Raw genomic sequence first — 144,179 nt, 5'->3', positions numbered from 1 at the left:
GTCCCATTCAAGTGAATGGGGCTGAGCTTCAATATCAAGCACAGCCACTATACGGTGTAACGGGTTGGTAAGTAGTAAAGCGGCCACAACAATCTATATCATAGTCCTGGATAACCCCTTTAACTTCATAAGTTGCATTAAAATCACAAAAACCCTTCTGAAATTGTGACTTTTTTAAATTATTGCAGATTTTGAATTTATGGCTCTAGAAAATATTTCTTCGTTAACAAGAGGGAAAAGGACGATCTTTACTTTTTTTTTTCGGTAAAAAAAAACTTCCGTGGTCAATGTTCAACTTAAGCATATAAGGTGTTAAAGGGATCCTATCACTCAGACATAATTTTTTTCTAAGTACCACGTCAGAATAGCCTTAAGAAAGGCTATTCGTCTCCTACCTTTCGTCGTCTTCTCCATGCCGCCGTTTGCCTACAATCCCGGTTCTTGTCGGTATGCTAATGAGCTCTCTCGCAGCACTGGGGGCGGGCCTCAGCGCTGAGACAGCACTGGGGGCGTCTCCAATGCTGCGAGAGAACTCTCTGAACAAATGTCTATGGTATGGTGCGCCCTCCCCAGGGGATATGTGAAGGGACAGGAGAATAATAAAATAATTTCTCCTCTCCTTGCTTGTGATCTCCTTTACATTGGTTGAAGTGAAAGCTACAAGTATTATACAGCTCCGCTTTAACCAGCGATCTAGTTGGGCTACAGACATGACCTCGGTCTTATTATTGGCTTTAAAATAAAACCAACATTGCGGCTCTAGTCCCCGTGTCTCCGAATTTAGAGACGTTTAAAGTGACGTTACCTGTGGACGTGTCATTCCCCAAGCGGGACACATCCAGAACTGTAGAGGGGTTAAAGGGATTTTCAGATTTTTTTCAGTTAACCAAAGCCTATTGTCCGGTCAGCTTATATATAGGGGAAAACTCTGATAATCCTCTACACTATTCTTCCATTTCCCTGCCGGTCACGTCACCACATTGGCACCACAAGTTTGTTAATGGTTAGCAATCACTAGCCCTCTACTACAGAGCTGAGCACACCCCCTAGTGGCTGGTGTGTCACAGCACCTGGTATCTCCTCTTCTCCGTTCTCTGTACCAGTTGCATGTACTGTGCAATCCATCGGCGACCATGTCTTAAACACCAGGGGGCATGGGACAGAGGGAGGGGGTTCTGGCCCCGTTTCAGCTGAGAGGATGGAAGGAAAATTTGAGCCGCTTGTATGGAGTTTTATCAGATGGAGGTGAGAAGAAGGAGATAATAGATCTTTCAGGGAATGATCAGACACTGAGATGACATCCAAGTGCCTTCATTGATTTTAATGGGAAGGGGTTCCATTCCAATCTGTTTTCAAGGAGCTGCATAGGACATGAAGAACACTGTGGTGTGCATGAGACCTAACAGTGAGGTATGGAGTGCTAGCGGAGAACCCCTTTAACCCTCTTTTGGCTGAGGACATCAGCTCTACGCCCTCCCAGAATGGCACTTCAGTAGCGGAGGACGTAGCTAAAACGTCCTCCCTACTAATGCCGATATCTCCGGACTGCATGAACATATCTTGATGCTTTAAAATTCATTTTAAAGATGAGAATCTCAAAACTGAAAATTGCTCTGGCTACTGGAGGTGCAAATTTTCCAGAGACCCTTGGCAGTGAAAGGGTTCAAGGGATTCTATCATTACAGTCCCTTTTTCTACAAAGACCACATCGGAATGCTCCTTAGAAAGGCTATTCTTCTCCTACCGTACCATTTTCCCGGTGCCGAACGGACGCTCGTGTAAGAGGCCACAGGAAAATGGCCGAACAGACATGCGCAGTCGGCTCTGCCGGATGATGACGCGGTGAAGAGGCATCAAGTGAAGAAGACAGAGGCGTCTCTGGAGAGTCTTCGGATGGCACAGGGGACGCCCCCTGTTTCTGAAGACTTATTTGCATGCGGAAGACAAAAGAAAATGCACAGAATCGGCGGCGCGGATCAGAATAATAAAGGTAGGAGAAGAATAGCCTTCCAACGTGGTCTTTGTAGAAAAAGGGATGGTAATGATAGAATCCCTTTAACATGAAAACTAAACACGACTAGACAGATCTACCAAACCCGAGACACAAATAGCTAGACTGCACTGCCCCATAGGAAATCTGTTCCTGTAGTTCCCCCCCACCAGTATACCAAAAGCCGGACACAACCCCCGGCCCCTGCAAGTCGTACAACTATTACCTTAGCATTGCCTGCTGTACACGCGGTCTAGTATTAACCCCTTGACGACCACACCACGTAAAGCTAAGGAAGGCAAATGAAAAGCTCAACTAGGACTATGAGAGCGGACCATGGTATCATACGTACAACGCAGTACACGGGTGAATTAGAGGATTCATTTTTGGGGTTAATATTTTTTCCAACAGACTACCTTAAACCATTGAAAAAATTTTAAAAACATGTTGTTTTTTTTTCCCTGATTTGACCATTAAAATGCAGCATTTCAAAAGGTAAAATTTTGTCCCGGTCACAGAGGCCCAGAATACTGTTGGTGATGAAAGTGTTAATAATCGATGATCGCTCTCCTGCAGGTTCCACAGTCATGAAAATCCAGAGGAGACTACAATGGAAGAAAAGTCAGGCCCTGAAGAAGGAGCAGTGAGCGCAGTGCCGGTGGTGGCCAGCAGATGGCACTAGATGATCATCATGTAATATGTAATATGCACGTCACACACCTGTAATAAAGTCCTATTTGTTGTACTGACCCACGCAGTGAATTACTGCATGACTTAGCATGGTGGCGGGATCTCATTGGCTGGACGTTCACGTCTCGTCCACAACATGGGAAAGAACAAGAGCTGAGCATGCTGGGAAGTGTAGTCCTGGGGACATCATTCATCTAGTGCACAGAAAATAGTTATATAAAAGGGATATGGAAGAACGGAGTGAACCGTGCCTTTAAGGCATTATCTAGGTTGTAACATTGATGGCCTATCCTTAGATCTGCAGGGGTCTGATACTGAGGACCCCCGCAGATCACATTACTGCAGCCTTGCCCCAATGAAGTCTATAGGACAGCGCTGTAATACCTATAGTCGCTGCTACAGGTTATACTGGGGGATCTCCCGCCCTGTCTCGATACCGGTGATCTGTGGGGTTCCTGGTGTTGGACTCGCAGCAAATCTAATATTGATGGCCTATCCTAAGGATAAACCTGATAACCCCTTTAAGAGCATGTAATACTAACGTAATAATGGCTCTTATGTCATTGAAGAATCAGGAAAATGGGACCCTGATTTTAGGGAACCTGGTAAGATCAGTCTCATGTGTCACTCGGGTTCTCAGATATAATACTGAGGTTTATGGTCTATTCTAGACTATATAGGCTGCCCTTTACAGCAAGACAACTTTACCCAATTACTGGGGGAGGAGATCACGTTCCCCACACCTCAACCAATTTCCTCAACATCACTCCAGTGGCGGCTCAGTGGGGGCGGGGGGGGGGGGTGTGTGTTTTCTGAAGGCTCTTGGTGGTCACCGAAACCCTTTCACACCCGCAAATCGATTGACCAGTTACTGCAGTTAAAATGTGTTATGGGGCCTTCTGTCTAGAGATGGGCGCATCACTTCATAATGAACCAGATTCTACCTGAATATTTCAAAAGGTTCGGGTTAGTTTTTGGGGAGGGGGGTTCATCACCTGTGAATTGATTGAAATTATAACACTCTGGGGTCTCTTCTGTCAGGAGTAGAGATGAGCGAGTACTGTTCGGATCAGCCGATCCGAACAGCACACTCCATAGAAATGAATGGATGCACCTGGTACCTCCGCTTTGACAGCGGCCGGCCGCTTAATCCCCCCGCGTGCTGGCTACGTCCATTCATTTCTATGCGAGCGTGCTATTCGGAACGGCTGATCCAAACAGTACTTGCTCATCTCTAGTCAGGAGCATATGCTTATGTTGGATACTATACCATTAGTACTACAAATATGCAGGAAATATTAAAAAAAAAAAAAAAAAAAAAAACTTGATAGTCTTCAGTAGTTGATCCCTTTTTAATGGCTAACTAATAATGATGACAGATTACAACGTTTCGGAACGCTCAGCTCCTTTCTCAAGTAAATTTGAAAACCATTTCTGAAGGATGCATATTTATGTACAACAGGACACATAGGGATAGAATTCCAGGAGGAAGGGGGGTAGAGGGTTATTAGTCATTAGTACAATCAATGTAAACAATTCCAGGTTTTATCAGTTCTCAGGTCAGTGATTTCTGTAAGATGCCATAAACCCATGTGACAGATTTAACCCCTTCTCCAGTGTTTGAAGCAGAATTCCTCCTACAATTCTATCCCTATGTACCCTTTTGTACATAAATATGCATCCTTCAGAAATGGTTTTTAAATTTACTTGAAAAAGGAGCCGAGAGCTCCGAAACGTTGTAATCTGTCATCATTATTAGTTAGCCATTAAAAAGGTATCAACTACTGAAAACTATCAAGTTTTCGTTTTTTTGGTTTTTGTCATATTTCTTACCCACTGGTTAACACGGTACGAGAACAAACATTTTCCTTATACAAATATGCAGTATAATGCAAGACGTGGATGAAATCAGTTATTTCCCAGCTATGCAAGACCTGGAAAGGGGGAAGAGGGGACACATTGGCAGGACGTGTGGCTAGACACAAGCCAAGAGCTTCACATTACAAAAGACTGGGAAGGCCTTGAAACTTTGTCACACTGTGGAAGCCAGCATACAAGCTGAATGTCGGGACGTATTTCTTCTCCAAACTCCATGGAAACAACAACAAAAAAACTTCTTAAGTTACAAGGTTCTCCTGTCTTTTCTCCTTTTATTTTAAAAACTGTTTGCTTGTCTTGTCATCTTTTATTTGTCCTTCCCATTTACTATTTTTATCAATCCTAGGATGGGGGATGGACAGGTTACACTGCAGTAAGTCCTACAAGTTCTACTGACCACTGCTGCGTCTTTGTGGGGCCTCTTTGTACCACAACTTGTGAAGGTTAGTGCACACCCCACGTTTGCTGTGACCGTCCCATCTTGCTCTATAATACTGCCAACTCTATGTAGAGACTTTCACCTCAACATCCCACTCTTCGAGTGCCTTAATTTTAGTTTTGGGGTACGCCTGATGGATCTTCTTGATGACAAGTGGTGGCCACATTATAGTCAAAGTTCTAAAGGTGAGAGAACTCGTAGTCTGTCTATAAACTCCACAAAGAGTTCGGGCTCGAACGAAGCCAACCAACAGGTGGTATATACTTAGACTAGACCGTCTTAGGGCTAGTTCACACGTGAGCAAAGGGGAGGTTTTTGACAGCGGATTTCGCGTCAAAAACCTCCCCTTTACAATGGTGGTCTATGCAGACCGCCAGGCTTCTTTTCTCCGCTAGCGGCGGGCTGCACATAGAGCTCACAATGTACATTTTTTCCTATCAGTATGTCTTTTTTGGAATATGGGATGGAAATCCATGCAAACACGGGGAGAACATACAAACTCCTTGCAGATGGTTTTATGCCCTTGGCGGGATTTGAACACCAGGACTCCAGCGCTGCAAGGCTGCAGTGCTAACCAATGAGCCACCATGTGGCCCCTTGCTTCCATTCATTTCTATGGGAGCGTGCTGTTCGGATCAGCTGTTCTGAACAGTGTTCGCTCATCTCTATTCACTATCTATGAGTCTGGAGGTGTCGGAGCTAGATAAGCGTTTGCTTATTGAGCCACTGAACTGCAGGAACAATACACTGACGTGTATTCACACTGAGCCAAATCGACACAGCAGGAGGGTAACACATGCATATGAAAAGAAGCCTGAGGGCATCCTAGTGATTGTTAGTGCAGATTCACATTCAACCACAGACTAAAAGTGAATGGACTGTAATGGACGCTGGGCGTTTTTCGCCTCCCATTCGCATCTATTGCTTTCCTCAAGCAGAAAACGCGTAAAGAAAGGACATGTCGCTTCTTTTTTCTGCTAGCGGCAAAAAACTGCTACCAGAAAATCAAACGCTAGCAGTTCACATAGGGCTCCATTGTACGGAGGCGGATTTTGAGGCGAAATAAGCTGTCAAAATCCGCCCCATTGGCCCCGTGTGAACTAGCCCTTAGAATACACTAAATGGATCATGCCTCCTCCGCCACACTAGTGGATTTAACAATGCCTATACATTACACAAGTTTAATTAATCCAGGGCAACACAGTGGCTCAATGGTTAGCACCGCAGCCTTGTAGCACTGGAGTCCTGGGTTCGAATCCACCAGGAACATCTGCAAGGAGTTTGTATGTTCTTCCCGTGTTTGCGTGTATTTCCTCCCGTTCAACAAAGACAGACTGAGAATTTTATAAAAAAAAATGTTTATTAACAAATTTTTGAGATGGAAAATTTTACATTAACATCTATATTTACATAGTGGATAAAAATGGACAAAATTGTTGATTTTCAGTAAAGTTACATCGTTGAATATTTCATTAGTTGTGGATTTTTATTATTTAACGAAGAATCATCAATTTTGTTCACGTGTCCATCGATGTGTATAACAGATGTTTATAGTCTAGTCATCACTTAGGCTAGGTTCACACCTGCGCCTGGTTTCTCGTCCACACTAAAGCCCAGTTGACATCTGCGTCGGTAATCCGTTCGGGGAGTTCGCATGGGGACCCCCCACTGAACGGACTACCGAACGCATTGGCAAGCAGTGTGCAGTGAAAGCGCACGGATCCCCATAGACTATAATGGGGCCTGTGTGCTCTCTGTACGGAACATTCGGACAGGAAAGTTGTTCACAATCTACTTTCCTGTCCGCAGGACTCGTGCGAAAAGCATACGGACCCCATTATAGTCTATGGGGTCCATGTGCTTTCACTGCACACTGCTTGCCAATGCGTTCGGTAGTCCGTTCAGGGGGAGATTACCAATGCAGATGTGAAAAAGGCCCAAGGCAGATTAAGCCTGTTTTATTCTCCTTAGCCTCTGGAGCACTGGCGTGAGAAGATTTATACACAGCCTTCCACTGTCAGAAAATTAACCTTTTACTGCAAAAAGTAAAAGGTGGTCAGCACGAGGGAGACGGCACGATTAATATGTGTGGGGGTGTAATTGCTGCTAAAAAAGACCCCCCGAGTATAATGATAGCAGCGGTAGCGGCTGTCACCGGGCCCCTAATGTCCCGGGCCCTGTGGCAGCTGCCTCTGCTGCTATGGCGGTAGTTATGCCACTGTATGGAGGTAATAATTAGGTATCTTCATAATTAAAGGGATCCTATCTAGAGATGTGCGAACAGTGAAATGTTCGAAGTTCGAAATTTGATTCGAGTAGCCGCTCAATACTCGACTGTTCGATCGAAAATCAAACCCCATTATAGTCTATGGGAAAAAAATACTCGTTAAGGGGGAAACCACTTTTCGACTCAGGAGGGTCACCAAGTCCACTATGACACCCCAGGAAATGATGCCAACACCCTGGAATTCAACTGGGACAGCAGAGGAAGCATGTCTGGGGGCATCTAACATGCCCAAGTCACTGTATTACGTCGGGATCCCTGTCAGCTTGCGATATGCGGGAGTTGACTTTTTCCCATAGGAATGCATTGACCAGCGTTGATTGGCCGAATGCCATACAGAGTACAGAATTCGGCCAATCGACGCTGGTTCTGCTGGAGGCTCGTCTGAGAGGAGGCGGAGTCTAATATCGTACCAGAATGGAGACTGCTGTGGACCGATCTTAGACTCTGCCTCCTCTGGCAGAACCAGCGTTGATTGGCCGAATGCTGTACTCTGTATGGCATTCGGCCAATCAATGCTGGTCAATGCATTCCTATGCCGAGATGTAGCAGCTCTGGCCGTGCGCTCAGCTTGGCTACACTGGAGATGCAGCCAGGATTGGAAATCGGAAATCGGATTTTAAAATCGATCCTGAAATCTCAAGATCGGCTCAACCCTAGTCTTCAGGTAACAGCTTTTTAAGCGGATAGGATTTCGTTTTTTTGGGTTCGCAAGTGGATCTGAAGAATGTAAACCTGAACACTAGTGTGAACCTAGAGTTACTGGTGACAGTCCGCTGCCTTGATCAGTTACAGTGGATACCTAGCCATGATTTCCTTATTGTGGCACATGGTGTCCTTACTGATAACCAGTCATAATAAGCAAATCATGGCTGGGTTTCTTATGAGTTCCAGATTATAGAAAGAGTGTGTATCCATCCTCTTCTGTATTTAGTCATGTCTATTACCTGCTGATGTGAGGGGCTGCTGATCCTCCATCATCACCTCCTTGTACACATCTTTGTGTCCTTCTAAATACTCCCACTCCTCCATGGAGAAATAGTGACATCCTGACACCTTATAGGAACCTGACAACACAATGATACAGTCATCAGCAGATCCCTTCATAGCGCTCCTGTATAATGTCCCAGCATTCCCAGCAGTGTCACCTCTCCAGTCAGCAGCTCAATGATCTTGTTGGTGAGTTCTAGGATCATCTGTCCATTGATCTCCTCATGTATCAGGGAGTGAGGTGGAGGCCCCAGGATTGGACTCAGGGTTCTCCCCCATCCTTCAGATACAGGAGCCTGACAGCGCCCACTAGAGGTCTTCTTCACTACTGTGTAATCCTGTTTATGGAGAGACACATTAATAAATATCACTCCATCAATTCCCAGAGTCCCTCACCTCTCCAGTCATATCATCTGTTATTACTATAGATAAGAATGATGTAATGTGACATCATCAGAATCTCTCACCTCTCCAGTAAGCTGGTGCAGGATCTCTAGGGTCAGATCCAATATCCTTTCTGACATTTTGTCGCTGCGTCTATTCATCTTTGAAGACAACTACAGAACGGATCCTAAACTGTAGGAGCCTAAATGGAAATAAGATGAGCCAATGAAAAAAATCATACAAAACCATGCAAAAAATATACAGTTGCTTCAAGACGTTTGAGGAGATATTACAATGGGATGTTTTATTCTCTTGCGGTTATACATTGCATAGACAAGCAGACGGTTCCATTTGTATAATCCACATGACATGACTAGGTATAAAGTTGTAACCAGTCCTGGCACATAGCGATCGGGTAAGGCGGAGAAGAAGCCTTATCTCTGCCGGCGCCCAGGACAGGACTATAAGATGGCTCCAGGCACAAGCTGCCTCCTCCAAACAGGGAACCGCTCTCAATACAGAAACAAGGCAGAGAATAATAAAATGCAGGATTTCACAAAAAGGAGCCAAAACACTTGAATAAAGTATATTATGAAATGGATCAATGACACAAATGCTGCCAGAAAATCAAAAATTTTTGAAAGTTTAGTTCTTTACCTTACAATATGTGGTCATAAGTTACCGAGCAGATCCAAGACGTCTCCTGATCATCCCTCCTGTATCGGCTCCTTACAAAGCTCAGCTGTCCCTCCTTGGCTGAGGTCCCTCTAGCAAGTTGAGTCAACTCGCCATATGGCAGCTCTTTCCTCTTCAGGGAAATGAATTGACTAAAGGACCTGTGATGATGTCATGATCATGTGATCAGTCAGGATGTGCTGTGGAGGACGTCAAGGACCTATGGTGATGTCATGACCATGTGATCAGTCATGTGTGGGAGGAGTCAGGCTCCAGATGATTAGTGTTGGGAATGTTGAAAAGGGTTAAAAAGGGCGGAGCTAAGAGCATTAAAAAAAAATTGTCCCTCAGCGCTGAGGTAATACTGGAATTCTGTTAAAAGCGACATCACATGGAGCCGGCTTGTTTGCTAAGGTCTAGAGACGTGTGATCCTCTCAAGGTCCGTTTCGTTTTAGCCGTCTCGGATACCTGATTCATTTTGAATCGAACAAGTTCGGATAGAACCGAAAGTGAAATTATCACAGACCACAGTGTGTAATAGGCGGAGGCTCAGGGAGGTGTAAAAAATAAAAATAAGTCATATTCCTCTTCCCTCACTTCTTACAGGCCCCTTGCGGCGTTCAGCACTCTCATAGTCTCCTCGGTGGCGTCATGGCGTTCAGCATGCCCATGTGATGCCACTGTGGCCCAATCACAGGCCTCAGCAGCAACCCCAGGCGCATGATGTCACCCAGGAGACCACGAGAGAGAGCACCAGACACGTATTATACTGTGGGATCTGAAGAGACCTTAGCATGTATAATTTACTACAATGAATGTTGTGGCCGCCTATTTAGCTCATCCCAGCCTAATCGGCAATTGTTCAGTTTAGTTAAAAAACTAACAACTTGGAATATTCAGATCAAACCTGACTCAGAACTGATTGATTTGTTAATCTCTACTGACGACATATCACTAAAGTCTGTGCTTCTTCATTGATCTGTAGCAGATTACATTAATGCCACTCCAGGGGGATGGAGGATAAGACCATACAAATGTCTTACCAACTTTTACATAGATGTTGCCTTTTTTGGGTGGTTCGGTCCAAAGATTTGTTTCGGGTCTAGTAATTGTGTCATGAATCAGAGTTTAAATTGGCTAAAATCATAGTGTATGACACTGTCAGGGCTGCTAGGAACCTGTCTATAGAACATAGTGTAGAATACTGTCAGGGCTCCTAGGAACCTATCTATAAAACATAGTGTAGAATACTGTCAGGGCTCCTAGGAACCTATCTATAAAACATAGTGTATAACACTGTCAGGGCTCCTAGGAACCTATCTATAAAACATAGTGTATAACACTGTCAGGGCTCCTAGGAACCTATTTATAAAACATAGTGTATGACACTGTCAGGGCTCCTAGGAACCTATCTATAAAACATAGTGTATGACACTGTCAGGGCTCCTAGGAACCTATCTATACAACATAGTGTATAACACTGTCAGGGCTCCTAGAAACCTATCTTTAAAACATAGTGTATAACACTCAGCGCTCCTAGGAACCTATCTATAATACATATTGTAGAACACTGTCAGGGCTCCTAGGAACCTATCTATAATACATTGTGTAGAATAATGTCAGGGCTCCTAGGAACCTATCTATAATACATAATGTAGAACACTGTCAGGACTCCTAGGAACCTTTCTATAAAATAGTGTATAACACTGTCAGGGCTCCTAGGAACCTATCTATAAAACATAGTGTATAACACTGTCAGGGCTCCTAGGAACCTATTTATAAAACATAGTGTAGAACACTGTCAGGGCTCCTAGGAACCTATCTATAATACATAGTGTATAATACTGTCAGGGCTCCTAGGAACCTATCTATAATACATAGTGTAGAACACTGTCAGGACTAGCCATTTCTAGCTCTCTAAGGCAAAGCCAGTTATATCAAAGTGACAAGAGATGGTAATTTTATTTTTAAGTTCATCAAAACTAACTGTGCAAGAAGCTGTTTCTTTATATCCAGAAGTTGTCAGAGATGTTCTCCTGGTACTTTTTGGTTTCCCACCACCTCGATTTAGATCATCCTATTATGACATCCTTAACTCTTTATTTTTCTATCCACACAACTGGGTGAAAGCTTGTGTTTTGCATGGTCAGCTGCAGTTTCTATTAGTACTATTTTGGCAGCTCTTACAACCTTTTGACCATTTTTTTATTCTGGCATTGTAGATTTTTGTTATGACATTTGCTGTATGTCAGCTGCACGTTGCACTGGATGCATCCATCACCTATAGCCCATTGCATATCAATGTCCACCAAATGGTCTCTAGATCTGACCTCACACTTAGCAAAACCTAATGTCTAAGTCTTAGAAAAAGATTCAGTAATTTCCATACTTACACCCTGGAACTTTCAGCTTGTATCTTTTCAACATAACTTGGCATGTCTGGGATGTGCAGTCTTCCCTCATAAGGTTCCTAGGTTGAATGTCCTGAAGCTTTATGCTCCTATTTGGTTTATTTTACCCCCCCCCCCCCCCCCAAATCAAGCTTAAGGTTACTCAAGGACACTTTTTATGTCAGATTGGCCTCAGTGTACAAGTCTCTCCATTCGGCCTCTCTCCCCAGATATCTCAGATAACCCGTCTTCATGCTCATAAGAGTCTATCCCAACCAATTCATAATTTTACCGTTTCACAGTGTAGTTCCGGTTACACTTTGTAGTACAATGTGACACATTTGGGACACTTTCTTACATCTAGTGTGAGATCATTTTTTTCTGACCTGCTAGACAAATGGCAATGGCTTAGTAGATAAGGCGGTATGGCTTAAGATGTGACAAAAAGTGCAGACAATTTGGTGTAAAATTCTGTCTCAAACTAAGCCAACTAATAGTTAGTATAAACTTAGAATAGACAATGTAAAATACAGTAACTTGATCATGCCTCATCCGCCACTGCCTATAAATTACACAAGATTAGAAACCCCTCCCCCCCCCCAAAAAAAAAAAGAGCCCGTACACAGAGACTTTATAAAAGCGAACATATATTAATGATTGGTAACAAATTTATATAAAATATATATATATATATATATATATATATATATATTAACATAATGATTAAATAAAGAAAAACCCGCAATAAATGTCAAACTTAACATCAGAGAACACTATAATAATTTCACAACATGGACTTGTTCACACATTTTTTTTCTTATCAGTATGTCTTTGTAGAATGGGAGGAAAGCCACACAAACACGGGGAGAACATATAAACTCTTTACAGATGTTGTTCCTGGTAGGATTCAAACCCAGGACTCCAGCACTGCAAGGCTACAGTGCTACCCACTGAGCCACCGTGTTGCCCCATAGGCTTGTTAATACTGTTGTCTGTTTCTAGTGTTTTCAGTGTCCCTATCTCTCACTACTGGACTGTAAGGAAATACCCTTCAGATCTTATAAAAAGCATATACATTGACTATTGTCAGACCTATAAACAATGTGAATAGTGGTATACAGTGAGGTCTTTTATAGCTGAACTGGGCATCGACACTCGGAAAGGGGGCTACCGGGGGTTTGGCCTCTTCCAGGCTTGAGGGTTTGTGATAGGAACTGGATGTGGCTATCACCGGATAAAGGGGGCGTGATCCGAGGGGCGGTGGGGGCCGGAGATGTTGGTCTGGGTGTACAACATGGCTGCCAGCGGGAACAGCCATAACCTCACTTCCGCCATCCCTGGGCGTTGGTCCGGAAAATGAGACAACAGGGGATGGGCGGGAAGCTCCACAGGCTACACAGACATCTTGCAAATCAGGATTCAGCTGCCCACAGACGTCACAGATCCACCCATCTCCACTACTCTCGGCGCCATTTTAGGGCAGTGGCGCACAAGCAATTATACTCGGCATATTCTTTTTATCATCAAGTTTCAGATAACCAAACAAAGAAACAAAGGTTCAGCATTTTCATGTCCTCCCTCGCCTGTCAGTTCTGCATATCCCTCACGTTCTAGAGTCCTTGCAACCCTGTAATGAGCTTGGGCGGCTTCCAGCAAACCTTTATCTTCTAACATTTTTCTCCACATACTAGGTTGCAATCGGCCCGTAGGAGGCACCTCAGCCAGTTTATACATTCTCGAAGCCTCCTTCACATATTTCTTGCCCTCCCTGACTCGAACCAAATCAACAGCAGTCTGTGCCCCGTCGGGCAAAACATGTTTCCTTTTGAACAACCGCAACATTCTCACAGTCCCAATATTGCTTATCCGCCTGTGCACTGACGGATATGTGACCCCACAACCTCACCACCAACAAAGTCACCTTTACCGGTTTCAGACTCTTGTTGTCAGGTCCCTGACCACAGGTTGCAGTCACTGGGCAATATCAAATAAAACAACCCAACAGCACCCGTCCTCCTCCCTAACGGCCTAATGCTACAAATCAACACTCAAATCACAGCACAGCACCCGTCCTCCTCCCTGACGGCCTAATGCTATGGATCAACAGTCAAATCACACCATAGCACCCGTCCTCCTCCCTGACGGCCTCATGCTATGGATCAACAATCAAATCACACAACAGCACCCGTCCTACTCCCTGACGGCCTCATGCCACAAATCAAATGTTGCGATCGTCCAAAAGATCACACGCACTACTCTACATCAAAGAGGGCAAGAAATTCACTTCCCGGAGTCTGAAGCAACACAGGTGACTGAACACTCGGTGATATATATATACCGGTGAGGAAAAACAAGTTCAGACTACGGCTCCAGGACCCACCTATCCGTATCACTCGGACTGGACAATCGATCCAAGTGGATCACCTGTCAGCCAGACAACGACACACCAACAGTCACAGGCAAATGACACATATTCATATGAATATGCATACACTTACCGTGACTCTAATGAGGGTGATCAGGCCTCGGTTCGGTGGGACGTCGTCCGGCGCAGGTCGGTCATCCGCGGTGGTCCTATGGCCGTAGTCCCTGTTCGGGCGCCATTTGTTGAGGTAGTGACCTCCGCCAGAATACGGGTCACTTCCAGTGGTCAATCACCTGCTCCAAATCAATCATGCATGTGCGCGCTGACAAAGATAAACACTGACGTTGATGCAGTTTCCATCTCAGTCCATGCAACTGGGTGCTCTGGCTGCTCACACAGTACTGAGGTTTATTGAGGAAGTTACAGTTTTTATACAGGAATGCAAGAAAGATAAGATAACGGCAGGCTGTAAGCATATACGTCTTGTATCCAAATACACTGGCGATCAGTCATTGGCTCTTAAGTTTCAACATCTCTTAGATTTCGATTTCCCGATAAATGATACTGTCTTTCTTGTAAACCACATGACGATCGTGTGCGTCAGCCTCTGGGTGCGGTGCCGGATACAGGCGCCATCTTAATGTATAAACGTTGCACAAAGAAAAATATAGTTTCTTAAGCAGTATAAAGCATGTATAAAAATAAGAATGGACATGGTCTACCTTCACAACCGCTGTGGGTTTTCCTTTCTTTAACAGAAGGTAACTTTAGAACATTTCCTAATCCCCTTCTGTTGTATGACGTGTGATATTACTTTGGCTGTAAGGACCAATTTAGATGGCTGTATTATACTCACACTTCTACGATTTATGGTACACATCCATCCACTGTTAGAAAGCAGAAAATTAAACTTTTAATGTCAACAGTGGTTGATGGCCATGAGATGTTGCATGAGGGCCCAAGATCAGCTTTGTTACTAGGGCCCACAAGTCTTTAGTTACACCCATTTGTACACCCTGACAGAAGGCCTTATGATCCTAGTAGCTTCATAGGTCATTATTTGCTGCTGTGAAACACTTCCATAATATAGCCACAATCCAACTGAGTGTAGGTTCACACTAGTGCTGGGTTCTCCGTCATTTGGGTCCACCAAGTGTCCATTGGGTTTCTGCCATTTTTATACTGAAACTGGGAGAAAGAAAAGTCCTCCGACGCAGATGTGACCCCAGCCCGAATTGTACCTGACTATTTTATGTTAAAAGGCTACTCTCCTACATGAATTCTTTGATGTTTAACAAGATTTGATTTCTGAGTATAACATTTTCCACATTCTAAACATAAAAAGGGCTTCTCTCCTGTGTGCGTTCTCTGATGTCTAACAAGATCTGATTTAACGCTATAACATTTCTCACATTGTGAACATGAGTATGGCTTCTCTCCTGTGTGACTGCTCTGGTGCCGAACAAGATCTGACTTCTGGTTATAACATTTCCCACAGTCTGAACATGAAAATGGCTTTTGCCCTGAGTGACTTCTCTGATGTACAACAATATCGAATTTACGGGTAAAACATTTTCCACATTCTGAACATGAATATGGCTTCTCTCCTGTGTGAATTCTCTGATGTCTATCAAGAGCCTTTTTAATGTTATAACGCTTCCCACATTCAGTGCATGAAAATGGTTTCTCCCCTGTGTGAATTCTCAGATGTATAACAAGATCTGATTTCTGACTAAAACATTTTCCACATTCTGAACATGAATATGGCTTCTCCCCTGTGTGAATTCTCTGATGTCTAACAAGCTTTGATTTAGAGATATGGTTTTTCCCACATTCTGAGCATGAATATGGCTTTTCCCCTGTGTGAGTTCTCTGATGTCTAACAAGCTTTGATTTAGAGATATGGTTTTTCCCACATTCTGAACATGAATATGGCTTCTCCCCGGTGTGAATTCTGTGATGTATAACAAGAGCTGATTTCTGGGTAAAACATTTGCCACATTCTGAACATGAATATGGTGTCTCACCTGTATGAGTTCTCTGATGTCTAACAAGGGCTGATTTAAAGCTATAATGTTTCCCACAGTAAGAACAGGAGAATAGCTTATCCCCTGTGTGAATTCTCTGATGTCTATCAAGTTCTGATTTATACCTATAACTTTCCCGGCATTCCGTGCATGAAAATGGCTTCTCCCCTGTGTGAATTCTTTGTTGTACGATCCATCTGTGGCTGTTATCGTCCAAACAAGATAGGATTTGTATAGAAGAATCAGATAATGGATCGTGGCTGTGAAGAGCTGAGGGTACAGCTGGGATAATGGCATGTTCTTCATATGTATCTTGTGTGATATCACCATCATCTACTTTATAATCTGAAAATATGAGATGTCCCTCTGAGCTCCTGGTACAGTCATCTGCCAAGAAGAAAACTGATTTTATTTTTGATTAATATAATCTGAAAATTCTATAAGATTATTATATACAAATCTAAGAATCATTACAGAAATAGGAGAAGACCTTTATACAATTCCTCCCGTTTTATTCTGCTACAAATTTTTTTAGCCAAAGTTGCATAAAAAAAGCACCAAAACCAACAAATCCCTCTCTATCCTTACATCTAATTGTAGCTGCTTCACCAAAATGGGGGCACTTGCAGTGAAGGTCTGAAAAATAATATACAGAAGTGTCCTCCACAAGGCATTGGTTCCTTGTTGGATCACCTAACTCAAGCAACATAAAAAAAACATTTCTGCACAGAAATTTGTTTCTCTTTTTCCAAAGATGTCATATAAAAAAGGATTTCAATATTTTCGATCATCATGACCACTGTTCCCAATAACGTGCGCGCGTGAGTGGCCGTTCACCTATTGCAGCCGCCCCGCTCAGCCAGAATTAATGCCCGCACAATCAACTCAGATCTGCGTCCGGAGGAATACAGACGCGACTAAAGCAAGTCTGTCTGTCACAGCTCAGCTCCTTGCTTTGCCGCTAGTCGCTGTGTAGACGCGATGTGATGACATCACATCGCGCCTACAACTGTGTGCGAGAGAGAGGCGCGGAGAAAGTGGCGGGGGAGCGAGGAGAAGGTAAGTTTAATGTGTACACTGAGGTGGAACGTGAAACTGGGGGCAGATGAAGGAGGGGACGGCATGACACTGGGGGCAGAGATGGAGGGACATGAATCTGGGGGCAGAGATGTGGAGACATGAATCTGGGGGCAGAGATGGAGGGGACATGAATCTGGGGGCAGAGATGGAGGGGACATGAATCTGGGGGCAGAGATGGAGGGGACATGAATCTGGGGGCAGAGATGGAGGGGACATGAATCTGGGGGCAGAGATGGAGGGGACATGAATCTGGGGGCAGAGATGGAGGGGACATGAATCTGGGGCAGAGATGGAGGGGACATGAATCTGGGGGCAGAGATGGGGGGGGGACATGAATCTGGGGGCAGAGGTGGGGACATGAATCTGGGGGCAGAGATGGGGGGATATGAATCTGGGGGCAGAGATGGAGGGGACATGAAACTGGGGGCAGAGATGGAGGGGACATGAAACTGTGGGCAGATGAAGGGTGTATATGAAACTGTGGGAGAGATGGAGGGGGGACATATAATTTACGGGTGACTTTAGGAGGATTATACTGTGTGGGAGCACATGAAAAATGAATGAGAATGGGCGGGGTCAACATAAAAGTAGGCGGAGCTAAACTTGCAGCAGCGCACACAGCGCGCCGCACATTTTGTCCCTCTTTCGACTTTTCAAGAGTTGGGAGGTATTCACTCAGGAGGACAGGCAGCAACCAACGGTTGTTTAATATGGCACCCGCCATATTGCTGTTGGTCCTTCTGAGCCCTGAATGCCGGGTCGGCCCGTCACTTTCCTCAGCACCAATCTGTGTGTGGGGGAGGAGGTGACTAAGGAAGGATCATTATACTATCTATACACTAGATTAGCGTTTTCTTCTTTACTACTGGTGGTACTGTTTGGCCATCAGGTCGCCCATCATTGACGGAGCCTTGCCCAGCTCACTAGCTGTTCCGCTCAGCAGCTTCCAGGGCTTAGAGGGAACATTGATCATGACTGACAGCAGATGAGGAAGAAATGAGCCTCGTCCATATAGGAATATTTCAGCTGGTGCTTTATATCCATATTATAAATGCACAGTGTGTTATCACTCCTAGTCTACAGCTTAATGATTCAATACAAATATTGTTGAAGCCAGTGAATAAATAGAATCTATGAGGTTGAACTGAGACACAACTTCAGACATTTCATGTATTTCCTGGACTGACCTGAACTTACAGCATCATAAAGCCATAACATGTTGTAAGTTCAGTCGAATCCTTGTCAGTCTAAGAAATCAGTCGTCACTCAGGCCTAATTTTCCAGCCCAAACTAATCTTGATTCAGCCTTACTCCTGTCTGATTTATTTAGTGGTCACTACTCACCTGGGCGGTCACCTGTAGGAATGTCCTCCTTACTCTCCTCATCACCCCTCACAAATGTCTCTGGAACCTTAATAATGTTCAGATCTCCACCCAGATACAAAAGCTGTGAAACAAATATTGTAAAGTCACCAGACGGATGGAGAAGTCATGTGGGATGTTTTATAGGAGAAGAAAAGATCATTCATTATCATGACCACCAAAAGTGACAGCAGGAGTTATCTGACCAAATAGCTGCAGGTCTCCTGGATAAATCCACCATGTTGTCATCTACCTGATCATCCTGGAGGACATTTTCTTCCTTACAGTCCTGTGGTAGAAGAGGACTGGGACATCTCTCCGGTGATGTTCTCTTACTGGATGGAACTGGAGGAAACACATACAGGGACTGAATTCATTCTTTCCATACAGATAATGAGAGGCCGTGTGTATTTAGTCATGTCTATTACCTGCTGATGTGAGGGGCTGCTGATCCTCCATCATCACCTCCTTGTACACATCTTTGTGTCCTTCTAAATACTCCCACTCCTCCATGGAGAAATAGACAGTGACATCCTGACACCTTATAGGAACCTGACAACACAATGATACAGTCATCACCAGATCCCTTCATAGTGCTCCTGTATAATGTCCCAGCATTCCCAGCAGTGTCACCTCTCCAGTCAGCAGCTCAATCATCTTGTTGGTGAGTTCTAGGATCTTCTGTCCATTGATCGATACAGGAGCCTGACAGCGCCCACTAGAGGTCTTCTTCACTACTGTGTAATCCTGTTTATGGAGAGACACATTAATAAATCTCACTCCATCCATTCCCAGAGTCCCTCACCTCTCCAGTCATATCATCTGTTATTACTATAGATAAGAATGATGTAATGTGACATCATCAGAATCTCTCACCTCTCCAGTAAGCTGGTGCAGGATCTCTAGGGTGAGATGTAATATACTTTCTGCCATCTTGTCGCTGTCTCTATCCATGCTTGATGGACCAAACTCTCTTATATTGGAGACATCTACAGGTCAGATCCTATTCTGTAAGAGCCTAAATGGGAATAAGATGGTATAAATAAGAAATGAAATAAGAAAATCATACAGAATCCCATGTAAAAAATATACAATTAATTAAAATATGAAGAAGTTCTAGACTGTAAATGGGTTATGCTGTAGATGTGAGGTATCAGAATTTTCAAAGGCTTTTGATATTGTATCACATAAGAGACTGGTATATAAAATGAGAATGTTGTAATTGGGGGTAAAACATATGGATTTGGCTTCACAGCCGGCTCAGTGATAGGAACCAAAGGGCTCTTGTTAATGGGAAAAACTCAGACTGGGTAACATGGCGGCTCAGTGGTTAGCACTGTAGCCTTGCAGCGCTGGAGTCCTGGGTTCGAATCCCACCAGGAACAACATCTGTAAGGAGTTTGTATGTTCTCCCCATGTTTGCATGGATTTCCTCCCATTCTACAAAGACATACTGATAGGAAAAGATGTATATATATATATATATATATATATATATATATATATATATGTGTGATATAACTCTACTTGTATACTATATATACACATACCTCCTCCCGTACAGTTGTATATAATGTCTTGACTAAAGGACCTTTGGTGAAGTCATGATCATGTGATCAGTCACGTGTGGGAGGAGTCAAACTCCAGGTTGCGATGGCAGAGGAGATGAAGGACCTTTGATGATGTCATGATCATGTGATCAGTCACATGTGGGAGGAGTCAGGCTCCAGATGATTAGTGATGGGAATGTTAAAAAGGGCGGAGCTATGAGCTTAACAAAACATGAAACAAAAAACTCGTCCCTCAGCGCTGAGGTAATAGTGGAATCCTGTGTCTCAGTTAGAAGCGACATCACATGGAGCCGGCTTGTTGGCTAAGGTCTAGAGACGTGTGATCCTCTCAAGATCCGTTTCGTTTTAGCCGTCTCGGATACCCGATTCATTTTGGATCGAACAAGTTCGGATAGAACCGAAAGTGAAATTATTATACTCTGGGCAACTAACTGTGCAAGAAGCTGTTTCTTTATATCCAGAAGTTGTCAGAGATGTTCTCCTGGTACTTTTTGCTTTCCCACCACCCCGATTTAGATCATCCTATTGTGACATCCATAACTTTTTATATTTCCATCCACAGAACTGGGTGCAGACTTGGGTGTTTTGCATGGTCAGCTGCAGTTTCTATTAGTACTATTTTGGCAGCTCTTAGAACTTTTTGACCATTTTTTTATTCTGGCATTGTAGATTTTTGTAATGACATTTGCTACATGTCAGCTGCACGTTGCACTGGATGCATCCATCACCTATAGCCCATTGCATATCAATGTCCACCAAATGGTCTCTAGATCTGACCTAGCGGAGGAGCGGAATAACAGCATCACTTCTCCAACTGCTGGCTTCATGCAGGGCTGGAGCATAGCGATGTTGCAGGCATCTGTGCCGGCGTCTACACTCCCCGGCAATCCGCCTCTCTATTACAGCGGATGCCGGGTCTGTATTCACATATGCAAAGCCAAGAGGCGAGATGCCGCTGGCCCTGCGTGCACGCTCATAGACCAGTCTAGCCTTCACAATGCAAATACAGACCCGGCATCTGCTGTATTAGAGAGAGGCGGATGTCGGGTCTGTATTCGCATTGTGAAGGCTAGACTGGTCTATGAGCGCGCACGCAGGGCCAGCGGCATCTCGCCTCTTGGCTTTGCATATGTGACCCCGCCCACCAATGACGCAACAAAGCCGGAAGAAAGAAGAATTTACAGTAACGAAGACTGGTGAGTATGCGACGTTGGAATACCCCTTTAAGGTTACTCGAGGACACTTTTTATGTCAGATTGGCCTCAGTGTACAAGTCTCTCCATTCGGCCTCTCTCCCCAGATATCTCAGATAACCCGTCTTCATGCTCATAAGAGTCTATCCCAACCATTTCATTTTACCGTTTCACAGTGTAGTTCCGGTTACACTTTATAGTATATATATATATATATATATATATATATATATATATATATATATATAATGTAGATTATGAGCCCCATATAGCGATCACAATGTGCATTTTTTTTCCCTCCTATCAGTATGTCTTTGTAGAATGGGAGGAAATTCCCGCAATCATGGGGAGAACATACATACTCCTTGCAGATGTTGTTCCTGGCAGGATTCGAACCCAGGACTCCAGCGCTGCAAGGCTAGCCACTGAGCCACTGTGTTGCCGAGACTTTGTAGTACAATGTGACACATTTGGGACACTTTCTTACATCTAGTATGAGATCATTTTTTTCTGACTTGATAGACAATTGGTAATGTCTTAGCAATCAAGGCGGTATGGCTTAACATGTAACAAAAAGTGCAGACATTTTGGAGTAAAATTCTGTCTCAAACTAAGCCAACTAATAGTTGGTATAAACTTAGACAATCTAAAATACAGTAATTTGATCATGCCTCATCTGTGGTTGGGTTTTCCTTTCTTTAAAGAGGACCTTTCATCAGATTGGGCACAGGCAGTTCTATATACTGCTGGAAAGCTGACAGTGCGCTGAATTCAGCACACTATCGGCTTTCCCAATCTGTACCCCGGGTAAAGAGCTATTGGTCCCGGTACCGTAGCTCTTTACAGTCAGAAGGGCATTTCTGACAGTGAGCCAGGTACGTCCTTCTCCACAGCAGCGCCTATCGCGCTGCACAGTGTGAGCGGGGAGGAACGCCCCCCTCCCCTCCTGATAATACTCGTCTATGGACGAGCACTGTGAGCAGAGGGAGGGGGCGTTCCTCCCCTCTCACACTGTACAGCACAATAGGCGCTGCTGTGGAGAAGGACGTTCCTGACACTGTCAGAAACGCCCTTCTGACTGTAAAGCACTACAGTATTGGGACCGATAGCTCTTTACCCGGGGCACAGATCGGGAAAGCCGACATGTGATATTACTTTGAATGTAAGGATCAATTCAGATGGCTGTATTATACTCACACTTCTACGATTTATGGTACACATCCTTCCACTGTCAGAAAGCAGAAAATTTAACTTTTAATGACAACAGTGGTTGATGGCCATGAGACGTTGCATGAGGGTCCGAGATCACCAGGCCCCACAAGTCTTTAGTTACACCCATTTGTACACCCTGACAGAAGGCCTTATGATCCTAGCAACTTCATAGGTCATTATTTGCTGCTGTGAGACACTTCCATAATATAGCCACAATGCAACTGAGTGTAGGTTCACACTAGTGCTGGTCTCTTCGCCATTTGGGTCCACCAAGTGTCCATTGGGTTTTTGCCATTTTTCTTCTGAAACTGTGACCCCAGCCCGAATCGTACCTGTCTATTGTATGTATTCTTGGACTCTTTTATGTGAGAAGGCTACTCTCCTACATGAATTCTTTGATGTTTAACAAGATTTGATTTCTGAGTATAACATTTCCCACATTCGGAACATAAAAAAGGGCTTCTCCCTGTAAAATATTCTGTATTACGGTGAAACTTGTGACCACGTGTTGTGAGGCCTTATCATGGTAGGAGGAGTCAGCTTGCTATGAAACATGTGGAGTTTAATCAAAGTCTTGAAGGAAAACACAGGAACAGGGAAAATGTCCAAAATAACAGAAATATCAGTCAATGTCTCAATAGCTTACATCTTCAGAGAAGTTCGATTTCTTCATCTGGATATCCTGTAGTTACAGCTAGATTCATGCTTGTCATCTGGTTGATGGACTTGTGCTGGTCACGACGTCCTCCATGAATGACCACCTGCCAGGACCACCCACCCTGGTCTTCCCAAAGACCCAGACGTGTGTATTTCTCACTCATTTATAGTTACCTTCCATCTTGCTGCTATGTAAGGAGATTTCTAAAATGGCGTACTCTAACCGCACCCACGTTCCCAGAATATAGGAGTATGATGTCAGTAGAGTATTCACTCTTAGTGTGCTAGAGAATATTGTAATTTTCATAATATTTAACATTTCCCCCTTTTGAGAGTGAAATATCTGTTTGAACTCTCAAGATACATATCATACGATAATATTCATACAATTAGATTATATCTTCTTTCTTCTTTGCTGAATACTGGAACTTAATTTTCATTAATTGCTCACATAATAATAATTTAATCAATTTGCAATAAATTGTGTCATTAATAAATGTTATGGTAAACTGTGATTAAAGATAAAACAATTTGATATACTATCTAAACTTCATCGTCTGGTCATCTTCCATCATAATAGAAGGCTTACCACAAATGTCCTTTAGTTTATAAATCTCCTCCATGTTGTGCAGATATTATAACATTGTCCATTAAAGTTCATATTATGAAGATATTGATATAACAACAAAGTCCATATGTTTCACCAAGACGTGGACTGTAGTGGGGGTTTCCTTCTGTAATTACCTTGACCACCTGTCACGTTCGCGCTCAGGTCAGTACTATTACTGACCAGTAATGGCGCGGGCACAGAAGCTGTGCCTGCGCCATTACACCCGGCACTCGGCTGCATTACACAGCCGAGGGCCTGGACGAGCTGCCCCAGTGAATTGCCGGTCGGAGCTCCGCTCCGATCGGCGGTATTAACCCTCCCGATGCAGCGGACACATCGAGAGAGTTGCGGTACATGTGGACCCCCCTGGGCACCCCCTGCGGCAAGATTGGGGGGTGCCCTGATGAATTTTATGTAGCCCAGGGTCTGGTTAGTGACCCCGGGCTGCTAGGACCTCTGCTTACCTGCTTGGACCTTGCTGTCGTGCCATGCTGCAGGAAGTGAATCTATGCGTCTGCATAGATTCACTTCCTCTATAGTCTGCAATACATGTGTATTGCAGGCTATAGTACTGGACCAGCAATCAGAGTATTGCTGGTTCAAGTACACTAATAGGAGAAATAAAAAATGTGAAAAAAGTGTAAAAAAAAATTAATAAAGTGTGTGAAATAAATAAATAAATTAATAAAGCCCCAAAATTCCCTTTTTCTATATCAAATGAGTTAAATAAAAAAAAATACCTAAAAAATAATAAAAACAATGCATATTTGGTATTGACGCGTCCGTAACAACCTGTACCATAAGACTAAAACATTATTTCACCTATATGGTAAACGTGAAAAAAAAAAAAAAAAGGAAAAAAAACGCCGAAAATAATGATTTTTTTGCAATCTCACGTTAAAAAATATGCTATAAAAAGTGATCAAAAAGTCGTATGTACACCAAAATAGTATCGATGAAAAGCACGGGTTGTCCCGCAAAAAATAAGCCCTCAACCAACTCTGTCAATCGAAAAATAAAAATTTTACACATCTCAGAAGATGGCGATGCAAAAATCATTGATTTATGTCCCCAAATGGTTTTTTGTTCGGCAAAATTACTAACACATAAAAAAAACCTAAAAATGAGGTATCGCCGTAACCGTACCGACCCGCAGAATACAGTTCACATGATTCTTATGCTGTACGCCGGGTGGAAAAACATTTAAAAAGTAAAATGCAATGCCAGAATTGATTTATTTTTTTTTATCCAGCAAAAAAAGAGTTAATAAAAAATAGTCAATAAGTTAAAGGCACCCAAAAATGGTGTCATTACAAAATGCATCATATCCCGGAAAAATACAAGCACTCACGTCACCACAAAAATAAAAAAATATAGCTTGAATAATGTGAAGACAAAAAAAAACCCAAATCGCCTAATGCATCAGAAGGGGAATATATAAGCGGTGCGACCGTATGTCAGGGTACAGACCAGTTTTGCAGCTTACAAGAGAAAATACAATAGAAGAGACCCCCAAAGTGACCCCCCCCCCCCCCAATCATAGGAGCTACTGCGACATAATAGGGAATTTGGTGCTCCCAATGTCCTCCGCACCGCTTACATATTACCTCTTCACCATCCGCTGTGCATTCACGTCTGGGATACTAATACTCACTACACCCCCTGATAAATTCTTTGAGGGGTGCAGTTTCCAAAATGGGGTCACTTTTGGAGGTTTCCCACTATTGTGGTTCTTCTAGGGATCTGTAAATGCAATATGGTGTCTAAAAATCATCCTAATGAAATTGCTGCCCGAAATCCCTAAAGGTGCTCTTTGATTTTGAGGACACATATTGAGTCACGTTGCACAGAAGGGAATGTATGGAATATTTCTACAAACTGCAGAATCAGAGAAATCAATATTATGGTATGTTTTGCTGTTAACCCCTTCTTTGTTACAGAAAAATGTGGTTTGAAATGGAAAATGTGCATAAAAAAGTGACATTTGGAAATTTCACCTTCATTTTGCATTAATTCCTGTGGAACACCTAAAGGGTTAATAAAGTTCCTACTGTATATACAATTTGGAATAGTTTGAAGACTACCGTTTCAAAAATGGGGTCATTTATGGGTCTTTTCTATTATAGAGACCCCTTAAAGTCACTTCACAACTAAATAGGTCCCTAGAATACAAAATCTTTACATTTTCTTGAAAATCTGACCATTTGCTACTAAAGTTATAAGCCTTCTAACTTCCTAGGAAAGTAAAAAGACATTGAAGAAACAATGCCAATATAAAGTAGACATATAGGAAATGTTAATTAGGAAGAATTTTGTGTGTTATGACTGTCTGTGTTTTCACGAGAATAACAGAAACTTTCAAAATTGATAACTTTATGAAATTTTCAGTATATTGCCCTTTTTTTAACAAACAAACGCAAAGTAAAATGACCAAAATTTACCACCAACATAAACTACAATGTGTCACGAAAAAACAATCTTGGAATCACCTGGATAGGTAAATGCATTATGAAGCTATCCTCACATAAAGTAAAAGACGTCATATTTGAAAAACAGGGTCTGAGCCTTAAGGCCCAAAGTACCCTGCGTCCTTAAGGGGTTAAAATATAATATAATAATATGCTGATGATCCATAGTATTATTCGCAATAGCATAATTAGGATTATTTATAAACATCATCACATAATCATGTGGATTATACCTGATCATTGGACTTCTCATATAAAAGGGATTTCTCTTTATATAGCCAAATAGTATGTAAGTAAAAACTCAATAGACAGTCATTCCTTCAGAGATACTTTTAAATTCGACCCCTGACCTTCCTGTCAATCACATCCCATAATAACTCCACCAGGTCGTTAGAGAATTCCAAGCTCTCTTTCTTCCTAATAATATAAGGCAGTTCAGATTCCACTTGGTTACATTTTGGAGACAACTGGTACATTCTCAGATACTTTCTTTTGACTATATCAATAGATGATGGAACTTTATTTTGTGGATTTTGCATAATATAAGCCTTGTAAACTACATGTAATTTCCTCCGGTTTTGGTAAATTTCATGACTATTTTTCCTATAAATAGGGGGCACTATAACCTGATTTGACAGATGTCTTTTAATAGGCTTTCCCCTTTGATTTGGACATATTCGGTTTCCTTTTGCCATTCATCTTTCATGTGTTCTGGCCATGTCCAATAAGCTAGCAGATACAAATAAAGTCTTCTTATCTGAGGCACTGGCACGGGTGACTGCATTCAGAAATCTGAATTTTTTAACAAAACTTTTCACCATAGATGAAGATTTCACGTTCTCAATGACAGTTTTGTAAGTCCTCTCCAATTTAGACATGAATACATATGTGCTTTCCTTTCTTCCTATTTTGATCTCATTCAGTATGTCTGGTGTTGGCACGCTGTCACCTCTAGTGCACCACATTCGTTTCTTTAATCTCTCCACATCACTGTCTTTTAACCATTCATTTGACTCATTATCATAACACATTTTTGCAAACAAACGTTCTGTAAAATCAATAGGAAGCCATAGTCTAAACAATTGATTTTTCTGTTCAGTAGATAAAACAAACTTCTCTTCATGGCTTTCAAAAATTTCTGAGTTTCTGCTCACATGGATCTTTACATCATATGTGGCAATGGAATTTTAATTTCAGTTTCGTTTCTTGTATCTGTAATTGCTTTTCATTTGCTGACATATCTGTGTCTGTGCCTATACTACTCTCAGTGTGCTAGAGAATATTGTAATTTTCATAATATTTAACACTCCCCTTTGTGAATTCTCTGGTGTCGAACAAGATCTGACCTCTGGGTATAACATTTCCCACAGTCTGAACATGAATATGGCTTCTCTCCTGTGTGACTTCTCTTATGTCTATCAAGAGCCTTTTTAATGTTATAACGCTTCCCACATTCAGTGCATGAAAATGGCTTCTCTCCTGTGTGAATTCTCAGATGTATAACAAGATCTGATTTCTGACTAAAACATTTCCCACATTCAGTGCATGAAAAAGGCTTCTCCCCTGTGTGAGTTCTCTGATGTTTATCAAGATGTGATTTGTTGGTAAAACATTTCCCACATTCTGAACATGAATATGGCTTTTCCCCTGTGTGAGTTCTCTGATGTTTAACAAGATTTGATTTAGAGCTATGCTTTGTCCCACATTCTGAACATGAATATGGCTTCTCCCCGGTGTGAATTTTGTGATGTATAACAAGAGCTGATTTCTGGGTAAAACATTTGCCACATTCTGAACATGAATATGGTGTCTCACCTGTATGAGTTCTCTGATGTCTAACAAGATATGATTTCTGGGTAAAACATTTGCCACATTCTGAACATGAATGTGGTGTCTCACCTGTGTGAGTTCTCTGATGTCTAACAAGGGCTGATTTAGAGCTATAATGTTTCGCACAGTGGGAACATGAGAACGGCTTATCCCCTGTGTGAATTCTCTGATGTCTATCAAGTTCTGATTTATACCTATAACTTTCTTGGCATTCTGGGCATGAAAATGGCTTCTCCCCTGTGTGAATTCTTTGTTTTACGATCCGTCTGTGGCTTTTATCTTCCAAACAAGATCGGACCTGTTTAGAAGGATCAGATGATGGATCTTTGCTGTGAAGGGCTGAGGGTATATCTGGGGTAATGACATGTTCTTCATATGTATCTTGTGTGATACCGCCATCATCTGCTTTATAAGCTGACAATATGAGATGTTCCTCTGAGCTCCTGGTACGGTCATCTGCCAAGTAGAAAACTGATTTTATTATTTTTCATTAATATAATCTGAAAATTCTATAAGAGTTTTATATAAAAATGTGCGTACAAATTAAAAGGGATATAACAAGTATCGCTTATTATCTGACAGTTATCAGTATGTCTTTGTAGAATGGGAGGAAATCCACGCAAACACGGGGAAAGCATACAAACTCCTTACAGATGTTATTCCTGGCAGGATTCGAACCCAGGACTCCAGCGCTGCAAGTCTGCAGTGCTAACCACTGAGCCACCGTGTTGCCTCCACTGACTACATGTACTTTATCATACAGGACATAGGGTAGGGGCAGCATGGTCGTGTATGAAGTGCTCATGGCTTTGGAGAAAATATAAGGTGCATTCAGATGAAGCTAAGAATGGATACAGAAATAGGAGAAGACCTTTATACAATTCCTCACGTTTTATTCTGCTCCTAATTTTTTTAGCCACAGCTGCATAAAAAAGCACCAAAACCAACAAATCCCTCTCTATCCTTACATCTAATTGTAGCTGCTTCACCAAAATGGGGGCACTTGCAGTGAAGGTCTGAAAAATAATATACAGAAGTGTCCTCCACAAGGCATTGGTTCCTTGGTGGATCACCTAACTCAAGCAACATAAAAAAACATTTCTGCACAGAAATTTGTTTCTCTTTTTCCGAAGATGTCATATGAAAAAGGATTTCGATATTTTCGATCACCATGACTGACAGCAGATGAGAAAGAAATAATCCCCGTCCATATAGGAATATTTCAGCTGGATCTTTATATCCATATTATAAATGCACAGTGTGTTATCACTCCTAGTCTACAGCTTAATGATTCAATACAAATATTGTTGAAGCCAGTGAATAAGTAGAATCTATGAGGTTGAACTGAGACACAACTTCAGACATTTCGTGTATTTCCCGGACTGACCTGAACTTACAGCATCATAAAGCCATAACATGTTGTAAGTTCAGTCGAATCCTTGTCAGTCTAAGAAATCAGTCGTCACTCAGGCCTAATTTTCTAGCCCAAACTTGTCTTAATTCAGCCTTACTCCTTTCTGATTTATTTAGTGGTGACTACTCACCTGGGCGGTCACCTGTAGGAATGTCCTCCTTACTCTCCTCATCTCCCCTCACAGATGTCTCCGGAACATTAATATTGTTCAGATCTTCACCCGGATACAAAAGCTGTGAAACAAATATTGTAAAAGTCACCAGACGGATGGAGAAGTCACGTGGGATGTTTTATAGGAGAAGAAAAGATCATTCATTATCATGACCACCAAAAGTGACAGCAGGAGGTATCTGACCAAATAGCTGCAGGTCTCCTGGATAAATCCACCATGTTGTCATCTACCTGATCATCCTGGAGGACATTTTCTTCCTTACAGTCCTGTGGTAGAAGAGGACTGGGACATCTCTCCGGTGATGTTCTCTTACTGGATGGAACTGGCGGAAACACATACAGGGACTGAATTCATTCTTTCCATACAGATAATGAGAGGCTGTGTGTATTTAGTCATGTCTATTACCTGCTGATGTGAGGGGCTGCTGATCCTCCATCATCACCTCCTTGTACACATCTTTGTGTCCTTCTATATACTCCCACTCCTCCATGGAGAAATAGACAGTGACATCCTGACACCTTATAGGAACCTGACAACACAATGATACAGTCATCAGCAGATCCCTTCATAGCGCTCCTGTATAATGTCCCAGCATTCCCAGCAGTGTCACCTCTCCAGTCAGCAGCTCAATCATCTTGTTGGTGAGTTCTAGGATCTTCTGTCTATTGATCTCCTCCTGTATCAGGGAGTGAGGTGGAGGCCCCGGGATTGGGCTCAGGGTTCTCCTTCTTCGTTTAGGCACAGGAGCCTGACGGCGCCCACTAGAGGTCTTCTTCACTACTGTGTAATCCTGTTTATGGAGAGACACATTAATAAATATCACTCCATCCATTCCCAGAGTCCCTCACCTCTCCAGTCATATCATCTGTTATTACTATAGATAAGAATGATGTAATGTGACATCATCAGAATCTCTCACCTCTCCAGTCATATCATCTGTTATTACTATAGATAAGAATGATGTAATGTGACATCATCAGAATCTCTCACCTCTCCAGTAAGCTGGTGCAGGATCTCTAGGGTGAGATGTAATATCCTTTCTGCCATCTTGTCGCTGTCTCTATCCATCTTGATGGACCAAACTCTCTTATATTGGAGACGTCTACAGATCAGATCCTATTCTGTAAGAGCCTAAATGGAAATAAGATGGTATAAATAAGAAATGAAATAAGAAAATCATACAGAATCCCATGTAAAAATATACAATTACTTAAAATGATATGAAGAGGTTCTAGCCTGTAAATGGGTTATGCTGTAGATGTGAAGTATCTGGAATTTTGATATTGTATCACATAAGAGAATGGTGTATAAAATGAGAATGTTGTAATTGGGGGTAAAACATATGGATTTGGCTTCACAGCTGGCTCAGTGATAGGAACCAAAGGGCTCTTGTTAATGGGAAAAAACTCAGACTGCGTAACAGTTACCACAGGGGTCAATATTGCGAGGGGGGGGGGACAGTCACCAGTGGGGTACCACAGGGGTCAATATTGGGTCCTTTCCTGTTTAATACATTTATTAATGACCTTGTAGAGGGTTTACATAGCATGGTGTCCATATTTGCAGATGACACTAATCTCTGACAGTCCAGTTTGGTGGACAGTAAGCTTACCTTTAGTGACCAGTGCCAGGCAGCTGCTGCCAAGGCAAATATAATTATGGGATGCATCAAAAGAGGCCGAGACGCTCATGACAAGAACAAGACAGACTTGAAACTTGGTCCATGTGTGAGCCTGATATACTGCCTTTACACTTTGCGGGGAGAAGGACCACTAAGCTTATAGTTCCCCATCCTGCTAGGAGTCCCTGTCTCTCTCCTATATTCTGTTCCAAGCTATAATCACTATGGGACAGCACATAGGGGAGAGCCAGGGACTTCTAGCAGCATAGATTACTATACCATTAGGAGTCTGTCTCCTGGCATAGTGCACGGACTAGCTCAAAAATGGACTATATTTACAAGACCAAGTCTTAGTTAGGCTCGCTTTCACATTTGAGTTCAGGTTTCCCTTTGGGAAGTCCGCTTGGGGACCCCGAAATGGAAACCTATCCACATAAAAAAGCAGTCAACTAAGGAAACCCACAGACCCCATAGACTATAATGGGATCTGTGTAGTTTCAGCACAAAAAATATATAGAGAAAAGTACTGCTTTCCACTATCATAGACCAAGTGAATGGCACAGGTGGTCGGGGATAAAAAAACAGCATCTTATCCCCTGATCTGTACCCAGCTCAGCCATGATAAAGAATCTGCAGCAGCATCCCCCTCCCTCCCCGCACAATCCACACAGCAGCCATGTCTCCCCATCATCCCCTGCACACCACTTACTCCAGCAGACGGAACAGCTCCCGGATATGAGCCTGCAATGTCCTGGCATGTCCTCTCAGCCCCTAACACTTCTGATTGGCCAGGCTGGAAGACTGACACACAGCCTGACCAATCAGGGAGAGAGAAATCCCTGAATCACCAATTATTATTATCAGCCCCGCCCTCCTGGTGTGAACACTGGCCGAGAAGCCACCCCGAGCCAGAGAGGTGGTAATGAAGGGGTTAATGGTACATGTGGCCAGTAATCCTGACAGACAGTGACGGAGACTATACACACACATATATATATATATATATATATAAATGTGTGTGTGATATACCTCTACTTGTATACTACAAATACACATACCTCCTCCTGTATATAATGTCTTGGCTACAGGACCTTTAGTGATGTCATGATCATGTGATCAGTCACATGTGTAGGAGGAGTCAGACTCTGGGCGGTTAGTGATAGGGACTTTGGCTCTATCATGTGAGGATAGTCAGACACCTCCATACTACTTATACTCTAGGAACGTATCTATAAAACATAGTGTATGACACTGTCAGGGCTCCTAGGAACCTATCTATAAAACATAGTGTATGACACTGTCAGGGCTCCTAGGAACCTACAGTCATGGCCAAAAGTATTGCCCCCCCTGCAATTCTGTCAGATAATACTCAGTGTCTTCCAGAAAATGATTGCAAGCACAAACTCTTTGGTATTAATATCTTCATTTATTTTGCTTGCAATGAAAAAACACAAAAAAGAATGAAAAAAGTCAAATCATTGATCATTTTACACAAAACTCCAAAAATGGTCCGGACAGAAGTATTGGCCCCCTCAGCCTAATACTTGGTAGCACAACCTTTAGACACAATAACTGCGCACAACCGCTTCCGGTAACCAGCAATGAGTTTCTTACAATGCTCTGCTGGAATCTTAGACCATTCTTCTTTGGCAAACTGTTCCAGGTCCCCCCTGAGATGTGAAGGGGGCCTTCTCCAAACTGCCACCAAGAGATCTCTCCCCCTCCCCCACAGGTGTTCTATGGGATTCAGGGCTGGACTCATTGCTGCCACTTTACAAGTCTCCAGGGCTTTCTCTCACCACCATTTTCTAGTGCTGACCTGAAGTGTGTTTTGGGTCATTGTCCTGCTGGAAGACCCCTGACCTCTGAGGAGACCCAGCTTTCTCACACTGGGCCCTACATTATGCTGCACAATGTGTTGGTCGTCTTCAGACTTCATAATGCCATGCACACGGTCAAGCAGTCCAGTGCCAGAGGCAGCAAAGCAACCCCAAAACATCAGGGACCCTCCGCCATGTCTGACTGTAGGGGGCGTCTTCTTTTCTTTGAAGGCCTCTTTTTTTCCCTGTAAACTCTATGTTGATGCCTTTTCCTACTTTTGTCTCATCTGACCAGAGAACATTCTTCCAAAACAATTTTGGCTTTCTCAGGTAAGTTTTGGCAAACTCCAGCCTGGCTTTTTTATGTCTCTGGGTAAGAAGTGGGGTCTTCCTGGGTCTCCTACCATACAGTCCCTTCTCATTCAGACGCTGACGGATAGTACGGGGTGACACTGTTGTACCCTCGGACTGCAGGGCAGCTTGAACTTGTTTGGATGTTGGTCGAGGTTCTTTATCCGCCATCCGCACAATCTTGCCTTGAAATCTCTTGTCAATCTTTCTTTTGCGTCCACATCTAGGGAGGTTAGCCACAGTGCCATGGGCTTTACACTTCTTCATGACACTGCGCACGGTAGACACAGGAACATTCAGGTCTTTGGAGATGGACTTGTAGCCTTGAGATTGCTCATGCTTCCTCACAATTTTGCTTCTCAAGTCCTCAGACAGTTCTTTGGTCTTCTTTCTTTTCTCCATGCTCAATGTGGTCACACAAGGACACAGGACAGAGGTTGAGTCAACTTTAATCCATTTCAACTGGCTGCAAGTGTGATTTAGTTATTGCCACCACCTGTTGGGTGCCTCAGGTAAGTAACAGGTGCTGTTAATTACACAAATTAGAGAAGCATCACATGATTTTTCAAACAGTGCCAATACTTTTGTCCACCCACTTTTTTATGTTTGGTGTTGAATTATATCCAATTTGGCTTTTTGACAATTTTTTTTGTCGTTTTCCATTGAAGACAAATTAAATGAAGATAATAATACCAAAGAATTTGTGATTGCAATCATTTTCTGAAAGAAACTGAGTATTATGTGACAGAATTGCAGGGGTGGTAATACTTTTGGCCAACATTGTATCTATTTAACATAGTGTATAACACTGTCAGGGCTCCTAAGAACCTAACTATAGAACATTATTTGCAGCCTTTCATATGAAACTATTTGGCCAAGAACTGTACAGGATGTGTTTGTTGTTTTTGTTGTGTTTACAGTTGTTTTGTGGATGTGGTAGGCAATGGAGGAGACATTGATTACCTCAGAGACTTCAGCAATCCAGTACTAGGCCCGTACCAAGGGCATACACAAAAATCCTGCTCAATGGAATCCCAGAGATGATGGGAAATCCAAAAAACCTGAGTTTTGATGGTCAAATACCTTCTCTAATTTCCTGTAGACAGTCGCCTCTTTTTTTCTCACGATACTAAGGAAAGAAAAATTTTAGACCCTTGCGTCTTAGAAATGATTTGGTCTGGGTATCACATAGATTTTTCTGCGCTTCCCCAGAATACAGTGGGTACGGAAAGTATTCAGACCCCTTTAAATTTTTCCCTTTTTGTTTCATTGCAGCCATTTGCTAAAATCAAAAAAGTTCATTTTACTTCTCATTAATACACTCAGAGCCCCATCTTGACAGATAAAAACCAGACATGTAGATATTTTTTCAAATTTATTAAAAAATAAAAACTGAAATATCACATGGTCATAAGTATTCAGAGCCTTTGCTGTGACACTCATATGTAACTCACATGCTGTCCATTTCCTTCTGATCCTCCTTGAGATGGTTCTGCTCCTTCATTGGAGTCCAGTTGTGTTTAATTAAACTGATTGGACTTGATTAGGAAAGCACACACCTGTCTACATAAGACCTCACAGCTCACAGTGCAAGTCAGAGCAAATGAGAATCATGAGGTCAAAGGAACTGCCCAAGCAGCTCAGAGACAGAATTACGGGTCCTGCTTGTCAAATCCCCATATTTGCACTGCCGGTGGGATGTAAGGGAAGCATTGATTATGCTGTTAATTTGTTTCCTCTTATGCTAGGCTCACACGTTTTTCGAGTCCGCTTAAAAACCGGTTACCAGCAGAAAGCTGTGGACCCCATTATTGCCTGAAGGCTTTCCATCTGAAAACATATTTTAAGCAGAATGGGGGACAAGTCCTTGAATGGTCACTGAACGCTAGAGTGACTGCAGCCTTAGTCCCAACAGCAACACAAGGTTCCCTCCCTAAAAATCTTTAATTCCTACTATCCTTATGAAACTGTCAAGGCTTCTAGGACTCTACCTAACCCACTTCTAGCTCTCTACTGCAAACACTGCAGAAGAAAATTCAAAGTGACAGTGATGTAAGGAAAAACAGATGCAAAAAGCCATGGTTTTATAGAAAAATTAGCCCCTTTTGTTGACTTGTAAGGACTACTTGTAAGTAAAGAAATAGCTTTTTGGAAAAAGGATATCACAAGTTCACAAGTAGATCCAGGGTTTTATTCTCATTGCCAGATTGGATTTGGAAAGGATTGTTCCCCTGAAATGGGGGCATGAGCCTCATGGTTTTTTTTTTGCCTTCCTCTGGATCAATACTGTAGGGGATTGTAGGGTTATAGGTTGGACTTGATGGACTGGTGTCTTCATCCAACCTTATTTACTATGTAGCTATGTAACTATCACTGATGCTAAAGTTGTCTTTGCTGACGCATTTAGTGGCCTCCTCAAAGGGCTTCGGAAGGTATATTACAAAGTTTCGTATATTCATCTGAGCTTTTCATTTACAAACAAAAACTGGAACTACAATGACTTTTTAACTCAGATCTCAGCCATTTAACCACTAAGCATTGACTGCAGCAACTCATTGGTTAGTGAAAAGGAAAGGACTCAGTCTCATCACATTGCCCCCCACCCGTTTACATGATTTAGGGATGGAAATGGATTTTTATGGCAGTTTGGGACCAAACAATTGCCTAAGGGACTGTCATGTACAAAGAGCTAGTAGGCCCTGTTGAAGCAGTCATTACAAATTCAGAATACTGAAATATAAGAGTGTCCATAGTATTGCATGATTTTTCACCACCATCACCAACAGGTAGAAACTGTCGTAACAAATTCAGATCTATGGTGTAATAAAGAAAGTTAGGACGAAGCACAAGGAAATACATTTAAAAAAAAAAACCAACTATCTATTAACAATGGGTAACACTTTCTGAGATGCGGGTACATATATTATTGTGACATATTGACAGGGTTGATATATTGGTGGGTTCTCTGGATTTTTTGTGGATTCTCCAATGTATAACAAGTTCAGGTTTATAACTAATGCATTTAAACATGAATATGGCTTCTCTCCCATGTGAATTCTCTGATGTGTAAAGAGATGATTTCGAGAAAACGGCCTCTACATCGCGTGAACGCTCTCATGATTGAGATCTGATTTCCCACATCCTGAACATAAAAATGGCTTCTCTCCCGTGTGAAGTCTCTGATGTATCATAAGAGATGTCTTGTAGCCAAAACATTTGTCACATTCTGTACATGAAAAAGGCTTTACCCCTGTGTGGATTCTGAGATGTTTAAGAAGATATGGTTTATTACTGAAACATTTTCCACATTCTGAACATGAAAACGGCTTCTTATCTGTATGAATTTTCTGATGCATAACAAGATTCGATTTCCGGCTAAAACTTTTTCCACAAATCTCGCATGAATATGGCTTCTCTCCCGTGTGGAGTCTCTGATGTGAAACAAGAGATGATTTGTGGCCAAAACATTTGCCACATTCTGTACATGAAAATGGTTTCTCCCCTGTGTGAATTTTCTGATGCATAACAAGATTAGATTTTTGAACAAAACATTTCCCACATTCTGGACATGAAAATGGCCTCTCTCCTGTGTGAATTCTCTGATGTGTAATCAAATCATATTTCTGGTAAAAACTTTTCCCACATTCTGAACAGGAGTATGACTTCTTCCTTCTGTGAGTTGTTTGATGTTTAGCATTCCTTCTGCGGCTTTTATTTTGCTCCTTAGTCAGTGATGGATCAGAAGATCGGACCTGTATAGAAGGATCAGATGATGGATCTTTGCTGTGAAGGGCTGATGGTATATCTGGGATAATGGCATGTTCTTCATATGTATCTTGTGTGATACCGCCATCATCTGCTTTATAATCTGAAGATATGAGATGTTCCTCTGAGCTCCTGGTACAATCATCTGCCGAGAAGAAAACTGATTTTCATTATTTTTAACATTTTTATATAAAAAAAAATCATAAAGAATACAAGGCTCAAGCTACATAAAAAGTATAGAAGTTTGTAAATAGAATAATTTCACATAACGTCATATCAAATCACGACTATGTCAAATTGTTCCCTATCATGTCAACACAGCAGAATAACCAGTGGGAGGCGCATCAGGCTGTGTATGACCACTAGGGTCTAATATAAGTAATGGTTCCCAAGTCCTGAAATTAGGGAAATGTGTTCTGCTTTCAGAACTGGCAGTGGAAGATGAAATAGCTCTTATGGACATGAAATATTCCTACATGAATATTACAATGGTAATCATTTGTTATCCATGTTATGCAACCCAAATTCTAAAAAAAAAGTTGTGTAATATGTAAAGAAAATAGGAATGCAATGATCACATATAACCCTTTTATATTCACAATAGAACATAAAACATATATTGGAAGGTGAAAAATACAGAATGTTCTTACAATCCTGTGGTAGAAGAGGACTGGGACATCTCTCCGGTGATGTTCTCTTACTGGATGGAACTGGAGGAAACACATACAGGGACTGAATTCATTCTTTCCATACAGATAATGAGAGGCCGTGTGTATTTAGTCATGTCTATTACCTGCTGATGTGAGGGGCTGCTGATCCTCCATCATCACCTCCTTGTACACATCTTTGTGTCCTTCTAAATACTCCCACTCCTCCATGGAGAAATAGACAGTGACATCCTGACACCTTATAGGAACCTGACAACACAATGATACAGTCATCAGCAGATCCCTTCATAGCGCTCCTGTATAATGTCCCAGCATTCCCAGCAGTGTCACCTCTCCAGTCAGCAGCTCAATCATCTTGTTGGTGAGTTCTAGGATCTTCTGTCCATTGATCTCCTCCTGTATCAGGGAGTGAGGTGGAGGCCCCGGGATTGGGCTCAGGGTTCTCCCCCATCCTTCAGATACAGGAGCCTGACAGCGCCCACTAGAGGTCTTCTTCACTACTGTGTAATCCTGTTTATGGAGAGACACATTAATAAATATCACTCCATCCATTCCCAGAGTCCCTCACCTCTCCAGTCATATCATCTGTTATTACTATAGATAAGAATGATGTCATGTGACATCATCAGAATCTCTCACCTCTCCAGTAAGCTGGTGCAGGATCTCCAGGGTGAGATGTAATATCCTTTCTGCCATCTTGTCGCTGTCTCTATCCATCCGTGAGGGTCAAACTCTCTTATATTGGAGACATCTACAGGTCAGATCCTATTCTGTAAGAGCCTAAATGGAGATCAGATGGTATAAATAAGAAATGAAATAAGAAAATCATACAGAATTTCATGTAAAAATATACAATTACTTAAAATGATATGAAGAGGTTCTAGAAGGTCAGTTCTAGACTGGAAATGGGTTATGCTGTAGATGTGAAATATCTGGAATTTTCAACAGTTTTTGATACTGTATCACATAATAGAATGGTATATAAAATGAGAATGTTGGAACTTTGGCTTCACAACTGGCTCAGTGATAGGAACCAAAGAGCTCTTGTTAATGGGAAAAACTCAGACTGGGTCACAGTTACCAGTTTCATACCACAAGGGCCAATATTGGAGGGGAAGTCACAGTTACCAATGGGGTACCACAGGGGTCCATATTAGAGGGGTTTACAGAGCACGTGTCCATATTTGCAGGTGACACTAAACTCTGTAAAGTAATCTCAACAGAGGTGGATTGAAGAATATTACAGAGAAGATGGAAGCATGGGCGGAGACTTGGCAAATGAAGTTTACTGTAGACTAATCTAAGGTTATGCATTTTGTTCAAAGAAATAAAATCTATGATTATGTATTTGATATTAAATTAGGGGGTAAGACTGACAATGCAAAAGACTTGGGGATTTTGGTGGACAGTAAGCTTACCTTTAGTGACCAGTGCCAGGCAGCTGCTGCCAAGGCAAATACAATTATGGGATGCATCAAAAGAGGCCGAGACGCTCATATCAAGAACAAGCCAGACTTTGGACTTGGTCCACGTGTGATATACAGCCTGTACACTATGCAGGGAGAAGGACCACTGACATTATAGTTATTAGGAATCTGTTTCCAAGACTAAGACTCGGTTGGTGTGAAACTGGACTAAAACAAAGAGAGATAAAGAAGGGAAGTGAAGAGGTGCCAGAAAATCTAGTTTTTGAATGTTTAGTTACTGTACCCTTTACTTTACAATATGGGGTGACAAGTTACCAAGCAGATTGGAGATGTCCCCTGATCACCCCTCTCCCACTTGTCTCGGCTCCTTGCACAGCTCAGCGTTCCCTCCCTGGCCAACATCCCTTTAGTAAGCTGAGTCGGTGGCTGCTCAAGGCTGCAGGGTCCTTCTTTTATCTTCTTCATGAGCCAACAGGAGGATGAGGAGGAGTAACTGAGAACGTGTGGGCCACATTACCTGTCATCTCTGTGCTGCGCTGTTGTATGCTACAGTACAATTGGAGCAGGGATCTTAATGATAAGAATGTGTCTCTACCATGCTTGCCAATGTTTTCAGGTTGGCATTCAAGGAGTATTTTTAACATGACCACCCCAACATGGGAGATCAGCGGATGCAGGGCATTTCCTGGGTCAGGGAGATTCACCCACTGTTCCAGGACACCGAGAGGTCACCCCTTTTAGTGTGTGCCTCCAAAATGTTCTGAAAAAGTTGGCAAGTATGATCTTCACCCAAACCACTATCATAGACCAAGTGAATGGCACAGGTAGTCAGGGATATAAAACAGCATCTTATCGCCTGATCTGTACCCAGCTCAGCCATGATGAAGAATCTGCAGCAGCATCCTCCCCCCCCCCCCCCAGTCCACACAGCAGCCATGTCTCCCCATCATCCCCTGCACACCACTTACTCCAGGCTCCAGCAGACAGAACAGCTCCAGGATCTGAGCCACCAATGTCCTGGGCTGGACACTGACAGCCACACTGCAGCTCTGTCCTCTCAGCCCCTGACACTGCTTATTGGACAGGCTGGAAGACTGACACACAGCCTGACCAATCAGGGAGGGAGAAAACCCTGAACCACCAATTATTATCAGCCCCACCCTCCTGGTGTGAATAATGGCCGAGAAGCCACCCCGGGTCAGAGTCAGTGGCGTAAATACCGGGGTAGCAGCAGGATCTGCTGCCACAGGACCCAAGACATTAGGGGGCCTGATGGGCCCCTGATGCTTTTTTTCAATAGGCCATTACCTGCAGGTAACTGGCCCTAATTACTTACCGTTCCTTGCTCCTGCTCTCTGCCGCCTGGGTGGACAACTATAAGACATAATACTGTGTGCAGGGGCCACTATGGGGGATAATACTGTGTGCAGTCCTGGACTGGCTTAGCGTCACCAAGCGGGGGATTGGGGAGGCCGCTGGAGCAGCGCTGCTCCAGTGGCCTCCCCTCACGCTCAGGCAGAGAGCAGGTCCTCTCGGGGCCTGCTCTCTGCTTGCTAGCGCCGCTCCACCATGCCCCCTTTGCTCCGCTCTGCCCTGTCCCCCTTTGCTCCGCCCCTTCTCCCCGCCCCCTCGCGGCTTTCTTTAGTCCGCCTCGGGCGGCGAAACATGCAGGTTCACCCCTGCACTATGGGACATAAAACTGTGTGCAGGGGCCACTAAGGGACATAATACTGTGTGCAGGGGCCACTAAGGGACATAATACTGTGTGCAGGGGCCACTAAGGGACATAATACTGTATGCAGGGGCCACTATGGGACATAATACTGTATGCAGGGGCCACTATGGGACATAATACTGTGTGTAGGGGCCACTAAGGGACATAATACTGTGTGCAGGGGCCACTATGGGGTATAATACTGTGTGCAGGGGACACTATTGGACATAATACTGTGTGCAGGGGCCACTATGGGGCATAATACTGTGTGCAGGGGCCACTATGGGGTATAATACTGTGTGCAGGGGACACTATTGGACATAATACTGTGTGCAGGGGCCACTATGGGGCATAATACTGTGTTCAGGGGCCACTATGGGGCATAATACTGTGTGCAGGGGCCACTATGGGACATAATACTGTGTGCAGGGGCCACTATGTGGGATAACACTGTGTGCAGGGACCACTATGGAACATAATACTGTGTGCAGGGGCCACTATTGGACATAATACTGTGTGCAGGGGCCACTATGGGGGATAATACTGTGTGCAGGGGCCACTATGGGGGATAATACTGTGTGCATGGGCCACTATGGAACATAATACTGTGTGCAGGGGCCACCACTATGGGGGATAATACTGTGTGCAGGGGCCACTAATGGACATAATACTGTGTGCAGGGGCCACTATGGAACATAATACTGTGTGCAGGGGCCACTATGGGGGATAATACTGTGTGCAGGGGCCACTATGGGGGATAATACTGTGTGCAGGGGCCACTATGGGGATAATACTGTGTGCATGGGCCGCTATGGAACATTATACTGTGTGCAGGGGCCACTATGGGACATAATACTGTGTGCATGGGCCACTATGGAACATAATACTGTGTGCAGGGGCCACTATGGGGGATAATATTGTGTGCAGGGGCCACTATGGGACATAATACTGTGTGCAGGGCCACTATGGGACATAATACTGTGTGCAGGGGCCACTATGGGACATAATACTGTGTGCAGGGGCCACTTTGGGACATAATACTGTGTGCAGGGGCCACTTTGGGACATAATATTGTGTGCAGGGGCCACTATGGGACATAATACTGTGTGCAGGGGCCACTATGGGACATAATACTGTGTGCAGGGGCCACTATGGGACATAATACTGTGTGCAGGGGCCACTATGGGACATAATACTGTGTGCAGGGGCCACTATGGGGCATAATACTGTGTGCAGGGGCCACTTTGGGACATAATACTGTGTGCAGGGGCCACTTTGGGACATAATATTGTGTGCAGGGGCCACTATGGGACATAATACTGTGTGCAGGGGCCACTATGGGACATAATACTGTGTGCAGGGGCCACTATGGGACATAATACTGTGTGCAGGGGCCACTATGGGACATAATACTGTGTGCAGGGGCCACTATGGGGGATAATACTGTGTGCATGGGCCACTATGGGGGATAATACTGTGTGTAAATGGGGTTTTATACTGTATGGGGGCCAGGAAAGGGGGCCGAAGTCAAAAGGAGGACCAAGTCTTTGCTAGTTACGCCACTGGTCAGAGTATTGGCAATGAAGGGGTTAATGGTACATGTGCTCAGTAATCCTGACAGTGACTACACACATATATGTGATATACTACTACTTGTATACTATATACACATACCTTCTCCTGTTCAGCTGTATGTAATGCCTTGACTATAGGACCTGTGGTGATGTCATGATCATGTGATCAGTCACATGTGTGAGAGGAGTCAGATTCCGGGCTGTTTGTGAAAGAGACTTTGGCTCTTCTTAGTCAGCCGGATTTTTCCGCTTTCTACACATTACCACTATCTAAGGGGGCGTTCACACTACCGTCGGTGTCCGACTGCTAGTGTCCGCTGCTAATGTCCGTTCAAAATCTTGTGCAGACATTAGCATCAGACACTAGCTGTGTCCGGGACATTTTGCATTGATTTAAATGGACATCGGGTGTGTCCTTAACTGTCCGTTCACAAAGATGTCCGACTTTTCAAGTGGACAGCAAAACCCGACATGTAGAATAGTGTAGAACACTGTCAGGGCTCCTAGGAACCTATCTATAAAACATAGTGTAGAACACTGTCAGGGCTCCTAGGAACCTATCTATAAAACATAGTGTAGAACACTGTCAGGACTCCTAGGAACCTATCTATAAAACATAGTGTATGACACTGTCAGGGCTCCTAGGAACCTATCTATAAAACATAGTGTATGACACTGTCAGGACTCCTAGGAACCTATCTATAAAACATAGTGTATGACACTGTCAGGACTCCTAGGAACCTATCTATAAAACATAGTGTATGACACTGTCAGGGCTCCTAGGAACCTATCTATAAAACATAGTGTATGACACTGTCAGGGCTCCTAGGAACCTTTCTATAAAACATAGTGTATGACACTGTCAGGACTCCTAGGAACCTATCTATAAAACATAGTGTATGACACTGTCAGGGCTCCTAGGAACCTATCTATAAAACATAGTGTATGACACTGTCAGGGCTCCTAGGAACCTATCTATAAAACATAGTGTATGACACTGTCAGGACTCCTAGGAACCTATCTATAAAACATAGTGCATAACACTGTCAGGACTCCTAGGAACCTATCTATAAAACATAGTGTATGACACTGTCAGGGCTCCTAGGAACCTATCTATAAAACATAGTGTATGACACTGTCAGGGCTCCTAGGAACCTTTCTATAAAACATAGTGTATGACACTGTCAGGACTCCTAGGAACCTATCTATAAAACATAGTGTATGACACTGTCAGGGCTCCTAGGAACCTATCTATAAAACATAGTGTATGACACTGTCAGGGCTCCTAGGAACCTATCTATAAAACATAGTGTATGACACTGTCAGGACTCCTAGGAACCTATCTATAAAACATAGTGTATAATACTGTCAGAGCTCCTAGGAACCTATCTATAAAACATAGTGTATGACACTGTCAGGGCTCCTAGGAACCTATCTATAAAACATAGTGTATGACACTGTCAGGACTCCTAGGAACCTATCTATAAAACATAGTGTATGACACTGTCAGGGCTCCTAGGAACCTATCTATAAAACATAGTGTATGACACTGTCAGGGCTCCTAGGAACCTATCTATAATACATAGTGTATGACACTGTCAGGGCTCCTAGGAACCCATCTATAAAACATAGTGTATAATACTGTCAGAGCTCCTAGGAACCTATCTATAAAACATAGTGTATGACACTGTCAGGGCTCCTAGGAACCTATCTATAAAACATAGTGTATGACACTGTCAGGGCTCCTAGGAACCTATCTATAAAACATAGTGTATGACACTGTCAGGACTCCTAGGAACCTATCTATAAAACATAGTGTATAATACTGTCAGAGCTCCTAGGAACCTATCTATAAAACATAGTGTATGACACTGTCAGGGCTCCTAGGAACCTATCTATAAAACATAGTGTATGACACTGTCAGGACTCCTAGGAACCTATCTATAAAACATAGTGTATAATACTGTCAGAGCTCCTAGGAACCTATCTATAAAACATAGTGTATGACACTGTCAGGGCTCCTAGGAACCTATCTATAAAACATAGTGTATGACACTGTCAGGACTCCTAGGAACCTATCTATAAAACATAGTGTATGACACTGTCAGGGCTCCTAGGAACCTATCTATAAAACATAGTGTATGACACTGTCAGGGCTCCTAGGAACCTATCTATAATACATAGTGTATGACACTGTCAGGGCTCCTAGGAATCCATCTATAAAACATAGTGTATAATACTGTCAGAGCTCCTAGGAACCTATCTATAAAACATAGTGTATGACACTGTCAGGGCTCCTAGGAACCTATCTATAAAACATAGTGTAGAACACTGTCAGGGCTCCTAGGAACCTATCTATAAAACATAGTGTAGAACACTGTCAGGGCTCCTAGGAACCTATCTATAAAACATAGTGTATGACACTGTCAGGGCTCCTAGGACTATCTATAATACATAGTGTATGACACTGTCAGGGCTCCTATGACAATGTATTGTAAAGGGTTATAACTACTTCTTGATAGTTCTCCACTTCAATCTAGCTCTCATGCTAGCTGTTTTGGCTTTGCTTCATGTCATGGTACTGGTTAATACAAAAGGTGTAAGGTCAAGTTCCAAACCAGTGATCAAAAAACGTGCACATTTAGCTTCTGGAAAGTTCTATGCATTAAGAATGGGCCCCTTGACTCTCTGGGCCACTCATAAGTGCGTAGTTGGGGGACATTTGTGCAGCATTAAAAAAGACCGCTCCCATGAACTCGCAGCCTTGGGGTGCATTCACACTGAGTAAACGCACGTGTATTTTTGCAAAATACACATGTAAAAATAAGACTCCCATTGACTTCAATGACATTTTACAGGCGTATTTTTACACATGTAAAAAAATTTCTTTGAAGTCAATGGGAGTCTTATTTTTACAAGTGTATTTTGCAAAAATACACGCGCGTTTACGCAGTGTGATGCTTAGGGTGCATTCACACTGAGTAAATGCTAGCTTATTTTGTAGAGTAAAATTACACTTGTAAATTTTGCTATCCCATTGACTTCAATGACATTTTACAGGCGTATTTTTTACAGGCGTATTTTTACACTTGTAAAAAAATATCATTGAAGTCAATGGGATAGCAAAATTTACAAGTGTAATTTTACTCTACAAAATAAGCTAGCGTTTACTCAGTGTGAATGCACCCTTAGGGTGCATTCACACTGAGTAAACGCTAGCTTATTCTGAACGTAAAACACGTTCAGAATAAGCGGCGTCTAAAGCAGCTCCATTCATTTCTATGGGAGCGGGGATACGAGCGCTCCCCATAGAAATGAATGGGCTGCTTCTTTCACTCCGAGCAGTCCCATTGAAGTGAATGGGGAGTGCCGGCGTATACGCTCCGGCATGAGCAGAGCTTGCCGTATATGCCGGCACTCCCCATTCACTTCAATGGGACTGCACGGAGTGAAAGAAGCAGCCCATTCATTTCTATGGGGAGCGCTCGTATCCCCGCTCCCATAGAAATGAATGGAGCTGCTTTAGACGCCGCTTATTCTGAACGTGTTTTACGTTCAGAATAAGCTAGCGTTTACTCAGTGTGAATGCACCCTTAGGGTGCATGCACACTACGTAACGCCGGGCGTGTATGAGAGCCGTACACGCCGGCGTTACAGCAGGGCTGCCGAACACTTCCCATTCACTTCAATGGGAGCGCTCGTAAACGCCGCTGTTACGAGCGCTCCCATTGAAGTGAATGGGAAGTGTTCGGCAGTCTGCTGTAATGCCGGCGTGTACGGCTCTCATACACGCCCGGCGTTACGTAGTGTGCATGCACCCTTAGAGAGCAAAAAACAGGGAACTGCGGTGGGCAGACGGATTTCTGACCTTCATCTTCTAGCGGAGGAATTTGACCAACTTTACCATAGTCTATATAACATCCACCGCTCCTTCCCCACATCGACCACCCCCTTGTTGGCTTCTTCACTTTAGCTGAATTTCAGATTTTCCTTTTGTCTGGAGCTCCAGTGTATATTTACATGTATGAATGGAATGTCCAGAGAAGTGGATGATGGGTAAAATAAAAAGTCAAAATATAAGTGACAAGTGATGTAGAGGGCATTGGATGTGAAAGGGTGGCATACAGTACGTAACACAAGAGCACCTTACAGCCTCACATGAAAAAAACAAAAATAAGATGTTCTCCTTAGAATTTACTCTGAGGGGTGAGTATATTTGTTTTGGTGCATGCTAGGTGAACTTGAGATAATGTATATACTCAGTAATCCTATTAATATTATAAATGTGAAAGTTTGTGTGTTTGGATGTTTGGATGTTTGTTCCTCAATCACGCAAAACCCGCTCCACCGATTTGGCTGAAATTTTCCACAAACATAGTCACTACACTCGATTGCGCAATAGGCTACTTTTCGTCACAATAGCGCACATACGTTTGTGCCAGGACCCCCACAAAACCCAAACTCACACCACCATCTCTGCAATCTCACACACTTTGGACCATAGCAAGCCACAAAATTCCTATTGCCCTCCACAGCCTCGCCCCTAACCCCACACAATCTCATATACATATACTTTACCACTTTGCCCCTCCCCTTAACGATACTCCAGGAGGCTCTCTTTAACGCTCCGGAGCAGCCATGTTTGCCGACCCCCACCGCTCTGACAATCCGCGACACCGCCCGTCCATGTCAATACCCCTAGGAAGTCTAATAAATGCAAAAAAAAAAGTTTTAAAAAAAGTACAAAAAATATAAAAACAAATAAAAAGGATTAAAAATTCAAATCACCCCCCTTTCCCAAGAACACATATAAAAGTAGTTAAAAACTGTGAAACACATACATGTTAGGTATCCGCGCGTCCAAAATCGCCCGCTCTACAAAGCCATACAAATATTTTTCCTGTTCGGTAAACGCCGTAGCAGGAAAAATGGTCAAAAGTGCCAAACCGCCGTTTTTTCACTCTTTTGATTCTGATAAAAATTTGAATAAAAAGTGATCAAAGCAATAACATTTCCCGAAAATGGTAGAACTAGAAAGTACACCCGACCCCGCAAAAAAAGACGCCCTATACATCCCCGTACACGGACGTATAAAAAAGTTACGGCTGTCGGAATATGGCGACTTTTCAAAAAAAAATTTTTAACAGTTTTGGATTTTTTTTAAGGGGTCAAAATGTAAATGAAACCATATAAATTTGGTATCCCCAGTATCGTAACGAAACACAGAATACAGGGGACATGTCATTTTGGTTGCACAGTGAACGCCGTAAAACCAAAGCCCCTAAGAAAGTCGCAGAAATGCATTTTTTTGTCAAATCCACCCCATTCAGAATTTTTTCCCTGCTTCCCAGTACATTATATAGAATAATTAATGGTGGCATCATGAAGAAAAATTTGTCCCAAGAAAAATTAAGACCTCATATGGCTCTGGGAGCGGAGAAATAAAAAAGTTATGGAGTTTAGAAGGAGGGGAGTCAAAAATGAAAAACCAAAATCAAAAAATGCCATCGGCGGGAAAGGGTTAACTTCAAATACTTCTGTACCAAAGTCACTATGTAAAGTTTCTCACAACACTGTATATATAGCAGCTCAAATACAAAGTAACTTCAACACAAAAGTCTCACGTATTCTCTGAATTACAGCAAAAACAAGATACAAAGTTACATTTCATATCCCATACCTTATACACAGTACGAAAACCTTACCCACGCCTGTATATATCCACTTCTACAATCACCGCAGACGAAGTCGCGGGTACCAGCTAGTACTTTATATATATAGAAGAGGAGTGGGACATCTCATCCATTTCTCCCCAGTTTCATATCTCCCTTCATCTGCCTCCAGTTTCTTCTACCCCTCCATCTCTCCCCCAGTTTCATATCCCCCCCAGTCTTATGTCTCCCCTCCATCTGCTCCCAGTTTCATATCCCCCCTTAATCTCTGCCCTCAGTTTCATGCTCCCCCTCATCTCTGCCCCTAGTTTCATGTCTTTCCTCCATCTCAGCCCCCAGTATAATGTTTCTCTTCCATCTCTGCCCTTAGGTTACTGTTTCTCCTCCATTTGTCGTCAAAATTTAACATAAAGACACTGATACTCACCTTTCCTCGATCCCCTTTCTGCAGTCTCAGTCTGTTATCGAAAGATGCATGTGCAATTTTGAGTGACATCATCACATCGCGCCTGTAGCCAGAACATAGTGGTGAAGCAGGGGCTGTGCAGACAGCTCCTGCTTCCTCCAACACTGTATTCAGCAGTGTGCTGAGGACAGATGAGTATGCTTTTTTATTTTACAACTCCCACCCGCCACATCAGTTGCTCCTCTGTAGATCAGCTTTTCCAGGACAGAGCAACTACAAGTAATGGTAACAATTCTAGGAGCTGTTCAGCTGTTCACTTGCCATCCAGGGTGTAGCAGTAGCACCGCTCCCAACCATCCCTCACTCAGCGGGACTTTCCCGATTTTAAGCTCCTGTCCTGCAGTCCTGCACAGCTTACTGCATGTCCCACTCTGCCCCTGAAGTGTCTTACTTATTAACATACTTTCCTCGATCACCACCCTCTCTTATAACAAATAAAAAGCTGTAACTGGGGATAAGAGCGGGGGGGGGGGGGGGGGGGGTGATCAGGGGAAAGATTCACTACTGTGCTCAGAAGGACCTGTGTGACATCAGACGGTCACTGGGCTAGTTAGGTGTGTCTTAGTTTGCCGGCAGTGCAGGAAGGAAGAGATGGAGAGATGTGCGGTACTGGGGGGGGGGGGGGGATGTGGGATTCAGGGTGAAGAGAGAGTGTGTGTGTGTTGTGGTTTACTGTGTGTTGTACTGTGTGTGTTTGTGTTGTACTGTGTGTGTGGTGTGGTGTACTGAGAGTGTGTGTGTGTTGTACTGTGTGTGTAGTGCATACGTCCCAACCGTCTCAGATTCTGCGGGACATTCCCGGATTCAGGGTCATGTCCCGCAGTCCCAATCGGCGGGATGTATGTCCCCCCCCCCCCCCCCCCCAGTACCGCACATCTCTCCATCTCTTCCTTCCTGCACTGCCGGCAAACTAAGACACACCTAACTAGCCACATGACCGTCTGATGTCACACAGGTCCTTCTGAGCACAGTAGTGAATCTTTCCCCTGATCACCCCCCCCCCCCCCCCCCCCCCGCTCTTATCCCCAGTTACAGCCTTTTATTTGTTATAAGAGCGGGTGGTGATCGAGGAAAGTATGTTAATAAGTAAGACACTTCAGGGGCAGAGTGGGACATGCAGTAAGCTGTGCAGGACTGCAGGACAGGAGCTTAAAATCGGGAAAGTCCCGCTGAGTGAGGGATGGTTGGGAGTGATGCTACTGCTACACCCTGGATGGCAAGTGAACAGCTGAACAGCTCCTAGAATTGTTACCATTACTTGTAGTTGCTCTGTCCTGGAAAAGCTGATCTACAGAGGAGCAACTGATGTTGCGGGCGGGAGTTGTAAAATAAAAAAGCATACTCATCTGTCCTCAGCATACTGCTGTCCGCTGCCAGTGTCCATTCAGTCTTGTACCAGCACCTTCTTGCTGGGAGTCCTGCACCTCATGTGACTGTAAAGACCAATTAAGTACAGGATTTCCAGAAATGAGGTGCCACCATGAGACCGAACAGACACTGGCAGGGGACAACGGGGTGCTGGGGACAGGTGAGTCACCCGACACGTGATCACTGGATCTGATTTATAGTGACTGTGCAATGTTATTACAGCCTGGACTAATATCACATCTGCTATAAAACAGACACTGTGTGATATAAATAGTAGGGTCCCCCACACAGTACAATCTTCCCCTACAGTGGCCGCCACTCAGTACAATCTGCCCCACAATGGTCCCCAGGCTGTACAATGTGCTCCACACTGGCCCTCACACAGTATTTTATGCTCACAGTAGGAACCCACACATACAATAGGGCCCCCACGAGTATTATACTTACCTGAAAAAGTTCCACATCCCACAAAGAGCGGTGGCGCGTCCTCCTCCATCTTCTGACAGCAAGCCGTGATGACTTATGTCATCGCGCTTACGTCAGGGCAGAGGTCACACTCTGCAGTTATTTGCACATACCGCTGAAAACAGCGATTGCTGATTTTACTAAAGCAGATGCATTGGTCAGGGGCCCGGCCCCTGACCATCCCGATCGGACCCCTGACCAATGCATCTGCTTAAGCAAAACGAGTCAGGACTCGGGGTCCACCAGGGGATTCACCGGTTTCCCAGTGGGCCAGTACGACCGTGTTGCCAGCCTCCTCCAACAGGCAGTCCCATGTAAATACATCAATCCCTCCCCTCAGCCTCCTCCATTATACAGTCCCAAGTAAATACATCACTCCCCCAGCAGCCTCCTCCAACACGCAATCCCATGTAAATACATCACTTCCCCTCAACCTCCTCCAACATTCAGTCCCGTGTAAATACATCACCTCCAGCCTCCTCCAACATGCAGTCCTGTGTAAATACATCACCCTCTCCCCTCAGCCTCCTCCAACATGCAGTCCCATGCTAAACAATCTTCTGACTCCCCTTCCATCCTACAGTCCACAAAATATCTCACTGCTTTCTGTTCTTCCAGAATACAGCACAGAGCTGTGATGGAAGAGACCCCGCCCTCCTCGCAGAGGCCCCGCCTTCCCATGACATCATATCTACCCGGAGCAGCTCCAGCTAGTTACACGGAGCAACAAAATAGGCAACAAAAGAAGCTGCGTTTCTGCAACATGGGGCCTTAGCCTAAGTGACCTAATATTGAAATAAAATCCACTTGATCGACCCTAATTTCTTAACTACCTTCCAGGAGAGAGAGATTAGTAGCAGGATGCAAATATCTGACCATACCATGACAGATCTCAGTCCATATAGGTATGAGGGTCGTAGGTCTAAGGTCTTCAGCCATAGAAGCATTACCTTGGGCTTTATAGCACTTTCTGCTGCTGCTGCAATGGGACATCCTCAAGTCTTGGGATCGCAATTCCAGAGACCTGAACAAGACGGAGACATGGCTGTCTCTCAGATAGTAGCACAATGTGAGGAACGGGAAGTCCATGATCCAGCCAGTGTGGACCCCATTGACAACAGATGTGTCCCTTAGGGGATGGGAGCAAATCTGGAGGAATCTCAAGTATCAGGCACAAGAAAGAAGACTATCCTTCAACCTAAGAGAACTCAGAGCAGTACGATTAGCCCTCCTTCACTTCTGCTGCCTTAGAGCAGTCAGAGCGAGGTCAGAAAACTATCAAAAATTACAATTGTCTTGTACATGAAGAGGCAAGGAGGCATTCATTCTCGGCCCCCTCTCAGAGACGTGGGTCAGATCATAAGTTAGGCAAAGAAGAATCTATTTCATCTATCTGCGGCACACATCAGAAGATTTATCAATGTGCTTGAAGGTCGAAGGACAGCTTTTCCGAGGAGACTGGTCCCTGAATCAAAGACCCTAATGTGGGACCGTCTGTGAAATAGACTTAAAGGGGTTGTCCAAGGTAAACTTTTAAAGTTTAAATCTGCTGGGGGCAGTAAAAAAGATTAAAAAAAAAATACTCACCTGTCCCTGTTGCTTCATTGTTGTCCAACGGTTCACGGTTCATTTGCTCTCTCAGGTCTCTTCCGGTTCTAGACGCAGTTGTGTGAAGAGCGGCTAAGAGCAGAGCGGAGTAGGAGGTCTTGAGAGGATCGAAGGCTACGTGTGGGTAGGTCATCAATGATTAGGTCATAGATATATGGAGGGGATAGTGATTGCCCTTACAGTCCTATTTTAGTCTTACGTATACTTTGTATATTCATGACCATCCTTTAATATATACTAGCTTCTGCCCGCGACTTGGTCTGCGTGTTGTTGGCGTTGATCCACCTGCTCTGGCATTTCGGCAGCTCTCAAGTTGACCTGCCGCTGAACTTGTTCCTTGTGCCATGCCTGTGATTTTTCTGGCATCTCAGACGCCATATAATGAACGTATTGTTGGCATCGATGATCTGCCTGTTCCGGCGTTTTGGCTGCTTTAAGAGCTGCTTGACACCTAGCTTGCTCAATCCTCCTCAGCTCCGCTTAAGGAGAAGTGTGTTGACCTCTGGCTATCTTCATAGTTCTCGTTTCTTGAGAATTTTGCGGCAAATTAGATTTTCGTTTTCCCGGCATATTTAAAATTGTGAAACTGCCAATTTGGTTTAAAGGGGGTTCTCCCATCTCAGTGTCTCAGCACGCTGCCTGCAGTGTCTGCTTCTCACTTCCTGTATTTCTCTCCCCCCCCCCCCCCCTGGCTGAACAGGACACAGAATACTTCTGCAGATCACATTATATGCAGATGCTTGTACAGAATGGACTCAGTGTTATCTGTGTGTTTACATACAGAGATAACAGACCAGGCTTTATCAGCAAACTGCAATTAGCTGAAGGATTGTCCTGCTGGCAAGAGCAGTTTAATTTTAGTAGAATACATAACTTGATAACAGTCGTGAAGCCATGTCATTTACCAAGATAAAAAGTATCCTATGTGTTAATCGAGGTTACAAACTATGTGCCAAATTTTATCCAAATCCGTTCAGTCATTTTTTGCGTGATTGAGTAACAAACATCCAAATTTTCACTTTATAATATTAGTAGGATAGTAGGATTAGTAGGAAGGATGTTTCATTTAATAAAAAATTAAATAATTTTGAAACTGAAGTTCCACAAAAACTAGAATCCATAAAGAAAGAAAGGGCCAAACACAAGGAAATACGTGATCAAAGCAAATGTCTATTAACAATCGGTAAAGTTCTGCGATACAGTTATATGTAGTATTGTGACATATTCTATACATCGGTGGATATCTGTATTTTTTTTTTTATTTTGACTAGTTCTATTATATTACTATACTATGATGTTTAAGACATTCATTATTTTCGGAGCATAACATTAACAAGAAAATATCTTCTCCCCCATGTGACTTCTCTCATGTAGAACAAGCTTTGATTTCTGGATAAAACATTTCCCACAATCGGAGCATATAAAGGGCCTTTCGCCAGTGTGAAGTTTCTGATGTGTAAGCAGAGATGCTTTCTGACTAAAACTTTTATCACAATCTGAACATGAGTACGGCTTCTCCCCTGTGTGGGTTCTGAGATGTGTATCGAAATTTGATTTCTCTTTAAAACATTTTCCACATTTTGAACAGGAAAACGGCCTTTCCCCTGTGTGAACTCTTCGATGTTTAACCAGAGATGCATTCTGGCTAAAACATTTGCCACATTCTGTACATGAATATGGCTTCTCTCCTGTGTGAATTCTGAAATGTTTAAGAAGATCTGATTTATGGCTAAAACATTTCCCACATTCTGAACATTTATATGGCTTCTCTCCCGTGTGAATTCTATGATGTACGACAAGTTCTGATTTATTTTTAAAACATTTCCCACATTCTGAGCACAGAAACGGCATCTCCCCTGTGTGAATTCTCTGATGTATAACAAGAGATGATTTCTGGTTAAAACATTTCCCACATATTGTACATGAAAACGGCTTCTCTCCAGTGTGAATTCTCTCATGTTTGATCAGATCTGATTTCTGGATAAAACTTTTCCCACATTCTGTACACGAAAATGGCCGTTGCGCTGGATGAAATCTCGGAGGTTTAACAAGTTGTGAATTATCTTTAGAACTTTTGTCACATTCTAAAAAGGGAAACAGCTTCTCCCTCGTGTGAGTTCTCTGATGTACAACGAGATGTGCCTTCTGACTGAAACATTTCTCACATTCGGAGCATGAAAATGGCTTCTCCCCTGTGTGAAGTCTCTGATGTGTGACCAAAGAGGATTTTAGGCTAAAACATTTGCCACACTGTGCACATGAAAATGGTTTCTCCCCAGTGTGAATTCTGAGATGTTTAAGGAGATCTGATCTATAACTACAACATTTCCCACAATCGGAACATGAATAAAGCTTCTCTCCTGTGTGAAATCTCTGATGTCTAATGAGATTTGCTTTTTGAATATAACATTTCCCACATTCGGAACATGAATATGGCTTCTCCCCTGTGTGAGCATTTTGATATTCAACACTGCTTCTGTAGCTTTGATTAAAAGGCTGTAATGGATCAGAAGATCGGACCTGTATTAAAGGATCAGATGATAAATCTTTGCTGTGAAGGGCTGAAGGTATAACTGAGATAATGGCATGTTCTTCATATGTATCTTGTGTGATACCACCATCATCTGCTTTATAATCTGAAGATATGAGATGTTCCTCTGAGCTCCCGGTATAGTCATCTGCAAAGAATAAGATTGAGTTTATTATTTAAGAATATTACAACTTTAAAATTATATAGATATTGTATAGCATTTCTATATAAAATGTCCATGTAAATTTCAAGGCAAAATTCAGCTAAGAAAGTGGTAACAGAACAGATGATAATCTATCAGTAGACCTCAGAATGAGGACCAGTAGATGATGATGTTGGGCCACCAGACTGTTCTCTTCCATCTTGCAGCCACCAGGTGTAAGGCTGGATTATTACACACAGTTTTAATTTCTTTTTCAAGTGAAGCTAGGAGTGGATACAAAATCCACTTAAAAAGCGGTTACACGTGGAAACCCATGAACCCCAGACTATAGGGGGTCCCCTGGATTTCTGCGGAGAAGGGGGAAAAAAAAAAGCTTAACCCCTTGCTGTACGGCCGCTCCCATGCATTCCTACGGGAACGAGGTATTCGAAACTCTAGTTTTGAATACTATTCGCTCATCTCTAATCACTAATGACAGTAAATGATGAAGAAATAGGCATTGTTCACAACATTTCATGTCCATATTCCAGTTGTACTTTTATATCCATGTTATACAATCATGGCGGTAAGTGTTGGCACACCTGACATTTTTCCAGAAATTTTTTGCAATTACACAGGTTTTGTTATACACATGCTTATTTCCTTTTTGTGTATTGGAACAACACAAAACAAAAAGACAAAAATCATATAATTTTATGCAGAACTCCAGAAAATGGACCGGACAAAATTACTGGCACCCTCAGCAATATTTGGTGCAAAATAACTGAAATCAATCGCTTCCTAAAACCATCAACATGCTTCTTACACCTCTCAGCTGGAATTGTGGACCGCTCCTCTTCTGCAAACTGCTCCAGGTCTCTCATATTAGATGGGCGCCTTCTCTTCTCGCAACAGCAATTTTAAGATTTCTCCACAGGTGTTCATTTGGATTTAGATCCGGACTCATTGCTGGTCACTTCAGCTCTTTGGTTCCATCTATTTCTGGGGGCTTTTTGAGGTATTTTTGGGCTCATTGTCTTGCAGGAAGACCCATGCCCTGGAAGCAAACCTAGCTTTCTGACTCTGGGCCCTACATTGAGACCCAAAATCCTTTGATAATCTTCAGATTTTATGATACTTTGCTCACAGTCAAAGGCCCCCATTGCCAGAGGAAGCAAAACAACCCCAAATATCTTTGAACCTCCACCATATTTGAATGTTGTTCTGTGTTCTTTTCTTTGTAGGCCTCATTCCGTTTTCAGTAAACAGTAGAATGATGATGATTTACCAAAAAGCTTTATTTGGTCTCATCTGTCCACAAGACGCTTTCCCAGAAGGATTTTGGTTTACTCACATACATTTTGTCTATGTCAGCAGTGGGGTCCTTCTGGGTGTCCTGCCGTAGAGTTTGATTTCATTCACGTGATGTGAACGGATGCACCATAAACCTGCAGGACAGCTTGAATTTCATTGGAACTTGATTGGTTCTGCTTATCCACCATCCGGACTATCCTGCGTTGCAATCTTTTATCAATTTTTCTCTTCCATCCACGTCCAGGCAGATTAGCTACAGTGTCATGGGTTGTAAACTCTTGATCATGTTACTCACCGTGGACAAAGGAACATCAAGATCTCTGGAGATGGACTTGTAACCTTGAGATTGTTGATATTTTTCCACAATTTGGATCTCAAGTCCTGAGACAGTTCTTTTCTCCTCATTCTTTTCTCCATGCTTAGTGTGGAACACACAGACACACGATGCAAAGATTGAGTCAACTTCTCTCCTTTTTATCTGGTTTCACCTGTGATTTTTATATTGCCCACACCTGTTACTTGCCACAGGTGAGTTTGAACAAGCATCACATGCTTACAATTTTACCCACAATTTTAAGAAGGTGCCAACAATTTTGTCCAGCCCCTTTTTGGAGTTTTGTGTAAAATTATGTTCAATTTTCCTTTTTTTTTCTCAGCTTTTATGTTCCAATACATACAAAGGAAAAAATGTGTAATTGCTATAAGTTTTTGAAAACATTTCAGGGGTGTCAACACTTATGGTCCTGATTGTAATTGCACAGTGTGTTATAATCTATAACAGTATCACACTAAAAAATTTAACAAAAAATTATTGTAGCCAGTAAATGAGGAGAATCTATAACTGTTACTTCTCATCTTAGTGATTACCTATAGCAATGTCCTCCGTACACTCCTCTTTACAGCAGCTCACATATGTCTCCGGAGCATTAACATTGTTCAGATCTTCACCCAGATACAAAAACTGTAAAAGAAATATTGTAAAGTCACCAGACGGATGGAGAAGTCACGTGGAATGTTTTATAGGAGAAGAAAAGATCATTCATTATCATGACCACCAAAAGTGACAGCAGGAGTTATCTGACCAAATAGCTGCAGGTCTCCTGGATAAATCCACCATGTTGTCATCTACCTGATAATACTCGATGTCATTTTCTTCTTTGCAATCTTGTAGTAGAAGAGGACTGGGACATCTCTCCGGTGATGTTCTCTTACTGGATGGAACTGGAGGAAACACATACAGGGACTGAATTCATTCTTTCCATACAGATAATGAGAGGCCGTGTGTATTTAGTCATGTCTATTACCTGCTGATGTGAGGGGCTGCTGATCCTCCATCATCACCTCCTTGTACACATCTTTGTGTCCTTCTAAATACTCCCACTCCTCCATGGAGAAATAGACAGTGACATCCTGACACCTTATAGGAACCTGACAACACAATGATACAGTCATCAGCAGATCCCTTCATAGCGCTCCTGTATAATGTCCCAGCATTCCCAGCAGTGTCACCTCTCCAGTCAGCAGCTCAATGATTTTCTTGGTGAGTTCTAGGATCTTCTGTCCATTGATCTTCTCATGTATCAGGGAGTGGGGTGGAGGCCCCGGGATTGGGCTCAGGGTTCTCCCCCATCCTTCAGATACAGGAGCCTGACAGCGCCCACTAGAGGTCTTCTTCACTACTGTGTAATCCTGTTTATGGAGAGACACATTAATAAATATCACTCCATCCATTCCCAGAGTCCCTCACCTCTCCAGTCATATCATCTGTTATTACTATAGATAAGAATGATGTAATGTGACATCATCAGAATCTCTCACCTCTCCAGTAAGCTGGTGCAGGATCTCCAGGGTGAGATTTAATATACTTTCTGCCATCTTGCCCCTGTCTCGATCCATCCTTGATGGGACAATCAGATCTTATATAGATGATCTTCACTGAGCAGATCCTTTACTGCAGGAACCTGAATGGAAAGAAGATTATTCAATGTAATATCATATAAAATACAATTACTGGAGATAATAAAGTGCAGATGTTGTGTTGTCTCTTTTTGTCTAGATTGGAGCATGCATTGGATAGCTTTGTCCAAGCAGTTCTTCCCTATATGAGGTCACATGAGCACTACAGCCAATCACAGGCCAGAGTGGTGATGTCAGTTTTAAGCAATAATGTCATAGATCACATTATAAAGGCAAAAATATTTTTTGGAACATTTTATCTTTTATCTATTGGGGAGCCATTCTTGCATTGTAGTTCTTTTTTATATCCTCCCCCTGTGACCTCCGATCCTGCAATATCCCGGTCACTGACAGCCACTCTGCAGCTCTGTCCTCTCAGCCCCTGACACTTCTGATTGGCCAGGCTGGACACTAGGACACTAGGTTTACACCTGCCCTTGGGTTTCCATTTTTTTAGGGACCTGAAAATGGAAACCGAAAGCAAATAATATGGTCCGCTGGGTTTCTTCCCGAAAAATGTGGAGGGAAACGTTCTTGTATTTTCAAGTGGAATGGGATCCCCTGCACGTGCAGATGTGAACATGGCCGGACACAGCCTGGCCAATAAGAGAGGGAAGAATCCCTGAACCGCCGTCACCCCATCAATTCATTAGAGCGCGTTTACACGTTCAGTGTTTGTCGCCAGAACCAGATGTAACGGACGCCCGGCGATACATCTATAATCCATTAGAGGCGCCGACCTCCTGATGTCAATACCTGTCAGAGGGATGGTAATGAAGGGGTTAATGATGCACGTGACCCGGCGATCCCGACAGACGGTGACTATACACACGCACATATAGAATTATATATACTGTACATACCTCCACCTGTACAGCTGTACATTAGGTATCTGTTTGGCTCTGGGGTTACAGGACCTGTGATGATGTCATAGTCATGTGATCAGTCACATGTGTGGGAGGAGTCAGGCTTCAGGCTTTTTGCTTTCATGAGCAGGCAATAAAGATTTGTTCTTTGGGAGACAGGCGCCTAGCAACAGACGGAAACCAGACGAGCCTTCCGATTGGCTACCGGTACAGCCGGAGTCTTGTGAGGATGTGTCGCTTGTTCTGTGGTAAATGCGCCACAAGAGCTCCCGTCTACATTAACCCCTTCCCGCCACAAGAATTTTTCGATTTTCGTTTTTGACTCCCCTTCTTCCAAACCCCATAACTTTTTTATTTCTCCGCTCTCAGAGCCAGATGAGGTCTTAATGTTTGCGGGATAAATTGTTCTTCATGATTTTACCATTAATTATTCTGTACAATGTACTAGGAAGCTGGAAAAAAATCAGAATGGGTGGATTTGAGGAAAAACTGCATTAGTGCGATTTTCTTACGGGCTTCGATTTTACGGCGTTCACTCTGCAGCCAAAATGACCTGTCCCCTGTATTCTATATTTTGGTACGATTCCAACAATACCTAATGTATATGGTTTTCTTTACATTTTAACCCTTCAACAAAAATCCAAAACTGTGCCCAAATTATTTTTTTTTCTGAAAGTCGCCATATTCTGACACCTGTAACTTTTTTATAATTCCGTGTACGGAGATGTATAGGGCGAGCTTTCTTGCTTGGCCAAGTGTACTTTTTATTTATACTATTTTGGGGGATGTCTATTGCTTTGATCACTTTTATTCAAATTTTTATCAGAGGCAAAACAGTGAAAAAAACGTCAGTTTGGCAGTTTTGATTTTTTTCCCGATACAGCGTTTACCATACGGGAAAAATATAGAGAGAGATTTGTAGAGTGGGTGTTTTCGGACACAGGGATACCTAATGTGTATGTGTTTCACAATATCTAAGTACTTTTACATGTGTTCTAGGGAAAGGGGGATGATTTGAACTTATAATATTTTTTAAAATATTTTTTTTTTTTAACTTTTTTTTTTGCATTTACTAGACCCCCTAGGGGGTCTTAAACCCCAGGGGGTCTGATCACTAATTCAATGCTTTACAATGCTGCTATGGACTCCTAGTATATCTTCTCTTCTCAGCTTATGTGTGTCTACGTCTTTAATATATTACTGTGTATTATCCTGTATCTGTATTACTATGCTGCTGTAACATGCTGAAATTTCCCCAATGTGGGACTATTAAAGGATTATCTTATCTTATATCATTCTCAAAGTACATTGTAGTAGAGAAATGAAAAATAATAGTAGACCAAGTGATAGAGTACTTCTGACACTGGATTCACACCAGCGCCTGAACTCCATTTTCAGGTTTCCGTCTTCTGCATGCAGAAGACGGAAACCTGTCATGCTAAGTCCAACCTTGAGCGTTTTATGCGCTCTGCGGCGAAACTGTTTTTTTAAAAAACTGGACACAGAGTACTGCATGTCCGACTCTGTGTCCGGTTTAAAAAAAACGGTTTCGCCGTGGAGCGCATAAAACGCTCACCGGCTCACACGGCCGGAGACTTTTCAAGCCCATTCAAATGAATGGGATTGAAACATGCCGGCACGTTTCCGTCTCCTGCCCCTGTTTTGTGCAGGAAATGGAAACCTGTAGAACGGAGTACGGGCGCAAATGTGAACGAGCCCTATCCCATAATCAGAAACTGGTGCACCTCATATGTTAATTGGTATGCCTTCAGCCCGTCCCACGATCTTCTGAAGGTCCACTATACCCCAAGCAAGGAAAATAAACTAGCAGATTCACTCTCACACCAGAAGATGTTTGTGATGAGAGAAACCTATTTGTATGTCTTGTGTTTTCTAAAGGACATACTAGTAATTGCCTCTCAAGTCATAGTGCCTAGATATTCTGTAACTTGGGATGTCAAAATGGCTTTTTGTCACCCTAAGGGCTGGTTCACACCAGCGCCTGGTTTCCGCTTTAGGTAGTCCAGCGGGTGTCTGTCTTCTGCCCCGAGAAACTGGACAGGAGACATTTTTTTAAACGGACATAAAGTTGGACATGCAGGACTTTGTGTCCGGTTAAAAAAAATGGTTTTGCCGCGGAGAGGCACAAGATTTTCATGGGCAATGGGTTTCATTCAAGTGAATGGGTTTGAAAACTGACTGCCGGGTTTCCGTCCCCTGTCCAGTTTCTCGGGGCAGAAGAAGTAAACCTGTCGGATTGTCTAAAGTGGAGACACTGGTGTGAACCTGCCCTTAGTGGTTTCCATATTATACTTAAAGGAAGAACGAAAATTTCATCTTTAGATGCTTCTCCTGTAATATAAAAGCCTCATTAATTACACCCCCCCACACACACACACACACATGATATATTGCCTCCTTTACTGGTCACCACACAGTTAAATCTCCCTTTACTATCCCCTCCATAGTATACTGCCCTTTTATTGACCTCGTGCAGTAAGTACGGCTTCCATACAGTCAGTGCCCCCATAGTAAGTTTAGGTCTCTAACATGCTGGATTATTTCAGCAGGTAACGTCTGCTATTTACTTACCGATCCCTGCTCCTGCACATGGCCACCTCCACTTCCCCTTCAGCCTCCAGGAGATCTTCATATATAGTGTCAGCTACGTGATGTGAAACACACAGGGCCCCCTGGAGGGCTGAAGTGGTGACAGGCAGTCACATGCAGCAGTGGGGATTGGTCAGTAAATAGTGGTCGTTACCTGCTGCAGTGATCTTAGTGAGTGCAAATAGGAGGCCATAAATGCAAATTTGTTTGCAGACTATATACTTCTCAGATCATTAGGCCACTAACTACCCTCCCTAACCTAGTTCACACCCTTTCGTATTTTGCTAGAATATTTGGCTTTAAGTTAACACATCCAACTCAGTTACTCCACTGTAATACGCTACACATAAACTATTAGGGTAAGTTTACACAGAATTTTTTGGTCAGGATTTTGTAGTTGTAATCACCTCAAAATCCTGACCAAAAAGACAGCTCCCATTGAAATCAATGGGAGCCGCTCTGGAGCTTTTTCCGGGGGCCGGCTTGGTTCACATGGTCCAAGTGGTGACACTCCCGTAGATTCTATATTACTTTTTTACCTTGTATCCTGAGGCACACAATGTATATTCACATTGTGAGGACTCTCAGCTCCTAACCTACATAGGTTATTTCACCTATGCTCCATACACAACACTGAAGATCAACCACAATGGTTCTCTCTGGAGTCTGCCTTGTGGCACCCGCATCGCTTTAAGCACTCCTTTGGTTAAAACACTTATTTATATTCCCTTTGAACTCCATAGTGAAGGCTACTGAAGCTTTTTAAAATCCATCAAATATTGTCTAAAACAGCTAGTACACATCTTACTAACTTTGAGAGGCCTCTATAGAATATCAGACAGAAGCTCACTCTCATATATTTACAGTCCAATCTTTGTATACAGGTAGTCCTCGGGTTATGACGGTCTCGGGTTACGTTTTGTGGTTACGACTAGTGATGAGCTAAAAAGTAAAGCTCCCTCGTAACAGAAAGCTGCCAGCACTCCCAACTAGCAAGGACAAGTCTGCGGCAAATCAATGCTGGTTCTGCAGCAGGCTCGTCTTTGTTCGTCGGAAGAGAGCTGGCAGCTTACTGTTACAAGGGAGCTGACTTTTTCTCATAGGAATGAATTGGCCAGCGTTGATTGGCCAGTGTACAGCATTCGGCCAATCAGCGCTGGTTCTGCCGGAGGCTCGTCTGTGAGTAGGCGGAGTCTAAGATTGGACCACAGCAGTCTCCATTGTGGTCCGATATTAGACTCCGCCTCCTGGCCAGCATTGATTGGCCGAATGCTGTACACTGGCCAATGCATTCCTATGAGAAAAAGTAAGCTCCCGCATAAGCTCAAGCTGCCAGCTCTCCCTGTACAGTACGTGATTTAGTGTGCACCGGCTCATAACCGAGGAAGACTGTACTGTACTGCACACTAAATCACGTTGATCCTTTCCTACGCGGCATTGTATGGTATGTTTCAGACTTACGCCGAAATTCGGTTTACGACGCCACGTAAGAGTGGATCAACGTCGTAAGTCGAGGACTACCTGTATTCAAGATCATCCTTTATTATACCTGTTTCATTTGATGTTTAATTTAATACCACAAAAGTTAGAATCCATGGTGTAACAAATAAAGTCAGGCCCAAACACAAGGAGATATGTTGTAAAAGCAAATATCTATTACCAATGGGTAAGTTATGAGATACCGTTACATATATTATTGTGACATATTCTATGCACAGGGATGATACATTGGTGGGTTATCTGGATTTTATTTGATTTTTGCGTAACACACATTTCCTCATCATGACTTAATACTGTGAATTTCTTTCTGTATCTTTTGTATGATGCGGCTTTGACTATAATCATATTTTTTTCCAAGTTATTTGTTGATAAAATAAATTGTTTTTAAGCAAATTCTTTGATCTAATTTTGGGGCACATCAAATTCCCACATTGTCCACATGAACACTGTCACATGAACTCATTATCAGATGAGCTTCTCCCCCCATGTGACTTCTCTCATGTAGAATAAGCTTTGATTTCTGCACATAACGCTTCCCACATTCGGTACATGAATATGGCTTCTCCCCCGTGTGAAGTTTTTGATGTTTAAGAAGATCGTCTTTCTGGCTAAACCATTTGTCACATTCTGAACATGAATATGGCTTCTCCTCTGAGTGGGTTTTGACATGTGTATCAAAATTTGATTTGTCTCTAAAACATTTTCCACATTTTGAACATGAAAACGGCCTCTCTTCCTTGTGAACTTTTCTATGTTTAACTAGAGAACCATTTTGGCTAAAACATTTGCCACATACTGAACATGAATATGGCTTCTCCCCTGTGTGGATTCTGAAATGTTTAAGAAGATCTGATTTATGGCTAAAACATTTGCCGCATTCTGAACATTTATATGGCTTCTCTCCTGTGTGAATTCTCTGATGTACAACAAGTTCTGATTTATTTTTAAAACATTTTCCACATTCTGAGCACAGAAATGGCATCTCCGCTGTGTGAATTCTCTGATGTATAACAAGAGTTGATTTCTGGTTGAAACATTTCCCACATATTGTACATGAGAATGGCTTCTCTCCTGTGTGAATTCTCTCATGCTTAATAAGATCTGATTTTTGGACAAAACTTTTCCCACATGCTGTACATGAAAATGGCCGTTGCGCTGTATGAAATCGCTGATGCTTGACAAGTTGTGAATTATTTTTATAAATTTTGCCACATTCTGAACATGAAAATAGCTTCTTCTTCGTGTGAGTTCTCTGATGTACAACAAGTTGCACTTTCTGGCTAAAACATTTCTCACATTCGGAGCATGAAAATGGCTTCTCCCCTGTGTGAAGTTTCTGATGTGTGACCAGAGATGATTTTAGGCTAAAACATTTGCTACACTGTGCACATGAAAATGGTTTCTCCCCTGTGTGGGTTCTGAGATGTTTAAGAAGATCTGATCTATAGCTACAACATTTCCCACAATCGGAACATGTATAAAGCTTCTCTCCTGTGTGAAATCTCTGATGTCTAATAAGATTTGCTTTTTGAATATAACATTTCCCACATTCGGAACATGAATATGGCTTCTCCCCTGTGTGAGGATTTTGATATTCAACACTGCTTCTGTGGCTTTTATTTAGCTGCTCAGTCTGTGATGGATCAGAAGATAGGACCTGGACAGAAGGATCAGATGATAGATTTATGCTGTGAAAGGCTGAGGGTACAGCTTGGATGACAAGTTCTTCATAGGGTTCCTGTTTGATATCACCATCATCTACTTTATAATCTGCAGATATGAGATGTTCCTCTGAGCTCCCGGTATAGTCATCTGTCAAGAATAAGATTGAGTTTATTCTTTAAGTATATTATAACTTTAAAATTATATTTAGATTTGATAACATAGCCTAATTAAAAACTTCATATAAATTTCAAGATAAAATTCAGCTAAAACAGCGATGACAAAACAGATGACCATCTATCAGCAGACCCCAGAGCGAGGACCAGTAGATGATGATGTATGACCACCAGGCGGTTCTCCTCTTCCATCTTGCAGCCACCATCTTCCTAGGTTCATATGTCACTGCTCTCTCCTCTTGTGTAATGGTCAGTGGAGAACCATAAAGTCTCCTGTGAGTCAGAGCTATTAGGTGGTGTCCGTCTCACACACTCCCTGACTAAATGTATTTTATCGTAGATTGGAGGAGTAGCAAGGTCATGTATGAAGTGGTCATGGCTTTGTAGCAGTTGTAAGTCTGGATTATTACACACAGTTTTTGTTCCTTTTTTCAGGTGAAGCTAGAGGTGGATACAAAATAGACAAGCCCTGTACACCTTTTAATTTCCCATAACACGGTATAATAACCCACTCCTAGCTGTGGCTAAAAATAGCGATAAACTTTATGTGGGAATGTGTCATCCTAATTATTTAGTTGCAGCTGCCATTAACCAATATGGGGTCACTGGAGGATCTGAGAAGGCCATGCAAAAACATTTATAGCAGCTTCTATGGTTGTCTCTCCCTGGTAGATCACCTAGGACAAGCTACATAAAAAATATACAACTTTATACATACACCGCTATGTCACACCATAAAAATGCTCAGGTCAACAAGGCGTCCATTAGACAGCAGAATAACCAGTGGGAGGTGCAAGCTGTTACTGACCACTAGGAACTCAACAGGAGTCTAATAAACTAATGGTTCCCAAAATTCTAGAATTGGGCAAATATTTTTTACATCTCACAACCAACAACAGATGATGAAGAAACATTTCATGTCCATATTCCAGCTATAAAAATCTCCATTGTATAAATGCACAGTGTGTTATCACCTATAATGGCTTCACATTAGATGGTTCAACAAAAATTATAGCTGCAGAATTAGTAGAATCTGTGTCTGTTCTCTTATTAGTGGTGACTACTCACCTGGGCGGTCACCTGTAGGAATGTCCTCCTTAATCTCCTCATCACCCCTCACATATGTCTCCGGAACCTTAATAATGTTCAGATCTTCACCCGGATACAAAAGCTGTGAAACAAATATTGTAAAAGTCACCAGACGGATGGAGAAGTCACGTGGGATGTTTTATAGGAGAAGAAAAGATCATTCATTATCATGACCACCAAAAGTGACAGCAGGAGCTATCTGACCAAATAGCTGCAGGTCTCCTGGATAAATCCACCATGTTGTCATCTACCTGATCATCCTGGAGGACATTTTCTTCCTTACAGTCCTGTGGTAGAAGAGGACTGGGACATCTCTCCGGTGATGTTCTCTTACTGGATGGAACTGGAGGAAACACATACAGGGACTGAATTCATTCTTTCCATACAGATAATGAGAGGCCGTGTGTATTTAGTCATGTCTATTACCTGCTGATGTGAGGGGCTGCTGATCCTCCATCATCACCTCCTTGTACACATCTTTGTGTCCTTCTAAATACTCCCACTCCTCCATGGAGAAATAGACAGTGACATCCTGACACCTTATAGGAACCTGACAACACAATGATACAGTCATCACCAGATCCCTTCATAGTGCTCCAGTATAATGTCCCAGCATTCCCAGCAGTGTCACCTCTCCAGTCAGCAGCTCAATCATCTTGTTGGTGAGTTCTAGGATCTTCTGTCCATTGATCTCTTCCTGTATCAGGGAGTGAGGTGGAGGCCCCGGGATTGGGCTCAGGGTTCTCCTCCATCCTTCAGATTCAGGAGCCTGACAGCGCCCACTAGAGGTCTTCTTCACTACTGTGTAATCCTGTTTATGGAGAGACACATTAATAAATATCACTCCATCCATTCCCAGAGTCCCTCACCTCTCCAGTCATATCATCTGTTATTACTATAGATAAGAATGATGTAATGTGACATCATCAGAATCTCTCACCTCTCCAGTAAGCTGGTGCAGGATATCTAGGGTGAGATGTAATATACTTTCGGCCATCTTGCCCCTGTCTCGATCCATCCTTGATCGGACAATCAGATCTTATATAGATCCCCTGAGCAGATCCTTTACTGCAGGAACCTAAATGGAAACATTATTCAATGTAAAATCATATAAAATACAATTTCTGGGGATAATAAAGTGCAGATGTTGCGTTGTCTCTTTTTGTCTAGATTGGAGCATGCATTGGATAGCTTGTCCAGGCAGTTCCTCCATATTTTAGGTCACATGAGCACTACAGCCAATCACAGGCCAGAGAGTTGATGTCAGTATAAAGAAATAATGTTATAGATCACATTATAAAGGCGGAAATATTTTCAGAGATAACATCCCCGTTAGTGAGGAGAGGTTGTTCTCTGCTATTAATAGCATAAGACGTAATTTGATGACGCCCATGATTGAGGAGATGACTGAATACTTTTCAGAGACTTCTTTAAAATCAGTTGCATAAATGTGTTCTTGTTCTGTTTCTTTGCTACAGATTGCTTTGCGTCTCCATATTCTGACATCCTTAATGCTTTCTTTCCATCCACAGGGCTATTTGCGGGCTTGGTTTTTACAGGGTGAGCTGTAGTTTTTATTATCATTCTTGCATTGTGTTTTTTTATAGCATTTGTGTTACAGGTGTATCCGCCCTCTGCGACCTCCGATCCTGCAATGTCCCGGGCTGGACACTGACAGCCACTCTGCAACTCTGTCCTCTCAGCCCCTGACACTTCTGATTGGCCAGGCTGGAAGACTAACACACGGCCTGACCAATCAGGGAGGGAGAATCCCCTGGACCACCAATTCATTGGAGCGCGCTTCCACGTTCAGGTTTTCGGATTCAGTTTTTGATGCCAAAACCAGGTGCGGATCATAAAGAGGGTGACAGTACAGAGGACGGGCGCAATATTTTTTTCAACTCTACTGGATTTGGCTCAAAGCTGCATCTGAAAACCTGACTGTGTAAACAGTCCATTATAGGCTCCTGATGTGAATAATGGCCAAGGCAGTGAGATGTGGTAATGAAGGGGTTAATGATGCATGTGATCCTGACAGACAATGACGGTGACTATACACGTACCTGCGCGGCTGTATGTTAGGTATTTGTGTGCTCCGGGGTTACAGGACCTGTGATGGTGTCATAGTCATGTGATCAGTCATATGTGTGGGAGGAGCTGTGTTACTCTATAGTAGGCAGTCGCCTAGCAACAGCCATGTCCACTGACGACCAAGGGAGTCTCGTGATGATGCGAGACTTTACCTCAGAATTTGTCCAGCGGCAAATATGGAGGACACTTGTTTTGTGGTAAATGTGCCTCAGTACCGGGTACCTGGGCAGCTCCGTGCTCTCCTCTGAGTTCTCTAAGGCTGGGGTCACATCAGAGTGAAACTGTCTACAGGCCGATCACAATTCCTAACGTAAAACCTTCCCTACCGTAATTAGAATCCCCAAAATGTAACCCTCCTCTGTCCCCGCTCCCACATTACCCCACATGATATGAGGCCATTTCAGACTAACTTTATATGGCCAAGCTCCATCCACATGTTACAGGACACGACTGGTGACGGCTCATAAAGTTTTATGTTTGTGTAATGACAGTCACCTCTATTACAGAAGTGTCTGACCCCTGTATAAGCAATGCCGCCCCTCCTACCTCTTGTGTCACCCCCTCTACCTCATAGATTGTAAGCTCTTGCGAGCAGGGCCCTCAGTCCCATTGTGTGAAATGACTTTCTTTGTAATGTATCTTTCTGTCTGTATTTGAACCCTACAAATTGTACAGCGCTGCGGAATATGTTGGCGCTATATAAATAAAATTTATTATTATTATAAATCCTCAAAAGACATTACTTATATAGCGCCATCATATTCCGCAGTCACTGTCCCATATAAGGCTCACAATCTACATTCCCTATCAATATGTCTTTGGAGTAAAGCAGAGTACCCAGACGAAACCCATGGAGAAGATACAAACTCCTAGCAGATGTTGCCCTTGGCTGGATTTTAACCTAGGACTACGTACAAGGCTACTGTGCTAACCGCTGAGCCATCACACGTAACACACAATGGCACCTGAAAGGCGCAGAGCTATATATACACACCTCTGGGTTCCCCTATATCTATCAAACAGAGGAATTCAGATAAGAAGAGGGGCATGTTCTGTCAGTTACATAACTCTAAGGGCTAGTTCACATGGGGATAAGCCCACGCATTTTGGTCCTGATTCTGATGTGGCAAGCCGCATCAGAATTGGACCAAAATGCGCCTGCACAACTGTCACAGCTTCCAACAGTCGCGGCTTACCCCTCCGGAGTAGGAACAAATAAATAGGCCTAGCCCGGAGGGTGCTGCCGCAAGGCGGACGCCGGGGCTGAATCAGCTGCGGAGTCCTCCTGAAGAAAGGGCAGTTTGCTTCTTTTTTTCCGTGATCCGGAACATACTGCTCACGGAAAAAAGTAACCTAGTGGTCTACATACACCTCCATTGTGAGGGGGCGGATACTGAGCTGGAGTCGGAGTCAGAATCTGCCCCCTCTTGCCCCGTGTGAACGAGCCCTTACCCACCGCAAACTAAGCTGGTCCACACACTACATACAGTGGGGCAAAAAAGTATTTAGTCAGTCACCAATAGTGCAAGTTCCACCACTTAAAAAGATGAGAGGCGTCTGTAATTTACATCATAGGTAGACCTCAACTATGAGAGACAAAATGAGAAAACAAATCCAGAAAATCACATTGTCTGATTTTGTAAGAATTTACTTGCAAATTATGGTGGAAAATAAGTATTTGGTCACCTACAAACAATCAAGATTTCTGGCTCTCACAGACCTGTAACTTCTTCTTTAAGAGTCTCCTCTTTCCTCCACTCATTACCTGTAGTAATGGCACCTGTTTAAACTTGTTATCAGTATAAAAAGACACCTGTGCACACCCTCAAACAGTCAGACTCCAAACTCCACTATGGTGAAGACCAAAGAGCTGTCAAAGGACAAAATTGTAGCCCTGTACCAGGCTGAGAAGACTGAATCTGCAATAGGCAACCAGCTTGGATTGAAGAAATCAACTGTGGGAGCAATAATTAGAAAATGGAAGACATACAAGACCACTGATAATCTCCCTCGATCTGGGGCTCCACGCAAAATCTCATCCTGTGGGGTCAAAATGATCACAAGAACGGTGAGCAAAAATCCCAGAACCACGCGGGGGGACCTAGTGAATGATCTGCAGAGAGCTGGGACCAATGTAACAAAGCCTACCATCAGTAACACACTGCGCCGCCAGGGACTCAGATCCTGCAGTGCCAGACGTGTCCCACTGTTTAAGCCAGTACATGTCCGGGCCCGTCTGAAGTTTGCTAGAGAGCATTTGGATGATCCAGAAGAGTATTGGGAGAATGTCCTATGGTCTGATGAAACCAAACTGGAACTGTTTGGTAGAAACACAACTTTTCGTGTTTGGAGGAAAAAGAATACTGAGTTGCATCCATCAAACACCATACCTACTGTAAAGCATGGGGGTGGAAACATCATGCTTTGGGGCTGTTTCTCTGCAAAGGGGCCAGGACTACTGATCCGGGTACATGAGAGAATGAATGGGGCCATGTATCGTGAGATTTTGAGTGCAAACCTCCTTCCATCAGCAAGGGCATTGAAGATGAAACGTGGCTGGGTCTTTCAACATGACAATGATCCAAAGCACACCGCCAGGGCAACGAAGGAGTGGCTTTGTAAGAAGCATTTCAAGGTCCTGGAGTGGCCCAGTCTCCAGATCTCAACCCTATAGAAAACCTTTGGAGGGAGTTGAAAGTCCGTGTTGCCAAGCAACAGCCCCAAAACATCACTGCTCTAGAGGAGATCTGCATGGAGGAATGGGCCAACATACCAACAACAGTGTGTGCCAACCTGGAGAAGACTTACAGAAAACGTTTGACCTCTGTCATTGCCAACAAAGGATATATAACAAAGTATTGAGATGAAATTTTGTTACTGACCAAATACTTATTTTCATAATTTGCAAATAAATTCTTACAAAATCAGACAATGTGATTTTCTGGATTTGTTTTCTCATTTTGTCTCTCATAGTTGAGGTCTACCTATGATGTAAATTACAGACGCCTCTCATCTTTTTAAGTGGTGGAACTTGCACTATTGGTGACTGACTAAATACTTTTTTGACCCACTGCATTTCTTCAACAGTGGAAAAGGATAGACAGCTTTCCAAATTATCTCTTTGAGCTGCTTATTCTATTACGCCATATCAGAATCCATGCAAGATATGAAGCCACATTGTAAATTTTACTAAATCATAGAATTTGATTGCATAATCATATTAATTGGAATAAGCAACGTTTTGGGCTGAGGAAGCTCTTGATCAGGCAAGGTGAAGGTATCAATAGGGTTACGTATGCAAGGTAGGGTCTACAGTAGACCATCCTATAGCGTCCTAGGATGTGGAGACAGAGTAGTGGTAGATCATGGATCTGTGAGGATTTTCATACACCTCCGGCTGATGTCTTAGAATAGTGGTGTCACCGTCTTCCTTTACCATCATCTTCCACTTAGGCTAAGTTCACACTAGCGTTGTTGGGGCAGCCTGGACCCACTGCCCAGAACAGCTCTCTAAATGAAGGGCTGCTGCCTTTCCATCCATGTAAAGCAGTTCTGTGCAAAACTACACAGAACTTTACACGGAGGAGATACTTGTGCTTTACCTTCCTACTTGCACTGTCTGCCTATAAAATGGGGCCACCTTTAGCGGCAGTGGAGGGAGAAGTGATGTGTGGGTTACCAGTAGTCTCAGCCTGTAAATATCTAGGCATTGTTATCCCTAGGGATGATAAGAGTTTCCGAGATCAGAATATTTTCCCCCTTATTTCACATTTTAGAACTAAATTTCAGACCTGGGCTTCATTACCTTTATAGGTAGAGGCAGGATTAACCTGATAAAAATGATTGTTTTACCCAAATGTTTGTATGCTTTGAGTCATTCAGCTGTGTCGGTGCCTCTCTGATTCTTTAAACACATGGACTCTTTGATAACCTCCTTTGTATGGGGCCACTCCAGATCCAACTTGAGACTATCTGCTCTCCAGAGACCAAAGCAGCTCGGCGGTGCCTTGCTCCCCAACCTGTTTCTCTATTATTTAGCAGGTCAACTCTAAGCCTTGACTCTCCTTGGACCAGCTCCAGGGACCCGAGGCACATCTGGCTCACCACCTGGACCTGCATACTCTGTGGCCGCTTATGGAACAATCTCTAGACTTTTGCCCATTCACACCTTAGCAGTACAGGTTTGGAGACAGGCCCGGAAGGTGTCTTCCTATTTTGATACCCCTGTGGAAACCCCCTTGTTGGATAACCCTGGTCTACCTGAGCTCTTTCAGTTGCTTTGTGCCCGGTCCTGGTCACGATATGGTGTGTCCTCCCTGGTGGATCTGTACACATAAGGAGTGTTTGCTACATTTGAAGCCTTAACAACTTCATGTGAGATTCCTCAACATCAATTCTTTAGATTTCTTCAAATACGACATGCCCTTTCCTCATTATTCCCTACCCAGCCGAAGTGCTATCTCTGAATATCGGCTAATTGGTGTGTTGCGCTCTCCGGGTCCTGGGAGCCTTATTTCCATTCTTTATCAAAATTTAATTCATGTGAAAGTGTCCTTAGCCGAGGCCCAGACTCTGACGCACCAATATTCTGGAGCTGACGGATGAGACGTTTCAGGACATTTTAGAGTCTCCTCAATACGTTTGACCCTCGGCCAATAATAAACTTATTCAAATTTTTATTTTGCATCAGTGCTGACTATAAAATGGGGCCACCTTTCATCGGCGGTGGAGGGAGAAGTGATGTGTGGGTTGCCAGTAGTCTTCGCCTGTAAATATCTCACATTTTAGAACTAAATTCCAGACCTGGGGTGCATTACCTTTATCGGTAGCAGGCGGATTAACCTGACCTCAGCCCGCTTGCATTAGATGGGTTGTTTGCCTAGTCCGAATTGCCTTAGGTGTTCGTGTCCTCATGCAGATTTTTGGCACATGGTGTGGAGTTGTCCAATTGAGCAAAACCTTTGGAGGGGGGCTGTAGACCTCTTGGAAGATGTCTTGGATGGCCCTATCCCATTCTCTCCCGAAGTCTGGCTTTTTGGCGTGTTGGAGGAGGAGGTATGGCAGCATCATACCCAGATTTTCTTCAGGAATGTAAATTCTACGCCAGGAAGGCCATCGCCTTGTGGTGGATGGCCCCACAGTCTCCGTCGATATGCCAGTAACGGAGGCTGGTTAATTCAATTCTTCCATTTAACCAAATTATATACAAAGGGAGGGGTTGTCCCCAGAAATTTAACAAGGTATAGGGACCGTGGTGTGATTTCCCCACATCTCAGTACTCTGCCCCTCATTGCGTACAGCGTTGGACGCTTTTACATCTTGAAGAGTGGCGTCTGCCGGTTAGGTCCATAGCCCCTTGTGGCGGTATGATATGTGATCGCTGACGCTATGATATTTTGTTCTTTATTGTGCTTTTGATATGGGGGGGGGGGGGGGTGTTTGGGTTGGGATGGCAATGTGGCATATCTTTACTTGTTTATATTTTCTTTGTGCTTCACTTTGTCCTCTTTTGTAAGCACAACTTTCCTGATTGCATTATTTGTACTGTTACATAATCTTCAATAAAACGAGTTTAAAAAAAACGGGGCCACCTTCAGGTCCCAATCTGCCACTCGTTGGACTTCATGGACCTTTTTCTCTTCATTCAACCTCAATACGTAACTGATTGGTCTGACTAGTGTGTATAATACTGACTGCTCTGTTTCTTTTTCTACTTTTATATAAATAAAGCTTTAATGAGGTTGTACAGGGAGTTTAAATTCACTTATGTGATCTAGGGGTGGATGATGACGATGATGATGGTCTCACCGGTTCCAACCTATTATCGACCCCCAGGTCATGTCATCGGAAACAGCGCTCCTGTAAAAATAATAATGCATGATAATGTAATTCATACCCACATGTGCAAGGACGGGTCCAGGCTTGTATGGGACCTTGGGCAACAGAGCCTTAGTGGGCCCCTTTTGGAGCAACTCATGCGCACCGCAGCAGAAAATAACCGAAACTTGGTATTTTTTGCTGAGGCGGACCTACTGGATCAGACTGTAATACAATCTATGACATACAAGTAGATACAACCTGTTCTTGATATGGGAAAGTAAAGAAGAATTTTAGGCAGATTCCTCCTTATTAGAGATGAGTGAACAGTAAAATGTTCGAGGTTCGATATTCGTTTCAAGTAGCCCCTCAATATTCGACTACTCGAATCGAATATCGAACCCTATTATAGTCTATGGGGGGGGGGGAATGCTCGTTTCAGTGGTAGGCAACGTTCAATCAAATTATACTTACTAAGTCTACGAGTGAGGGTCGGGCTAGATCCTCCGAGCAGTCTTCTCCTTGCAACGTCCCCGCGGCGTCTTCCGGCTCTTCATTCACTCTGCCAGGCATCGGGCCTGGGCAGAGCCGACTGCGCATTCCCGCACTACAAGCACAGTCAGCTCTGCCCAGGCCCGATGCCTGGCAGAGTGAATGAAAAGCCGGAAGATGCCGCGGGGAAGCTGCACGGAGAAGACTCCCAAAGGTAGAAGAACCAGCGTTGATTGGCCGACTGTATAGCATTCAGCCAATCAATGCTGGTTCTGCATCGAACTTTTACATTCAAACAGCGAGTGGTACTCGACCAAGTACGAGTATTTCGAATACCGTAGTATTTGATCGAATACCTACTCGATCGAGTACTACTCGCTCATCTCTACTCCTTATTCCATCCAGGCTCACGGTGCAGAACATCAGTATTCTGCAGCAAGATCAAGCTGTACACTTTTTTTTCCCAACTTCCGCATTGTTTACAATGCGAGGCAGAATGAGGGAAGAATTTGCAGCTGATGTAGAGGGCATAACTAGCAAAGGCTGAACCCCTCATCAAATTTTTGTCTTGGGTCCCCACATGGCATACCACCTCCTTTCTGGCCCCTACATGGTATAACGCCCTATTTATACACATTATTATGTGCCAAGTGCCCTCCAGACAGTATAATATCCCATAGCAGCCCTTACACAGTATAATGTCTCAGAGTGGCCCCTTCACACCACACAGTATTAGGTCAATAATACACCCGGGGGTGAACCTTGCTAGATTTAGCTTTCAGGTTCCCAGGAAAGCGGAGTAGCATACCATGTAATGCTCTAATAGGACTGCTGAGTACTAAGTAAATCCTCCTCCCTGCTCTGTAATTGTTTCTAAACTCGACCGGAGTACCTTTCAGGGTCCCAGGAAATCTGTGCAACATATTAGGATGTATATACAAACTGTAAATGATATAAATACAGACCAATGAATCAAAATTTACTTACATAAACCCCTTTTTAAATTATGACGCAGATAGATAGTTCCTGCAATGGACCTGGCAGTGACACAGCTTTGACAGGAGGGACGCAGATCTGTATATGAGAGCCCGTCCACCACTGGTACTGTCCAACTCTAATTGTTTTGGGTGTAAGGGGGTGTCTGGTGAATGGATTGTTGTTCATGGGAAAAAAAAATTAGACATCCTCTGAAAATAAGCTCTAACCCAACTTTTGGAGAGAAAAAATCATATAAAGACCCGGTCACTTGCTTCTATTTGAGGAGATTTCTTCAATATGAGTTTACACAACCCTTTGCTATCATTCTTCTTATTCTAGCTATGTGTATATGTGACATTCATGTTTCTGCTGTTTTCTTGCTATATTTAGTAGTTTTGCAGTTTCAGATATTGATTTTTTTTATCTGATGTATCAGGATGAGTGACAAGAACCAGAAATCTGAATTTCTTCACAAAAGTTCTCACCATAGATGGACATTTTTGACCACCGCTATATATGTCTGCTCACATATAGACATAAATGTGAATGAACGTTCCTTGTGACTATTGTTTTATTAAGAATTTTAGGTGTTGGCAGTCAGATACTAAACAGGGCATTAATATTAGCTGACTTGATCTGGTGGACTCCTGATGTTGGACCCTGGGTTTCTAAACTGGCTTGACCCCTGGGTCACGTGATCAGAACCATTGCTCCGACCCCCTCCTCCTTCCCTGTGCATTGCTATAGTCAGCCAGCCCCCCATAGCATTGGTAATTAATTAACTGAATGCGAATGGAAGAGGCAGAAAGACCCATGGATGAGAGTGCTGGTTCCAATCATGTGACCCAAGGATCAGAACCTTTAACTCCAACATCAAGAGTCTACCAGATTAAGTAAGCTTATATAAAATTTTCTGCATCTACCTGTCCTGATATTTGTACCTTTTGGACTGAAATGAGCAATGTTCTTTTTGAAGTGCACCAGTTACCCCAGGGTAGGACTGTTGGGTAGTGTCGAAAATCATAGAGATGCAATGAGCATCAGAAATTTCCACTGCTCGCGACAGTCAGCGGCCTAAGGAAAGGACAGGGGACATCTACGTCACTGTTTCCTTTTCTTAGGCCGCTGAATGGCCTCAGCAGTCATGTGAGGTGGAGAGCTGGACCGGACCACGGTAGGAGACACTGGAGCAGCAGAGACAGGTGAATATGGGTTGTTTTGTTTTTTCCACCTTCCGCAACGCGCTTGTAAAAAAAAACCCTTTATCCCCTTTAAGGCTTAGGCCGCAGGTAGTGAACGGAAGCCATAACCCAGTGTTTTTCACAGAAAACCCCTTTAGGGAAAACTCTAGTGCTTCCATAGGTATAATTGACATGCTGTGATTTTCAAAAAAGTGGGACCCCAGTCTTATAAGAAATTGTTCTGACGAATCCCACGAAGATTGGGATCCATGGTGTAATAAAGAAAATTAGACCCAAACACAAGCAAATATTTTTCGAAAGCAAATATCTATTGTTCTATTAAATAACAATTAGTAACAAGTTCTAAGATACAGTTACATAGATTATTGTGACATATTCTACACACCAGGTTGATATATCGGTGGATTGCCCGTTATCCAAAAATAATCAAAATCCAGATATTTCCTCACCACCTCTTAGTGCTGTGAAATGGTTTCCCTGTTTCTTGTATGTCACTACTTTGACTAGAACTATTGTATTTTTTCCATACTCCTTTGCCAATAAAACTACTACGGTCACATATGAATTCTCTGATGTTTAAGACAATCTGATTTCTGAGCATAACATTTCCCACATTCTGGACATGAAAACGGCTTCTCCCCCGTGTGGCTTCTCTCATGTTTAACAAGCTTTGATTTCTCTCTAAAAGATTTCCCACATTTTGAACACGAAAATGGCCTCTCCCCCGTGTGAATTCTCCTATGTATAACAAGTTCTGATTTATTTGTAAAACATCTCCCACAGTCTGAGCAGAGAAATGGCTTCTCCCCTGTGTGAATTCTACGATGTGTAACAAGAGCTGACTTCTGGTTAAAACATTTCCCACATACTGTACATGAATATGGCTTCTCTCCTGTGTGAATTCTCTCATGTTTTAAAAGATCTGATTGCTGGATAAAACCTTTACCGCATTCTGAACATAAAAATGGTTTTATCCCCGTGTGACTTCTCTCATGTTTAACAAGTTGTGATTTATTAGTGTAACTTTTATCACATTGTGAACATGAAAATGGCTTCTTCCCCGTGTGAAGTCTCTGATGTATAATAAGATGTGACTTCTGGTTAAAACCTTTCCCACATTCTGAGCATGAAAATGGTTTTACTCCTGTGTGGAGTCTCTGATGTATAGCAAGAGATGATTTCTGACTAAAACATTTGCCACATTCTGTACACATATATGGTTTTTCCCCTGTGTGGATTCTGAGATGTTTAAGAAGATCTGATTTATGGCTAAAACATTTGCTACATTCTGAACATGAATATGGCTTCTCCCCTGTGTGAATTCTTGAATGCTTAACAAGATTTGATTTTTGAATAAAACATTTCCCACACTCTGAACATGAATATGGCTTCTCTCCTGTGTGACGTCTCTGATGTACAACAAGATCATATTTCTGGTCAAAACATTTGCCACATTCTAAACAAGAAAATGGCCTCTCCACATTTTGCGCACTTTGATATTCAACACTCCTTCTGTGGCTATTATTTTCTTGCTCAGTCTGTGATGGATTATAAGATATAACCTGTATAGAAGGATCAGATGATAGATCTTTGCTGTGTAGGGCTGAGGGAAGATAATCTGAAGATAGGAGATGTTCCTCTGAGCTCCAGGTACAGTCATCTGCCAAAAATAAAGTAGATTTTCATTATTTTTGTTACTGTTTTCCTGGTAGGGATATCTGTGACCCGAATTGCTGAGTTGATTGGTGTATTGAGGTTTACTCTTTCCTTGATCACATCTAAGTATGCCAAGACCAGCAAAACATCTGCAGACAGAAGTAGGTGCGGTTCAAAGTCAAAGTTTGACCCGAGGAATAGAAGAGAACTGGGTCAAATTGGAGACAAAAAATACAAAACTACGAGTACTCTAATTACTGCAGAGTTGAATGCGAGTTTAAGGACACCAGTATCAGTAAAAACTGTCAGGCCATCTTTGCACAAACATAATATCTATGGCATTGCAGCAATACCCAAACTAAAGCTTTGACTTTTGACCACAGCTGTTTCTGTCTGCAAATATTTCCAGTCTTTGCATACTGAGAACAAAGCAGGAGACCACGACATCTGACATATCTCACCTAAAACCAATAAATAGATTATTGAAACAGCACAAGTAATAAAGTTTATCAAACAAGATATCAGCTATGCGGTTGAGCTTGATGGACTTATATCCTTACTAGCTTTTACCCGCGACTTCGTCTGCGGTGATTTGAGAATTGGGCGGACACAGACGTGTGAAACTGTAAAAGTGCTTTAAAAAGTTTGGTGGGCTAGCAAATGTGATGTAATGTGTTATATTGTGTATGTAGTGATACAGACAATGTGATGTGTTGTATTGTGTATGTAGTGATACAGACAATGTGATGTGTTGTATTGTGTATGTAGTGATACAGACAATGTGATCTGTTATATTGTGTATGTAGTTACATAGTAGATGAGGTTGGATAAAGACATGAGTCCATCAAGTCCAACCTATAACCCTACAATCCCCTACAGTGTTGATCCAGGGGAAGGCAAAAAACCCCATGAGGCTCATGCCAATTGTCCTATTTCAGGGGAAAAAATTCCTTCCCGACTCCAAATCTGGCAGTCAGTATAAAACCCTGGATCAACGTAGTGATACAGACAATGTGATCTGTTATATTTTGTATGTAGTGATACAGACAATGTGATGTGTTGTATTGTATATGTAGTGATACAGACAATGTGATCTGTTATATATAAATGTGAGTGAGTAGAGTGAGGGCTACTCCTGAGGTGACAGTAAGGAGTGTGCAGGCAGGTTGAGGCAGGAAATGCCAGGCAGTGTGTGTGAGTCTATAGCTGGGGCTAGGAATCCTGCTTTTGTGAGTCTCCTGCTAGGAAGCCATGTTGTTTAGTGGCACCAAAAGTAGCCTGTGACTCAATCCTAAGGGAAAACTATGTTTGTGGAAAATTGCACGCAAATCCGTCCAGGCGTTTTAGCGTGATTGAGTAACAAACCTACAAACTCACAAACATCCAAACACACAAACTTTCACATTTACAGTATAATATTAGTAGGATTCAACTATGTAACTACTATGTAACTGAGAAAAAAGGGGTGTTCCTGGTGATGGTGGGTGTGTCAGAAAAAGTTTAACTTGACTTTGGAAATATAGTGGTGTTTGCATTATTTTAAAGGGTTTTCTATTTTTTTTTCAGGTGAACCTAGGAATGGATAAAACTGAACAAACTTCATGTGGGACCCGGTCATCATTAATATGTGAACACTCGGGGAACTAAAAGGAACAGGCAAAGCATATATACTGTATCAGCATACTTTGCAAGCTATAGGTGTCCATCGCTGGTAGATCCCTAAGCTCAAGTTACAAAAAAAAGTATACTACTTTATACATACATAAATTCTATATGACATCATGTCAACCATTGCTATGCTAATTTGCTCCCATAAGTGTCAACCAGATGTCCATAAGATAGCAGAATGACCAATGAGAAATGCATTAAGTAGTCATTAACCAATAGGAACTTAATGCGAGTCTAGTCGGAGCCAATAGTTCCCAAAATCTAAAATTAGGCACATACTTGTTACTTATTAGTACAGAAAGCAAATACAGATAAAAAAAAAATAATCCTCATTTCTATAGGAATACTTCATGTCAACATTCCACTTTTAATTCTGTATCCATATTATAAATGTACAAATGTCTTTATTTGGTGGTGACCACTCACCTGGGTAGTTCCCTGTAGGAATGTCCTCCTTACACTCCTCATCGTCCCACCCGTATGTCACTGGAACCTTAATAATGTTCAGATCTTCACCCTCATACAAAAACTGTGAAACAAATATTGGAAAGTCACCAGACGGATGGAGAAGTCACGTGAGATGTTTTATAGGAGAAGAAAAGATCATTCATTACCAGGATGGGGAAAATGACAGCAGGAGTGGAAGGTGCGACGTTTCACTATTCAATTTTTTGAGATGAAAAAAATGGAAATTTGCACATTTTGATTTTTCCCCATTATACTGTACAACAGCTCTCTCAGCTTCTTAAAGGGCCAGCACCTTCCCTTTCCTTGACCACTAGGATCTAGTTAAGCCTTCTAGGTTCAAAGCTGTCGAGTTCCCGCTTCTCATTTTGTTGACCTCTTCCTGTTTGATCCTTGGCTAGTTTCTGGCTCAGTCTGGTCTCTGATCAGATCTGGTGATCTCATGTGTATGAACCCGATTTGGCTTTGAGCATTGCACTGGTGCTACCTGTCTGAACCTTCTGCCTGTTATAACATTGAACGGATCCCACCTGCCCACTACCTTGGTGCATATTTGACTATCCTTTTGCCTGATCCGATGCTAAGCATCAGTGCTAAGCATGCTTCGGAAAGCTGCCACCTATACTGAGGCCATTCTGAGAGATAGCGATCAGGTGTAGTTTTACAGTTGACATATAGTAGTCCGATCTTATGTTCCTTTCCAGTGTAGACTTCAATCTACAAACAATCAAAAACCCGGAGTACACGGCGGTCGAGAAGATTAACCTGTCCTGGATATTTGTACCTCTTGGGAATGTGACAGATGGGGTCTCCATGATCCGATCACTTATGTACCCACCTGACCAAAAAGTTCTCCAATACCTACTCAAGACTTCTATCGGTTTGGGCTGTCTTGAATCATATTGACCTCAGTCTCCAGTTTGCAAATTCAATTTGTAACACTGGCAGCTATCCCAGTGGAGGATGCTATCTGTAGTGGTATCCATCCTTTGGAGAACATATCTATTTGTCTTCTAGGGTCTTCATGATAGTCAAATCCAAAAAGATATCAAGAGAACTCAACCCTAGTTCAATGTTAATAAAGGGCATACACAAGCAAATTGAAGTCTTGTCCACAATATAAGGCCTCAAGACACCTAATCCAAAGGCCTACCAATGACGTCCAATTAGAAATTATGACTGAGAAGAACAAAGTATCCTTCCACTAGTTTTGGTATGCGCTAGCATGGCTGTCGGACTCCAAATGGCTGCACTTTTCTGCTGGTAGAACATGTGTCCCTTGAACACAAATATATTACGTTTCATTCTGAATAGCAAAAGTTCAAGAGGATATACTGGACTCCTCTTGATCTTACGAAATATCCCACTGCCTGGCAAACTTTTCCACGTGCTATTGAGGAATACAATGCCTCAACATAAAAGCTTGCCAAGAGGGTGCCAGGCTCAGTTGTGTCCCGCACACAATGTTAGTACAAAAGTTATCCGCACAACATCAGTTCAGACTCACGTTCTGAGCAACATTGCTGATGCCTGACACTGTCAACCTACTATGAAGGAAAGTAGATCCATTGTAAATTTTTGATAAACTTTAGAAAGTGGCCAGAGTAGGAAATTTAAGATACAAGAAGTTGAATTTGTGGAAGAAACCAAACCTTTTGCCCTTGTGTCCAGCAAAATATTGCATAGGTGCTCATAGTGTTGTGTCTAGTAAGATATTCACGTACACCTGCATATAGTCATCCTTGTCCGTGATGACTATATTCCTGCCCTACAAATATGGCTTCATGGGGGCCAAATAACATGATACAGCCATAGCTAATAAAATATCTTTTGGGATAAAATCAAACTGACCACAAGACCCTCACAGCCCTTCTACAGGGCAGAAGAAGATTTCATGTCACCTTATCTCCATCTACCTGATCATCTTCTGGGTCCTCTTCTTCCTTAAAAGTCTGTAGTAGAAGCGGACTGGGACATCTCTCCGGTGACGTTCTCTTACTGGATGGAACTGGAGGAAACACATACAGGGACTGAATTCATTCTTTCCATACAGATAATGAGAGGCCGTGTGTATTTAGTCATGTCTATTACCTGCTGATGTGAGGGGCTGCTGATCCTCCATCATCACCTCCTTGTACACATCTTTGTGTCCTTCTAAATACTCCCACTCCTCCATGGAGAAATAGACAGTGACATCCTGACACCTTATAGGAACCTGACAACACAATGATACAGTCATCAGCAGATCCCTTCATAGCGCTCCTGTATAATGTCCCAGCATTCCCAGCAGTGTCACCTCTCCAGTCAGCAGCTCAATCATCTTGTTGGTGAGTTCTAGGATCTTCTGCTTATTGAAATCCTCGCGTATCATGTATTGAGGTGGAGGCCCCGGGATTGGGCTCAGGGTTCTCTCCGATCCTTCAGGCACAGGAGCCCGAGAGCGCCTACTAGAGGTCTTCTTCACTACTGTGTAATCCTGGTTATGGAGAGACGCATTAATAAATCTCACTCCATCCATTCCCAGAGTCCCTCACCTCTCCAGTCATATCATCTGTTATTACTATAGATAAGAATGATGTACAGTCCTATGAAAAAGTTTGGGCACCCCTATTAATCTTAATCATTTTTAGTTCTAAATATTTTGGTGTTTGCAACAGCCATTTCAGTTTGATATATCTAATAACTGATGGACACAGTAATATTTCAGGATTGAAATGAGGTTTATTGTACTAACAGAAAATGCGCAATATGCATTAAACCAAAATTTGACCGGTGCAAAAATATGGGCACCTCAACAGAAAAGTGACATTAATATTTAGTACATCCTCCTTTTGCAGAGATAACAGCCTCTAGTCGCTTCCTGTAGCTTTTAATCAGTTCCTGGATCCTGGATGAAGGTATTTTGGACAAACAATTCAAGTTCAGTTAAGTTAGATGGTCGCCGAGCATGGACAGCCCGCTCTCAAATGATCTGAAAACAAAGATTGTTCAACATAGTTGTTCAGGGGAAGGATACAAAACGTTGTCTCAGAGATTTAACCTGTCAGTTTCCACTGTGAGGAACATAGTAAGGAAATGGAAGACCACAGGGACAGTTCTTGTTAAGCCCAGAAGTGGCAGGCCAAGAAAAATATCAGAAAGGCAGAGAAGAAGAATGGTGAGAACAGTCAAGGACAATCCACAGACCACCTCCAAAGAGCTGCAGCATCATCTTGCTGCAGATGGTGTCACTGTGCATCGGTCAACTATACAGCGCACTTTGCACAAATAGAAGCTGTATGGGAGAGTGATGAGAAAGAAGCCGTTTCTGCACGTACGCCACAAATAGAGTTGCCTGAGGTATGAAAAAGCACATTTGGACAAGGCAGCTTCATTTTGGAAACAAAAATTGAGTTGTTTGGTTATAAAAAAAGGCGTTATGCATGGCGTCCAAAAAGAAACAGCATTCCAAGAAAAACACATGCTACCCACTGTAAAATTTGGTGGAGGTTCCATCATGCTTTGGGGCTGTGTGTGCCGGCATCGGGAATCTTGATAAAGTTGAGAGTCGCATGGATTCCACTCAGTATCAGCAGATTCTTGAGAATAATGTTCAAGAATCAGTGACGAAGTTGAAGTTACGCCGGGGATGGATATTTCAGCAAGACAATGATCCAAAACACCGCTCCAAATCCTCAGGCATTCATGCAGAGGAACAATTACAATGTTCTGGAATGGCCATCCCAGTCCCCAGACCTGAATATCATTGAACATCTGTGGGATGATTTGAAGCGGGCTGTCCATGCTCGGCGACCATCTAACTTAACTGAACTTGAATTGTTTGTCCAAAATACCTTTATCCAGGATCCAGGAATTGATTAAAAGCTACAGGAAGCGACTAGAGGCTGTTATCTTTGCAAAAGGAGGATGTACTAAATATTAATGTCACTTTTCTGTTGAGGTGCCCATACTTTTGCACCGGTCAAATTTTGGTTTAATGCATATTGCACATTTTCTGTTAGTACAATAAACCTCATTTCAATCCTGAAATATTACTGTGTCCATCAGTTATTAGATATATCAAACTGAAATGGCTGCTGCAAATACCAAAATATTTAGAACTAAAAATGATTAAGATTAATAGGGGTGCCCAAACTTTTTCATAGGACTGTAATGTGACATCATCAGAATCTCTCACCTCTCCAGTAAGCTGCTGCAGGATCTCTAGGGTGAGGGTTATTATACTTTCCGCCATCTTGTCCCTGTCTCTATCCATCTTCGTTGGGTCAATCCAGAGTATGTCTTTAGATTCCCACTGAGAGGATCCTATAATGTATAAACCTGAATGAAAAGAAGATAAGTCAATGTAAAATCATACAAAATACAATTACTGGCGATCGTGAGAGGAAACAATAAAGTATAGATCTTTTTGTATAGATTGGAGCTGTATTAAACAGCTCGTCCATACGATATGTCACATGACCAATACAGCCAATCACAGGCCGGCGCAGTGTTGGGTTCAGACCTGATTAAGCACCGATTTTCTTGGATCTATAGCCAGATATTACTGTAAAGTCTATAGTAGAGAATTTTGTGATAATTTCTTTACAAATGTGACAATCCAGAACTGTGGAATTTTAGGTGATGTTGAGCTGGCAGGAATTTACTGAAAAATAGAAGATATCCAGCGCCTTAGATAGGTTAAAAATTAACTTTTATTGTTCCATTAAAAATAAGTAAGCTACCAAAAAGGTAATGAACCAGAGTATACTTGGCGTACAAGGTTTGACAGCTACGCGTTTCAGAACCTTACTGGTTCCTTCGTCATGGCTTACTACTAATTCACTTGCAAATCATTTATAAAACACTCAGGGAATTACAGACCCCACCCTCTAAAACCTTTGACCCTGCACGGTACGTATACACGTATCTTCTTATTCTTCCATATATATTAAACTTATTTTCTAATTTATTCATTACTGTTTCAGTTATTTTTATATACGCACACATAAGAAAAAAACCACATATCAAATTTAAAACACTCAGTTATAAGTTTGATACACATATCTCATTAAAGTGGAACTACCCGTTATTATCCACTCCATATTTTTATTAGGCTTAATTTACATAACATGACTAACCTGAAAGTATGGCCTTTGTACATGCAGTTGTCCCCCTGTTTTATTCCGATCATGTGACCTAACTCCTCATCATAACACATGATCAGAAAGAGGAAGCCCCTCCCTGTATGTGATTCACTGTATTGCGATCATGTGATCTCTCGACCACACCTTCTCGTCACATGACCACGAAGACAACACACCCCATCTACAGGACAGAAAAGGAAAGACATGCTAAGGTAAGTTCTAATAGTTCTCATCAGCTAGACCACATGTCATATAGAACTATATAGTAAGATATTTCAAAAACTATCTCTCCAAATCTCTCTAAACAAAATCTGTTGCAACACATGATATATATTTTTAATTTTTGACATTCAATAAATATACGACAAATCTGACCTAATATTAAGGCCATACGGATGTCGTGTATTTAGTTTCATAATCCAGAATGCTTCGCGTATTAATAGTTTCTTGCGCCAATCACCACCTCTAACAGGTTTGGGTACTCGTTCTATGGCGCAAAAAACTAGAGATTCTGTTTTACCGCCATGTTTTTCAAAAAAACGGCGAGATACATTCGACATACTGTCCTTATGTTTGGAACTATCAGAAATATGTTCGGATATTCTAACTTTAATATTTCTGATCGAACATCCGACATATAAAAGCTTGCACTCAGTGCATTCTATAATATAAACCGTATGGTTGCTGTTGCAATTTAAAAATTCTTTAATGCTATGTTCCATTTTATATGTTGAATCAAAAAAAGTTTGTGTCTTTTTAACATATTGACACATATTGCAACGAGGCATACCACATTTGAAAAATCCCTTAATATTAAGCCATGTTTCTGATTGTCCTTGTACCTCACTTATAAACAAACTTGGGGACAAAATGTCCCCTAATGATCGGCCTCGACGTGCCGTAAATTGTACCCCTTCCTTAAGTAAATTGCATGTAATAGAGTCCTGTAGTAGTATTGGAAGATTCTTTTTAAAAATCTTTTTAATCTTACTATACTGTCTACTGTAGGGAGTAGAAAAAAATACCTTATTATTAGATTTTCTAGAAAAATTATGTTTATTTTTTGTTTCTTTCTTACATTCTAATAAAGATTTTTGTGATCTCTTTGCTACTATATTTTTTGCCCGTTGTAGGGACCACTCCGGATACCCTCTATTTCTCAGTCTGGCTAATCTTAGTTCACTTTGTTTGTTATATACTGTCTCTGACGAACATGTTCGACGGGTTCGAACCATTTCCCCAACTGGGATCGATTTTATAGTGTGGTTCGGGTGACAGCTATTAGCTAACAACAAAGTGTTGCCAGCTAATTTTTTTTCGGAAAATACTTGTCTCAATTTTATTTTCTCTACTAATTCCTTCCAAGGTTACATCCAAAAAAGATATAACAGTAGGATGACAATTATAAGTAAATTTTAAACCCATTATGTTGTCATTAAAGTAAGAGATTAGGTGTGGTACGGACGTCACCGACCCAATGGAAAATAAAATTGAGACAAGTATTTTCCGAAAAAAAAGCTGGCAACACTTTGTTGTTAGCTAATAGCTGTCACCCGAACCACACTATAAAATCGATCCCAGTTGGGGAAATGGTTCGAACCCGTCGAACATGTTCGTCAGAGACAGTATATAACAAACAAAGTGAACTAACATTAGCCAGACTGAGAAATAGAGGGTATCCGGAGTGGTCCCTACAACGGGCAAAAAATATAGTAGCAAAGAGATCACAAAAATCTTTATTAGAATGTAAGAAAGAAACAAAAAATAAACATAATTTTTCTAGAAAATCTAATAATAAGGTATTTTTTTCTACTCCCTACAGTAGACAGTATAGTAAGATTAAAAAGATTTTTAAAAAGAATCTTCCAATACTACTACAGGACTCTATTACATGCAATTTACTTAAGGAAGGGGTACAATTTACGGCACGTCGAGGCCGATCATTAGGGGACATTTTGTCCCCAAGTTTGTTTATAAGTGAGGTACAAGGACAATCAGAAACATGGCTTAATATTAAGGGATTTTTCAAATGTGGTATGCCTCGTTGCAATATGTGTCAATATGTTAAAAAGACACAAACTTTTTTTGATTCAACATATAAAATGGAACATAGCATTAAAGAATTTTTAAATTGCAACAGCAACCATACGGTTTATATTATAGAATGCACTGAGTGCAAGCTTTTATATGTCGGATGTTCGATCAGAAATATTAAAGTTAGAATATCCGAACATATTTCTGATAGTTCCAAACATAAGGACAGTATGTCGAATGTATCTCACCATTTTTTTGAAAAACATGGCGGTAAAACAGAATCTCTAGTTTTTTGCGCCATAGAACGAGTACCCAAACCTGTTAGAGGTGGTGATTGGCGCAAGAAACTATTAATACGCGAAGCATTCTGGATTATGAAACTAAATACACGACATCCGTATGGCCTTAATATTAGGTCAGATTTGTCGTATATTTATTGAATGTCAAAAATTAAAAATATATATCATGTGTTGCAACAGATTTTGTTTAGAGAGATTTGGAGAGATAGTTTTTGAAATATCTTACTATATAGTTCTATATGACATGTGGTCTAGCTGATGAGAACTATTAGAACTTACCTTAGCATGTCTTTCCTTTTCTGTCCTGTAGATGGGGTGTGTTGTCTTCGTGGTCATGTGACGAGAAGGTGTGGTCGAGAGATCACATGATCGCAATACAGTGAATCACATACAGGGAGGGGCTTCCTCTTTCTGATCATGTGTTATGATGAGGAGTTAGATAGGTCACATGATCGGAATAAAACAGGGGGTCAACTGCATGTACAAAGGCCATACTTTCAGGTTAGTCATGTTATGTAAATTAAGCCTAATAAAAATATGGAGTGGATAATAACGGGTAGTTCCACTTTAATGAGATATGTGTATCAAACTTATAACTGAGTGTTTTAAATTTGATATGTGGTTTTTTTTCTTATGTGTGCGTATATAAAAATAACTGAAACAGTAATGAATAAATTAGAAAATAAGTTTAATATATATGGAAGAATAAGAAGATACGTGTATACGTACCGTGCAGGGTCAAAGGTTTTAGAGGGTGGGGTCTGTAATTCCCTGAGTGTTTTATAAATGATTTGCAAGTGAATTAGTAGTAAGCCATGACGAAGGAACCAGTAAGGTTCTGAAACGCGTAGCTGTCAAACCTTGTACGCCAAGTATACTCTGGTTCATTACCTTTTTGGTAGCTTACTTATTTTTAATGGAACAATAAAAGTTAATTTTTAACCTATCTAAGGCGCTGGATATCTTCTATTTTTTGCACAATTGTCAAGTGGATCCAGGTCCTTCCACATCCGTGCAGCCTCAGGACAGGTGTCGATCATCACAGGGTGAGCTGAAGTTACATTTCTTTTTTTGCTTATTGAACAGGAATTTACTGACTCCAACTCTAATCTTATAATAAAACTGAAAAATGAAGTTGTCAGAGATGCTCCTCTGGTGGTTTCGGCTTTCAAGTTAGTGAGGCGATGTTGTTCTCTGCTCTTAAAACAAATGTGTCTACATTGAGGACGTCCATAACGGAGAAGATGACTAAATACTTTTTAGGAGACGACTTCAAAATATTAAAGTAATAAAAGAATTTTTGTCAGGTTCTTTGTGGACATCCTGTACAATATACTGGAAAAAAAATTCAGAATGGGGTGGAGAGAAAAAATACATTTGGGCAACTTTCTTATGGCGTTCACTGTGCAGCCAAAATTACGTTAGCTGGATTTTCGAATACACATATGTTAGTCTAAAAAAATGCAGGATGTCAATTTTACCTGCGGAAATGCTTCTGTTTTCCCTATAGATTTAATAAGGGAAGAAAAATCGTAGCAGAAAAAAACCCCAATGTCTTTCTGCTGGGATTTTCTGCATTTTTTTTGCAGTATTCTGCAACATGTGGTCTTAAACTGACTAATTAGACCCCCTATGGGGCTCGAATCTGCAATATTTTGATTCCTTGTCCCATAGACCTAAATACAACTATATTGAAGCCTATGGGAGGTTAGCTATATAGCTATTGAGGCTGACCATACACCAGCCTCAATAGTTATTACAGATGAGCGAACACTATTCGGAACAGCCGTTCCGAATAGCACGCTCCCATAGAAATGAATGGACGTAGCCAGCACGTGCGGGGTTAAGCGACCGGTCGCTGGCAAAGTCTGCTTGCCGGCCGCTTCCATTCATTTCTATGGGAGCGTGCTATTCGGAACGGCTGTTCCGAATAGTGTTTGCTCATCTCTAATAGCTATATTTGTATGACAGGTCTGGGAGCCTTCAGAAAGCTCCCACAAGTAATAAGAACAGGACGGCTCCCACTGGATGTATAGGAGCCGTCCTGCAATGGCAAAGGTACCGAGGCAGTGGGAACTTCCCAGAGGCCTTTGTTGCAATGATGTGGGATTTTACCAAGTACAATAAGATCGAAACAGCTGTGCTCGGCCGAGAGACTGTACCTGGTAAAATCCCACATCATTGCAACAAAGGCTTCTGGGAAGGTCAGGCATGATGTTAAAGGGAGCGCCCTCTACTGGGATGCATGACTGAGGCACTGACTTCCTATTTACATCATGGAAGACAGATTTGCATAGACTAACCCACCACCTGACCAGGCAGAGAGGGAGAAATCCTTGCATCACCAAATAATTGGAGTGTGTTCACACGTTCAGGTTTTCAGATGCAGTTTTTAAAGTCACGACCAGGTGCGGATCATAAAGGGGTGAAAATACAGAGAACAGGCGCTCGGTCACCTTTGCAAACCGCACTCCTGGCTTTGGCTTCAGAATTGCATCAGAAAACCTAAGGGTGCATTCACACTGAGTAAACGCTAGCTTATTCTGAACGTAAAACACGTTCAGAATAAGCGGCGTCTAAAGCAGCTCCATTCATTTCTATGGGAGCGGGGATACGAGCGCTCCCCATAGAAATGAATGGGCTGCTTCTTTCACTCCGTGCAGTCCCATTGAAGTGAATGGGGAGTGCCGGCGTATACGGCAAGCTCTGCTCATGCCGGACCGTACACGCCGGCACTCCCCATTCACTTCAATGGGACTGCACGGAGTGAAAGAAGCAGCCCATTCATTTCTATGGGGAGCGCTCGTATCCCCGCTCCCATAGAAATGAATGGAGCTGCTTTAGACGCCGCTTATTCTGAACGTGTTTTACGTTCAGAATAAGCTAGCGTTTACTCAGTGTGAATTCACCCTGATTGTGTAAACAATCCATTACAGGCACCGACCTCCTAATGTGAATACTGGCCAAGAGGCAACCTCAGAGTGATGGTTGTGAAGGGGTTAACGATACACGTGACCTAGTAACCCTGACAGACGGTGGCTATACACACGTATACATATATATATACACACATACATACATACATACCTCCACATGCACAGCTGCACACTAGGTATCTGCTTCATCTGGGGTTACAGGACCTGTGATGATGTCACAGTGTGGGAGGAGTCAGGCTCTAGGCTGTGTTGCTAGAGAGGTTACAGGACCTTATATGATGTCATGTGATCAGTCACATGTGTGGGAGGAGTCAGGCTCAGGCTGTGGTTCTTTTGTGAGGTGATGAGTATTCAATAAGGCCTCAGTCCTCGAAAGGAAGAACGTGCTCGTAGCGCCCCCTTGTGCTCCTTTTAGATGAATACATGGTTTTTAGAAACCTAAGGGCCTAGTTCTGCGTCGTCTGTAAATGGGAGGAAATTTATCAACTTGTTGCAGGACAATTTTACGGCCCAGGTTGTAGGAGATCCAACTACAGGGGGCGCTCTGCTGGATCTGATCATCTCTAATAATAGGGGACGTGTTGTAAATATCACTGATTGTGAAAACCTTGGTAATAATGACCATAATCTAATCCGATTGTGAGCTATATACAGAGAATGATCCACCACACAAAAATTTGATGTTACCTAGTGTCAGGATAGCAGTATACAGGTCCTGTAATATGACACTAGAGTGGGACCATCTATCTCAGAGGTGTGTTTTTGGTGGGACACTTACTGGAGCGCACCTCAGATAGCAAGAAGAAGGGAGGACTTACTCTCCATTTTGATGCATGTCCAGGGGCGTAACTACCATAGAGGCAGAAGAGGTGGCTGCCACAGGGCCCAGGCCATTAGGGGGCCAGGTGACAGCCGCTGCCGCTACGGGGTTTTTTTTGTTTTTTTTTTTAAATTGGCCGTTACGGGCCCTATTTACTTGCCGATCCTGGACATAATACTGTGTGCAGGGGCCACTATGGGGACATAATACTGTGTGCAGGGGCCACTATGGGGTATAATACTGTGTGCAGGGGCCACTATGGGGTATAATACTGTGTGCAGGGGCCACTATGGGGGATAATACTGTGTGCAGGGGCCACTAATGGACATAATACTGTGTGCAGGGCTTACTAAGTGACATAATAGAGTGCGGAGGAGGGGGTCGGTCGAGGTCTTCAGCATTGGTGGGGGGGGCATGTCAAAAGTTCGCCACGGGGCCCTGCCATTCCTAGTTACGCCACTGTGCATGTCCCTTATGATTACAGTTAAAAGTGAATAAAGAATATAAACCCCCCCCCCAACCACACCAGTGTCAACTCATTAGGTGTGCAACAAAAATGGCGACGAGGATGGGATTGAGTGACAATTCATAGAAGATACAGAGCAGAATTCACTCAATAAGAGATAGAAAAGAACCAATTGTAAAGTGCAGCCATCTCACTGAGATCCTGTGAGTGTCCCCTCAGTGAGATCCTGTGAGTGTCCCCTCAGTGAGATCCTGCCCAGCAGACTGACAATGGGTGTGGAGAGCTGCATTAATGAGATTAGTGAGTCCTTGCTGCATCTAACATTTGATGAACTGGGTGCTGTTAGCAAATATCTTAAAGTGCCAGGGGAGCAAATCTCCAAAGCCAGAACCTGCAGGCACCTGCTGAATGCTATCAATAAACTGCTTGATGAAGTGGGAGAAACAGAAGATGAAGATGTTACCTGTCTGTTCCTCCAAAAGTGCAAACAGTTCATTACAGATCTGCATTCAGAGGCAGAGGTCGGGGCACAGGCAAAAGAGACGCAGACCCAATTGGAAGATTTAAAGGCACAGTACCTTGCTTTGCAGAAAGCATTCCAGGAATCTAGCAAACTGTTAGAAAAAGCCCTAGTCTCTGAGACATCAAGTCAAGCAAAGCAAGAAGTGTCAGAGAGAGAGACTTACTGCACAGAAAATGTTGCCAGAAATGACAATACGGAAAGACTTTAAAATTAGTGGTCAAATTGGTGAAAGAGGTCAAAAAGACAAACTGTCTCACACAAATCTCATGCACCAGATAGACATGGGGATGCAAAAGGGCTACAGTGAATTAGAAGTGATTGAGGCAGTAGTTAAAGCAATAAGCCCCGGCCTGAGTATAAGAAATATGTTAGAGATGAAAAGTGATCTAACACTGCCACAGCTGAAGACTATCCTAAAAGGACACTACAAGGAGGAGAGCAACTCTGACTTATACCACCGGTTGGTAAATATCTCGCAAGACAGCAAAGAATCTCCTCAAAATATAGGTTTCATCCCAAGTAACTTCCAGAAATAAGCAGAATCCAATTTGTGAGGCCTGCAAGACATTAAATCAAGGTCATACATGTTGCCACTGCTACAAATGTGGCAAAGAAGAACATTATGCCAGGGGATGTGGTGCACCCAGATCTGCACAGTTAAAAGATAGGCAATGCAAGTGCTGTCAATGTGTAGGTCACGAGGTCCAAGAGATCTCTAGTAGATCTACAGGTAGGACTTTCCAACTTGATTTCCGTATGGATTGCTCTACGCCAGGGGTAGGGAACGTACGGCTCTCCAGCTGTTGCAAAACTACAACTCCCAGCATGCATACTGGCTCTGCTGTTCTGGGAACTCCCATGGAAGTGAATGGAGCATGATGGGAGTTGTAGTTTCACAGCAGCTGGAGAGCCAAAGGTTCCCTACCCCTGCTCTACGCACTATGTCATTTATTTAGCAGAATGCCCTTGTGGCCTGCAATATGTAGGGAGAACGATCATGAACCTACATATTAGAATAAATAAACACAGGTCAAATATAGTAAATGGGTACTTAAAGCATAGTGTCTCAAGACATTTTTTACATAAGCATAATAGTAATTTTGCAGGGTTTAATGTTGTCCCCATAGACTACATCCCTTTGAATATACCCAATAGATTCGAAGTCTTGAAACGGCGTGAAATCTACTGGATCTACCAGCTGGATACTTTGAGTCCAGCTGGTTTGAATGAGACATTGGAAGACATCACCTCTTGAAAAATAGTAACGATTATTATGGTGAGTCTCTTTTTGAGTTGAATATATTTTTATTGGTTATTAACATAAAGTGTTTTTATACATATACAATCATTTTAATGAGTGGTAAATTTCATGTATCATTATTTTATGTATTATTGCTTGATAGAGGACTATATGTGTCTATATTTGTAGTGCTCCATAACATTTGTTGTTTTGCTTGTTATGGGTTCAGATTTATAGGAGCTGGTATGTTACGTGCTTTGACACCGCCTTTATGAATCGCTGAGAGTCCGTCGATACGCATGCACACGTGACCCCGAGTTGGGTTTTTAACATGTAGTATATGCGGTTTACTATTTTTAACTACTTCCGGTATATGGAACGCATGTGCGCTCCAAGAGTAGTTCCGGCATGTGAGACGCATATGCGTCCCAAGCGATGGGCTATGATGCATAATTATACTTCAGGGCGGGCTTTTTATGAATACATGCGCTGGATGCTAGAAAGATTTTCAATATACTGCATAAAGGTTTGTAGTTTTTTATTGTATTGCTGACATAATGTTAGTCTTATTCTGTTTCTTAACTATTTATTGGTTGTCATTTGTCCATTTGATGTGTTTTTTGCTACAATTGTAAAGTGATGAGGTCACTATGGGGGTGCATATTCTGTGCTCTCAGTATCTATGTCCTTTGTACACCTGAAGAAGAAACCAGCTTCCGGTTTCGAAACGCGTTGTGTGTGAGGCTTTAATAAACGAATGCAACAAGAACTACGGTTAGTAAGCACGGATCCTTTTATCCATTTGATACTTCTGAAGAAGTTGGTTGGATAGGTCCTTTTCTGTATAGTACCATGCATATGTGTTTTCACGGTTAAGATCTGCCAGCTACTAGCCATTTTGTCTATGAAGCGATATTTGAGTGCTGTGATCATTTCACAGCGCTTAAAGGTGATTATATGTTGAATAATACTTTGTGGAATCACTTTAAAAGGGTAATGCACAAGGTGCCGCGCGGTGCTCTCTCTTGTGTTTTCTCGTATCCAACAACTGGAACTTCAACAGAACAATATACAGCAAGTCACTTCTAGGAAGTGCACGACAACTAACTTACAGATGAGTGAAAGTGTGGCAAGAGGCCAAAGAAAACTCATCAATTTAATAGGAAAAAGGTGTATGGTCCTATATAAACTGAATGGGGTTCCTCTTCAGGCAGTAGAACACTGTCAGGGCTCCTAGGAACCTATCTATAAAACATAGTGTAGAACACTGTCAGGGCTCCTAGGAACCTATCTATAAAACATAGTGTAGAATACTGTCAGGGCTTCTAGGAACCTATCTATAAAATATAGTGTATGACACTGTCAGGGCTCCTAGGAACCTATCTATCAAATTTAGTGTAGAACACTGTCAGGGCTCCTAGGAACCTATCTATAAAAAATAGTGTAGAACACTGTCAGGGCTCCTAGGAACCTATCTATAAAATATAGTGTAGAACACTGTCAGGGCTCCTAGGAACCTATCTCTAAAACATAGTGTATGACACTGTCAGGGCTCCTAGGAACCTATCTATAAAAAATAGTGTATGACACTGTCAGGGCTCCTAGGACCCTATCTATAAAACACAGTGTATGACACTGTCAGGGCTCCTAGGAACCTATCTATAAAACATAGTGTATGACACTGTCAGGGCTCCTAGGAACCTGTCACGGACTGAATTCACTGGGTCTTGAACCCATGACTTCCTGGCTATGTTCTGCAGCCTTAACCATTGCACTATTTGGAATCCTGTTTTGTTTTGTGCTTTACCTTGTCTGGTCTCTTCTGTTGGAGTAATTGGTTATTAAGATCACCTGTTCTGTGGCCAATCACAGTTTAGCCCGTCCTATATAAACTCACAGCTCACTCCATCCTGTGCCTGATTATTCTGGCTGTCTGCTTCCTGTTGCCCTGAATCTCACCACTACCTTGCTGCTCCTGTGTACCGAACCTTGCTAACGTCTGACTACGGTTGATCTGCTCCTCCTGTGTACCGAACCTTGCTAACGTCTGACTACGGTTGATCTGCTCCTCCTGTGTACCGATCTCGGCAAACGTCTGACCACGGTTTCTTCTACCTCTGAGGTACCTTTCCTCCATTTATTATTATTTAAGTATTGTACCATTTGCCCCACCATTTGGACTCCAAATCTGAGAACTAGCATCGCTACAGAACCTATCTATAACACATAGTGTAAAATACTGTCAGGGCTCCTAGGAACCTACCTATAAAACATAGTGTATGACACTGTCAGGGCTCCTAGGAACCTACCTATAAAACATAGTGTATGACACTGTCAGGGCTCCTAGGAACCTACCTATAAAACATAGTGTATGACACTGTCAGGGCTCCTAGGAACCTGTCTATAGAACATAGTGTATGACACTGTCAGGGCTCCTAAGAACCTGTCTATAGAACATAGTGTATAACACTGTCAGGGCTCCTAGGAACCTATCTATAAAACATAGTGTATGACACTGTCAGGGCTCCTAGGAACCTACCTATAAAACATAGTGTATGACACTGTCAGGGCTCCTAGGAACCTACCTATAAAACATAGTGTACGATATTGTCAGGGCTCCTAGGAACCTATCTATAAAACATAGTGTATGATACTGTTAGGGCTCCTAGGACTCTATCTAGTCCATTTTTATCTCTTTAACGCAAACACAAATAATATAATGTAAAAGTGATAGTAATATGTATCTCTATAGGGAAACAGATGTTAGGCAGTGGTTACAAATTGCTTGTTTACTCATGTACAACTTAAAACTAAAATTTCTCCAAAAATTAGCCTGTTTTAGGGGAAGATGTCTTCCTGTTTTTTTCTGACTGAAATATCTGACCTTCTTTTTGAGCTGGTCGATCTCCTGCTCTTATCCTTGGGAATGCCTGATGGGTCTTCTTGATGACAAGCAGCGGTAACATTATAGGCAAAGTTTTAGAGATGAGATGGATAATATGGCTAATAGAAAAGCAAATAATATAAACTGTCCAACAAATTTTAAAAAAAAGTCTCAAAGACAAGAGAATTAGCTTAAAAATATGTACTGTATATTAACAATGCGTAAAAAGTTATGAGAAACAGTTACATATATTATCGTGACATATTCTATAGACAGGTTGATATATTGGTGCGTTATTTGGATTTTATATGATCATTTTTGGATAACAGACATTTTCTCATCATCCCTTAGTGCTCTGAATTTCTATCCCTTATGTCTGTAATTGTTGTATTTTTTCTCATAAGGAAAATGGCTTCTCCCCCGTGTGAATTCTTTGATGCCTGCCAAGATATTTTTTACTGCTATAACATTTCCCACATTCTGAACATCGATATGGCTTCTCCCCTGTGTGAACTCTCTGATGTGTAACAAGATCAGATTTCTGGTTGAAACCTTTTCCACAGTCTAAGCATGAAAATGATTTCTCCCCCGTGTGAATTCTCTCATGTTTAACAAGTTGTGTTTTACTCGAAAAACACTTCCCACATTCTGAACATGAATATGGCTTCTCTCCTGTGTGAATCCTGAAATGGATAACAAGATCTGATCTCTGGGTAAAACATTTCCCACACTCTGAACATGAATATGGCTTCTCCCCTGTGTGAACTCTTAGATGTTTAACAAGATCAGATTTCTGGTAAAAATATTTGCCACATTCTGAACACAAAAATGGCCTCTCCCCTGTGTGAATTCTCTGATGTGCAACAAGCTTTGATCTACATAGATGACGTTTTCCACATTCCGAGCATGAAAATAGCTTCGGCCTTGTATGACTCTTCTGATGTCCAACAAGTTTTGATTTATAACTGTAACTTACTCCAGCTGCCAAACATGGAAATGGATTTTCCTCTGTACCAATCTTTTGATGTGCAACACCCCTTCTGCAACCTTTATTTTGCAACACAGATAGGACCTGTATAGAAGGATCAGATGATAGATCTTGGCTGTGAAGGGCTGAGGGTATATCTGGAATAATGACATGTTCTTCATATGTATCTTGTGTGATACCACCATCATCTGCTTTATAATCTGAAGATATAAGATGCCCCTCTGAGCTCCAAGTACAGTCATCTGCAATGAAAAAGGCTGATTTTAATCAATTTTATATGTGCACACTGGAAATAAAGCGATATTTACACAAAACATCCCAACCCCCTGCCAATCCACTCAAGTTAATATACACCGCTATACACCGATAGACTCTCAACCACACAATTGTTCTTGTAAGCCCAAAGTATGACCTTGGGAAATAGACAAGGTTGTTGTAACATCTCTGCCTGTTCAGGTCACTGCGCTACACTCTGCTCACATGCAGCAGTGCAGGAGGCGTGTGCAGTTTAGTTCCTTGCTTAGAGTTGTTGATTGCACTGTGTGAACACGGCTCTAGTTTTTTAATTGAATTTGCACCACACTCGTCTTCTGCCCTTGTCTGCCTCTGTCCATGAAGTAGTTAAATTTGGTCTTGCCCTGTGATTGACAGCCTGCCTTACTGTCAGGTCCAGGGCGGGTTCTTCCTCCCCCTATTTAGTCTTGGCTTACATTCAAATTGGTGCCTGTTATTGCCTCGTGCTTGCTGGCTTTCTCTTGCTGTTATTTTTCTTGTATTCGGATTCTTGACCTCTGGCTTTCCCTATTGACTATTCTTTTGGGACTTCGATTTGGCACTGCATTGCTCGACTGTTACCGAACCCTAGCTAGCTGACCTCCCTTTGTTGTTGTTTGTCTGCGTTTGGTGTGTCACATATATAGGAAGGGATTGTCTCCAAGTTGCAGCCTATTACATAGGATAGGGCCTGGCAAGAGGAAGGGACAGTGGGGGCTTCAGCTTAGGGTTCACGGTCTCGTGCCCCTTACTCCAGAGTTCTCCAGCAGCTACTGGGAAATTGTTATCTAAGCAATTCCCTAACAGTTGTAATATATTTTCTCCAGACAAGAAGGAACCTCAGAAGGTTACTCTTTGAACCAAAGGAGATTTCTTAGGGTCAGTTCACAGAGTTTTTTTGCAGGCAGATTTAGATGCAGAATCCGCCTCAACAGCCATCTGGAAAAAAGGCTCCCATTCATTTCAATGGGAGCCGAAAAAAAAATTGCTAGCGGGAAAAAGAAGCGACATACCCTATCTTCCTGTGGATTCCCCGGCTGACTCAGCCACGGTGCCTAACTTTGGAAAATTTTTGACACATCTATGGAAGCAGCTAAGAGAGCTTGGTGTGTCCGCTTCACTACAGAACATCGTCCAAGCTTCCTGGAATCAAAGATGTTTAAGAATTATTCTGTTTTGTTCCTTTTAATTTTTATAGCTATTTACATTGTGTGTCCTTGTTATCATCTTTTGTATGTATATAGCATTGAACCCTTTACGGTATTAAATTGTTAAATTTTAGGTTAATTTTTGTTGCTCTATGAACCCATTACCTTTTTAAGGTGTGTTTGAAACACCTGCGTATGTGCATGAGGATGCTGCTGGACATGAATCAGCATTGATGACAGCGTATAGTTGGGTTGTATGGACTATGTTGGGGTGCGACTTACACTCAATTTGCAGCCTCAGTGAAGAGTGAGTACAAGATTGAGCAAGTGGAGTCAGTCAGCCCTGTACATGACATTTGGTGGTCACTACTCACCTGTAGGAATGTCCTCATTACACTCCTCATCACCCCTTACATATGTCTCCAGAGCATTAATATTGTTCAGATCTTCACCCAGATACAAAAGCTGTGAAACAAATATTGTAAAAGTCACCAGACGGATGGAGAAGTCACGTGGGATGTTTTATAGGAGAAGAAAAGATTGTTCATTATCATGACCACCAAAAGTGACAGCAGGAGTTATCTGACCAAATAGCTGCAGGTCTCCTGGATAAATCCACCATGTTGGTTCCTTATTCCAACCAGCAGCCTCCATAGCCAGAAAACTGTGAGAAGATCCAGACAACATGTCATGTCTATGGTCAGCTTTATCCTGCCATCTCCACCTTTCTCATTACACAAGTAGAAAACATCTAATACTGTGGGATAAAACCAGACTGACCACGAGACCTTCACAGCCCTTCTACAGGACAGAGGAAGATCTCATGTCACCCTATCTTCATCTACCTGATCATCCTGGTGGACATTTTCTTCCTTACAGGCCTGTGGTAGAAGAGGACTGGGACATCTCTCCGGTGATGTTCTCTTACTGGATGGAACTGGAGGAAACACATACAGGGACTGAATTCATCCTTTCCATACAGATAATGAGAGGCTGTGTGTATTTAGTCATGTCTATTACCTGCTGATGTGAGGGGCTGCTGATCCTCCATCATCACCTCCTTGTACACATCTTTGTGTCCTTCTAAATACTCCCACTCCTCCATGGAGAAATAGACAGTGACATCCTGACACCTTATAGGAACCTGACAACACAATGATACAGTCATCACCAGATCCCTTCATAGCGCTCCTGTATAATGTCCCAGCATTCCCAGCAGTGTCACCTCTCCAGTCAGCAGCTCAATCATCTTGTTGGTGAGTTCTAGGATCTTCTGTCCATTGATCTCCTCATGTATCAGGGATTGAGGTGGAGGCCCCGGGATTGGGCTCCCCCATCCTTCAGACACAGGAACCTGACAGCGCCCACTAGAGGTCTTCTTCACTACTGTGTAATCCTGTTTATGGAGAGACACATTAATAAATATCACTCCATCCATTCCCAGAGTCCCTCACCTCTCCAGTCATATCATCTGTTATTACTATAGATAAGAATGATGTAATGTGACATCATCAGAATCTCTCACCTCTCCAGTAAGCTGGTGCAGGATCTCTAGGGTGAGGGTTATTATACTTTCGGCCATCTTGTCTCTCTCTCTATCCATCCTTTATAGGCTAATCAGAATAAAGATCTTATAGAGAAGATGTCCACCAGATCCTATACGTTTGGAACCTGAATAGAAAGAAGAGAAAAATTACAGAAGCTGCCATTATGTACAGTACAGACCAAAAGTTTGGACACACCTTCTCATTCAAAGAGTTTTCTGTATTTTCATGACTATGAAAATTGTAGATTCACACTGAAGGCATCAAAATTATGAATTAACACATGGAATTATATACTTAACAAAAAAGTGTGAAACAACTGAAAATCTGTCTTATATTCTCGGTTCTTCAAAGTAGCCACCTTTTGCTTTGATTACTGCTTTGCACACTCTTGGCATTCTCTTGATGAGCTTCAAGAGGTAGTCACCGGAAATGGTTTTCACTTCACATGTGTGCCCTGTCAGGTTTAATAAGTGGGATTCTTGCCTTATAAATGTGGTTGGGACTATCAGTTGTGTTGTGCAGAAGTCAGGTGGATACACAGCTCTGGGAACTCCTTCAAGACTGTTGGAAGACCATTTCAGGTGACTACCTCTTGAAGCTCATCAAGATAATGCCAAGAGTGTGCAATGCAGTAATCACCTATGGCACTCACTAGAGATGTGTGGCGCACTTGTATGGCTCACTTTCCTATCTCCTCTTCTACCTCATCCATGACTCCCTTTCTCCTATATCCTCACTTCCCACCTGGACTCGCTGGACCTTGGCTGAAGGCTGGTCTTTTTCGAGTGGCTGATATTGTTGACTATAGAACTCATGCTCTCTTGCCGTTTGCTGAGATCTGGTCTAGATTTGACCTCCCCAGGTCCAGTGAGTTTACGTATGTTCAGATTTCTCATATTGCTTCCTCTATCTTTCGAGGGTCCATTGCGCCTGCTCCTACATTGTTCGAGAGGATCTGTAAGGCTGGCACTGGGACGCAAGGATTGGTCTTTGACATATATCTCCTTCTAGCTGACCCTACTCCTGATGTTCTGTGTAGACATCCGTATATGTCTCGATGGGATACCTTCCTCGGACAGACCATTTCGAGCTCTGACTGGTCTCTTATCTGAAATAGAGGGTCAAAGACCTCCAGCTGTGCTGTTCATAAGGAAAATTTCTTTAAGATGTTGATGCACTGGTACCACATGCCAGCTCTTCTCCATTCTTTTGACAGGTCTATCCCGGATTGCTGCTGACATTGTGGTGCCCACCCTGCACATATTTTTCACCTATTTTGGTCCTGCCCCTCCCTTGTCCCTTACTGGTGTCAGGTTCAGGATCTCTTAGACCGGGTGATAGGAGTATGTTTCCCTCTCTCTCCCAAGACGTATCTTCTTAACCTTCCTCCTGTTAAACTGCACAAGCCAGCAAGCACTGGCGCCAACCGGAGTTATACTGCAGGATCAGGAATGCACGATCCCTGGAATATTTGACGGCCGTGCTCAATAATGAGGAGGAGCGCTTTCACACTATCTGGAATTTGTGGGATGAGTTCTGGGCTTTCCAGCCTTTGTGATTACCCTATCCACTGGAACGTGACGCCACCCCTTTGTTGTTTCTTACCTCGTGTTTTCTTTTCTTGTCTTACCCTTGTCTGTGGGTTTTGCCTTACTCCCTGTGACATGTTACTTATTTTTCCATTGCATTGAAACAGTGTTTGTTTGTTTGTGGATTAGCATTGGCCTATTGGCCATGTTGTGTTCTGAAACACCTTTTAAATAAACAATTAAAAAAAAAGAAAGAAAGCAGGAATCAAAGCAAAAGGTGGCTACTTTGAAGAACCGAGAATATAAAACAGATTTTCAGTTGTTTCACACTTTTTTATTAAGTCATGTGTTACTTCATAGTTTTGATGCCTTCAGTGAGAATCTACAATTGTCATAGTCATGAAAATACAGAAAACGCTTTGAATGAGAAGGTGTGGCCAAACTTTTGATCTGTACTGTATATACAAAGGTACATAAAGCACACAAGAAGCAAGAAATTGCATTTTCCATATACAATGCTAAACTTGCATAAATAGGTAAGTAAGTCTGAATATAATACAGCTTTAAAGGTTACAGACCATCATAGTCCCCTCCTCCCAGGTAAGGTATTATGGGCCCATACACACAGCCCTAGTTTTTGCGTCTGTGTGTCCAGACTGTAGTGAAATGCTGCAAAATATGGCGCAGGTCCTATACCTGTCTTAGCGACCCGGCCCAGCCATAGTATAGGTCAGTGACGGATGACACAAGGATACAGATCCACGTGTTCTCCGCACTATTGCGTGTCCCTGCACAGATGTGTGTAGTAACCACAACATTATCGTTACCGATGGCTGAGGTTATTCCCTGCAGCAGCATCCGGAACCACTGAGAGGCGACCCCAGGTCAGAGAGATGGCAGTGAAGGGGTTAATGATATGATGTCCATGTGGTTTAGTAATTCCCACAGACAGAGACGGTGACTATACACACATATATATATATATATACACACATACCTCCACCTGTGCAGCTGTATACTGTATATAGAGGACAGGAGAAATCCTGCAGGAGAAAGGACCTGTAGATGAGATCATGATCATATGATCAGTGACAAGTTTCGGAGGAGCCAGGATTCAGGCTGTGCTGTTGGAGGAGCTACAGGACCTTTGGTGATGTCATGACCATTGTGGGAGGAGTCAGGCTCCAGTCTGTGCTGTTGGAGGAGTCTCCGTGTTTTGTTTTTATGCCTTCCCCGTCAGTATGTGAGAATATCATCAGGGACCAGGACCATTGGGAGCAGGAGGATTGTCATCAGTGACCCCGACATTCAGCCGTAAATGATTGCTGATACATATACCAGATGGAGAAAACTTATATGAGAAACAAGCTAGAGCAACTATCAATCATGAAGGAGTGACATGTATCTTATCATAAATTAGGAGTAGACATTGGTGAACCTCTGAAGATTAGTTTTGTTTAGGATGGTTCAGATACAAAATTAATTTTGAGTCGAATAAATGTGTTACAAATTGGAGTTTGAATTGTCTTAAAACATAGTGTATGACACTGTCAGGACTCCTAGGAACCTATCTATAAAACACTGTGTAGAACACTGTCAGGGCTCCTAGGAACCTATCTATAAACATAGTGTATGACACTGTCAGGGCTCCTAGGAACCTATTTATAAAACATAGTGTATAACACTGTCAGGGCTCCTAGGAACCCATCTATAAAACATAGTGTAGAACACTGTCAGGGCTCCTAGGAACCTATCTATAAAACATAGTGTAGAACACTGTCAGGGCTCCTAGGAACCTATCTATAAAACATAGTGTAGAACACTGTCTGGGCTCCTAGGAACCTATCTATAAAACATAGTGTATAACACTGTCAGGGCTCCTAGGAACCTATCTATAAAACATACTGTATAACACTGTCAGGGCTCCTAGGAACCTATCTATAAAACATAGTGTATAACACTGTCAGGGCTCCTAGGAACCTATCTATAAAACATACTGTATAACACTGTCAGGGCTCCTAGGAACCTATCTATAAAACATAGTGTATGACACTGTCAGGGCTCCTCGGAACCTATCTATAAAACATAGTGTATAACACTGTCAGGGCTCCTAGGAATCTATCTATAAAACATAGTGTATGACACTGTCAGGGCTCCTAGGAACCTATCTATAAAACATAGTGTATAACACTGTCAGGGCTCCTAGGAATCTATCTATAAAACATAGTGTATAACACTGTCAGGGCTCCTAGGAACCTATCTATAAAACATAGTGTATAACACTGTCAGGGCTCCTAGGAACCTATCTATAAAACATAGTGTAGAACACTGTCAGGGCACTATGCCGGCTCCTGGAAAAAAAACAGCTGAACGGCTCCCATTGATTTCAATGGGAGCCGTCTTTTTGGTCAGGATTTTGAGGCGAATACGGCCTCAAAATCCTGACCAAAATACTCTGTGAGAACTTACCCGTAGGCTGAGTTAACCCTGAGTTTTTTGGTCAGGAATCCGCCTCAAAATCAGCTTCCAAAAAAACCCTCCTAATAGAGTTCTATTGAGAGGCTTTTTTTGGAGGCTTATTTTTTTTGAGCCATAAAGATTCTTGCATGTGATTAAACTGGAGTATAATAACTGCCCACATACTCACCACTGCCAGCTCAGTATATTGACTAGGCTAGCAGAGCACTGACACTATAGGAATGGATTATATAATTACACTGGAGTGAGGCATAGCCCAAAAAGAGCTCACGATTCCTCCCCAGCTTAAATGCACACCTCTCAACGCACGTTTCACCGGTTAGGATTCTCAAGAGCGATATTACAGGATAACAAAGTTGATAAATCTGTGGTGGACTCAGGTACTTGGCATAATCCTGAGAGTACTTTGGTTGCCTCCTTTGAAGACTAAAATTGTAGTATCATGACTATCATCCGTCCCTTGTACGTTTGTCCTCTTTTATCTTAGTTCCCCTGAACCCCATCTTTGAGACAATTGTGAACAGTTATTAGACACCAGGGCTATTAGATACCAGGGCTGCTGGCATGGGGAACTGAGATTTTTTAGTTGGGAGGGAGCATGCCATGCCCACAGCTATGACTACTATCTGACACCACATATTATACTTTTGGTTTCCACTTTGGCTGTACGCCATCTTTTAATAGTATTTATTAAATCTTAAGTTTCAGCTAGGAGATATTCAGTGAATGGGATACCTAATGTGTATGTGCTTCACTGTATTTAAGTACTTTTAATTTAAGGGGGCGATTAGAATTTTTGATCCTTTTACTTTTTTTATACTTTATTTATGAGACTCCCAGGGGTCTGATCACTAATGCATTGCAATACTTTGCAAAATACTGGCACTTATATGACAGGTATGCATAACGCAGCCTGTCATACAAATGAATGTCAGACAAGCCTGGGAGCCTTCAATAGGCTTCTGACTGTCATGGCAATGGAATGCCGGCCTAGGATCTCATTCTGGATACTGGCAATCCTACTCAAAATGGCAGCGTGGCAAATGGTACCATGGTCAGCTTTGTATATTAAGCCAGAGACCCGGCGGCTATGGCAGCCGCTCATCTCCTGAGCTTCCGCCAAATTTAACTGTTATTGTATTGTGTTTTATGTATCAGTAAATAATATAAACAACACTTGACAAATTACACTGGTCATTATTAATTTTAGAAAAATGAGGCCAAAATGAAAAAGTGTATGTTAAAAATGAAGTACACCCCTACTGCTTCCATAGAATTAAGATGTTAACTAGGTCAGGTGCTGCTAAACAAATTCCCTTCCTTAATTCACTCCTATTCTTAAGAAACCATCCCTCAACCCGTCCTCTCCTGCCAACTATCGTCCCATCTCACTGCTCCCGGACACCTCAAAACTGCTTGAGCAACACGTTTACTCCGAACTGTACTCCTATCTCCCATCCAACCTGCTCTTTGACCAACTTCAGTCAGGCTTCAGACCCCGGCACTCCACTGAAACTGCCCTAACCAAAGTCACTAACGACCTTCTAACCGCCAAAGTTAAGCATCTTTACTCTGTCCTCCTCCTCCTTGACCTCTACTCTGCCTTTGACACAGTCGACCACTCCCTCTTGTTAGAAACGCTCTCATCCCTTGGTATCTCAGACATGGCCCTTCCTGGATCTCCTCATATCTCACTGACCGCACATTCAGCGTCTCCCACTCGCACACCACCTCATCACCTTGCCCTCTCTCTGTAGGTGTCCCCCAAGGCTCCATCCTAGAACCCCTCCTGTTCTCCATCTACACCCTTGGCCTGGGCCAACTCATAGAATCTCATGGTTTTCAATACCACTGCTATGCCAATGACACCCAAATATACCTTTCTGGCCCAGACATTAGCTCTCTGTTGGCCAGAATTCCAGATTGTTTAGCGGCCATAGACTCCTTTCTCTCCTCCCGCTTTCTTAAACTCAAGATGGAGAAAATGGAGTTCATCATCTTTGCCCCACCCCGTACAGCCCTTCTACCTGACTCATCTATCAAAGTTACTAGAACTATGCTTACCCCTGTCCCATGGGTCCGATGCCTTTGGATAACCCTGGACTCCGAACATCCTTCAAGCCGCACGTTCAACCCGTCAATACCTCTTGCCATCTCCAGCTCAAGAACATCCATCGAGTCCGCTCCTTCCTCACCCCAGAAACTGCAAACTAACGTTACGTTGTATGTTACTAACGTTAACATACAAAGCCATCCAAAACCTGTCCCCTCCATATATCTCCGACCCAATCTCCCGCTACCTGCCCACACGTAACCTCAGATCCTCCAATGACCTCCTACTCCGCTCTTCTCTCATCTGCTCCTAACACAACCGCCTCCAAGATTTCTCCCGTGCATCCCCCATACTCTGGAACTCCTTACCAAGACACATAAGACTGACCCCCACAATCACAGGCTTTAAGAAGGCCTACAACCTCCAATAACACTACTGTCACCACATCACCATCTGAACAGTCTCTCCCCTCACCTTCTGTCTCTATCCTTCCTCCCTCATAGATTGTAAGCCCTCGCGGGCAGGGTCCTCTACCCCACTGTGCCAGTCGGTCATTGTTAGTATCATATCTGTTTGCATATTTTGTGTACTGTGTGTGAACACTCAAATGTAAAGCACCATGGAATTAATATAATAATGTATAGGACCATGGAATTAATATAATAATGTACAGGACCATGGAATTAATATAATAATGTACAGGACCATGGAGTTAATATAATAATGTACTGCACCATGGAATTAATATAATAATGTACAGCACCATGGAATTAATATAATAATGTACAGCACCATGTGATTAATATAATAATGTACAGCACCATGTAATTAATATAATAATGTACAGCACCATGGAATTAATATAATAATGTATAGGACCATGGAATTAATATAATAATGTATAGGACCATGGAATTAATATAATAATGTACAGGACCATGGAATTAATATAATAATGTACAGGACCATGGAGTTAATATAATAATGTACTGTACCATGGAATTAATATAATAATGTACAGCACCATGGAATTAATATAAGGACATTTACAAATCTGTGTAGGAGACAGTCCTGGCACTTTCTGAACTTGGTCTTGGGTATCTTGAAGACTTCACAGTAATTGATTCTCTCTTCTTGAATTTCTTGATGATCTAATAGATGGATGATTTAGGGGCAATCTTATAAGCAGCTGTGTCGTTTCCTATAAAGCCCTTTTAATGCAAAGCAATGATGATTACGCTTGTTTCCTCGGAGGTAACCATAGTTAACAGAAGAAGACAATGATTTCAAGCACAATTCCTCATTTATATCAGCATGTAATGGTTTGTGTCCATTGTGCTCTCTGTCTACTAGCAAACGTAGCTGTCACCTTACCTATCGTTCACCCAATGCAGTTCCTGAATCTCGCTGCTGCTATGTGTTACCTTCTGTTTCTGAATCTGGTCCAGCCTATAGGGTGGGCACACCCCTGCAGCCTGAAGGACTAATGTTCTTACCTGTGGACCTTATCTCAGCCAATCTGTGGCTGCCCCACTTATTTTAGTCTGCTCTTTACTTTGTTCAGCGTCCAAGCAAAATTAGGTCTTCTGCCATAGATTCTGCAAGGGTTTCGATTCTCATTTATTGACCTTGGCCTGTTTACTGACTATGCTGTTGATCCTGTTCTGCTGTCTTCCCATGTGTGGCCTCTCTCTGTCCTTGACTTGTGAATCTGAGCTGCAGGTCTTGACTCTATGTCTTGTTTACAACCTTGCTTTCCTGCTGCCTGCCAATGACCTTTGGCCCATGTTTATCAATTATTCTCCTGACCATTTGGTGCTTTGCCTATTTTCTGGTCAGCTGCCACCTACACCAGCACCACTCTGAGAGGTAGGAACCTGTGGTCTCCCTGCAAGGACCAGTTCTCCACATGGGAGGTTAAAGGGTGTAGACTGTAAAAAGAAAGAGAACCAAATCAAACAAATGAGTCACAAATATTGAACTTGATAATTTATTTATAGTAGACCTCCTTGTGTAACAATAACTGTATCTAAAATTTTCCATTGTTGACTAGTCCTGGACATCAGCTTGATAGAAATTTAGCCCATTCCTTCATACAAAGAAGCAATAACTCTGCTACTGTGGTGGGTTACCTCCCATGAGCTGCTAGATTCAGGTCCTTCCATAACATTTTTATTGCATGAAGGTCTGGACTGTGACTTGGCCATTTCAAAACTTTAACTTTATTGTTCTCCTTGGTAGAACGATTTGTGTTGTTTAGGGTTTTTCTCTTGTTGCATGATCCATATTGTCCTGAGATTCAGCACCTGGTAAAGATGATCTGATATTTTCCTTTAGAATTTGCTGTTATAATTCAGAATTCATTGTTCCATCAATGATAACGAGTTGTCTCGGCCCAGAGACAGCGGAAAAAAAAAGCCCAAACCATGACACTACCACCACTGAGTTTCATGGTGGAATGCTTTATTTTGGCCTCATCCATACACACAACATTGTTCCGGAAGCCTTCTTGTTGATAAGCGATTCATGGGGAGGTCTTAAATTACCTCCATTGAATAAACTCTGGGGTAGATTTACCAATAAACAGTCCTAAACCACAGTGTTTGATAAATCCGGTGTATTGTTAAGACTGTCTAGTCTATCACTACACTGCTTAAAATTTCTTGGCACATGAAGTCACAACGTAGGCCATGGCCCTTTCCCACATTCTCAAATTGAGGGAGACTTCTCCCCTGTGTGAATTCTGAGATGTCTAACAAGATTTGATTTGTTTCCAAAATATTTCCCACATTCTGAACAAGAGAATGGCTTTTCCCCTGTGTGATTTCGGTAATGTATAACAAAATCTGATTTCTGCCTAAAACATTTCCTACATTCTGAACATGAAAATGGTTTCTCTCCTGTGTGGATTCTGAGATGTATAACAAGACCTAACTTACTGCTAAAACGTTTCCCACATTCTGAACATAAAAACGGCTTCTCCCCTGTGTGAGTTCTCTGATGTATGACAAGATGTGATTTACTTGTAAAACATTTCCCGCATTCTAAACATGAATATGGCTTCTCTCCTGTGTGAATTCTCTGATGTATAACAAGATCTGATTTTTGGTTAAAATATTTTCCACATTCTGAACAGACAAAAGGCATCTTGCCTGTGTGAATTCTTTCATGCTTAACAAGTTGAGCTTTACTTGTAAAACATTTGCCACACAATGAACATGAAAATGGTTTTTCCCCTGTGTGAATTCTCTCATGTTTAACAAGTTGTGCTTTACTTGTAAAGCATTTCCCACATTCTGAACATGGAAATGGCTTTTCTCCCGTGTGAGTTCTCTCATGTATTATAAGATCTGATTTTTTATTGTAGTGTTTCCCACATTCTGAACATGAAAATGGTTTCTCACCTGTGTGAATTCTCTGATGTCTAACAAGAGCTGATTTAACGCTATAAAGTTTCCCACATTGTACACATGAAAATGGCTTCTCTCCCGTGTGACTTCTGTAATGTACTACATAGTCTGATTTTTGTCTAAAACATTTGCCACATTCAGAACATGAATATGGCTTCTCCCCTGTGTGAATTCTCTGATGTATAAGGAGATATGATTTTTTTGTAAAACATTTCCCACATTCTGGACATGAATTTTTTTTCTCCCCTGTGTGTAGTCTCTGATGTATAAGAAGATATGATTTACGGCTAAAACATTTCAAGCATTCTGAACATGAAAATGGCCTCTCCCCTGTGTGAACTTTCTCATGTTTATCAAGACTTGATTTCACACTAAAACATTTCCCACATTCTGAACATGGATATGGTTTCTCTCCTGTGTGATTTCTTTGATGTACAATTAGACTTGATTTCTGTCTAAAACATTTCCCACATTCTAAACATGAATATGGCTTCTCTCCTGTGTGAATCCTCTGATGAATGAGAAGATGCGATTTACTTATAAAACATTTCCCACACTCTGAACATGAAAATGTTTTCTCTCCTGTGTGTTTTCTTCGATATACATCACTACTCTGGCTCTTGTTTTGCATCTCAGATTGTAATGGATCAGAAGATCGGGCCTGTATAGAAGGATCAGATGACAGGTCTTTGCTGTGAAGGGCTGAGGGTATATCTGGAATAATGGCATGTTCTTCATATGTATCTTGTGTGATGCCACCATCATCTGCTTTATAATCTGAAGATACAAGATGTCCCTCTGAGCTCCAGGTACAGTCATCTGCCGAGAAGAAAACTGATTTAAGTTATTTTTAAAATAACATTTCTATATAATAATTTCCATACAAATTACAAAATATATAACAGAAATGAACTAATACAGTAGTGACAAAACAGATGACCATCTATCAGCAGACCTCAGAGCGAGGATCAGTAGATGATGATGTTTGGCCACCAGGTTGTTCTCCTCTCCTATCTTGCAGCCACCATCTTCCTAGGTTCATATGTCACTGCTCTCTCCTCTTGTGTAATGGTCAGTGGAGACCCATAAAGTCTCCTGTGAGTCAGTGATATTAGGTGGTGTCCGTCTCACACACTCCCTGACTACATTTGCTTTATCATATACAGGACATAGGGGCGGGACAGCATGGTCATGTATGGAGCGGTCATGGCTTTGGAGCAGTTGTAAGACTGGATTACTACATGAAACGTGACAGAAATAGGACAAGACCTTTATACTTTTTCCTTCTCTTAATATAATAATCTACTCTGGGCTATAAAAAGCTAAATATAAAAAATATGTCTTATTCACACAGTAATATTTCATGTCCATATTCCTGCTGTATTTTTATGTCTATGTTATAAATGGATGTGTCTTACCAGTTAGAAAAATTCAACAGAGAATTGCTGTAGCCAGTGAAGTAGTAGAATCTGTGACTGTTCTCTATTAAGTGGTGACTACTCACCCGGGCGGTCACCTGTGGGAATGTCCTTCTTACCCTCCTCATCACCCCTCACATATTTCTCCGGAGCATTAATATTGTTCAGATCTTCACCCGGATACAAAAGCTGTGAAACAGACGGATGGAGAAGTCACGTGGGATGTTTTATAGGAGAAGAAAAGATCATTCATTATCATGTCCACCAAAAGTGACAGCAGGAGTTATCTGACCAAATAGCTGCAGGTCTCCTGGATAAATCCACCATGTTGTCATCTACCTGATCATCCTGGAGGACATTTTCTTCCTTACAGTCCTGTGGTAGAAGAGGACTGGGACATCTCTCCGGTGATGTTCTCTTACTGGATGGAACTGGAGGAAACACATACAGGGACTGAATTCATTCTTTCCATACAGATAATGAGAGGCTGTGTGTATTTAGTCATGTCTATTACCTGCTGATGTGAGGGGCTGCTGATCCTCCATCATCACCTCCTTGTACACATCTTTGTGTCCTTCTAAATACTCCCACTCCTCCATGGAGAAATAGACAGTGACATCCTGACACCTTATAGGAACCTGACAACACAATGATACAGTCATCACCAGATCCCTTCATAGCGCTCCTGTATAATGTCCCAGCATTCCCAGCAGTGTCACCTCTCCAGTCAGCAGCTCAATCATCTTGTTGGTGAGTTCTAGGATCTTCTGTCCATTGATCTCCTCATGTATCAGGGAGTGAGGTGGAGGCCCCAGGATTGGGCTCAGGGTTCTCCCCCATCCTTCAGATACAGGAGCCTGACAGCGCCCACTAGAGGTCTTCTTCACTACTGTGTAATCCTGTTTATGGAGAGACACATTAATAAATATCACTCCATCCATTCCCAGAGTCCCTCACCTCTCCAGTCATATCATCTGTTATTACTATAGATAAGAATGATGTAATGTGACATCATCAGAATCTCTCACCTCTCCAGTAAGCTGCTGCAGGATCTCCAGGGTGAGGGTTATTATACTTTCTGCCATCTTCCCTCTGTCTCTATCCATCCTTTATAGGCTAAGTAGAATAATGATCTTATATAGACGATGTCCACAAGATCTTATACGTTTAGAACCTGAATAGAAAGCAGAGAAAAATTAACACAAAAGCTGTCACTATGTAGATACAAAGGTATACTGACACATCAAGCAAGAAATCACATTTTTCCATATACAATGCTAAATTTGTATAAATAGATAAGTAAGTCTGAATATAATACAACTTTAAAGGGTACAGACCATCATAGTCCCCTCCTCCCAGGTAAGGTATTATGGGCCCATACACACTGACATATTTTTCGCATCTGTGTGTCCGGACTGTAGTGAAATGCTACAAAATATGGCGCAGGTCCTATACCTGTCTGTATTTGTGACCCGGCCCAGCCATAGTATAGGTCAGTGACGGATGACACAAGGATACAGATCCACGTGTTCTCCGCACTATTGCGTGTCCCTGCACAGATGTGTGTAGTAACCACAACATTACCGTTACCGATGGCTGAGGTTATTCCCTGCAGCAGCATCCGGAACCACTGAGAGGCGACCCCAGGTCAGAGAGATGGCAGGGAAGGGGTTAATGATATGTCCATGTGGTTTAGTAATTCAGACAGACAGAGACGGTGACTATACACATATATATATACACACATACCTCCACCTCTGTAGCTGTATACTGTATATAGGGGACAGGAGAAATCCTGTTGGAGAAAGGACCTGTAGATGAGATCATGATCATGTGATCAGTGACAAGTTTCGGAGGAGCCAGGATTCAGGCTGTGCTGCTGGAGGAGCTACAGGACCTTTGGTGATGTCATGACCATTGTGGGAGGAGTCAGGCTCCAGTCTGTGCTGTTGGAGGAGTCTCGGCGTTTTGTTTTTATGCCTTCCCCGTCAGTATGTGAGAATATCATCAGGGACCAGGACCATTGCGAGCAGGAGGATTGTCAACAGGGACCAGGACCATTGCGAGCAGGAGGATTGTCAACAGTGACCCCGACATTGTGCCGTAAATGATTACTGATACATATACCAGATGGAGAAATCTTCTATGAGAAACAAACTAGAGAAACTATCAGTCATCATGAAGGAGTGACATGTATCTCATCGTAAATTAGGACTAGACATTGGTGAACCTCTGAAGATTAGTTTTATTTAAGATGGTTCAGATCCAAAATTAATTTTGAGTCAAATAAGTGTGTTACAAATTGCAGTTTGAATTGTCTTAAAAACATAGTGTATGACACTGTCAGGACTCCTAGGAACCTATCTATAACACATAGTGTAGAATACTGTCAGGACTCCTAGGAACCTATCTATAACACATAGTGTATGACACTGTCAGGACTCCTAGGAACCTATCTATAAAACAGTGTAGAACACTGTCAGGACTCCTAGGAACCTATATATAAAACATAATGTAGAACACTGTCAGGGCTCCTAGGAACCTATCTATAAAACATAGTATAGAACACTGTCAGGGCTCCTAGGAACCTATCTATAAAACATAGTGTAGAACACTGTCAGGACTCCTAGGAACCTATCTATAAAACATAGTGTAGGACACTGTCAGGACTCCTAGGAACCTATCTATAAAACATAGTGTATAACACTGTCAGGACTCCTAGGAACCTTTCTATAAAACATCGTGTATAACACTGTCAGAGCTCCTAGGACTTTATATAGCTCATTTCTAATTCTCTAAGGCAAGCAAAACCAAAGTAATGTCAAAGTGACAGTAACAGGTATGTTTATGGAGAAATGGATGGTAGACAATGGATATAACAGATGCAGCAGAGATGATTCCTGTGGATAGGACATCAGTATGAAAATTTGATTTGTCGTCAGAAAATTCCCTTAAACATAGAAACTAAAAATTGGGTTTATTATAGCTGAGTATGAGCCACAATAATCATCAAGGAAATCTCCTCTAATTCATGAAAAAGCCAATGATTTACTTCCATAAGAGTAAATATGCCACAAACTTCACATCTAATTACTTATTCTATTTATTAATATTAATTAATATTGTATTACAGTTTGTCAGGGTGGTCTCAATGGGACCATTTAAGTATATTGGATGGATTCCAAATTACGTCACACTCCGGAGCGTCAGTGATGCAATGATACAGAAACAAGATGAATCTGAGCTAAAGCATAAAGTTTATTGAACAAATCATCTCTTCTTATACCCAAAGAAGTGGGCGTACATACAGGGTGTATTATAGAGTAATCATTAACTCGGTAGGCGTGTATGGGTGTGTCATTGAGTAATCATTAACTGTTAGGATTCAGCAATTTCTATACATGAGTATTACAAGAATATCCCGCCCCTAATCATGAATATTCTAACTGTTCTGACATCTGATGATGAGGTTAACTCAGTGAGCATTACGTAGGGTATGTTTTAGTCACCTTACCGTGTGGCATAACAAAGTCTATTTTGACATGGGTTTTTCCATTAGTCTCATCTTAAGCTATTTTAATAACCATCTTATCACTTTATTCCAGCCACTTTATTACTCTGTTTATTATGGGGTGCGGCATTATGTCTGCAAATATTCTGATTAATATGGAATATGGGTCAAGCTGACCTGGAGATGCATGTTACCAGCTTAAGTTATTGAAAGAATGTATACACATATAGGGAATATATATGAACGTATTGATTTCCCTATCAAGTTTATCAATGGATTTTCATTCCTTTTTTATGAAATCCTGAGCTGAAATCCGTTTTGTCTTTTATTTATTCTTTCCTCTATTTCTTAATTGCCAGACAAAATCCTCTCAGTAAGAGCCGGCTCCGGTGCAATACAGAAAAGCTGAGGATTTGATAATAACGTCCACCCTCTTTAACCCCTTCCTGCTCCCGACTGTCATGGCAATATAATGCCATCCCTGGATCTCATACTGGGCGCCGGCGATCTTAATCAAAATGGCGACACAGAAAATGGCGACTTGGTCAGCTCTGTATGCTACAGTAGAGACCCAGAGGCTTTGGCAGCTGCTCATCTCCTGCGGCCTGCCAAATTTATCTGTCATCGTATGATTTTAGAAAAACTAGGCCAAAATGCAGAAGCCGTATGTGAAAAATGAAGTACACCCCTACTGCTTCCATAGAATTAAGACATTGAGAAGCGGCCAGGTGCTGCAAATCAAATTCCCTTCCTTAATTGATCATCACTAAGTTTGATCACCTCTGATAAAGCAGAAGTTTATGCAGTTTGCTGGTCTTAAAATTCAGCTGTGTTAACATGATATCATAGGAAAGACAACAATGATCTTAAAGGGGCTCTATCAGCAAAATCATGCTGATAGAGCCCCACATATGCGTGAATAGCCTTTAAAAAGGCTATTCAGGCACCGTAAATGTTATATTAAACTACCCCCCGTTTTAAAATAAAACCCTAAAACAGAATGTGATAAACTTACCCATCGTGCACAGGAGGCGGGCATTCAGGGTGCGCCGTCTTCTTCATCCACGCCTCCTTTTCCTGCGATGTCCTCGGGTCCCGTCTTCCTCCAGCGCTCGCGAACTGACATTGCTAAAAAAAACATGGCCGGGGCGCATGCGCAGTAGCATGCTGCTTCTACTACGGCTACTGCGCATACGCCCAGGCCATTTTTTTTTAGCAATGTCAGTTCGCGAGTGCCGGAGGAAGATGGGACCCGAGGACATCGCAGGAAGAGGAGGCGTGGATGAAGAAGACGGCGAACCCTGAATGCCCGCCTCCTGTGCATGATGGGTAAGTTTATCACATTCTGTTTTAGGGTTTTATTTTAAAACGGGGGGGGGGGGGGGTAGTTTAATATAACATTTACGGTGCCTGAATAGCCTTTTTAAAAGGCTATTCACGCATATGTGGGGCTCTATCAGCATGATTTTGCTGATAGAATCCCTTTAAAGGGACTCTATCATTAGAATCCCTTTTTCTACCAAGTCGGAATAGCCTTTAGAAAGGCTATTATTCTCCCACGTTTTATTTTTTGATCTGCAACGCCATTCATGAGAATTTTCTTTTTTATTCCTTATGTAAATGGACAGAAAGCACAGTTCGGACATATTCCTGTGGCCGAACGGATGCTTGTGTAAGAGGCTACAGGAAAATGGCCGAACGGAAAAGCGAAGTCAACTCTGCTGGCTGATGATTCAGCGAAGAGGCGTCGGGAGAAGAGGACAGAAGCGTCACTGGAGAGTCTTCAGAGAGCAGAGGGGATGCCCTCTGTGCTTTCTGAAGACTCATTTCCATACGGAAGAAAAAAGAAAAATTCACAGAACCGGCAGCGCGGATTAGTCCTGGAACTTTCTAGACTTGGTCTTGTGTATCTTGAAGACTTCTTCACAGTAATTGAATCTCTTTCCTTGAAATTCTTGATGATCTAATAGATGGATGATTTGGGGGTAATCTTATAAGCAGCTGTGTCGTTTCCTATAAAGCCCTTTTAATGCAAAGCAATGATGATTACACTTGTTTCCTTGGGGGTAACCATAGTTAACAGAAGAAGACAACGATTTCAAGCACAATCCCTCTTTTAAATCAGCATGTGTAACATCTCTGCCTGTCCAGGTCACTACGCCACCCTCTGCTCGCATGCTGTGGTGCAGGAGGCGTGCATAGTTTAGTTCCTTGCTTAGAGTTCTTGGTTGCACTGTGTGAACACGGCTCTAGTTCTGTAATTGAATTTGCACCACACCCTTCTTCTGCCCTTGTCCTATCAGGTCCAGGGCGGGTTCTTCCGCCCCTATTTATTCTTGGCTCACATTCACACTGGTGCCTGTTATTGCCTTGTGCGTGCTGGCTTTCTCTTGCTGTTTATTCTTGTATTCCTTATCCTGACCTCTGGCTTTCCCTATTGACTATTCTTTTGGACTTCGATTTGGCACTGCATTGCTCGACTGTTACCGAACCCTGGCTAGCTGACCTCCCTTTGTTGTTTGTCTTGTCTGCGTTTTGTGTGTCACATACAGGGTGGGGCAAAAGGTATGAACCGGTTTTAAAGGGATATAAAACAAAAACAACTCAACTTGCAGAAATTATGTTTATATTGCTTAAATCAGTTCAGAATCTAGTTTTTTTACATTAAGTTTTAAAGATGATATCAGGAAGATGGCGGCCGTCAGCAGCGATACACTCTTGAAGGCGAATTCTGAAGTTTTCAACAGCTCTTCTGCACATTTGGATGGGTATTGCCGTAACTTCCTCCCTGATTCTGTCCTTAAGTTCTTCCAGGGTATGTGGTCGATTTTTAAAAACCTTTTCCTTTAGGTACCCCCAAAGGAAAAAGTCACAAATGCTCAAATCTGGTGAGCGCGCAGGCCACTCCACGTCACCCCTCACAGAGACGAGGCGCTGGGGGAACATTTGCCTCAATCTCGCCATTGAAATCCTAGCAGTGTGGGATGTAGCCCTGTCCTGTTGAAACCAGATGTCTCCCAGATTAGTTGCTTCACTCAATTCTTCCAACTGAGGTTCAAATAACGCTCAGCGGTGACAGTGACGGTTCGCCCATTGTCCTTGAAAAAGCAAGGACCAATAATCCCAAACTGGGATACTGCTCACCATACAAGGCCTGAGTATCCACAAGCTAAAATTCAAACATCTCCAGGCCAGCAGTTTTTAGATGAGGCTTTTGAAGGTTTGGGCATGTGGTTAGCTTGCGCTGTACTTCTGCCTGCAATGAAACACCTGGGAGATGGGGAGTGGCTGGGAAGAGGCGCATGATGGTGCAGGCAAAAAGGGTGGATGAGAGTGAAATCCCCAAAGTGTCAGAGACAGATGTGTAGGTATCAAGGCTGGTGGTCTGGACTGCAGCACCAGCACTGTAAACAGTGGAAGAGGCAGTGTCGGCAACGCCTGGCGACGATTGTCCTGCGTTTGCTCTCTCCCACTGAGCCCAGGGCTTGCCTTCCAAATGACAGCGCACGCAAGAGGTGGTAAGGTTGCTCTTTTCAGAACCCCTACTCAGTTTAGATTTGCAAAGTGTGCAAACCGCACTAAACTTGTCATGTAACTGACATGTAAATGATGGGTCTATCCATTGGCCGTTCATTTTGATGAAAGTCAGCCGGTCAACACTGTCAGCTGACAGACGGCTGTGCTTATCCGTGATGATGCCACTGGCTGCACTGAAAACCCTTTCCAATAGCACGCTGGTGGCAGGGCAGGAAAGGACCTCCAAGGTGTATATTGCAAGTCCCAGCCACAAATCCAACTTGTAGACCCACTAAGTGTAGGGCACAGAGGGATGGGAGAGGACAGGACTGTGGTCGGCCAGGTACTCCCGCAACATGCGCCTATTCTTGTCCCTCCTGGTGACACTAGGCCCCTCAGTGGCGGTAGTTTTGCCAGAGGGTGCCGCTAGCCTCCTGTGTAACAATGATATCATCTACCACTTCGTCATCCTCCTCCGTCAATATACACTGTGAAGTGGACAGGAGTGTGCACTGACTATCGTGCTGGGATGGTTCTGCTCCTATGCCCGACTCCTCAACGTACAATGCGTTATCCCTGATGGTGATGAGGGATTCTCGCATCACACACAGGAGCAGGATTGTTACACTCACTAGTGCGTTTTCACAGCTGACCCTCTTGGTGGACTCCTCAAAGACAAGCAAGATCTCGCATAAGTTTCTGCCAAATGGGCGAGTTTTGCGCGAGTGGCTAGTACACAGAAAATCTTTGGCCTTGCTGCCTCTGGACATGCCTCTGCCTTGAGCCACCTTTTTTCCTGCTTAGCTTGCCTCCACATCTACACTGCTTTCCCCCCTAGACATCACCCCTGTCCATGACTCTGCCTCTAGCCACCTTTTTTACTGCTGCGCTTGCCTCCACATCTACACTGCTTTCCCTGCTATACATCACCCTTGTCCATGCCTCTGCCTCTATTCACCTTTTTTTCCTGCTTAGCTTGCCTCCATATTTACATATAATTTGTGCGATTTTTTTTCTTCTCCTGTACCAGAACAAAGGGTGAGATTTGATACTTATACCAGGGATCGAGGACCTCCAATGTGTACAGCGCAAGTTCCAGCCACAAATCCAACTTAGAGACACAATAAGTGTAGGACACAGAGGGATCGGAGAGGACAGGGCTGTGGTCGGCCAGGTACTCCCGCAAAATGCGCCTATACTTGTTCCTCCTGGTGATAATAGGCTCCTCAGTGGCAGTAGTTTGGCCAGGGTGTGCCATTAACGTGTCCCAGACCTTGGAGAGTGTGCCCCTGGTGGGTGTGGACCGGATGGCAGTTGTTAGCCTCATGGAGGAAATCTCTACACCATCGAGGGATGTTGCCAACAAGGGCCAGTTTTGCGCATATGGCTAGTACACGGAAAATCTTAGGCCTTGTTGCCTCTGGCCTGGCATCTGTGAAGCATCTGTCCTGTGCCTCTGGACATGCCTCTGCCTCTAGCCACCTTTTTTCCTGCTTAGCTTGCCTCCACATCTACACTGCTTTCCCCGCTATACATCACCCCTGTCCATGCCTCTGCCTCTAGCCACCTTTTTTCCTGCTTAGCTTGCCTCCACATCTACACTGCTTTCCCCACTATACATCACCCCTGTCCATTTCAGGTCGGTGGCCTCGTCGTCCACCAATTCCTCTTCCAATTGCTCACTCTCCTCTTACTGCAAACCGCACATAACCACAGCTTGCCCTGATGGCAACTGTGTCTCGTCATCATCACTGAGGCCCAGAAACGTCGGTTGCGGGACAACAACCACAAAATTGGCAGAAAATGGCGGATGCTCCAGTATTTGGGCATCAGGACACACAAAGTCGTCTGGTAGCTCCTGGGAATCGGGAAGTGGTTCAACAGAGGGAGAGATAGTAAAAGGAACCGAAAAGAGATCCTGGGAGAGGGCAAGGGTGGGATGACTCTGTTGGGAAGATTGGGCATGTTGGGAGGAAGGAGGGGCAGACTCTTGGGTATGAACACAACTGCAGTTAGTGGCTGACTGGCTGGTGGAAAAGCAGCTGGAAGCATTATCCGCTAACCATTGTAACGTCTGTTCCTGGTGCTTGGGCCTGGTTTGTGTTGTACCCTGCTTAACACATGGTATACAGTGTTTCAGCGTGTGGTGACCTCGCACAACACCTGGTGCTTCAGGCAGATGTAGGCGTTACTGGAGTGTATTAAGGCTAGCAGCATCGACTGTAGACTTGCCAAAGTGAGCACGCAAGGGCAGCACTTTCACCAGTAGCTCTTGTAAATTGGGGTACGTTTTTAAAAACCGTTGCACCACTAAGCTGAAAATGTGGCCCAGGCATGGACCGTGTTGGAGGCTGGCAAGCTCCAGAGCCGCTACCAGGTTCCAGCCATTATCACACTCGCAAACATGCCTGGGCCCAGGTGCAGCGGCGCAAAACACATTGCCATCTCATCCAGGATGGCATCTCTCACCTCGGGGGCAGTGTGCTGTCTGTCCCCCAAACTGATGAGCTTCAGCATGGCCTGCTGACGTCTCCCCATGCCAGTGTTGCAGCGTTTCCAGCTCATAGCTGGGGTTGATTTAATGGTGGTGGCGGCAGAGGACGAGGGTGGTGTTTCAGCACTCCTGCCAGGAATATTGGACGGGGAGACAAGGCAGGCCACCACAGTTTGCGACCCGGTCCCAGCCTCAACTACATTCAGCCAGTGTGCTGTGATTGAGATGTAGTGTCCCTGGCTGCATGCACTTGTCCACGCATCGGTGGTCAAGTGGAACTTTGTGCAAAGCACAGAACTTAGGGCCCACCTGATGTTACGGGACATGTGCTGGTGCAAGGCTAAACTCACCCCAAGGGCCCGAAAAAACCTGCTGGTGCAAGGCTCAACTCACCCAAAAAAACACTGCTGGTGAAATTTTGTTCACTTCCAAAGGACTATGTGTTTAGATTTGGCTCAGTCACAGCTCCAGAACATGCCTCGGAAGACGAGGTTTCCTTTAGTGGCTCCATCTCAGCAGGATGATGATGATGATGATGATGATGATGATGATGATGAAGCTTGGTTAAATCTGGTGTCGGAAGGGAAAGTGGTTTCTGATCTACATCTAAAGTACTGGAGCATGTTGTTTGGACTATTAACACCTGATCAGAACCCTGTAGAGGTAATGTAGAGTCCGATATTAGAGGACCATTACCGCTAGTAGTGGTTGCAGCCAATTCTCCCCCTTTGCGGTCCTCTAAATAAAAGTTACCCCCAGGACTTGATGCCAAAATGTTATCAATGTCCTCACTCCAATCCACTGCATCAATCCCACACAATGAGAGTGATGGTTTTGGAACCACCGTTTTAGGGGATAACAATTTTAAAGGGGCTAACACTCTGCTGGTGCAAGGCTCAACTCACCCAAAGAGCCAAAATCTCTGCTGGTGCAAGGCTGAACTAAGTTAAAGAGCCTAAAACGCTGCAGGTAAAAGGCTGAAGTCACCTGAAGGCCCTCAATCTCTGCTGGTAGCTCAGCTTAAGGGCCTCTAACTTAATTTGGAAGGGCTCATATTAAGTGCCAGAATAGTGAATTTTGGGAAGGTCTCACCACATCACACACACACATCCACAATGACAGTTAAGGGTGGGTACTGTTGGATTTCCCATTGCCTATTCAATCTGTGGTTGTCATGGGCAACGTGGTTTAAAGGGGTGCTTGGTAATGTTTCTTTATCTTAAAATTTGGGTTTCTGTCCATACAAATGGGGGAGGAAAGAAGGTTTCCAGGTATTTTCCCACTTTGATAGAGTTTTTTTTTGACTGTGGAAAGTGTGTAGTTAGGCTGTGATGTTGGGGTAACAGAGGGACTTTGGTGTGTTAGATACCCCCAGACATGCTTCCCCTGCTGTCCCAGTGGCATTCCAGAGGTGTTGGCATCATTTCCTGAGTCAGTGGACTTGGTGACCCTCCTGAGGTGAATTGTGGGTTCCCTTGAAACAAATGGGTTTTCCCCATAGATTATTTCATGCTGAAACAGCTCACCTCGGCTTATACACGGGTCAGGGTCCACAGAGCACAGAAAACTGGAAGGACCTGGAAGGGGGAGGTGCTTTAGTGCTACTGCTCTGTGATTGGCTTGTCATGAGGTCACGTGACTGTGATGTTATCAAAGGTCCTGGTAAGTTACCTTAGTAGCCACTGGTAAGTAACATCTGCAGATGAGGTTGAGTCTAAATCCTAGTAGCTCCGCCCATACCAGAGTCCAATCACATGGTCATGACGTCATCAGAGGTCCTTTAGCACACTAGGATTTAGCACCTACCCTGCAGATGAGTGGCCGGGATTCATTGTCTTATGGAAGATGTCTGTTGTATGGAGGAGAGGAAGCTCCAGTAACGTGACACACACAGGGACCTTCCTTTAGTTACTCTGCCTAGTAATGTCAGGCATTTGGGGTTATTAATTTAGATTCAGTAATTCCATGTGCCGCACATTAATAACAGTTACCCCATCATGTCCCTCATATTAACCCCTGTGTGCCCCCTATAAGGGTTACTAATATGTGAGACACATGAGGGTACTAATGAAGATTAATTATGAAGATACCTCATTATTACCTCCATATGTCCCACATATCAGTAACTCTTATGTGAGGCACACAGGTGTTAATGTGAGGGACATGATGGGGTTAACTGCTATTACTATGATCCCCATGGAGTTACTGAGCTGCAATGCTCATGACCAGACTCTTTATCTGCAATGGTGGAATCCCCCCCCCAGGCTTATACTCGAGTCAATAAGTTTTCCCAGGTTTTTGTGGTAAAATTAGGGGTCTCGGCTTATATTCGGGTCGGCTTATACTCGAGTATATACGGGTATATATATTCTTATAATAGACATCTGCAGCATTGTCAGAATGCCACTTGGTACTGTATACGAACAGGAAACTTCATGCAATTTTGATTTAAAGTGAATGTTTTATGAAAATTGCAAATAAATGTATATTATTTGCTAAAAGCAGAAACCAAACAAAAAATTAAATGCACAAAACCTCCTAAAAAATCACCAGAACTGGAAGGAACAAAAATCTGCTTTGAAGCTGGAAATGTTAAAAAAATATCATCCTATAAAATGTAGGGATTACACACCGTGAAAAGTAAGTGAACCCCTAAACCCTAATTATTTTTTGAAAGTAGACAACCTGAAGATTACATAGGTCTCAATGAGTCATCAATAGCCACATCCACCTTCATGCAACTTTGTGACAAACACAAAAAATTTGTTGAAAAAAATACACTAAAACACATACTTGCACCTAAAACTCATGTTCAATCTCAGATTCATATACAAAATACATTTAAAATAATAGCTTATGGTGTATACAATGTGTATATATACGATATGTACTGCAAACATCAACTACAACAAGAGCTTGGACTCCCAAAAGTCTGAGAATTTCATCTTTAACATGATACCAAGCACTTGATGATAGAACTTATAGTTTTGGAGTGATTCACTGTTGAAACGCTGTCGGGAATTGAGATCTGTAGTTGGATCTCAATGCCAAATAGCGTTTTCAACAGTGAATCACCCCAAAAGTAAAAATCCTATCATGAAGACCTTGGTATCATTTTAAATATGAGTTTCATCAAGATATGTTCATGCAGTCTAGAGATATCAGCATTAGTAGGGAGGATGTAGTAGCTATGTCCTCCGCTACTGAAGTGCCACCCTGGGAGCATGTAGAGCTGACGTCCTTGGCAAAAAAAAGGGTTAATGATAATGAGTTGTCTTGGCCCAGATACAGAAAGAAAAAATCCCAAACCATGATACTACCACCACTGGTTTCATGATGGAATGCTTTATTTTGGCCTCATACATACACACAACATTGTTCCAAAAGTTTTCTTATTGATCAACGATTCATGGGGAGGTCTTAAATTACCTCCATTGAATAAACTCTGGGGTAGATTTAACCAATAAACAGTCCTAAACCACAGTGTTTGATAAATCCGGTTTATTGTTAAGACTGTCTAGTCTAACTCTACACTGCTTAAAATTTCTTGGCACATGAAGTCAAAACTTAGGACCTGGCCCTTTCCCCACATTTTCAAAATGAGAGAGGCTTCTCCTCTGTGTGAATTCTGAGATGTTTAACAAGATTTGATTTGTCTCTAAAATATTTCCCACATTCTGAACATGAATATGGCTTCTCCCCTGTGTGACTTCTTTCATGTGTAACAAGTTGAGATTTACTTGAAAAACATTTCCCACATTCTGAACATGAAAATGGCTTCTCTCCAGTGTGAATTCTCTCATGTTTAACAAGATCTGATTTCTGGTTAAAGCATTTCCCACATTCTGAACATGAAAATGGTTTCTCACCTGAGTGAGTTCTGAGATGTCTAACAAGATTTGTTTTGGTTCCAAAATATTTCTCACATTCTGAACAAGAAAACGGCCTTTCCCCTGTGTGAATTCTTTCATGTTTAACAAGTTTTCCTTTGCTTATAAAACATTTCCCACATTCTGAACATGAATATGGCGTCTCCCCTGTGTGAATTCTCTCATGTATAACCAGATCTGATTTTTGGGTAAAATATTTTCCACATTCCGAACATACAAATGGCTTCTCCCCTGTGTGAATTCTTTCATGTTTAACAAGTTTTCCTTTGCTTGTAAAACATTTCCCACATTCTGAACATGAAAATGGTTTCTCCCCTGTGTGAATTCTCTGATGTACATCATAATCTAATTTATGTGTAAAACATTTCCCACATTCGGAACATGAATATGGCTTCTCCCCTGTGTGAATTCTCTGATGTATAAGGATATATGATTTTTGAGTAAAACATTTCCCACATTCTGGGCATGAATGTTTTTTTTCCCCTGTGTGTAGTTTCTGATGTCTAAGAAGATGCGATTTTTGGCTAAAACATTTCAAGCATTCTGAACATGAAAACGGCCTCTCCCCTGTGTGAACTTTCTCATGTTTATGAAGACTTGATTTGTCAATAAAACATTTTCCACACTCTGAACATGGATATGGCTTCACTCCTGTGTGAATTCTCTTATGTTTCACAAGATCTGATCTCTGGTTAAAACATTTCCCACATTCTGAACATGGATATGGCTTCTCTCCTGTGTGAATTCTCTGATGCATGATAAAATATGATTTTCTTATAAAACATTTCCCACACTCTGAGCATGAAAAGGTTTTCTCTCCGGTGTGATTTCTTTGATGTATATCATTACTCTGGCTCTTGTTTTGCTCCTTAGTCAGCGATGGATCAGAAGATAGGACCTGTATAGAAGGATCAGATGATGGATCTTTGCTGTGAAGGGCTGAGGGTATATCTGGGATAATAACATGTTCTTCATATGTATCTTGTGTGGTACCACCATCATCTGCTTTATAATCTGAAGACATGAGATGTTCCTCTGAGGTCCATGTGCAGTCATCTGCCAAGAAGAAAACTGATTTGAATTATTTTTAAAATAACATTTATAGATAATAATTTCCATACAAATTACAAAATATACAACAAAACTGAACTAAGACAGTAGTGACAAAACAGATGACAATCTAACAACAGACCTCAGAGGAAGGACCAACAGATGATGATGTTGGGCCTCTCAGAGTGCTATTAGGTGGTGTCCATCTCACACACTCCCTGACTACTCACACGCAGATTTGGAAACATCCAACTGTGTCATCAATCTTTCTGCTTATGAACCAACCAAAGCAGAACTTGGGGTGCTCTCTAAAGGACTTGGATTTTGTCCTTCTAAAGCCCTAGTTAAAATAGAAGTGTGTAGTGACATGGAGAAATACTTCAGGAGACAGAGCCTGAGGGAATATTTTCATGACACAGAGGAAACGCAACCTATTCCTGAAGATGGTCTAATCTTGGAAAAAAAGGAGACATCTGATTGGACACCTCCGACTGGACGTAATAACCATCTGGAAATTACATAGAGTTTCAGACACATGGTCAAATCCACTATCCTGGACACAGACAAAAGACGGCCGTCTAACATCAGTGCCCAGGAGAGGAGGGCCATACAAAATCCCTGAGAAATAACAGAGACATCATCATTAAACCAGCGGACAAAGGTGGCGCAATAGTCATGATGAACACATCAGACTAAGTAAAGGAACGACATAGACAGCTGATTGATACGCACTATTACCCCAAATTGGATTCAGAACCTAGAGGAATACTCCAGAGAACTAAAAAAGATCATTTCCGGCCTATCTGAAGGAGCCAAAAGCCTAAGTGGCCTCATACCAGCAAGTCCATGGACAGGGACTTTTTATTTGCTTCCAAAATTGCATAAGCCTGGAATCCAGGGAGACCGATTATTTCATGTGTGGGCACCCTCACTGAGCAAATTTCTGGATGGGTGGAGGGTATTCTTAAACCCTTAGTGAAAGATACAGCCAACTACCTTCAGGATACAACAGATCTATTGAATAATCTATCAACCATAGGTCCCCTTCCAGAGGGAACCATCCTGGCCACCATGGCTGTAGAATCCTTGTACTCCAACATCCCACACCAGGATGGTGTAAATGCCTGCCAGGTCTTCATGGAAAAGCGAGGTATGAATGCTGAAGCTGTGGTGAAACTCACAAAATTCATCCTCACCAATAATTACTTCTCCTTTGGTGACTGCATCTATCTACAGCAGACCAGTACAGCAAAGGGGAGCAAAATGGCGCCACAGTACGGTAATCTTTTCATGGCCAAGCTTGAGAGCGACTTCCTATCCACCTGCACCACCAGGCCTCTGGCCTACTATCGCTTCATTGACGATATCCTAATCCTTTAGACTGAGTCTGTGCCAAAACACTTCTGCAATCAAAATCATAATATCATCAATGACATGAAGATTTGAGTTTTAAGGGGGAATTTCAAATCTAAGAGAGACAGGAGAATATGGGAATATAAACTTATGACCATTTTTGACACATTCCAGAGGGGGTTAAATCTGTCACATGGATTTATGTCCTTCTACAAGAGCTAGACTAATCAAAGGGACCATAAGACCCAGAGGGCCGTCCTATGAACTCAATTTGTTTTTTTAACTTCTCTATTTATTTGTGTGTACTGCTTTCCATCACCTGTCGCCTTTATTCCTGTGTCCTTTTGTATATAAATATGCATGGCTTCAGAAATTGTGTCATACCATGCCTGAGGAAGAGTAGTCTCGAAAGCTTACAATCTGTCATCATCTTTGTTAGCCATTAAAAAGGTATCAACTACTAAAATCTCTCAATTTTTATATTTCATGTCCACTGGCTAATACGGTAGCCAGTTTATTTTTCCTTATCATAGTCAGGACATAGGGGAGGAGCAGCATGGTCATGTATGATGGCTTTGGAGCAGCTGTTAGGAATCGTTCACACGGGGCAAGAGGGGGTGGATTTTGGCGCTGAATGCTCCTCAAAATCTGCTCCCTCACAATAGAGGTCTATGCAGGCTGCCAGCGTTCTTTTTTCCACTAGCGGTTTGTTCCTGATAGCGCAAAAAAGAAGCGAGCTGCCCTTTCTTCAAAAGGATTCTGTGGCTGATTCAGCCCCGGCGTCCGCCTCGTGGCAGCAGCATCCGGACTAGGCTCATTCATTTGAGTGGGAAGTCGCGACTGTCAGAAACCGCGACAGACGCGGCAGGCGCATTTTGGTCCTATTCTTCCCGCGTCAAAATCAGGACCATAATACACCATCCCATGCCCCGTGTGAACAGGGCCACGGCTGGATTACTTTGAGACATGAGAAAAATAGGACAAGACCTTTATAGTTTATACTTAACCACTTCAGTACCGGGCCAATTTGTGGTCCAGGACCAGACACATTTTAGGATTTTTTTGTCAACTAATTTTTGCATCCTTTTTTCGGGGACACATAGGGCTTTGTTTTTATATTGTTTTTTATTTTCGAATGTGTTTTAATTTTTTTTTATATCCAGGAAAACAAACAAAATAGTAGGGAAATCATGTCTGCTTTTCACTTTTCTTTTCTTTTTTTTTTTTTATTCAGTAACAAAGTGCTACTGAAAACTTTATAAAATAGTTTTTCCTCTCCTCTCTAATCTTTAATAACGGCGTTTTATTGGCATATTATTTTACTTATTTTTTTTAAAATTTATTTACATTTTTTTTAAAACTTTTTTTATATATTTTTTTCAGATTGTGTCCCCAAAATGTCATAAGAGACCTTTGGAGACATCTAATAACTTTTTTCTTTGTTAGGGAGGCCAATTTCCCCTGCAACTGGGGCTGGTACATTTAGCCCCAGTTGCAGAAGAAATCCAGCCTCCTGCACGGTAGTATATAGCTTACAGAGCTGATCTGCGTCCGGTAGGACCCAGCAGCTCTTGCAAGACGCTGATCCTGGCGGATCACGTGACCGCCGGGTCAGAGGGCGGCCCCATCATGGTGGTACACAGCGATCGAGAAGGCAGGGAAGGTAATAAACCTTCCCTGCCTTCTCTCTGGGAGCTCCGGCTGAAGTTACAGCTGGCTCGCAGTTTCAGCAGCCGCACAAACTCGTACCGGCACGTCCTGTCAGAACAAGGTAACCACTGTCCGGATGTAAATAGTCTATGGGCGGTCTGGAAGTGGTTAAGCTACATGAAAAATAGCAACAAAACAGCATCAAAACAGCATACTCTGGTATTGTAAATAACCTATTGTGACTGCCAATAAGAGGTCAGTGGGGATCTGAAAATGGCCATGCAAAAGCATTTGTAGCAGACCAGTGGGAGGCACAGCAAGCTGTCACTGACCACTAGGAACTAGGTATGAGTCTAATAGGATTAGGGCCATACCTATAGGGGGTACAGAGGTACCAGTACACAAACCCTAATGGAGGCCCTAAGGTCCCTCTGCCACATAAAAAATACCCCTATTCTAAATGGCGTAAGATAGGTATGGGACACACGGTAGCTTAGTGGTTAACAATGTTGGTTTGGAGTGCTGGAATCCTATATGGGACACTGACTGATAATGTCTGTAAAGAACTGGTGCTATACAAGTAAGAGAAATAAAATAAATAAAAATAGGTCGGTGCCCCATTACAGAATTAGTATTACTGCCCAGGAAGTTCAAGTTACACCTCTGAATGAGAGCGAATGGTTAATAAATTCTAAAATTAGACAAATACTTTTTACTTCTTGGTACTGAGAGCAGATGATGAAAATATGTCTTACTAGCAGTACCCGCGACTTCGTCCGCCGCCCCCTGACCCCCTGCGCAACCCACCTCCTGCGCACACCCGGGCCCACTGTCTTCAATGCACTTGGGCTCTTTACCCCGCAGGCGCTCCCCTCATGTGTCACCCCCACCGTAGCGCACCCTTTGCCGCCAGTCCTGCCCGTATGCCCCGCCGTTTCCTCTCTGCGGCTCGCGACAATGGCCCCCGCCGGTTGAAGATATGCAAAGCGGGGTGCTGCATCCCTACCACAGTTCCCTGCGGGCCCTACCCTGAACACCTGGCTCCCATTTCCCCGCTGGACTCCCAACATCCCTTTCCCCCTACCACCAACAACCCTCTGTATCCCCGGACCCCCAACACCCCTTTTCCAATCCCCCCTCCAACAACAACCCTCTTCATCCCCGGACCCCCAACATCCCTTTTCCCTTCCCACCCACCCCCATACAGTGTGAAAGCCCCGAATCCTGACGGCAAGTTGCTGCTGCTTATGCAGCCGTCTGGCGAATGTGTGCTGACACGGCCAGAACTTCTGCCAACTCCACGCTGCCAGCCGGCTTGGTGGTGTCGCTCTGGACCCAGGAGAAGACGCCATTTTCTCCGGTGCGGACTTGCTGACTGGTGCTGCCCATGCAATGACACCAACGTATCAGGCCGCTTGGCTTCACCTGCGGCCTGTCCCCAGACTGCAGGCAATTGCAGCCGAGCTGAAAGACCTGCGGTGACATCATCTCATGTCCTACAGCGAAGGCAGAGAGAACGTTCGCCGGTCGCGGTCGGGATACCGGGTGAGTGTGGGACCTAATAAGTAGCCTATTTTTCCTTCCTAGTGAATATCTAGGTATGTGTGAAATGTGACCTAAATCCGTTCAGCCGTTTGGCTGTGATTGAGGAACAAATGATATTAATAGGAAATAGGATTCACACAGTAATATCTCATGTCCATATTTCAGCTGTATTTTTATGTCTATGTTATAAATGGATGTGTCTTACCAGTTAGACTGATGTCACAAGGAAAAATTCAACACAGAATTGTTATAGTTGATGAAGTAATAGAGTCTGTGACTGTTCTCTGTTTAGTGGTGACTACTCACCTGGGCGGTCACCTGTAGGAATGTCCTCCTTACTCTCCTCATCACCCCTCACATATGTCTCCGGAGCATTAATAATGTTCAGATCTTCACCCGGATACAAAAGCTGTGAAACAAATATTGTAAAAGTCACCAGACGGACGGAGAAGTCACGTGGGATGTTTTATAGGAGAAGAAAAGATCATTCATTATCATGACCACCAAAAGTGACAGCAGGAGTTATCTGACCAAATAGCTGCAGGTCTCCTGGATAAATCCACCATGTTGTCATCTACCTGATCATCCTGGGAGTCATCTTCTTCCTTACAATCCTGTAATAGAAGAGGACTGGGACATCTCTCCATTGCTCCACTGTTCATCCAGCAGCCTCCATAGCCAGAAAACTGTGAGAAGATCCAGACAGCATGTCATGTCTATGGTCAGCTTTATCCTGCCATCTCCACCTTTCTCATTACACAAGTAGAAAACATCTAATACTGTGGGATAAAACCAGACTGACCACGAGACCTTCACAGTCCTTCTACAGGGCAGAGGAAGATTTCATGTCACCTTATCTCCATCTACCTGATCATCCTGGAGGACATTTTCTTCCTTACAGTCCGGTGGTAGAAGAGGACTGGGACATCTCTCCGGTGATGTTCTCTTACTGGATGGAACTGGAGGAAACACATACAGGGACTGAATTCATTCTTTCCATACAGATAATGAGAGGCCGTGTGTATTTAGTCATGTCTATTACCTGCTGATGTGAGGGGCGGCTGATCCTCCATCATCACCTCCTTGTACACATCTTTGTGTCCTTCTAAATACTCCCACTCCTCCATGGAGAAATAGACAGTGACATCCTGACACCTTATAGGAACCTGACAACACAATGATACAGTCATCAGCAGATCCCTTCATAGCGCTCCTGTATAATGTCCCAGCATTCCCAGCAGTGTCACCTCTCCAGTCAGCAGCTCAATCATCTTGTTGGTGAGTTCTAGGATCTTCTGTCCATTGATCTCCTCATGTATCAGGGAGTGAGGTGGAGGCTCCGGGATTGGGCTCAGGGTCTTCCCCCATCCTTCAGTGACAGGAGCCTGACAGCGCCCACTAGAGGTCTTCTTCACTACTGTGTAATCCTGGTTATGGAGAGACACATTAATAAATATCACTCCATCCATTCCCAGAGTCCCTCACCTCTCCAGTCATATCATCTGTTATTACTATAGATAAGAATGATGTAATGTGACACCATCAGAATCTCCCACCTCTCCAGTAAGCTGGTGCAGGATCTCTAGGGTGAGGGTTATTATACTTTCGGCCATCTTGCCCCTGTCCCGCTCCATCCTTTATAGTCTAATCAGAATAATAATCTTATATGGAAGATGTCCATGCGATCCTATACGTTTGCAACCTGAATAGAAAGAAGAGAAAAATCACAGAAGCTGCCACTATGTAGATACAAAGGTATACTGACACATGAAGCAAGAAATCACATTTTTCCATATACTGTACAATGCTAAATTTGTATAAATAGATAAGTAAGTCTGAATATAATACAACTTTAAAGGTTACAGACCATCATAGTCCCCTCCTCCCAGGTAAGGTATTATGGGCCCATATACACGGCTATATTTTTTGCGTCTGTGTGTCCGGACTGTAGTGAAATGCTGCAAAATATGGCGCAGGTCCTATACCTGTCTGTATTTGTGACCCGGCCCATCCATAGTATAGGTCAGTGACGGATGACACAAGGATACAGATCCGCGTGTTCTCCGCACTATTGCGTGTCCCTGCACAGATGTGTGTAGTAACCACAACATTACCGTTACCGATGGCTGAGGTTATTCCCTGCAGCAGCATCTGGAACCACTGAGAGGCGACCCCAGGTCAGAGAGATGGCAGTGAAGGGGTTAATGATATGTCCATGTGCAGCTGTATACTGTATATAGGGGAGAGTATATAAATCAAATCAAAAAAGCTGTATTGGCACGTTCGAATAGATATTTGGCATTTTCAAAGCTAGTAAAGTGTGTGTGTGTGTGGGGGGGGAGAGTTGGACTCGGGTGGGTGAGTGGTGGGTATGGGGTGGGTGGTTTGGGGTATAACAGTCCATGGAGTCTCATCTTCCTCTTCGTTGGTGACCGCTATATGGGGAGATGGGGGTGGGGCGGGTGTATTGGGATAAATATAATAGTCCGTGGGGTCTCATCTTCCTCTTATTTGGTGACAGCTGGACACGTATTGGGCAGCGATCTCCACAGTGGCCTCTTCTTCTCCCAGTAGGATGTAGAGTTTCCTCTTCTCGTCTGCAGATATGAAGTCTGGGATGTGGGCAGAGAGTCTTTGGTAGTAGACGGCCCTCACAGCTGAGTATTTGGTGCAGTGTAGCAGGAAGTGGGTCTCGTCTTCTAGGACCCCCTGGTCACAGTGCTGGCACAGTCTGTTCTCCCGTGGCTTGTACGTCTGTCTGTATCGCCCCGTCTCTATCTCTAGGTTGTGGGCGCTCAGTCTATACCGGCTCAGGGTCTGCCTGTGTTTGGGGTGGCGTATTCTCTCCAGGTAGGTGGCCATGGTGTAGTCCCTTTGTAGGGATTGGTACACGCTGAGTTTCTTGGAGTTATTTATTTAGTTTCTCCATTCTTCAATGTACCGCTCTCTGTTTGCCTCTGTGGTCGCCTTTATTTCGGCCTTGGTTATCATCTGTTGGTGTTTTTGGTTTGGTGGTTGGCTGTTGTTTGGTTGGTGAGTGTCTGGTTTGCTCAGGTGGCTTAGCCATGCTTGGTGGTGGTAGGAGTCGGGCTTGCTCCCCTGGATGTGTGCCTGGAAAGCTAGTGCCCTCTTCTGTATGGTGAGCCATAGGGGGAGTCTGCCTAGCTCTGCCCTGCAGGCCATGTTGGAGGTGTTGCGATGGACATGGAGCAGGTATTTGCAGAACTCCAGGTGGAAGTTCTCTGTTGGGCTGGAATCCCACTTTGACTGGTCTGGGTAGGTGGCTGGGCCCCAAACCTCACTGCCATAGAGAAGGATCGGGGAGATGACAGCGTCAAATATCTTCAGCCAGACCCTCACCGGTGGTTTGAGGTGGTACAGTTGTCTTCTGATGGCGTAGAAGGTTCTGCAGGCTTTTCCTTTCAGGGTTTCTATTGCTGCTTTGAAGCTTCCTGATTGGCTGAGCTCCAGCCCCAGGTAGGTGTAGCTGTTGGTTTTCTCCAGTGTGGAGCCGTTCAGTGTGAATTGTGGGGTGGTGGAGGCTTTAGTGTGGCCCTTCTTCTGAAATACCATGACTTTGGTCTTCTTCTGGTTGATGGGTAGAGCCCATGTGGTGCTGAATTTTTCCAGCACTGACAGGCTTTCTTGGAGGTCTTTCTCGGTGGGGGCCAGGAGTAGGAGGTCGTCGGCGTATAGCAGGAACTTCACCTCCCGGTCGTTCAGGGTGAGGCCTGGGGTTGGTGAGCCCTCCAGGGCTGTAGCCAGTTCATTGATATAGATGTTGAAGAGCGTTGGGCTCAGGCTACAGCCTTGTCTGACCCCTCGGGCCTGTTGGAAGTATGCTGTCCTTTTCCCATTCACCTTCACACTGCACTGGTTTCCGGTGTAGGAGCTCTTGATGACGTCGTACGTTCTTCCTCCTATTCCACTCTCTAGGAGTTTTAGGAGCAGGCCTGGGTGCCATACTGAGTCGAACGCCTTCTTAAAGTCTACGAAGCAGGTGAATATCTTGCCTCTTCTGGTGTGTGTATATATATATATATATATATATATATATATATATATATATACACACACATACCTCCACCTGTAGAGCTGTATACTGTATATAGGGGAGAGGACACATATATACACACACATACCTCCACCTGTGCAGCTGTATACTGTATATAGGGGAGAGGCAGGGCCGGCTCCAGGTTTTTATGGGCCCTTGGGCGACAGAGCCTCAGTGGGCCCCCTTGTAAAGGAGGTGGGGGAGTCGAGACACTGTGCGTTGCAGATGAAGCGAGTGATGTCATGCAGGAGTGTGGCGTCACCAACGCCATACCTCCCAATCTTTTAAAGAGTAGAAAGAGGGGCAAAATGCGCGCCGCTGCAAATTTAGCTCTACCCACTTTTATGTTGATTCCACCCACTCATTCATTATGTGCTCCCACACAGTATAATCCTCCTACAGTCACCTGTAAATTATATGCCCCCCCTCCATCTCTCCCCCAGTTTCATATACACCCTTCCTCTGCCCCCAGTTTCATGTCCCCCCTCCATCTCTGTCCCCAGTTTCATCACGTTCTCCTCATTCATCTGCCCACAGTTTCATGTCCCCCGTCTCTGCCCCAGTGTCATGCCGTTCCCCCCCTCCCCTTCATTTGCCCCTTCAGATTCATTGGGCCCCCTCCATCTCTGTCCCCAGTTCCATGCCGTTCTCTCCCCACCCCCTCCATCTGCCCCAGTGTCATGATGTTCTCCCCCCCTCCATCTGCCCCAGTGTCATGCTGTTCTCCCCCCCTCCATCTGCCCCAGTGTCATGCTGTTCTCCCCCCCTCCATATGCCCCAGTGTCATGCTGTTCCCCCCTCCCCTTCATTTGCCCCCCAGTTTCTTTGGGCCCCCTCCATCTCTGTCCCCAGTTTCATGCCGTTCTCTCCCCACCCCCTTCATGTTCTCCAGTGTCATGCCGTTCCCCCCCTCCCCTTCATTTGCCCCCCAGTTTCATGGGCCCCCTTCATTATGTTTCACCTTAATATGTAATACAAAACAAACACTTACACTCACCTTCTATCACTCACCTTCCCTCGTTCCCCCGACGCTCCTCTCTCTCTCCCTCCAATCACATACGCAATGCAGGAGCTGTGAGTTCAGCTCCTGCTTAGCTCCGGCCCGGCTTGCGTGTGTAAGCGTGATGCGATGACGTCATCGCGCCTACACACGCAAGCCGGGCCGGAGCTTTAAAGCAGGAGCTGATCTCGCAGCTCCTGCATCGCGTATGTATTCAGCTCATCGGCGGACGGACGCCGATGAGCTGAAATTGTGACAGGCAAGTGCCGGGGGGCCCCCAGAGGCTCTGTGGGCCCCGGCACTTGCCCGACTATGCCGTGCGCTGACGCCGGCCCTGGGGAGAGGACACATATATATACACACATACCTGCACCTGTGCAGCTGTATACTGTATATTGAGGAGGGTACACATATATACACACATACCTCCACCTGTGCAGCTGTATACTGTATATAGGGGAGAGGAGAAATCCTGCAGGAGAAAGGACCTGGAGATGAGATCATGATCATGTGATCAGTCACAAGCTTGGGAGGAGCCAGGCTTCAGGCTGTGCTGCTGGAGGAGCTACAGGACCTTTGGTGATGTCATGACCATTGTGGGAGGAGTCAGGCTCCAGTCTGTGCTGTTGGAGGAGTCTCGGCGTTTTGTTTTTATGCCTTCCCCGCCAGTATGTGAGAATATCATCAGGGACCAGGACCATTGGGAGCAGGAGGATTGTCATCAGTGACCCCGACATTGTGCCGTAAATGATACTTATACTGATACATATACCAGATGGAGAAAAATTCCATGAGAAACAAACTAGAGAAACTATCAGTCATCATGAAGGATGTGATGCTAGGTTCACACCTGCGTTCAGCTGTCCGTTCTGTGGTTTCAGTCTTCTGCATGCCAGAAGACGGAAAGCACAGACTGGGTCCAGCCGTGAGCGGCGGTGAGCATTTTATGCGTTTTTTTTAATCTGGACACAGAGTACTGCATGTCCGACTCTGTGTCCGGATTAAAAAACCCGGTTTCGCGGCAGAGAGCATAAAACGTTCACCGCCACTCACGGCCAGACAGCTTTCTCACGCATTCAAATGAATGGGTGAGAGAGACTCCTGCAGGTTTCCGTCTCCTGCTCTGTTTTATGCAGGAGACGGAAACCTGAAGTACGGAGAGGAGAACGCAGATGTGAACGAGCCCTGACATGTATCTTATCATAAATTAGGAGTAGACATTGGTGAACCTCTGAAGATTCATTTTGGGTTGAATAAATATTACAATTTGGAGTTTGAATTGGCTTAAAAACATAGTGTATAACACTGTCAGGGCTCCTAGGAACCTATCTATAAAACATAGTGTATAATACTGTCAGGACTCCTAGGAACCTATCTATAAAACATAGTGTATAACACTGTCAGGGCTCCTAGGAACCTATCTATAAAACATAGTGTAGAGCACTGTCAGGGCTCCTAGGAACCTATCTATAATACATAGTGTAGAACACTGTCAGGGCTCCTAGGAACCTATCTATAAAACAGTGTAGAACACTGTCAGGGCTCCTAGGAACCTACCTATAAAACATAGTGTAGAACACTGTCAGGGCTCCTAGGGACCTATCTATAATACATAGTGTAGAACACTGTCAGGGCTCCTAGGAACCTATCTATAAAACATAGTGTATAACACTGTCAGGGCTCCTAGGAATCTATCTATAAAACATAGTGTAGAACACTGTCAGGACTCCTAGGAACCTATCTATAAAACATAGTGTAGAACACTGTCAGGGCTCCTAGGGACCTATCTATAATACATAGTGTAGAACACTGTCAGGGCTCCTAGGAACCTATCTATAAAACAGTGTAGAACACTGTCAGGGCTCCTAGGAATCTATCTATAAAACATAGTGTATGACACTGTCAGGACTCCTAGGAACCTATCTATAAAACATAGTGTATGACACTGTCAGGACTCCTAGGAACCTATCTATAAAACATAGTGTAGAACACTGTCAGGATGCCTAGGAACCTATCTATAATATATAGTGTATAGTAGTGTCAGGGCTCCTAGGAACCTATCTATAAAACATAGTGTATGACACTGTCAGGGCTCCTAGGAACTTATCTAGAAAACATAGTGTATGACACTGTCAGGGCTCCTAGGACTTTATATAGCTAATTTCTAATTCTCTAAGGCAAGCAAAACCAAAGTAATGTCAAAGTGACAGTAACAGGTATGAATATGGAGAAATGGATGGTAGACAATGGATATAACAGATGCAGCAGAGATGATTCCTGTGGATAGGACATCAGTATGAAAATTTGATTTGTGGTCAGAAAATTCTCTTAAACATAGAAACTAAAAATGTGAATGAATATTCTTATTTGGGTTTATTATAGCTGAGTATGAGCCACAATAATCATCAAGGAAATCTCCTCTAATTCATGAAAAAGCCAATGATTTACTTCCATAAGAGTAAATATGCCACAAACTTCACATCTAATTACTTATTCTATTTATTAATATTAATTAATATTGTATTACAGTTTATCAATGTATTTTAATTCCTTTTTATGAAATCCTGAGCTGAATCCCATTTTGTCTCTTATTTATTCTTTCCTCTATTTCTTAATTGCCAGAGACAATCCTCTCAGTAAGAGTCAGCTCCGGTGTAAGACAAAAAAGCTGAGGATTTGATAATAACGTCCACCCTCTTTAACCCCTTCCTGCTCCCGACTGTCATGGCAATGTATGTTATGTCAGTCCAGGTAGCTGCAACGGGGCTAAGGAATAGCAGTAGGAAATCTTGCCCTGCACTACTCCCACTAGCTAACCCGGTCCCTGCCTCACGGGTGTGGGTCGGCTGTTCTCAGGCTAAGCCTGACCCCGACAGCTCCTCTCTCACTGATACCGTAGGCCTCGAGGGAAGTGGGAGAAGGAATGCCCTATAAGATCTCTAGGGACTGGAGACTAAAGGGGGTCACCCCTAACGAACAAGTGAAGCTGCTACTGACAGGGACTAACAAGGGTGTGCGCTGACTAACAACACAAGCAGCACACAGGAAAAATGTGGGAAAGGATTCCCCCAAACCAATATGGGAAGGAACCTTACACTAGGAAACAAACACAGGGAAACTGAGTAGAAATCAAAGGATAAGGCAATTCACTCACACAGTCAATAACACACAGAGGTAGGATTGGTGAACACAGAAGGGAAAACACACACACCAACTAGTTCACCCAAACCTCCCAAAAACCAACCACGGAACTTCCTCTATCCCAGATAACCACCTACTCCTCCTGCTAAGGCCTAGCTCTGTAAAAGCGACACTCAGCACAGAACCATGGGAGGCATGGGTTTAAATACAGAGTAGAGACCACTCCTCCCAGGTGCAAATGGGAGGACAGACTAATCAACCAGGAGATAAAGCTGCCTACCAACAGTGCGCGCGTGCAAGTCAGAAGGTGTGCACCAATACCCACGACAGGACAACCCCGCAGCGCCAGGATGCCACCCCAGACACCGCGCAGCCAAAAACTCCCCAGGTAAGAAAAATAGAAAGCAATGAACCAAAATACTCCTAACAGGATCCTCCCCTCAAGGAGAAGACTCCGGATTCTCTAGGAGCATCCTTCTTCGGGAACTCCTTGTGGAATTTCTCCACGAGTCTGGGGGCTGACATATCCGACTCCAGAACCCAAGAATTATCCTCAGGACCGTGTCCCTTCCATGCCACCAGATACCGTAGCCTCCCCCGAACATATTTTCTATCCAGAACTCGGGATATCTCATACTCCCCGGACTCAGAAACTGGTGGAACCTTAACTGGAGACGTTCCCTTCTTGGCCTTCTTTAACAAGGAGACATGGAACACCCGGTTTATCTTCCACCTTTTAGGTAGTTGCAGCTGTGCCGCCACTTCATTTACCATCTTGATGATCTTAAAAGGACCCACAAACCTGGGACCCAGCTTCTTGCTAGGAACCTTCAACCTGATATTCTTGGTGGACAACCAAACCATCTCACCAGGGAAGAACTGCAACTCTCCTCTCTTCCTATCTGCCTGGACCTTAGCCTGGTGCGACGCCCGCACCAGATTCTCTCGGATACGGGACCATACCCCCTGCAGCTTTTTAGAAAATAGCTCCTCCTCCGGAACTGGGGAAGAAATGGAAGAAAATACTCCGAAAACAGGATGTCTACCACCGGAGCAAAAAAAAGGTGTGGTGCCTGTGGCGTTGGAATCATGGTTGTTTAGGGAAAATTCTGCCAGGGGGAGAAAGTCAGCCCAATTATTCTGGTTCTCTCGAACAAAACACCTCAAAAACTGTTCCACATCCTGATTCTTCCTCTCTGTTTGCCCGTTAGACTCCGGGTGAAACCCGGAGGAAAACTACAGTGTAACTCCCAGCCTGCTGCAAAAAGCCCGCCAGAATTTAGCCACAAATTGCGGACCCCTGTCCGAAACGATCTCCTCAGGAAGACCATGCAACCTTACAATTTCTTTAATAAATGCCTCTGATAGTGTCTTGGCACATGGCAGCCTGGAAAATGGGATCAAATGGCATATTTTCGTGAAGCAGTCAACGACTACCCAAATGACCGTGAAACCCTTAGACACCGGAAGGCCCGTGATGAAATCCATAGACAGATGAGTCCAAGGTGCCTTAGGAGGTTCCAATGGATGTAGAAGACCGTGGGGACGGGTATGCGACGCCTTGGCTCTTGCACAGACCGAACAATTTTGAACAAACTGCAAGACATCCCTACTCCACCCTGGCCACCAAAAATTCCTAGACACCAATCTCATGGTCTCTGAAACCCCCGGGTGACCAGCAAGAACCGACTCGTGACACTCCCTCAGGAGACTTTGTCGGAGAGTAGTTGGGACAAACAGCTTGTTTCTAGGTATCTTGGAAGGTGCAGCGTGTTGCGCTTCGATCAAGGCCTTCTCCAATTTCGCGCCCAATACTGCTACCACCACTCCATCCCCAAGAATAGTGGCAGGCGCCTCTCGTTCCTCCTCGGTCGACATATACCGGGATAAAGCATCAGCCTTAACATTCTTCGAACTCGGCACATAAGTCACGGTAAAGTGGAACCGCGCAAAAAATAGAGCCCATCTGGCCTGCCGTGCATTTAATCTCTTCGCCGACCCAAGATAAACCAAATTCTTGTGATCAGTAAATACCTGGACTGGCCTTCTGGCCCTCTCCAGGAAATGATGCCAATGTTCGAACGCTAGTTTTATTGCCAGTAGTTCCCTATCTCCGATGTCATAATTCCGTTCAGAGGCAGAGAATTTCTTAGAAAAGAAGGCACAGGGATGCGTACCCTCCTCGAACTCCTGAGAAAGTACTGCTCCCACCCCCACCGAGGAGGCATCCACCTCCACTCGGAAGGCCAACCTCTCATCCGGCTGTCTCAAAATGGGAGCGGACGAGAATCGCTTCTTCAATTCTTCAAACGCGGCTAGCGCCTCTGGCGACCACTTAGCACAGTCAGCCCCCTTCTTAGTCAAGTCCGAGATGGGTTTCACAACCTCAGAAAATCCCTTAATAAACTGGCGATAATAGTTGGAGAATCCCAAGAACCGTTGGACCGCCTTTAGGTTCTCAGGTCGCGGCCACTCCAAGACTGCCCTGACCTTCTCAGGGTCCATCTCGAACCCCTTGTCCGATAGGATATAGCCAAGGAAACATAATTTATTGACCGCGAACACACATTTCTCCAGCTTAGCACTTAATTGGTTAACCCTCAGGAGATCTAAAACCTCTCTCACTCTCTCCCAATGAGTCTCCAAATCCGGGGTGTAAATAAGTATATCGTCCAGATAGACCACAACCCCCCTCCCTATGACGGCACTTAGTACATCATTAATAAAATTCTGAAAAAACGTGGGCGCATTGGTTAGACTGAAAGGCATCACAAGACTCTCAAAGTGTCCTAGGGGTGTGTTAAACGCTGTTTTCCACTCATCCCCCTTCTTGATTCTCAGCAAGTTATACGCCCCACGTAAATCTATTTTACTAAACCAGCGAGCTCCCGTAATCTGGCTGAATAGATCCGAGATCAACGGGATGGGATAGGGATTCCGCACCGTGATTTTATTAATCTCCCTAAAATCCAAACAAGGGCGCAACCCTCCATCTTTCTTCTTTACAAAGAAAACCCCCACTGCTACTGGGGACTTAGATGGGCGAATATGCCCCACCTCTAGACTCCCCTCAATATACTCTTTGAGCGCCTCCCTCTCCGGAATAGTGAGATTGTACAACCTTGTCTTGGGTAACACTGCATTTGGTATAAATTTAATTGAGCAATCATAGGTGCGATGTGGTGGTAATGTCTTGGCTGCCCTTTCCTCAAAGACCTCCCTGAACTCACATATTTCTTGAGGCAAATTGTCTATAGACAAAGACATAACGGATATGGGCAGACATCGACCATTACACCCCTGCCCCCAAGAAACTACTGACTCGGTCTCCCAGTTGATAATAGGGTTATGCTGCTTCAGCCAGGGCCACCCCAACACTACTTGTGCTGGTAACTTAGACAATAAGAACAAGTTAATCTCTTCCCTGTGGCCACCCACAATAAACTCCAGACCCTCCACCTGTTTGGAGATGACAGCTTGCTGTAGAGGGGTCTTATCAATAGCCCACACCGGTATCTGAGACTTCAAGACCAAAGGACTCACCCTTAGTTGCTCGCAAAACTCTGAGTCAATAAGGTTGACTGCCGAACCACAATCAACCAAAATCCGGCACTTCTGCCCATTTACCCATCCATCAAGGGTCAACCCGGCAGTCTGAGTACAGGAAATATGCACACCTCCCTCCTTAGTAGGTTTTCTCCCTTTACCCTCAATAGACCTGGGGTTATTACTCTCCTTGGCGAACCATTCTCTGGAGGGGCATACCCTTGCTAAATGTCCCATCCCTCCACACACAAAACAGCGTACTGTGCGGGACCCTTCACTCTTGGGTCTAGCACTTCGCACAGTGGCCCCAATCTGCATGGGTTGGTCCCCCGGGTCCTCTCTAAAAACAGAGAATTGAGGAGGGTTAACCCCCCCAGGACTCTTGTCTCCACACTCCCGGAGGCGCCGTCCAACTCTAATTGCCAGCTGCATGGCCTCATCTAGATCTCCCGGAACAGGGTGAGAAACTAGATGGTCTTTAACCTGGTCTGAGAGTCCTGTCTCAAACTGACTAAGTAGAGCGGGGTCATTCCAGTGTACTTCTGCTGCCCACCTACGAAACTCTGTGCAATATTTCTCTATAGCGTGATCCCCTTGCACCACACGTCGTAGGTTATACTCAGCCGTGCGTACCCTGTCTGGGTCGTCATACAGTAACCCCATTGTGGAGAAAAACGCCTCTACAGTTAGTAAGCAAGCTGAGTCGGCTGGTAACGAATGTGCCCAGATGAGGGGATCATCTCTCAATAAAGTAATAATAATCCCAACTCTCTGTACCTCAGAACCGGAGGAAAACGGCCGTAGCCGGAAATACAAAAGACAGTCCTTTTGAAATCGGAAAAAATCTGACCTCTTACCTCGGAAGGGTTCAGGTAAGCTGACTTTTGGCTCCAGAGGCCGACCCACAGGGGCGCTACTCACCTGCCTCTGTATGCCCTCCACCTGAGAGGCTGTGTGTTGAGCCAACTGCTGTAACTGAGATACGTCAGAAGCTTGGATGGCATCCATTCGTAGCTTGATCCCCTCCATCTCAGTGGAGATCTGCTGCACCGCCTGGTACAACTGTTTCAGGTCCGCCATAATGCAAACGAACCTTTCCTTTTTTTTTTTTTTTACGGCTGAGTGTACTGTTATGTCAGTCCAGGTAGCTGCAACGGGGCTAAGGAATAGCAGTAGGAAATCTTGCCCTGCACTACTCCCACTAGCTAACCCGGTCCCTGCCTCACGGGTGTGGGTCGGCTGTTCTCAGGCTAAGCCTGACCCCGACAGCTCCTCTCTCACTGATACCGTAGGCCTAGAGGGAAGTGGGAGAAGGAATGCCCTATAAGATCTCTAGGGACTGGAGACTAAAGGGGGTCACCCCTAACGAACAAGTGAAGCTGCTATCTTACTCAAAATGGCGACACAGAAAATGGCGACTTGATCAGCTCTGTATACTACAGTAGAGACCCAGAGGCTTTGGCAGCTGCTCATCTCCTGTGGCCCGCCAAATTTATCTGTCATCGTATGATTTTAGAAAAACTAGGCCAAAATGCAGAAGCCGTATGTGAAAAATGAAGTACACCCCTACTGCTTCCATAGAATTAAGACATTGAGAAGCGGCCAGGTGCTGCAAATCAAATTCTCTTCCTTAATTGATTTTCACTAAGTTTGATCACCTCTGATAAAGCAGAAGTTTATGCAATTTGCTGGTCTTAGAATTCAGCTGTGTTAACATGATATCATAGGAAAGACAACAATGATCTTAAAGGGGCTCTATCAGCAAAATCATGCTGATAGAGCCCCACATATGCGTGAATAGCCCTTAAAAAGGCAATTTAGGCACTGTAAATGTTATATTAA

The 144,179-nt window shown here is 43.2% G+C and overlaps 5 protein-coding genes and 2 pseudogenes across 5 annotated transcripts in view; 1 reads left to right on the top strand and 6 right to left on the bottom strand.

Moving 5' to 3' along the window:
- TBCD (tubulin folding cofactor D) overlaps positions 1-2,739 on the top strand; it is a 137,846-nt gene extending 135,107 nt beyond the window's left edge. The window contains exon 40 of the mRNA XM_075279437.1: positions 2,567-2,739. Within this exon, the coding sequence (XP_075135538.1) occupies positions 2,567-2,581 (15 nt within the window). The 3' untranslated portion in view covers positions 2,582-2,739. The remainder of the gene's footprint in view (positions 1-2,566) is intronic.
- A 12,572-nt stretch (positions 2,740-15,311) lies between these two features.
- On the bottom strand, positions 15,312-38,624 carry LOC142210387 (uncharacterized). The gene is made up of 13 exons (XM_075279489.1): positions 38,547-38,624; positions 38,238-38,417; positions 38,033-38,156; positions 37,877-37,949; positions 33,552-33,591; positions 30,673-30,798; positions 30,293-30,472; positions 30,088-30,211; positions 29,913-30,004; positions 29,641-29,743; positions 27,771-28,552; positions 23,899-23,903; positions 15,312-16,133 (listed from the first exon to the last, which is right to left on the bottom strand). Exons 1-13 carry the CDS (start codon positions 38,622-38,624, stop codon positions 15,350-15,352), a joined length of 2,691 nt encoding a protein of 896 aa, XP_075135590.1. The 3' UTR covers positions 15,312-15,349.
- LOC142209090 (uncharacterized) lies at positions 36,232-37,514 on the bottom strand (annotated as a pseudogene).
- A 14,849-nt stretch (positions 38,625-53,473) lies between the features above and the next one.
- On the bottom strand, positions 53,474-136,148 carry LOC142210385 (uncharacterized). Its single transcript, XM_075279488.1, is given in 14 exon segments — positions 53,474-54,649; positions 63,607-64,698; positions 77,187-78,286; positions 80,377-80,479; positions 82,332-82,423; positions 82,507-82,630; positions 82,712-82,891; positions 84,593-84,702; positions 84,705-84,735; positions 99,998-100,089; positions 100,173-100,296; positions 100,378-100,548; positions 100,678-100,808; positions 136,077-136,148. Coding segments are annotated over 13 exon segments (4,416 nt in total). The 5' UTR covers positions 100,756-100,808; positions 136,077-136,148; the 3' UTR covers positions 53,474-53,530.
- On the bottom strand, positions 64,763-68,244 carry LOC142209088 (uncharacterized; annotated as a pseudogene).
- On the bottom strand, positions 108,807-136,123 carry LOC142210380 (uncharacterized). Its single transcript, XM_075279484.1, has 9 exons — positions 136,077-136,123; positions 132,153-132,298; positions 131,844-132,023; positions 131,639-131,762; positions 131,464-131,555; positions 131,175-131,282; positions 130,903-131,005; positions 124,800-126,054; positions 108,807-110,741 (listed from the first exon to the last, which is right to left on the bottom strand). The coding sequence occupies exons 2-9, from the start codon at positions 132,228-132,230 to the stop codon at positions 109,469-109,471; spliced, it is 3,213 nt and encodes a 1,070-aa protein (XP_075135585.1). The 5' UTR covers positions 132,231-132,298; positions 136,077-136,123; the 3' UTR covers positions 108,807-109,468.
- Positions 111,472-112,693, bottom strand: LOC142209087 (gastrula zinc finger protein XlCGF66.1-like). Its single transcript, XM_075278028.1, has 6 exons — positions 112,616-112,693; positions 112,307-112,486; positions 112,102-112,225; positions 111,927-112,018; positions 111,674-111,776; positions 111,472-111,491 (listed from the first exon to the last, which is right to left on the bottom strand). The coding sequence occupies exons 1-6, from the start codon at positions 112,691-112,693 to the stop codon at positions 111,472-111,474; spliced, it is 597 nt and encodes a 198-aa protein (XP_075134129.1).
- Positions 136,149-144,179: the final 8,031 nt, after the last annotated feature.

The sequence above is a fragment of the Leptodactylus fuscus genome, chromosome 6, assembly GCF_031893055.1.
Source record: "Leptodactylus fuscus isolate aLepFus1 chromosome 6, aLepFus1.hap2, whole genome shotgun sequence".
Lineage (NCBI taxonomy): Eukaryota > Metazoa > Chordata > Amphibia > Anura > Leptodactylidae > Leptodactylus > Leptodactylus fuscus.
The sequence above is the reverse complement of the archived record's forward strand: the minus strand, read 5'-3'. Positions and strand labels throughout refer to the sequence as shown.

Coding starts and splice junctions, on each gene's coding strand:
- LOC142210380 (XM_075279484.1), bottom strand. CDS start 132,230: ATGGAGCGGGACAGGGGCAAGATGGCCGAAAGTATAATAACCCTCACC. Junction 132,024..132,152: donor TGCACCAGCTTACTGGAGAG/GTGGGAGATTCT, acceptor CTCCATAACCAG/GATTACACAGTAGTGAAGAA. Junction 110,742..124,799: donor AGTCACACAGGGGAGAAGCC/ATATTCATGTTC, acceptor AGGAGAGAAAAC/ATTTTCATGTTCAGAGTGTG.
- LOC142210387 (XM_075279489.1), bottom strand. CDS start 38,624: ATGGATAGAGACAGCGACAAGATGGCAGAAAGGATATTACATCTCACC. Junction 30,005..30,087: donor GCAGCCCCTCACATCAGCAG/GTAATAGACATG, acceptor TGTTTCCGCCAG/TTCCATCCAGTAAGAGAACA. Junction 29,744..29,912: donor ATGTCCTCCAGGATGATCAG/GTAGATGACAAC, acceptor TTTGTTTCACAG/CTTTTGTATCCGGGTGAAGA.
- LOC142209087 (XM_075278028.1), bottom strand. CDS start 112,693: ATGGATAGAGACAGAGGGAAGATGGCAGAAAGTATAATAACCCTCACC. Junction 111,777..111,926: donor ATGTCCTCCAGGATGATCAG/GTAGATGACAAC, acceptor TCTGTTTCACAG/CTTTTGTATCCGGGTGAAGA. Junction 111,492..111,673: donor TCCCACAGGTGACCGCCCGG/GTGAGTAGTCAC, acceptor TTTTATATTTAG/CTTTTTATAGCCCAGAGTAG.